At 41.1% G+C, this 120,544-nt stretch overlaps 1 protein-coding gene and 1 long non-coding RNA gene across 3 annotated transcripts; both read right to left on the bottom strand.

Moving 5' to 3' along the window:
* Nucleotides 1-345: 345 nt before the first annotated feature.
* Nucleotides 346-45,321, bottom strand: tnrc6c2 (trinucleotide repeat containing adaptor 6C2). Of its 2 annotated transcripts, XM_088302740.1 has the most exons (23): nucleotides 44,603-45,321; nucleotides 33,963-34,039; nucleotides 32,268-32,365; nucleotides 31,916-31,937; nucleotides 21,501-21,875; nucleotides 12,848-15,271; nucleotides 12,003-12,206; nucleotides 11,565-11,722; nucleotides 11,390-11,467; nucleotides 11,218-11,275; nucleotides 10,990-11,132; nucleotides 10,738-10,881; nucleotides 9,929-10,099; nucleotides 9,666-9,785; nucleotides 9,404-9,487; nucleotides 8,854-9,136; nucleotides 7,523-7,687; nucleotides 7,250-7,441; nucleotides 7,023-7,172; nucleotides 6,311-6,526; nucleotides 5,595-5,668; nucleotides 5,174-5,313; nucleotides 346-4,237 (listed from the first exon to the last, which is right to left on the bottom strand). In XM_088302740.1, exons 3-23 carry the CDS (start codon nucleotides 32,328-32,330, stop codon nucleotides 3,877-3,879), a joined length of 5,625 nt encoding a protein of 1,874 aa, XP_088158866.1. In that variant the 5' UTR covers nucleotides 32,331-32,365; nucleotides 33,963-34,039; nucleotides 44,603-45,321; the 3' UTR covers nucleotides 346-3,876. The 2 variants fall into 2 exon arrangements, with proteins under 2 accessions (XP_088158866.1, XP_088158865.1); XM_088302739.1 differs by lacking the exon at nucleotides 33,963-34,039.
* A 22,093-nt stretch (nucleotides 45,322-67,414) lies between these two features.
* On the bottom strand, nucleotides 67,415-107,123 carry LOC148332224 (uncharacterized). The gene is made up of 3 exons (XR_015844739.1): nucleotides 106,925-107,123; nucleotides 67,901-68,061; nucleotides 67,415-67,800 (listed from the first exon to the last, which is right to left on the bottom strand). It is a non-coding gene; the product is annotated as an uncharacterized LOC148332224 (long non-coding RNA).
* Nucleotides 107,124-120,544: the final 13,421 nt, after the last annotated feature.

Below are 120,544 nucleotides of genomic sequence, written 5' to 3'. Positions count from 1 at the left end.
AAACTGCTTTTAGAGAGCACAAAGAAAATAAGGTAAACGTTTGTTTTTTTAAAAGTTACCTCATAAGGATTGTAGTACCCACATGAATAATTAAAATAAAAAAAAAATGACAGACAGACTTGGATAAAAGTTACTTTTTTAACAAACAAAACCCCACATTTCAGAACAGATTTTTTTTCTCTTCAGCATGGCCCAAATGCTACTTATCTTGTTATATATATATATATATATATATATATATATATATATATATATATATATATATATATATATATATATATATATATATATATATATATATATATATATATATATATATATATATATATATATATATATATATATATATATATATATATATATATATATATATATATATATATATATATATATATATATATATATATATATATATCAATGCACTACGCTGGAGGGTGGGCTAAAGAACAAACTTAGACGTATACTGTAATTAAGTGGCTGAAAAGCAGAATGTGCTGAATGTGTGATCAAGTATTCCTTTACAACCAAATTGCTTCCTTCGCATCTGTGTGTGTACATGCGCATGTGTGGGGAAAATACATGTTGCTAATCTTCATTTCAATTTTGCAGACATAATTGCAACATTTTAGAGGCTATCATCCAAGGTGTTGACACTCATGTATACAGGCCTGTGTGTATATATATATATATATATATATATATATATATACACACACACACAAACATTCACACACACGTATATATACATAAATGTGAACATAGTTATATACTATATATCTGCATACAGTATTGTATTATTATGGAGGAGAGAGCTGTGAAGAGGAGAGCCGCTCGATGCTGATGCAGCATGGGAAAGCCCCTCGTGACTTGGTGGGCGTGGTACTGGTGGACTATTGGTTCTGTCTGAGCTTCTTGAATCAAGGCAGTTTTACAGAAACAGGCAATAGTGATTTTTGCTCGTGTGCTGCAGGACGCAGTGTCCTGAAAGGTAGCCTTTGTCCGCCATTTTCCTTCTTGATTTAAGACTATGTACCTCTCCCGACTCAGATACAGTGGAAATGTACAGTTCATCATTAGGCCTGCTTTGAGCAGTACATCAACACAAAAGAAAAAACAGATAAATACAGCATCCACAATAAAACAAAACAAATTAACCAAATAAAACAAAAGGCACTCCAGTCGTGTGTCTGCTTGCTCATGGTGTTAGCAGAACGTGACGGCCGGAGACGTTTCAGCTAGAAGTGCAGAGCTTGAACATATCATAGATACTTTTTTTTATCCCCCCATTTATATTTTTTAAGCATTTTTTTCAAGATTTTTATGTCAAACTTCATAAAAATGATGTTAAAATGTGATTTGTTAGTTTTTTTTTTTCTTTTTTGGTTTTAAAAAAATATGTACCCGGGATTACCCATCATCAACTGTGCACTGTAGCAAACTGGAACCCTCCCCCTGCGCAACGTTTGCGTCGGGTTTGTCCCACAAACAAACAAACAAAAAAAAAAGAAGGAAAGAAAATCAGTCATTTCAGGGTGTGATGCTGCTGGCCCTGCTGCCCCCCCGCCCGCAAAAAGATTCCTTTCAAGAAGGAACACAAGTGCTCTGTTCAGCAAATTGAAGTTGGCACAGTACATTGGCATCTTTACAATGCGTGAGGTGTGTGTGTACACGGGAACAAAGGACAGTCGTGGAGAGCGAGAAAGAGAGAGAGCTGCATGGTGGTACTCGATGTCCCCACCCCCCTACCCTGAGATCAAGTCTGGACACGAGCCTTTGATAAAGTCTTCCCACTCCACGTTAGTGACAGTGTCTAGAGAAAATGGTGGCCTTAGTGAAGTTCACAGTAGGGGTGGGAGCAGTGCTGGAGTGAGGGGGGCGGGGGGGTTGGCGTGCTTGTAGAGGGCACCGGCTTCTCATCTTTTGCATAGAAACAGATACAGGGGATCCTCGATGCCTCATGGAAGGGTGAGAGGGGGGTGGGTTGGAGGCTACCGGATGGGACTGGTTTTGAGGGGGGGGGGGGGTTAGCGTAGCAGCTAGGTAATGGGCAACCCGTGGGCAGGTGGAGCAACTTGGACCAAAACAATGAAAAACACCCCCAGACCTGGAAGTACTACAGAATACTGTCCAACACATAGCATGATCAGCTCAAAAAGCAATAGACAATCAATAGTATTGATCTGTGTTTTGCATTCGTTACACAGGATGAGCACACAGAGGCACCTCTGAGCAAAAGTGTTTCTGCATATGAACAGTGAGAGGCTCCTTCAGGCAGCCACAACGTACTGTACATACGTATGTATGTATCTTTGTATGTATGCATTGTGGACACAAACAACAACGAGACACAATCCAGAAATATGACTAGTAGGTCTTCCAGCTAAAGTGATCTTTGCGTTTTAACAACTGAGACGAGAGCGGGGTTGGTCTGGTTATTGCCAGACGGAGCCCGGGGAGGAAGTGCTGATGTCGGACACCTGGGGCGGGGGGGGGGGGGTCGGGATGGTGGGCGGCGGACCACAGCAGAGAGGCACTCAGTGGACACCACAACCCCCACGCTGTTCCCCACGCACCCCGATGACCATCCACACTCCGTCTCCAGAGCGAACAAGGCTTGGACATTTTGGAGTAACAGTGATATTCACTTTAAGAATTGTTCCTGTTCTTCACGAAGATGACTTCGTGCCAGTTGCGGTTTCCCTTTGTCAGAACTTTTGTCTTCTTTTGATTTATTTCTTTATTGAGTTGAAGCCACAAGCTCCTCATAAGTGCTATGATAAGAAGCCTTCCCGTGTGCCCAAGAGGAACACTCGTAGGTCTACTACTGCATTGGGAGAACCCATACAAACACCCCCCCCCCTTTTTTTTTATTTGGTATTGTGCCAGACACCCCGAGGCGTACAATCGGATCCAGTCTCTTGTTGGCTGTGGGTGCGGCATGCAGACAGAAAGTGTGCATCCAAGTCCAAGATGCTGCTGCTTCTTCACACCGATTTTCCAATGGTGCTCTGGGGGGGGATCCCCATCCCAAAAAACAACAAAAAGTTCCAAAAACTGACCAGCTCCAAGGGGACGGACAGAGAGTTCTACGGTGTATATTGCACAATGTAAACCGTCATGTTCAAAAGGATTAAAGCCGCGTCCTCTTTCTTTTTCCTTACGATGACACTTCCAGCAACGGTGTAGAAGATTCCACAAAGCACCAGTAATGGAACTGGAGGTGTCGGGTGAGGATCTCGTCAGTGATTTGGCGCCGCCGCAGTTGCTTAGAGCTTATATATTGGGTGACGGACATCAGAACAATGACCCAGCTGTCTCGGTATAACAAGTGAAGAGTCCGAAGGGCCGGCCCACCCGAAGAGAGTTGGTCGTCAGTCTCGTGGCGCTGGCTCAAGAGGTGAAAAACTGTGCAAGATTCCGTCTGTTTCTTCAGTTTATCAACCAAAAATGCGGTTTGGAATGGACCTGGTGAGCACTTAAGGCTAATAATAGTGCTGAGAAACAAAGAGTAACGAGTAAAGGTCATCCAACCACATCATTGGCCACGAGCATGCTGGGAATGGTCGCTTGAGAGTCTTTTTGTCTGGGGTGATTTTTCTTGGAGGGAAAAGGTAGATGGCAGCTTTGATTGCTTCTCCTAAAAATGAAAAATACTCAAAAGGTTTTCTTTGTGTGTCTGAGTTTGTTTTGTTGCAAAATAAAAGGAATAAAAGTAACAAAAGAAACAGAAAGCCTGCTGAGCCTTCCGTTTCCCAATTCACAGTTGCAGAAAGTTGTAAAATGGTGCTGATTATCGCCACATGATTCGCTTGGGTTTTGCTCCTGTTGGGAGAACTTCCATGTAGTGGTGGTGCTGTCCCGTACTGTGGCATCCTTCTACATGGACTCCCCACTCAGCAGGTCGCCAGGCAGCAGGGTATTAATGGGGGTGGGGCTCCCAATCACGCGTGCGTCCTCCCCGCTCGGAGGCCCCCACAGGCTGGAGTATTGGGGCACCCCCCCCCAAAGCAGGTCGCCTCCGCTGGCCTTGCCGCCTCCTCCTCCTCCGCCACCGGTGCTCCACTGGCCGAGGGAGTGAGACGCCGCTGCTCCACCCATTCGATTCTGATTGGTTACCGGGTTGGCCTGCCAGCTGGTGGTGTTGTTTGAGGCCAGCGACTGGCCTTGTGCAAAGAAGCGGTTCACCTCATCCTCGCCAGCAAACTCGGCCAGGATGGTGGTGTTACCTAGCACACACCTGACACAAATCACAACACGGGTCAGTCAAATGATCCAGAAAGAAAAAAGCATTCACACTCGAGGTCGGCGATTTTTTTTCCCCTTCAATATTGCAACTCAGATTTAATCTGTGACCATTTTTCAAGACCGTCCTACGTATATTGTTTTAACAAATACAAGCAATAAAGTCATCTGTATTTTTTTTTTTTTTATAGTTTAGGCTAATGCTAATATAAAGACAAATGAACCATGAATTAATATGAAAGACTTATCTTATCTATTTAAAATGTTAACTTTCTAAACAGTCTTTCAGTCTTTTAATAATAATAATAATAATAATAATAATTTGCCCTTTATTATTATTATTATTAACTTTCTAAACAGTCTTTCAGTCTTTTCAGTGTTCACTAGGACAACTTTACAATATACGACATTGCCATGTTGATTCAAATCTGTTTAATCAGCCCCAATTCACACTCTCATTCCAACTATAGACAAATTCATATGTAGTCAGGTTTAACATGCCTAATTTTGGAATGTGAGAGGAAGCTGGCGTGACCACAAAAAACCCACGCAAGGAACTGCACATTGAAAGGTTGTAGCCATGATTCACATCTTGGACTGCTCAACTGTGATGCAGATGATGAACTACACACTTTTCTGCTCCGGTTTTTAACCATCATGATAAAAAGAATTAAGGGTAACTTGCTGCCCAGATGTGGATTAATTTTTTATTTTAATTTTTTTTGGTATAAGACGTGGTGAAACAACATCCATCCTAGTCAACTTCACCATGCCACAATAAAGGTATCGATCAGCAAGGATTTTTTTATTTTCTGAAGGTGATCACATGAGAGTGTTTTTCTGTTTGTGGCACATTTGTAATGAAATGAAAGCAGCAAGCAATAGCTTGTAAATTTCGGTGTGATATTCCCAAACATCTCCTCGCACTTACATGTGCAGAGACTTCTGGGCCTTGGCGGCCTCGTCCTTGGAACTGTAGCGCACCACGGCGTTCCCTTGGGTCAGGTTGAGGTGGAATGTGATCAAGGGGCCGTGCTGCATGCATAGGGTCCGCAGAGTCGAACCGTCAATCTGCAGAACCAGCAAAATATGCAGAAGTATAGCAGTTAGAAGAGATATGTAAAAGAAGTGTAGAGTACGAGATTGTTCAACAGGCCCGGGGGAGCTTTTTAAGATACGTTTAACCAGTTATAAATTATAAAGCATTCACTGAACTACATAGACACTCACACATGGTCTTCTAGCGTGCCATCCTTTTTTAATTAAGTGGACAGAATCAAATATGGCTCTTTATACATGCTATCAACATTTTGAACCACTTGTTCAAATAATTGGTCAATCGACACACTTACTTGAGGTGTGAGATTTCTCAGAACCAGCCAACTGCTTGTCCTGTTGGAGCTGTCTGTACTCCAGGTGGTTCCCTCTGTTAAAACAAGGAATGAAAAGACTGTTGAGACTCATTTTATAAAAAAAAGAATTAGGTTGTAAATGTTCATAAAAATAGCAATTCTAAAAGTTTTGATTTTGTTTTGTTACCAAAAAGGTCCGCCCAGCCCAACATTGTTTCCAAAGGGCACAAGGGCCGAACAAAGCAGTTGAGAGAAACAATGTTGAATAGGCCTCTTTGAAAACCGGTAAACCTCAGGATGTCAGTTCAGCAGGGTATGTTCAACAAAATAAGCCATCGAGAGAGAGCAGATGTCATCTATGCTCTTTGACAAAGTCTGCCAAGCATCTGATTAAAGGTAAGCTTGTGGTGATGTACAGGAGAGTAAGTAGCATTTGTTGTACGTAACTGCATCATATTGGTAGTGCACATATGTTCCTTTTAATAATGTTTTGTTGTTTTGGGTGTCCAGATTTAATGTCATATTTGTTTGACAGCATACAGAGGTAAGAGGGATGCAAAACTAAAAAGTATAACCTGTGAATTAGATCTGGGGCTCTCATTTTTAATAGTATTTTTGCCATGCACCTAAATAAAGATAATAGATATATACACAATCTTTTTTCTCAAGAAATTATTTCTCCCTTTCAGAAATTCTACGCAAATATTTTTACTCACCTGAAGAGTAAGATCCACTCCAGCCCTGGGCCAGGCCCAATGAGTTGCCCCCCCAGGTAGAGGAAGGTTTGGTGTTGGTGAGGCCTGGTGGGGGTCGGGTCGGGGCAGCGGAGCCGCGTGGGCCTTGTGGGACTTTCCACAGCTCGTGCGTCAAGGAGACTTGGTTCTGGGATATGGACCCCGTGGACCAGGTGGACTTCACTTCGGACAATTTGCCTTCATTAAAGCGTAACAAATAAAAAAAGAAGAGTTATTAAGTCAAATAACCTTTTCCACGGTGGGTTTAAGAATCTTTGCTTGAATCTGAATTTCTTCGAAAAAACAATTGACACGGAAATTGCTAACTGACATCTGAGGTGAGGCCTTCCTTTTTGTGGTTGAAAGAGGAGCAGATGGTTGCGGAGGAAGGGAGTACAATCTTGTTGTTGAGGCAGCAACCAAGGTTAAAGCTACAGGAACTAGAGTGTCGAGGTGACACGCCATCATTTAACTATTCTCTTATTTATCTAATTTATATATTTATCTGAATTATTGTTGTATTGCACTGGAGAGGGGAGCTCTCTAATCTCGTTGCACACTTGAGTACAATGACAATAAAGGGATTTCTGAACTGATGTACTGCCTTTAATTCATTAATCGGTAAAACAAGATGACTTTGTGTTTTTGGCTGCGCTGATTAGAGTATGGAAGCATATCTTGTGTCCGTCCGTACCTCCATTCCTATCACGCAGAAGGTATCTGTTGACGTCATGGATGTTTGTGTTGATGGTGGGACCGCTGGGGACGCTACCAGGGGTCATATTGGGGTCATTCTCAGGGTCAATGTTCTGAAGGCCCTTCCATGGCACACCTGGGCAGAATTCTGAGGATGCAAAATAAATTACATTGCCACCAATATTTTGACAAAGAGCACTGCTATTCATTTGTCTTTGTCCTCACCTGGGGGCCAATTAATGTTGGTCCCGTTGGTGATCTTTTCATTGGGGTTCTTGCCTTGGCCCCAGCTGTCTGGGGGTACCAAAGAGCTGGCGGGAGGGTCCGAGCTGGACATCAGATTGTAAGGGCTGTAGGAATCCTCCAGCTGAGAGGGCTTCCCAGGGGGCCCCAGGGTAGTGGCAGCAGATATGGCACCTAGAATTTAGAGAAACTCACAATAACTTGAATGCATCTTTTTGTGTTGTTGTTGATCTAAGATAGGAATGTTTGACTCGCCATGTTTGTTGAGGTTGTTCTCCAGGTTTGAGGTGTTGCCACCGAGGCTGTCCATGGAGTTGGAGTGCGTCCACTGGGACAGGCGGGACTGGGGCTGAGGGGGCTCCTTCAGAGACAGACCCCCAACCTCGATGCAGTTTACATTCATGTTTGGATTCAGTCCAGCTGCACACAAGATACAAGAATTGAAAAACACATACTTTTACAAACAACGCAACAAAACTTCACATTTAGCCTTCTTGGACGGCCATATTGTGGTTGCCCTGACAGAAGAAGCACTCGCCCCCGCATATGTATTTATGATATGATAGAATAGGTCTCAATGATTACTTCATATTTAGCATATTTATACTGTATTATTTAAGGTTTTAAGAAAATATCTACGTGTGGTTCTTCTATTTTCTTTTTGAATGTTTTTTTCAGTATAAAATCTAACTTTTCTGCACTTTATATCATGTTCAAACCAGTCCTTAAGGAAGAATTTAACTTGACAAGCAAAAAAAAATATGCGAATAGTAGTAAATGGATTAAAGATGATTGATCAATTTAAGTGGCTGTAACCCAAAATATTGGATATTAAATATTAATAAAGCAGGAACATGTTTATTTCATGAAATCCATTTATGAAATTTGTACGACCCCTGTCGGGCAAGTGTCAGTGAACTACGGGTGGCCCCACACAGTCACATAGTGGCCCCAGGCTACGATTAATGTAGAACCGTGAACCATTCACTGATGCAATATCCAGAATATGGAGGATGCTATTCAATAATACAGTACTAGATTGCAAATAAATAATAAATAGCATATGGTATTTCCACTTTGCCTCAAGTTATAGCCGCATGCATCAACGGCTTCAACTTTTTTTTTTTTTGCCTCAGAAATAAAGTGGTGGTGTAATTACGTTTACATTTACCGATGCCACACTAGAGTAACTATAACATGGATTGTTACTGTGCAGACAGAGCATCTGTAAGGGTGACATTTATGGAGTTCTAAGAGAAATTGGCCTGTAAATGTAAAGTGTAGTATATTTTTTCTAACATATATAGGCCTCCTCCATATCAAATATCCTACCGCTAGCTACTATTTAAAGAAATACATGAGTTAAATGTGGATTGTGTTTTAATTTGGCTGCTGCTGTTGAGGCAACAACCACTTCACCCACAGTAATGACCTCATTTATTGGTCTATTTTATTGGCAGGGAGAAGCCAAGATTTAGCTGTGGTAACAAACCCTGACTTGCTGTTGCCATGGTTACCAAGGATGTTGACAAATCGACAGTGACTGAAGTAATACAAATCTTAATTGGCCTCTGTTAAGGACTCACAAAGAGAGAAGGTGCTGTAGGCGTTGGGTGAAGACAGCGGCTCTTTGGTGTGCAGTGTGTCGGCCAGGCCCGGAGCATGATGTGGGCCTGTGAAAGGGTCCAGGGCTGATTTTGCAGATCCAGGGCCTCCGGTGTGGCCACCGGGGGCATGTAGACCAGCTTGGGAGGAGGAAGAGGAGGCAGAATGGGAGGGAAGCTGCTGCTGCTTCATCAACAGCGCCTGGTAGAGCTGACGCTGGTGCTGCTGGATCTGCTGCTGCATGTTGGTGATTGTGCGTGCGACCTATGAGTGGACAGACACACGGCAATGTAAAAGATAACGAAAGGGACAGAAATACTAACGTGGGAAGTATTGACACTAAAAATAAACATCACCCACACAAACAACAGTTGAGCAACTACTGACGTAAGAATGATACGTTATCCACTCATGTTGTTACAGGATTGAATTGATTTTGCAGTCAGGTCAGGCAGGCATGCTGCAGAAGTGGGTCACATTGATCACCACAGGATTTTGTGAGTGGGTGCAGCATTGTGCCTGTTAACTTACTTGCTGCTCTTGTTGTCGAATGGGACCGGACACATTACGTTGCGCCTGCATCATCTGCTGCTGTATTTGTAAACGCTGGTATGCCTGAACAAAAACACAAGCAAAAGTACATTACAGTACAGCCATAAAATAAGTAAATAAAAACAAACAAACAGAAAAGCAAACAATATGGAACACTTTAAGTAGACTGTTAATTCGATTTTACTGAATCAGAAATGGAATTACAAAATGTCAATCTAAAGATCAGAGGGGAGCGACTGACCATTTGCAGTTGCTGAAGTTGGTACAACAGGGTCATTTGTTGAGGGTTTATTGGTGAGGTTAAAAGTGCAGGGTTCAGACCAATGTTTTTTGCTGCAAATTGCAAGAGCTGTGCTTGGACCTGCAAAGGAGGGTGGGGGGTGGCCGCAGAGTGGAGAAATGACAGTTAAGTTGTTGTAAGTTATGAGTAAACCAAAGCAAGTAGATATAGTAGAATGCATGGCTTGATGGTAAAATCTTTTAGGTGCATGCTTATTCATGTACCTGAGGGGACAGAAACTGAGGCACTTGAGCACGTAGACTAGGCATGGAGGAGCTCAGAGGTGGCACTGGTGGCTGAGGAGGCTGCTGCTGCTGCTGCTGCTGCTGCTGCTGCTGCTGCTGCATGGCCCGGCTTTGTGCTGCTCCACTGCTGCCAAACATTCCACTGGGTATCTAGAACAAAAAGATGTATTCATTTATTTTTATATACGGTACTTCAAAATTGCCAAGAACATGAGAAATTGTATAGCTGTATCCCAAGAACATTAATAACTATGACCGTGTTCATTTGTTCACTGAACTGATAGACATTAATTGTAAACTTTGGCTGTTAAAATCATCTTTAAAGTGAACAAAATTGAGGAAATCCCCTAGGCAGTGGGAAGGGATGGCAACACAATACTACTGCAGAAAAATAGCTGAAGGCATATACTTGAACAGCAGATAAAAGAGCAATCAAGTGTATTTGCATAGTGGATTTATTGTACTGAAATTACAACTTTAGATAAAACACACCTAAACAATTTATCGTCCAGTAGTGCATACACTCAGTATCAAGCAACAAGCTGTGAGATTACACTGGCCAATAAATGCGTACTTAGGACACTCAGAAATGCTAGTAAACTTTTCTGGATAATTTTTCTGTGCAGATTCAGAATCTTCCCTCGTTTTATTAAGTGGACACTAGACTATAATTGATCTCACCAAGGACTTGAGGTAAGGTTATTCAAAGAGAAGCGAACAATAGCTAGACTGCTAACTATACTATAATACTTCTCATTGCAGCCATTTTGAAATGTCGTAAACAATACCTGTCTGTTCAAGTTTTGCATGGCCAGCCCCGAGTTGCCCGGTCCCAGACCCTGCCCGGGAAGGCTACTGTTGGCCAGGGGGAGCTTCAGGCTGGGGGAAGGCATAAATGGTGATGGGGAGACATCATCGGAAAGAATGCCATCCTGGAGAAATAAAGCGGTGATGAAGGCAAGAAACAGTGCTAAAAGTAAGCAAAGACAAGTGAGTGACATTTTTTTTAAGCTCAGAAGGCCATCCAGGTGGCTTACTACCTTGTCAAGGAAGGCATTGCGGTCAGAGGGATCTTTAGAGAGTACGGATGGTCGACACATCAGTGGCTTGTTCAGGCCGTTGCTGTAATCAGAAATGCCCATAATACGCTTGTCTAGATCAGTCTTCTTTTCCAGCAGGGCGCCTGAGAGGGGGAAATGTTACGATTATTTGAAAGATGCATACAAAGGCAAGTATACATACCTCACTCAAGCAAAATGTGAACTTACTCATGGCCTGGTCAAGATTCATGTTGTTGCTCTTCAATGCCTCCTCAGCAGGATCTCTCTGTAATACAACAATTACATTAGTCCCCCAAGTAGTAAATAAAACCTTAGCATTAAAGAAGGCTTATAAATAATACATGTCAGAATAAATATTTGTGGAATAAATGACTCATACCGGAAATCCCATGTCGGTGAGCTGTTTGATGAGACGGTTCATGATCCAGGTCTCATCTGGTTTGTTAATCATCTTCCCCTGAAGATACACAAGTCAAATAGATTTAAATAATCTCATGATCAATGTGTGCAAAGATGTAGACGCGTGCACAATGTTTAGGAATGTTGAAATTTACCTTGTTCAGGCCCTTCTTGGATCCATTGCCCCAGGAATTGCTGCTCTCCAGTGAGGTGGGGCTGCTCCACATGTCCCCGTCCTCAGTGTCCCACTGGCCTGTAGACATGCCCATTTCCTCCCCTCCACTCCCCCAGCTGTCTTGCATAGGTTTGGGACCTGACGAAAGAACCAAGGGTTGGTTCATATCCAACCCGAAAAATAATCAAATTGAAATGTATGCCAAATCAGCACACCGGGTAGTTTTGAGCTTGACCACTTGATGGCACTGTTTTCATTTTCACATATCGGTTATGAGTAACCTCCATGCAACTCACTGAACTTGATCTTAAAAACATTCCAAGGTGAGAAATTGCTTTTGGTTGTTTCTGATTTTTAAGCACAATTAGAGACCTCTAAGCTTACAGTCACCACAATGTATACAAAGGCTGCTATTTACCAGTCTTGCAGGGTGCCGCACAGGAAGGTCCGTTGGCTCTACCATAAGGTCCGGAAGGCTCATGGACACCGTCTCCCCTTCCGCCAACACCCCCTGACGGTTTTCCCCAAGCAGAGGTGCCGTTGTCCACAGCTGACGTTGGAGCAGCAGGCTCTCCCCAAGCAGGCTCAGATTTAGGCTGAACACTGGGAAGGTCTCCCCAGCCTGGAAAACAGAGAGCGAGATTTTCTGTAAAATCTAATTCATAATGTACAAGGACATCAAAGGTCATCACAATTAAGGATGCTAATTACCAACAGGGGATTGTTTTATTGTTGCTGCAATTAAATTTACCATTTGCAATGCCCCCTTGTCGAAGGAATACTAATTTTACAATTTAACATTTATAATTGCAGTCCAACATATTAACAGTGGGGGGCAATGGCGTCACCCAATCAAAAAGAGAGGGGTTAGAGTTGTGTAGTAAAAGCATTGACATATTTTTTATGCATATATGTGTGGCCTTTGTCTTCAATAAAACCCATTTGAACTGTCAGCAATAAATTAAAATGAACGGACAGACTTAATTATGCATGTATGGCCAGTAAGAACCCCCAATACCCAGAAGACTAACCACTTAACAATCACCATAAAAGAATTGAAGAAATAACGCTTTGGAATACCTAACAATTCTTGTCGATAATGGCTTTAATGGTAATTTAGTCACGTTATAATGACGGAATAAATCAGATTTATTATTTAAAATGGTTTAGAAACATTCAAAAGTTATTGAGAGTAGACAACAAAATCCACTTCTGAAATCTGATTATTCAATCTCATCAGATTATGTAGTCCCGTTGTATTACCTGGGTTAGCAAGAGGAGGTCGACTCTGGGGGCCTGCACCTGGGTGTGGGGCACAACTGTTGGGAGGCCCATAGTTGTTTCCATGATGTTGATGTTGGAGGTGGCTTGGCATGTTGCTATGGTGAGAATGGTGGTGCATTGGATGGCCGTGGTGGTGATTGTTGTTGCCAGGGCCAACAGAGTGATTGTTACTGTTGGGAGTGATCATGCCACCATTCTTCATAGGGGGAGGGCCGCTGTTGCCTGGATTATTATTAGGATTATTGCGATCCCACATATTGACAGTCTTGCTGTATGTCCCAGGATCACCCCAGGTGGATGTTCCATCATCAATCTCCATCTTCCTGCGGATAGAGGGAGGGGAGGGCTCCTCCCAACCTGTAGATTCCGAGCCTTGGTCTTGTTTGCTGACATTGCTCCAGCCGGAGGTGTTCTGTTTGACAGAACCAGGACCTCCCCAAGAACCAATGCTACCCCCTCCTCCACTACCAGTGCTGCTGCCACTGCTTTCAGTGGGCTTGGAGGAGCCCCAGGTGCCCTGCACTGGACCATTGGCACGGGAGCTTTCTCCCCAAGTGCCGCTACTTACAGAAGGAGTAATCTTACCACCTCCTCTAGGATTTTCCTTCCATCCTCCATTACCTCCATTTCCTCTTTCCCCTTCCCACATGCTGCTGGGTGACACATTATTCTTGCGTTCTGGTTCTCCCCAGTCCCTCGTGCTACAACTGTTGGCACCCCCATTACTACTTCCCCAACCACGGGAGCTATGGGGCCCCTCCCCCCAATTAGAGGACTGACTTTTTGTCATGTCACTGTTCCAGCTAGGTGACTTGTCCTCAGAGCCCCAAGATGTCATGCCTGCATTTTTAGGTCCACTGGTAGGCAAGGCGTCTCCCCAGCCACCGGTGGTGCCATGAGTGGCTTCTTTCTGTGAACGTGGCGGATCACCCCATCCGGAAGAAGTCTCGACTGGCGGAGGTGGAGGGGCGCCCCAGCCCGATGATCCTTCACTTTCATGTTTTCCATCAGATCCATGCCTCGGATTGGTACCAACGTTGGGTTTGATGGTAACTCCGTTTGTGCAGGCAGATCCACTGTTAGAACTGGAACTTTCAAATGTGTCTGAGCTGCTGTTGCTTTTCCCATCATCAGAGTTTGCTTCCTCCATCTCCCACACTGTGTGCTGTCGGATGGGAGTCTGCCCCCAACCTGTGTTACTCAACACTCGAGGGTCCAGGTCCTGTCGGGGTAGCACAGGGGTATAATCCATGCTTGAGGACCTATCTCTGTGGTGAGAATGGCCATCTCTGCTGTCCCCACTACCCTCACTTGCTGGGGCAGTTCCGGGCTGCTTACACCATGTGCCAAGTTGTTGCTCTTGATTTGAACCTGAAATGACGCCATCAACAGTGTCCCAGCCTTTTGATGCATCTCCACTTCCTGAGGATTTTCCCCAGTCGCCCCAGCCACTACTTCCATTACTCCCGCCACCACCACTACTTTGGCGATCCCAAGTAGAGAGGCCTGCAGGGGGAGCTGCATCCCAGCCAGAGTCCTTGGGGGAGTCAGCTGCCTTGGTTTCACCACTACCCCACACAGAGCTGCCTGTTGTGTCTCCATTGAGTTGGGATGATTCAGTAGGCGACTGACCTCCCCAGCCAGTTAACCCATGGATAGGGCTCATAGGCTCCTGAGCTTGTTGCTTGGTGTGGTTTGGTCCATCAGTGTTAAGGTTAGTTTCCATATTGAAGGTTAAGCCTGTGTTGGTTGAAGGGCGCTGCTGTTCATTTTCATTAGCACCAACCATGCTAACCCAACTTCCGCCACATGTGCTTGTGCCTCCAAGGCTCCCATTCCCAATGTTTCCATTCCCACCGCCTGGTGGGTGAGATGAGGCAGAGACCCCATTTGGGCCAATAACACCACCACCCTCATGACCAAGAACAGGCCACGCAGACGGGTTGGCACTGGGATTGAGATTCAAGTTAAAACCAGGTGAGCCCCAGTGATTGGGCGTTCCTACTCGCCCACCATTCATTCCATCTTGTTTGGCATCTGAGCCCCAACCTCTGTTAGTGGACAATGTGCTGGCTGAGCCAGGTCCTGTCATCATGTTATTGTTAGATTTGAGAGCTGTGTAGTGGGCCGGCTGGCCTGTGGCACCTGTGGCCATACTCAGAAAAGTACTACCGATGGTCGTGACAGCGCTGACGTCTGTGCTGAAGCTAGCTGAGCCAAAGGGGCATTCCGGTGCTGCAGCTTGACCGGGGTCACTGCTGCGGCTAATGGAGGGCCAAGTTTCCGTGTCACTTCCGTCAATATTTCTTTTGTTACAGCTGTTGTCACTGGAAATGCTGTCTGCATGCAAGGAGGCTCCCCACTGGCAAATCTGGGCAGCAGGGCCACTCTTGGGGGATATGTCTAAAGACAAAGGAAACAAAGGTTCACAAACGTTAAAAGCGGGGTTGAGTAAAACAAACTGAAAGATAAAGTTAATAATGCAAAAATTTGAGAAAATGTAAATGAAAGAAGCAAGGAAAGGCACCATTAATTTCGCGGATTTAATGCAATTTACAGTCATACTAACATCATCCATGATGTTGCGCAAAATTTAGATGCAGTCAGTATGAGATGTGACTTCACCTTTAGTACATGATGGTGTATTGCATGATACAGTTTTCCGAATCAAAACCAATTTTCACTTTTCCCCTCTCTCTACCCATTCCACTTTTTTTAAAAACTTATTCTTTCCCAACTTTTGAGTTGTCCTAATCTGTTATTACATTGTGAACATCGCCCTCTATCTATATCTTTTATATTGCGTTGTGTCCCTTACCTCTTTCCTTATTATCCTGTTAATTTTTCTCCCTCTTCAAACACACAGCACAGGAGAGGCGCATCTGTCTCCATTGTGGCTTTGTTAGCTGTGACACTAAAGGAAAGCCCAAATGGAACACTGCACATTTATCGGAATGAAACCAAGATGGCTTCTCATCTATCACACCCAACACCCCCATTCCGCCCCAACACATTATAAAACTAAAGGAAATGCTTTCTCAAAGCGTCTGCAAATATGTCTCACCCTCTGCATAGAGCAGCAATTCTACTCATCCATACACATAGCTTATGTGTTAAAAAAAAAAAAGCAAAAAAAAAAAAGGGGTTAATTATTTATTCCATTTAGATTCTGCTGCACACAAGAAATCTCATTTGCCCCAACGGCACCCCATCAGTGGAGGGGACTACTAATTGATCGAATCAGTGCTATAAGAGGGAAATTAATCAATCCGAGACAGGTAATCAATGATCTCTTTAATTCAAGAGGCAGAGCGAAAGAAAAGCTATTGATCCAGCATGCATTCACCCAAGCCACTACCCAGCCAGAGCCATGGGATAGTCTTCAAACAATACAATTTCCTATCATTAATCTAACCAACACATAGGCCAACCAATCTTACGAAGAGGGAATTCCACCATGAAGAGAGAAAAAGGAATATGTGTTATTAAATAAACAGCGCGTAATTATGACCGTTTAAAAATTTATATTAAACTGTTAAACTGATGCAATGGCAAACCATAGACAGCAAATTTTCTTTTGTGTCTGTGTGCCTTTAAGCTACAGCACAACACGCCACAGAGAGTATGGGAACGCAGTTTTCTCCTCCACACATTTATCTTAATTTTGCAGGCAGCTTTATCGTACAAGGTCATCAGACTGATGGTGCATGCATATCCCCTAATGTTGGCACGCAATCAGTTGCGCAAAGGAAAAAAAGAAATCCCGACATTACAGCAAAAGCAATCTGTCATTACATTTGTTAAACATATGGGTTTGTGAGACAAAGGGGTTTCTCTGCCATATGAAACAATGTTTATTTTGAGAGAAAAGGTATAAATGTTGAAGGAAACACACCACTAACCACTAAAGTAACCAACATGCCCAAATCAACTTCAATTACGGACTAGATGCTTAGCGGGCTGCTTTTCAATCACACTGTAAACAAAGCAACCAGACATAACCACACAGATGGTCTTTTCAATTAGCAACGAAAGAGGCTTCGATGTCTTACACGAAGAGACGGTATAATTAATAGCGACTGATGTTACTACGTCTTTGATCTGTCAACACTATCTTTAGAGCAGAATATTTCATTAGTCCTGCAACACAGCCAACACACTAAGATCTTGTCTCAGGAGAGTGTTAGTTGGGTTCACTCCTAAACCTTCCATGCATTTTGTGTGCTCTTGTTTGCATGTTTCCTTTCCTGAGAAATTGGTAAAATAAATTAATCATAAACTAAGGATCTCATTTTCGTCGCACCTATCACATGGGCAACCAGTAGCTCATCTTCGGTGTACTTGCACTGGCACATTCCACTTTCAAATAGTATCACAGGACAGTCACAGCAACAAAGCGATGGTGAATGAGTGAATAACAATAGTTTACATCACCCATTTACTATAATCTTGGCACTCTTGGAACCTGAGCTGAACAAATAATGCAAGGTTCGAGATGAAACCATTTTGAGTGGAGGCCATGAGCTAAATTGTAGTAGTGCTGTTATAACTGGTACTGCCCCTTCATACAATTCTCCATGATATATAATATGAGAAGTTTCAACAATTATTGAATATTTTGTGTCTTTATATTTAAAAAAAAAAAACATTATCCACAGGAGGGCATGGCACAGTGGCCTTCCTGTGTGGAGCTTGCATGTACTCCCCGTGCCCGCATCAGTTTTCTCCCATGTTTAAAAAAACAAAAAGCTTTGGAAGGTTGACTGGACACCCGAAATTTTCCCTAGGTAACAGTGTGAGCACGGATGGTTGTCATATTTTTCCGTCATCTCAAGTGACCGAATGACTTTCCTGCATCTCCCTCTCCTGACATTCCAATCAAAAAGTCTGGCAGAGTGTTAAAATTATTTCCATACATATGTAAGTGACAGTAATTCAGTTTTGTTTCATTCTCAATCCAGTTAACAGGCCATTCACCAGTTATGATTTACAAAAAAAGTAATGTTCCAAATGGGAACAAAGCGGCCTGTTTGCATGCATGAATGTACAAGTCTGTGCATGCATTGCGTGGCTATTCACTGCAAACAATCCAGCCCAAAGCTTAGTGAGTGATCATCAAAAGTGCTCAGATAATTAGAGGACCATTGGCGCATTACAACAGTATACATGCAATGAACTGAACCGCCAATGCTGTAATTTGGATGGCAACAGCCTACAAGAGTTAAAGCAAGAACCAAGCAAGAGATTAATTCTGATAAGACAAGCTGTCGGCATTGAAATGGGCAGGTCGCCAAGAATTAAATGCCTCTCAAATGAAATGGAAGGAGTCGTGACAGTGATGGGAGAGCGGAGTGGTGCGGCAAGAACGTCCGTAGAGGGAGGGGGGAGGACTTGGTACTTGCTGCATAAAGCAAAAACAAAGGCGACGCAACTCTTCTCCAGTTAATGTGAGCACGTATTGAGTTAAACATTGGTTAGATGCGTCAATGTGGTGTGTAGCAGGAGTAGAGTCGACATTTATTAGTCTTTTGTAATCTAATCGGTCTGATCCATTACTCTTTGAGGAGCGCTTAGAGCACACTTGGACCTTTTTCTGTTTCTGAAGCAGTGGTGGTGGTGGGGGGAAGTCATACAAGGATATACAACTCATCATTCATGTCAGTTTACCTCTGCTGGGCAAAAAAAAACAGCTATGGTGGCTTCTCTGGTTTCACTGATGGTGGCTGGATTAATGAAGCCACCAAGGGGTTAGCTTCACTTGTGTGCCTCAGAGTGTGACAGAGCAAAACAGATAACAAAACCACCAGGGCTTCTTTTAGATCAACTACTTTTGCGGTTAATGAATGCGTTGCTTTTATGCGCACATTTGAAAAATGCAGCAAAAAAGCTCATTTTTTTTCCAATAAGAAGGTAACAGTGTTTACTGTGTTTTTGTAAGATCGTAGAATAACAGATTTAAGGATTAAGTGCAATATGGGAAAGAGAATGTGCTAACCAGTGGTTAGCAAATCCGCCCAGCAGTTCTGATGTTGGGGATTTGAATTTGGGCTCTGGCCTTCCTGTGGGCATTTTTTTTTCATGTTCTCCTTATGTTTGTGTGGTTTTTCAACTGCTTCTTCCCATATTCCAAAAATATTCTTCTTAGGTAAAGTGAAGCCTTTCAACTGTCAATAGGTGTGAATGCTTATTTGTCTTTATGTGCCTTGCAATTGGGTGGCAACCAGTCTGTATATTCAAACTGTCTGGATTTCCCAATTATGGAAAGGCTTATTCTAACCAGATATATCCTCACTCCAACCTAAGCTGCCTAAACAATAGGGCCAAGGGTCCTTAAAGCGCCTTATGGCTACATGCAGTGTCTCGGCTACCGCAAAACAGCTGTTGGGCTGAAGTTCCCACAAGTCTTAAAAGACCCCCACTTCAGCACCTGCTACTGGGAAAGCCAGTCTGGCCTGGACTACTTAATGATCCCCAGTCAGCTGGATGGACCAGGATGTAGAAGCGGCAAAAAGATGGGGGCTGGGTCTGTAGTACGAGGGTTGCGTGAGGGGGGAAGCTAGGTATTCCCCTGAATCTCTATGGGGCTTCCCTTTCAGCCTTTAAAGCTGTAGTGTTGTGTTTGGATAGCCTGTTGGAATATCCACACAGTCTACGTTGGTCTTTTTCATTGTGTCTTGGAAAAATAGGAAAGCTACGCAAAAGCATGATATCAACTGAACTGTGTGTGCGTGTTTGTGTGTCTCAGCTGGCCTGCAAGGCAGACACAGATCTGAGGCGACACAACTAGGTCAGGATAGCTACGCACAAACAACATCGACATGCTCGCTTGTGTGCGCACAAGTGCAAAGTGCCAGACTACTTGAGTAAGGATGCTGCCATCTACACCTTGTGAATCATCATAACCTCACCCAGACAGGTCAGTAAAAGTGGTGTCCCAACAATGCAGTCCTGACATGCTGCAGAAACACTGACGTGAATGCAGTCAACCACTGGAGCTTTAGAGCTTAACAACAAAGGTTTTATAATTGAGTCAAGGTTGAGGCTTTCTCCTCGTGTGTCAACAATGCCTGTACTGTATCCAAATTTAGCTGAGAAGCCTCTTACTTGAAGCTGAGCTCAGACAGGAAATATGCAAGGATGTTTATGGTCTTGACAGTTAATTAAAAAAAAAAAATCTTAGAGCTGTTTGTCACATACAGAAGAGCTGACTGCAGCTTGTTGACTAGCGGAAGAACAGCGGAAGATGTTATCACAGCACAGGTGTTTTGGTTGTAATATAAGCAATGAGAAGTAGATGATCACTGCACTCATGTAAAACAAGGAGGAGGAAAATGTGGTTTTGAGTCATGTGATGTACTGTTGCTATAATTACGGGTGTCCCAATACAGTATTTTTCACTTCCGATCCAATATCATTATTACGGCCAAGAGTAATACTGATGTCGTCCAATATAATATCAGCAGGAATGATACATGCTGGAATGTATTTTTTTAGTACGAATGGTTAGAAGAAACCTGATCTAGTTATACTGTTAAACCTAATAATAATTGTCAGCAAAGGTAGACATGAGAAACTATGACCTATTTAATCAAAGCATTTGGATTACATAAATTCAGCCTCAAACATAAGAATATTCGGCACTTGAATAAAATAAACACAAAATCAATCAAAGATGCTTTTTGTACTGGTTATAAATGGACAGACCCAACTTTTTTACTTGTTTGTACCAGCTGTAAAATTGTTAAAGATGCCAACTTGCAGAAATTCACTTCCTTAACAAGTTATGTTAATTTTCCCATTTTTAGGAGCATTACAGTAGGACTGTGCATGAAAATGTTTTACTGTATATTTAATATTAATGCTTCAAATAACAAATCACTCACAGAATTATTATTATTTCATTAAGTGACTTTTGCACATACCTGCGCACACAGGTATTCTTAAAGAAAATAATATTAGGACAGTAATGACACTTTGCGATCCATCCATCCATTTTTTAAGGAATTAACCTCACCAGGGTGGTAAGCGTGCAACAAGTTTTGTCGTTTGTTGTCATCCACAATGAAAAGTTCACTTTTGCTGTGGTTAGCCTTAAGTACAGTTGCAGTGATGCGTGGAGAATCGGGGCAGGTAGCCAAGTTTAAATGATTAATAAAACGCGAGTGTCCCGAACACAGCAATTTGGCGCTAGTTCTCGTTCCAAATCACTCGCAGAGGCTTTTTATCAGAACCTTTTTTTTTTTTTTTTTTAAATAAATATGGCAACTCCCACACCATTATCTCTAGCTCATTTACAGGAGTGGTTGTTTTGATCAAGTGAACTATGCACACTTGCTCTCTTGACACTGACGGATACAAGACCAGGAAAGGATTCTCGAATGGACGGCCTGTCTATGAGTACTAATATTGGAGATTTTGAATGGAGTTTGATAAAATCCTCTGCTGAGTAGGATGGAAGGCACTTTCCCCAATGTTTCAAAAATAAAAAAAAAAAAACAGAGATGCACAAAAACTAAACCCTACATTTTTTTTACGGCCACACAACAGCCACGCCTAAAATGTAGAAAAATTCATCAGAATAAGTACAGGGCTTCTACAAAAAAAAAATAAAAAATAAAAAAATCACACAAACCTGTTGAGTGTTGTTGGTCTGCAGTGGACTCGGCAGAGTTTGGCGTCGTGGTGCTGGTGAATGAGGGTGACGAGGAGGAAGAGGAGGGTGTGAGTGCACCAAAAGCTCCCGCAGGCAATGGCTGGCCTCTCTTCAGTAGCTGCTTATGTTCATGCTGCCGGAAGCGCGGGGGCACCTCCCTGGGTGGGTAGCGAGCACCAGTAGAGGACGATGGGCACTGTGGTTGAGGGGCAATCGGACTCTGGAGCTGGCTACTGCAGGAGGAGCGCTTGTCATTTCCACAAGTAAATGAGAAGGAAAGTGGCAGCGTAGGGCTGGCAGGGTGGAGGTGGTGGGCTGCGCAGGGACTGGGTTTAGTGGCAGCAGGATCTGGCACTGGATGCATAGAAAGAGAAAGGCAGAAAGTAAGGCATCAATTGACGGCCGACACTAATTTGCCATACCAGAACACGACGATTTCGCTGCACATGTTTTTTCTCTGATTGACAACAATAAGCAAGACATTAGTTTTACCACAAACACATAGATGTCAGATTTTAGTCCAGTGAGTATGCTCAGTTTGATGATACAATGGCTGGTCAAGGACTACAATATGCAAAAAGCAACACGGCATTCAAAAAAAGTTGGTGAGTTCTCACACAACAAAGGCGCTCTGCGATGCTTTCAAAATGATGACACAGTAGTGGAAACAAGAATATGGTGCACGTTGTCCCGAGAGACACTGCACATATTATCTATGAATGAATGTACACTCGTGCTTTTTTTCCCCCCTGTGATGCACTTTTGGGACTTTTTTTTTTTTTTTTTTTAAAAAGGGATTTTATAAAAGACCACAGCACTTTATTTTTTGTAATGACTGATGCATTCTCATTATCACAGTGATGGTAAACTGAACTGCCACCTGGTAAAACATTGTCATAAATGAAAAATCCTCACTGTTATTATATAACAGCTGCAGTAATCAGATGCATTACGTCAAAAGGAGAGGCGTGATGGGGAACTCATCCTTGCACACTAGCATTATTTTCTTGAAGATCAACTGACAACGGAAAATTCACAAACAGTGTTGTTATGAGTCACAAGTCAAATATTGTAACACCGTAGTTAGGACCCCAAACAGATGGTACAGAAAAGGTATGATTCAAAGGATTTCTTTCAGTAATCTGTACAAAATGCAAAAACAAAAAGGGAAACAATTACATACTGCTTGAGAATGGCCTTTTCTGAACAGCTAGTTGAAGGTTTCTTGTGCATGCCACGTCCATGCTAATTCAGCTTTATGTGCCGCCGGCAAAGAAGATTAGGCTTTGCCAGTTTGTAGCAGTACTGTCTGCTTGTGTAGACCCACCCTTTAAGCCAAGTGACTCTTGCAGCTTCTTTGTTGATTGTCTTACCACCTTCCTAGCCAGTCACCTAATGGGGCGTTAATGTGAATGTGCTGTTTAATAAATTGCAATCACAGCTGCTGACAAAAACATTTAAAAGAAAATGTCCACTCTGAGGTGCAGAAACTGAGGATGGTGAAGAGGATGACGATTTCCACTTGATCTGCATTCACTACCACAAAATATGTTTTCTGGTAGAGTGCTAGAGCCAACGTGTGACCTACAAGCAGCTGAAAAAAAAGTGCAGATTCCCATAACAATGTAAACAAATCAGTAGGTTTGCAACTTCCTACGTTTCACTTTGTTTCATCAAATATGATTTAAATGCGGACTGCACTTCTTAAAGGGGAAGTCAAAAAATCTTCCTATGCGTCTTCACTAGTCTTAACATAGCATCCTGATTAATATTGCGTTTGTGGAATATGAGTTAAGCAGAAAAATCCATCCCTTTTCAGCCATCGCATGGAGCAGCCAATTTGTCACTTCCGTCAACTGAAAATTACATCGCAGTTGTTCAGGGCTCGGGTAACGACCAATCACGGCTCACCTGTTTTCTTAAGATGAGTCATGATTGATAGTTAGCTGAGCCCTGAGCAACTATGATGTCATTTTCAGTTGGCAGAGGTGATGACAAAAAGGCCGTACACTGAGATGGACAAACCGTGTGCGTTTTACTGCTCATTTTTGCGTATTCTTGTGAAGAAAAAAATGGGTTGACTTATATAGCCAAATAAATAAATAAAACATACATGTATAAAATTAAAGTCCACCCAACTTCCAGTTAGTAACAGAACACACGCCACCCGGTAGAAAAAGCAATGTTGCTTTACCACTCATTAATAAACATCATTTCGTTCGTCTTTTGGTTCGAAACATGCAGCTAAATTGATCCTCTTAATATTTGACCGCTTGACAACTATGAACAGATGCATTTTTATTTGTCGTGGATCAAGTCGCTGCACACTATCGTCAGTGTGTGTGTGTGTGTGTGTGTGTGTTCAAAATTCGGAGAGCTGTAAAACTAAGTCAAACCTTACGACGACGGCAAACGTCCGCCAGCCATCGGACACTTCCTAACAAAAACGCTCCGACAAACATTACAAAATAGATAAAACACATACACGGTGACTTTTTCTTTTTTAAACTTGGGAAGTTGTAACCATGCAAGGTGAAAAGGAACAAGCATGTTAGAAAGATGCAGGGTAGCGCGGCAGCGTTAGCTTAGCATTTTGTGAAACCCCCTTTAAAAAAAAAAGACATTTAAACTGCATCCTTGTTGATTCTCAAATTGCGATTATATTCCAAATGCAATTAATCGTTCAGCCCTGACCTGAGAGCTGTCGCCACACGAGTTTCAAGTAAGCGGGGAGTGCAGAGGTATTTACTGGGCCTGCCACGACCTTGTTAAAAAAAAAAAGAGGCACTAATATAAGTCAAGATGGAGAATGAAAGGAGAAAGAGCAACAATGACAAAGATACAAGTACATCGAATGAAGATATAGAGTACTTCATATGTTGAGAGGAAAGACATGGCATTTACCCCCCTCTTCCATTGGTTTCCTTCAAACGCCTTTACATCTTTGTAGAACACATAAATATTCAGTGGACACACATGTTTTGCACCCCCTCTCCCTCTCTGTGATTTTAAACACACATACAGAGAAAGTGCCTCAAGCAGTATCCGACTGGCTGTTGGCCTGGAACTGCAGTCGCTGACGCACATCTCTGATTAAATTCTGCTCAGCCTGCCTGATAGTCCCGCAGCCAATCAGGCCGCAGGATGCTGAACACACACTGCCCCCCTTCCTCTTCTTCCCTTGCATTTGCAACTACCTCCTCTTCTATTTTTCCATCACTACTACTGCATAAGACACCTGCTCTCTCCCTTTTTCTCTCCATCACCATTATTTTTGCCTTATATTTGCCTCAGCCTGATGCTTCCAGTGTTACTCTCCCTCTGTGCCTTCATCCATCTTGATCCAATCCACTGCTCTGTGGCACAGCAGACTGTAACGACGAAAGCAAGAAACCATGCATAGGGTCCAGGACTTAAAAACATGCAAACCTTGTTATCACGCTTACCTTTTGATTCAATCTTGACCAAACGGGCACATACTGTAAGTCTACCAGACTCAGTTTACAAAGAATCCAACTAATAACTTTGAATCTCTGACGTGTCTGTTTCAAGCTGAGACGGCCATTCAGGGGTTGAGTAAATCATTTTGCTACTGTACTACTTCAACTCATTACATCAGAAGCACCTGCCTGAACATTTTAGCTAAGGCAGACAAGCGCAAGAATTTGGAGGAGGTGCAATAATAAATTGTCTGAAATGGTAAGCAACCCACGATGTACGTTTGACACATTTCATGCATTGTGTTGATTATGATAATAGCTGAACTGTTCATGAAGTTTGCCCTTCCTTAACTTGAATTGGCTTGTCTGAAGAATAAAATCAATCTTTGCGGTCTAATCTTTTCCTTATTAACTATAATAGGTTATAAATCCTTATATAAATTGCGAAATTGCCTGGAAAACTATCTGTAAGAATGCACGCCCTTCTCCTGGAAATTAGACAGCCGGAATACGTAAAGTGAAAAAAAAAAATAGTACCTGTGAGCTGCACTCTGCCCTGATCAAACAGAAGTATATTAAGCAAGATGTGTCTTTAATTTTGAGAGAGAGAGAGATTTTTTTTTGTAATTCATGAGGGCTGGTTAAGTGCTTTAAAGAGGGTGAGCATCAAATAAAAGGCCACAAAGGGGAAAAAAATGGAAGCGAGTAGGGAAATCCCTCAGATAATAGCATGTCAATGAAATATTAAATGAGGAATTTGAAGAGTATGCTCATTACACTTCCTGCCAGTGAACGGGAATGAGATTCCGCACAGTAAATTAAAGAGGCTAAAAGCGTATTGCATCTGAACCACAATGAAGGCATAAAATCTCCAGTTGAATCGCTAACATCGCAGTGAAGATACAAACACAGGTGGATTTTGCAACACTCCTTTTGTTGATTTGGGTCACCGTCTTGTTTATTATACAGTAGTCTTGCAGGAATATTCATACGCTACGGGCAGCCCAAGGCCCAAATCATAAATTAAGCTTGAATAAATCATGAAGGCGCAGCAGCCTTCGACTGGTGACATGGAGTGCAAATAAACGACGAATATCAGCCTTTATTATCACAGATGTATCACGTCTCGTATGAATGGATTTACAGACATTTGCAGTCCATCAATTTCACAGGCGCTTCAAAGATCAACATGTTTGGTCAAAAGAACAAAATATTATTATAAGCACTATCATGATAATAAATATGTGATAGTAGATAAAGCTACAAAACAGGTAGAATCCTAATCATTCTGCCATATCAAATGTCGGTTGCCTGGAGGTGCTTATTTACACAACTGCGGAAGGGAAGCCTTGCCATAATATATTAAGAATAATATTAAACAATATTTGGTTTGCATCGAGTGATGTGATTTTCTGTGCTTTGCTGTTTTGCGATATGACGATAGGTCTGTACTGTTATTTTTAATCTATTTAGAAACCATTTGTTTTATTATTTGAATAAAATGTTATGTGTGTATATTGACTACAGTTTATTGTTCTAATTAGGAAATAAATGTGAAAGAAAATACAAGGTCAATAAAATGATACCTTTACACTTAATTCTGTGCAACCACTCCCAACTCATATTAGCCACTCTTAGTCATGACTACCAAATATAAAGATAAGTGGGAAGTATAATATTATTCACAAAAATGTATAAGGATACAGTGACGACTTATTTAATACCCAATACAAAATAAAAAAAAAGTCACTAAATATAGCAAAAAGGTCACAATGTTAGTAACACTGCAGACACAAGTCGTTGCCCTTTCTCGCTACTTCACTTGTACTGGCATCCAAGCGTGTGTACATAAAATTAAAGCACAGCTGTCAAATCAAAACAGCAGCATTTTTTACGTTCTGACTTCATGGGCACAGTGAGGGCTGCTCAGAGACTGGGGGCAGGCCAGATGTGGCCCCTGGGCCATACTTTGCCTAGGCCTGGTCTATTGTCTTCAGAAGCACTTTATTATGCAGCCATGTTTGTAATAGTGGGGGGTGGACAACATGCAACGGCGTATACGCCCTGCACAATGGTGTCATGCTCCAAGTTTATGACCATGTCTATATGTAGAATTGTATAAAACAATGTATATATATATACACAGTATTTGTGGGTGTTTGTATTTATGCATGCATACTGTCTGTCCTCGATGACTCTAAACCTTAACATTTTGAATGCTCTTTAAATATCGGTTAAACCATTTCAGACTTCTACTATTTAATGCGGACTGATACATATGCATGTCTACCGCAATCAGTTTATAGACACATAGGGGGGTGGGAGTCTCTGAGGTCCCATCTGTCTGTATTAATAAGGTAAAAAGTCCCCAACACTCTCACACCACATTAAGGCAAAAGCATTTTCACCCCTCCCCCCCTTTTTTTATAAAAATTAGCAGTTGCCATGGAGACTGATACTGTTGCCTCCTGCACCTCCATTTCCCTCTTGCGGCCTCATGTGACCTTCTCCCATGCCATGCCTCTTCCGTTCTCTCCATCTAATTAGTGCCCTGCACCCCGAATCGTCATCTTCATCTTCATGCTTGGACCTCCACATCTCTCGATTGGGTCACGCTTGTTTACCTCTCCTACATATGGGGAATGAAAGCTAGCATGTTAAAGCACTTCTGTCGTCTGTGTATTTGATAAGCGCTAAATTTGATGGTCTTAATCTAAAGAGTGAGCCAAAGCTTCCAGACATTGTAAGCATACCACACTATAGAATTAGTAGCCAAGAGCGCTTCACATAAATAAATAAATACTGAGTTATAGTATAGTTATAGTTATAGTTAATCAATAGTCTAATGTAATAATGGTAAAATTGAAAAAAAAAACAATGAGAGTAAAAAAAGAGGGCTTTTAAAACAAATAAAAAGACAAAAAATGCTGACCATATTTTTCGAGCTATAAGGCGCACCTGTATGTAAGCTGCAGTTTTCTACGTCGAAAAAAAAATGTTTACTGCATGTACAGAATGAACTATAGAGCGCCCCTACCAGTGAAAGAAAAAATCCACAGAAAAGCTGCATCGTCGTATTAGCCGCATGGTTCAAAATCTCGGAATAAAGTAGCGGCTTATAGTCCGGAAAATACAGTAATTGAAAGCACATTTCTCATTTATAAAACAAACTACGGCTATAACGTTCAGTAAGGTTTTTGCCTTTGCCAACAAATATCATACATGAACTTTCTGTGTTCATTTTAAATGTAATGATTTCAGTATTACTTTACAGATGAAGCAAGTTGAAACAGTTATTCGGAAATTGTGGTTTACTTTATCAGACAATACAGTAATCCATCGTTTATCGCAGTCAATGGGGACTGGATCCTCCCCGTTGACGTCATGCGTCCATACTTCAAGGTGATCCTAATAAAACCGGAAAACAAATAACAGATGGATGATCGGAATCCAGTGTTGCTACGGGGCGGAAACTAAAGGAATAATAGTGTTTGGAGCAGTGGTATTTGCTTCACCGTGGTCTAAAGTCTGTGAGGAGTGAGAAACACTCCTGACTCAAACAGACTGACAGCTTTTGAACCTTTGAAACGTGTAAGCAAACATCTTGGCCTCCCGAGCACGGGCAGAACTTTCATTCATAGTAGCTCAAACACATTTTATTAATAATCGACCAGATTTTTTACATGAAGCGGCTCACTATGCGAGGGAGGAAGAGGCTAGAGAAGATGAAGGGGGAATGGTGGCTCCAGAGGGATCAAATGGCCTCTCTTTTCAGCAGCTCGCGAGTGATTCCGTTGTATGAATAGACAAAGAGCAACGCGTTGTTTAGGTTTGTGTGGCCCTCTTGTTTCCTGTCGCACTGACCCCAGACTCTCCCTTCATCTCTCACTCTTCCCCGACACGCCACATGCATGCGGGATGAGTACACAGGAGAGGGAGGGAAGGGGCAGCGGGAAAACAATTATGCTTGGCAGTCATAAATCCATGGGACGTAATTCGCGAGCAATTCACTATTAATTCTTTTGAGTGTTTATAAATGTGCTTAAGTGAAGAGAGGAGCGCTGTTGATGCTTAAATAAATTAGCTTCTAATTGGATTGTAATTCATGAAATTCCCCTGTTGTGTTGATGCAATTAATAGCATATAAAATTGCAAATTAGTCCAAAATGGAAACATGCACTTTACTTGTGTTTATGTGAGGAGTCTTTTACTTTGATAATCATTAATGGTGCTATGACTGCATTAATTATGTTTCTCTCAGGATGAAATGAAACAACAGGACGTAATGGCGAGAGTGTTAAATAGGACGGGTCAAGCTGGCAAATCATGCTGCATACATTCAATTGGAGCCGAGCTGAATGTCATGGCAGATGTACAATGCAGAATTGAAACAATCTTCTGGAGATAAATACAAATGGCTTCTTGGATATACTTCAACTTGGATCGACAGGAAAAACTCCAAGAGAATTGTACAGTTTCTTTCCCATTTCTTACCACAGATGGATACTAGTAAAGTCAAAAAGGGGAAATGAATATGACGACGACCAGAGAATAAATAATAAACAAGTCCCAGCTGCTCAGTGAAATGTGGCAAAGTTTACAATAAATCGACAAAAGTGGAGGGTGTGTTTTTATGGAAACAGACAAGCTGTAATCTCCCAACAAGCTGTTCACTCCTGCTAATGCAGTTATGAGTTTTCAGGACTACAAGTGGCACTTTCTTTCATAGATTGGCTGATATTGCAACTTATACATGAAAAAAAAAAAAAATCACAGACACGAGAGGGCACTATAGACTTAAGCAACAATAACTCATAGTCCTTACACGGACAACTGAGAATGACTAGACACAAATGTCCCTCAAAAGAATCATATTCTGCACTTTAAAAGTTGCAAGTAGTGCAATTTGCAGCTGAAAACCAGAATCTAAACAATTGTCTACAAAGATAAAAAAGGTTTCAAGGTGGGGACAGTTCGACCATGTAACAGATTAATTAAACATCCAAAATTTGGTCCTTTCGTCTTTCAGAAGTGAAAAATGTGGGAGCAGCATAAAATTAAAATGCTGATTTTCTGACTATACTGTCGATGTATTGGAATGTGACAAAACATCATTATTCTGCAGCAATTTCTTCACAAATAGCATTTTGCTTAGGTAATGCATTTGCATATATGTGATTCCTGGTAGGTTACAAGCCTGCAATATGCCGCCACAGCTCAAATATTTCTGCTTTTGCAAATCCACAACATAAGCATTTGCTTATTATCACTCAGAACGGAAGCGATGGAGAAGATAGTATATCTTGTAATACTATATATTTTAATATGTGACACAAGGTTCGACAAACCTCAGGTTCTTCTGATTCTTATTCTCCATCTGTGCCAGCATGCTTTTGTCCAGGTTGGGGGGCAATGTGAAACAGACCGACTTGATTTTGATTGCAGTGGTGGTATTGAGAGATTGCGATGGAGCCGTGTGTGTGCATGGGATGAATAATCAGTGAAGGTAATAGGGGATCAGGACAAAGGAGGATGGAGGCCCTGTGTCAGTGGTCTATCTGTGTGTGCGTGTGTGTGCACGGGGGTTGGAGACGGGCAGTATGAGGCTGCCTGCTGGATGGAGTCCTATGCTGGTGCGAAGCTCTAAGCCTAATGGGGGGCAGAGAAGTTAATTCCACTGTGTTGGAGCTTTATCTCATTTTCATACATATGAACGTGTCGGGCCGAGATCGATTACCACAAACAAATTGAAATGCTTAGAGACCAAAAAGGCCTGCAGAGCGGTGAGCAGGAAAGACGGGGATGGGGGGGATGGGGGGTTGGGGTGACGTGAATCTGGATGCGTCTATGAATTTCTGAATTTACCGATATGGATGGAAAGACGCAAATCACCCTTGCATACTGATTGCCACCTTCCTACACACAGACACTTGCACACACACACACAACTCTTATTATTCAGCTCCATGCATGAAAACAACTCATTCCAGTCAATAATGCCTTCCCTTCAAGAAAAATGGCCGATATGAGGCTAAGAGCAAAATCACAGAGGTGTCTTATTGAGTGATCAGTCCTCGCAAACAATCCCACTTTATTTTTATTCCTCAAAAACACAGCCAATTACTTTCTCGGAATTGCTTTCTCTCTCATTAACCATTTCGTAAAACAAATGATCAAGCGAAACCTTCGACAGTCATACCTTCATTGCTAAGCTCCAAAAAGTTGATCTTTTTAAATCAAAAAGTCAAAAATGCAATATGATGATTGAGGGCAATGTTAGAATATTCACAACTGCTCAAACAAATCTCTCATTACAAACCTCGAAGCCTGAAAAAGCAAAAAAAAAAAAAAACAAAAAACTAATCTTTACTTTATACGATTGATAATCAAATACTGCGTTAATCCATTTTAACTTTCCCTTTCCGAATGATAACAGATTCCTGTCTTGTAATCTGTGAGCAAAAGATTTAAAAGCGACAACGCCTCACCTAACTGTAAAGCCCACACGAATACCTAGTCTGTTTGCATATAAATGCAATGCAAAGGGTAAGCGAGGACACCATTTTTTTTTTCAACCTCTGTCCTGAGGCATTACACATAGCCGAACGCCTTTATTTCTCCTTTTTGCCTTCACCACTTCTCCTCACCGCCCTTTGTAGCCACAACACACTGTGCTCTGTCAGGATGCCCTCACGCTCCACTGCCTGCTGCTGCGGGCAAACCAGACGTCACTCTGCATTTCACTCGACTGCTCGGTAGATGGGTGCGCTTTGGAGATGCGGGGATTCGGAGCACAAAATTGTGCACATGTGCGCGCATATAGTACATGTCCAACCGGGGAGGCAGGGCAAGGACATCAAAGGCTATGCAGGTTTAATTTTGCAGCTTCATATTAAACAATTATGGATAATTATTAACATTTAGAAATAAAAAATAAAGATGACTGGTACTCACCTTTGGGTTTTTGTTCAGCAGCCTGCAGGGGAAAGAGAAATGGACTTGCTTGAAAAAATGCATCAAGCGTGATGTTTAAAAGTAGCATTAGACTCAAACTGATATGAAGCCGGCCCACCCATTGCAGCTTCAATAAGTTACATTCCACATCCCGCAACAGAAAAGGATCTTATCCAAAATGTTCCCACGTCAGAGGCATAAAATTCTCCAAAGCATGAAAAACAAATAGCCAGCTCAAAAGCTTATTGAGTGGATGTGTCATTACTGTTAGGTTTTTCCTCACTGTTCATTCGTTAGACAAAACTGTGAGATGTATCTATTCATAACTTCAACGGGTATGCATGTGAATCACCTTCTTCTGAGCGATGTCCTTCTTGATCTTTTCTTCTTGTTTTTTCTTTTTCTTTTCTTCCATCAAATGGTTCTCGTTCTTTTGCTAGCTTCTCTCAGCTGTAAAAATAAGAATAAGAAGGATTCAAAGACAGAATTCCACTGAGGGGATTTCATTAACTTTGTTGTCTTTATCCCATTTACAATGTACACAAAACAGACGTGTCATTGATCAGTGCATGCATTGCAAACATATTTGTGTAAACTGGAAGCCCCTTCTATTTGATTTTCTTCAAGCCGCAGAAAAAGTACACACCGTGTGTGGGAAAAGGTTTCCATCAACAACATTCCCTTCATATGTAAATTGCGGTTGACAGGTCCAAGGAACATTTCCCTCCCAGTCAGAAACTATAATAGCTCTCCAAAAAAAAAGGAAACAGAGGGCGAAAAGCATGACATAGAAAGACAGATGAAGACGGTGAATAGCAAAAGTGAAAGTCACTGCGGAAGAGGAATCGACAGAAGAAGCAAGGTGGTCGAGTTTTGAGAAGTCTCCAAGCAGAGCAGTGCTAACAATCAAGTGACAGAATAATACACAATACTCGTTGTGTGAGTCAAACTTGCTCCATCGATGGCAATAATATGTTCTATTTCCTTAGCGACAGCGCTGGAAACTATTGGATATATGAACTGGGTCTTGAAGATCGCTCATGTGCATGTGGATATGTTTGTGTACTTGTTCTTACTGTGCTATGGACGCAGAATATTTTGTCATATAAAACTGATGATGCTTCTCTGTAAAATCAATCATCATCATGTGAGATTTATATGATACCTTTGTGAGTGCTTATGAGTTCATCCTAAGCGACTTATCAATGGGACATAAACAGCCTCAGAGGTCTACTGAAATATGAACATTTGGGGGCAAAACACGACTCAAAAAGTGGTACAAGTGCTCTTTCCTCCAAAGCCTACCGCAACAATCACATTCATGATTTATACAATCAGCCAAGTCTATTTAAAATTATGCAAGGCACTAGGGTGAATCCCAGACGAGGTCGTATTGACTTATTTGTGCCAGCAATAGATGTTGAATAGCACGCAGCAGAGTTCAAAGGTCATTCTAATCTCTGGGACAATAGTCAATAGAAAATTAGCAATGCTAATGTTGGCAGATGTTGCACTGAACACAATGGAAGCTCCAAGGGGCAAACAGGGTCATCTTTACAATATTAGGTGCTACCCAACATTGAATTTTCACTATCTTGAATGTGGATGATAAAGAAATACATGGACAAAAATATTGGTAAGTGAGAATGGATGGAAACGTGGTGCTTTCAAAACAATACACATACGATGGCTGTGGTATTTACTTATTCAAAGATGTGGCAGTGAATTTTGATTGTGCTTCCTCATTTGAATCTGCTGGGAATGGCAACCACATCCCGGTTGGCCTATTCCATCGTGATCACATTCATGGTGTCACTAAGAGTTTCACCACCTCTTCATCTGTCCAATCACTACATCTTAAATGAATACTTGAATTGACATACAGTTTTTCCAGCCGCTGTTCGCGCAAACAATATTTTAGTGCACGTGTGAGGGAAAACTGCCGGACTTTATTGCGGGTGTTTTTCTTTTAAATGTGACAGCAGGGACAGTTGGGTTTTTAGCTGACAAAGTAAAAGCCAGTTTAGGCCACCTCACATATCCTTACCTGTCTCTCTGCCTCGCTCTCGGCACTGCTGACACAAGCATCTAATCAGTGGGGAGCCAGTATTTCATACTTCAAATCTAACAAACGAAACACAAATAAAGTGCAACCTCTGAGTTCCAACACAACGGTCAACCTCTGATATAATCACATTTTGAAACAATGGAAAGTGGAAATCAAAATAATCTGCCTTAGGGATAATAGAAAAGAACTTCACGGAAATCCTTGTTTTCCGACTTTGATGTCCCTAAAACGCAAAATTCCTTTCATGCTCAATCTACGGTATTCTCCAGAGGCACGGATTTTAATAGATTAATTGTGGGGTGGCCTTCATGACACTTTACTTCTTAGTTGAGTAAGTGTTATTGAAAGGCTTTTTTTTTTTTAACAAAAAGCCAAAGAATAAGGAATACCAATACCCGGAATCATAATAGGATCCTTTGTTTGATGAGGTTTTGCATGAAATCATTTACAAAAGTGGAAAATTGACTTTAGTAAAATAATCGTTTGTGGAAGCTCTAGTCGACTAATCACCAAGAGTAGTTGCGATTAGTCGACTAATGGGATCATATGTAAACTGTAGCATGTTGCACCAGTAAGCAGCTGCTGTAATATAAATAGCATTAGTTTACATTTTGAATTCTTTAGGGTATGAAGTACACAATTAGATGATACCACATTCAACTTTGCATCTTGTACCAGAATTTCAGAGATTTATAAATGATGGTGCAGCTTAAATAGAAGACAATACTGTAGCCTTAATTTTTTGGGCTATAAGGTTTAGTGAATATTAAATTAGAACCAAAACTATGCAGAGTTGCACTTATATTATGAAATAATCTATAAATACAAAAAGAAATAGTTTGACTCTTCTTGGGCACCAAACCAAGCCTTTTCTTAAATGTAGAAGGTAGTGAATTCAGTGGGGAGTAAATAAGGAAAATATTCTGTGCTAAAGAAAACTAAACAAAAACACTTGTTTTTTTTAATTCATCACTCAGTTTGCAAGGGAGATGCAGTGACATCTTCCATGTCAAACACAGGCATACACTGTTTTGGTTGCTAATAAACGTGATTCTCTGACTAATGCCGCCTTAATCCATAGTAGACGCTACAATATGTTAGCCTACCAAAATGGACAATGCGTCAGTGTTACAAAGTTACGCCAAACCCAAACCGTAGCTTCTGTGTGTTAACTACAGCTAACTTCCAGACACGACTGAACGTGTCAGAGATGAAATCGGGCATTAGTCACAGAGCATTTCCTTTCTAGATGACAGAGCACCCCAGTCGTCCTGCCATGAAAGTGAGGTTTGCATCCTATATATTTTGGTTCTACTTATAAATATATTTGAATGAATTTCTATTTTGATGTCCCCCTGTATAATTGCAACCACAGTTATCTTTTGACTCTAGTTCCAGCGAAACTAACAGAATAAATGGCCATCATGGGAGTATGTGGCACAGCTATAGTGAACACAGTACAGCAAAGTCAACAGTCTGTAGCCAAAGATGAAGCCACAGAGACACACAGTCAAGCCCAGAACGAGGGAAAGCTTGACACAGAGAAATGGCAGGGAGGCGGTGTGTCTTGTGCCTGCCTTTCTGTCAGGGATTCTGCCAAAAGGGAGCGGGTGAGGGGTAGGAGAAATAGAGGTAGGCGGATGAGAGGATGGGGAAAAAAACAGGCGGAAGATGAAAGCAGACACAGAACAACACCAATTAAGAACGACAGCCGCCGGAGAACCAGACAGGGTGAAAAGGGAGAGCTGAGGCTGGAAATGGAAACGACAGGAAAGAGAATCCTCGCTGGATATAGTGAACTGAAAGAAAAAAAAAGTGACGCAAGCATGATGGAGGCTGGCAGACAAGGGGAGAGAGCAGGAGAAGAGGCGGGGGTGGGAGGCATAGAAATAACCATGTGCCTTGATTACTAATATTCATAGGAAGGCGGTAAGAAGAGTGAGAGGGTGCACAGATGATAGAAACCTAAAGACCTGCACTGCTGAAGACAAAGACAAATTAAAAAGGCGAAGACACTGCAGGAAAGACACAAAAGCTAAACACGGAGAGGTCTCAAGATGGCGGAGTGAATGGCCGTGTGGTTGGCTAGCGGCTCCAAGTTGGTTAAGAAAAGTTGCTTAATGCACATGACTCGATAGCTTAAAGGCAAAAAAATGAACAAGATAAAGAAAAAAAAGAACAAGAAGAAAGAAATGGGAAAAATACAAACTGGAGACTGAACAAGTTGATGACGTAGACGGTTGGGAAAGAGCGGAAACGGCGAACTTCATGGAGGAACTTAAAGCTGTGCATTTTGCCAATGAAGAAAAAAATAAAATAACCTAGAAAGGAGTTCCGAGAAGACCTGGTCACATTCCGAATGGAGCTGAAGAGATCAACACAATGTGCAAAGAAATGGATCGGAAAAGCTCCACAAATAAGAAAGCGCTACAGGCCCAAGCAGCTAACAAGAAAGCAGCACAGGTACGTCTAGCTGAAGTGGAGAAGTAGCAGGCGGATGTTGGAGCAGTCACACCAGCTTCAAGAGAAACTAACCAATTTATGAGGCAGGTCGTAGAGGAATAATATACATATTTACGGACCCCAGAAGATGCGAAAATCGACTTTATTTCGGTTGGCGACTATGTGGCACAACTGCGCAAAACGTCACTCGAATCATCTGAAAGCAGCGCTGTCATCGAGCCCTGTTGAAAAAGCCTGGCTCAGAGGAGACTACGAGATCTATTGTCGCCAACTTCCTTTCTTTCAAAATCAAAGAAATTATTTTACAAAAGGTATGGAACAAAAAAAGGAGAGGGTAAAAGATAGGAGATAAGTTTTCAACCATGGTTACGCAACCGAAGTCCTTTAAAAACGAAAGACTTATACAAATATCAAAAGAAGATTAAAACAGGAAGGAATTTGATTTCAGACCCCACTCGCAAAAATGCGAATACATTGGCCGGATGGTGTGAACACGTGAGGTATAAGGCTGGGGAAAAAAAAAACTCTGAATAATTCAGGTAAACTGTTAATTTCTGATATTAATAGAAAATAAGAAAGGAGGAGCAAATATAGGGAGCCATTTCATATTTCTTTACACTTGATATGTGATTTATTTGAACGGAAAGTGATCTTAAGTGCCTGGGGCAAATGCATCCGACTGGGAGAGAGAGAGGTTAATTGGGTGGTCTAGGAAGGATAAGTCTAGAGCTAGTGGATAGTCCAGTGTTAGGTCTAAGGAGAGACCCTCATGCCAGAGGATTCCCGTTCCATACAGTGTCAGGGGCACCGGGTTACGTGGGGAACACAAACAGGGTTTGAAACGCACCCTGTATTTCTTTCGGTGAAGTGGACTCAACGTTACTCTGAGATGCAATGAAGGAGGTCATCAGGGGTAAACTAATTGCAGAGGCAGCACGGATAAAAAAATAATAAATTGGAGTCATACAGGAAATACATTGAAAAATTAAGGGTACTAGAAAAATTATTTCATGATAAAAAAAAAGACAATTATTTACATGAAGATGAAATAGGACCAAGGGACACCAAATTATTCAAGAGAAACATAAGAAAACAGCAAGCTGTTAATAGCATTAATAAAATAAAAGATACACACAGGAATTATTGCGCACTCCCGAGGAGATTGGAAATGTATTTCGGGAGTATTACAGTAAATTGTACAACCGACCTATTTAAGCAGGAGAAGTAAAGATGGCGGAATTTTTTAGATCAGTGGATTTGCCTTTACTCGGCTCATCCCGAAATAGGAAATTAACAGTTTAACAGAAATGAACAGAGATTACAGAAAAAAAAATGTGAAGGGGGTAATTATGAAATAAAGAGTCCCGGGAGTGACGGATACAGCGCAGAAAGTTATATAGCATTCAGGAAAGAACTAATACCCTTACTTTTGGCATCATTCAATTGGACTCTTAAGGAAAATAAAATGTACCTCAGACACCCGGCGGAATCTCTACGAACATTAACGAAACAAATTGAAACATAGAGCCACCTTTCTGGAGATGAGATTAATATACATTTCAACTAGAATCAAGAAACCATAAATTATTTAGGGGTCTACATCACCAAAAATGTAACAGCTCTCTACAGAGTGAATTATGATATTATTCATTCAAAAAGACATAGAGAGATGGGCCACTTTAATCAACCACTAGCTTACAATCATGGAGGGATTTTTCATGGAAGAACCCGGTAAGATTTTTGGTAACCCCAAAAATTAAGAACAGATATTCAAAAACTAATCTCTCATGCAGGCCATGCTCACGATTTATGGAAATGTCATAAGATAACACCTTTTTGGGAACAAATACACACTGTAATGAAAAATGTATTGAAGTATTTTGTCTCTTTTAACTGCAAGATGTACATGAATGACTTCAGCGTAGGATTGATAATTCATGGGGATAAATATCTAGCGAATATACTGGCAAGTAAAAAAAGCCACAACTAGAAACTTGTGTAATGTGGAACCACCTAATCCAGATCAATGGATGACAGTTGTGGAGGAGTTCCGAATGATGATAATGACTTTTTGTATGAGACTGCAGGGTACTCGAGGAGACTGGAAACAGGAAAAATTTATTATTTTCAAGAACTTTGCGGCAAATAACAATTGACAAAAGAAAGAAGAGGAAGGCAAACTGAAAAATGTTAGAAATATAAATCCCCTGTTCTTGCCTCGATTGTTTGGTGTGTGTGTGTGCGCGTGTGTTTTTCCCCTTTCTTTACATGCTGTTAAGACTATATTTTGGGATGTGTTAAAGGAAAATAAAAATTAAAGTTATAAAAATGAAATAAATAAGCCTAATGCATTTTGAATGGCACCAATCACAAAACAGGAGATAACGACGACAGAGGAGTCAAGCAATATGAGCCACCATTACTAGACTTTGTGGCAAACCTCCTCGGCACCACTGTTAGCTTTTAGCCAAGCCAGACATTCTTGTGGTTGACAAAAAAGCCACAGGACTTTTATGAAAGAAACAAGGACAGGAGCTGTGCGTACCTGTGGGATTATCTTACAATGGCAACCTCCGACGTTAAACACATACTGTGGTCGGACACAGAGTGAAAAGTTGTTCTAATTCCAAAACAATATTTTTATTTGTATAGAAAAGAGGTGAAGGGATTTAATTTGTCCAGGCTTGGACTGAAGATACGATACCATTTTGGGATGTTCGACTTTACATCGACACTCTCTGGAGTAATGTACGAGTGGAATCATTAAATTGAACATGATGATCACTGCGTGGAAAAAAGCAAGCCTGTAAATTCAACAAGCAAGGCTGTTGTTGTTTGTGAGCATTCTGCACATAGCAAGTTCGCCTTAACCAGATGTGTCAAAGTATTAAACGTGCTTTATTGCCACGAGACCGGACTTGATCAATGGATGCTGGGATTTGTTGACGTGGCTGAAGGTGGGCGGATGGTTGTGATGAGGGAAAGGATAAAGTCCAACTCCGATGTAGAGAGAGAATGTCGATGCTATAAATAACGGCTTTTGAGGTTCGCTGGGGAAGCAGCCAAGTTGACATGAAACTTTTAACGCGGCGGCAGCTCATTAAGTGAGAAAACATCTCGCGACCGAGCAGGACGACTGCTGCTGCGGCTGCTAAAGATGACAGAAAGGAAGGAGGTGTCAAGCCATTTTACATATTTGTCTTTTCGGATTGATTTGTTTGCAGGATTGGGCATATACAGCATATTTCACATCGTTGCCTATAAAAAGCAAAGGTTAGAATTTTTAAGACATAAAAACTGTTGATTGGATGTGCAAAGAATTCTTTAGATGTCAGCGCTGTAATGAGCAGATTGTTGAAAACTGCTGGGCGCGGGAGTTGTGCCGTAGCTTAAGATATCGCTTGACTAATTGTTGTTCTTCAGCCAAGCAGTCTTAAGTGACTCTGAATCAGTACGGCAAAATAATTGGCTTTACATTGATCCGTGTGCATGAATTTATTATTCATTCACACTCAACGTGTATGTTTTATGATTGGCACTCCATTCCAAGTAAATACAAAAAAATGGTTTTAGTTTATACAATATTTTGTGCATGAATTAACTTATGAGGCTGAACGTAACGTGAGATTGTCACAATAACTCGGTCTAAATATGACAAACACAAACAGGATGCATGCCAAGACAAATGAGATAATCAGCTGAGACAGACTTATCAATGTTACTTTGACACGGCATTCTGACACTCTACACACCAAAATGTCAACTGTCTGGCAATTCACAAGTTGACAACGATGTGAGCAATAATCAAAAGCCTAAACAAGTGGACAGAAGACATTCTGTTTCACTTGTGACAAAAGCATGTCAATTCAATTGAGCTGGCCGTATTACTGGAAACTTTTTGTTGAGCAACCCATTGTAAACTGGACAAACAATTGGAGGGTGACAGGATTTTGGAGCCGATGACCGGATAGAGAGTTTAAAAAAAATATATGAAATTACACCTAATCACCGAAATATCTGCAGACCTGATCCAGCCGATCACATCTGTGTCAAGTCTTAGTTGCATTATAGCTGCGCTCGTTTGTTGAAGAAAAAAAAAAACATTTTTCTCCCTGTTCTTCCTTCGAGCATGCCAGAGATTGTTAAACCTAGGCAATAATTCTTGAGAATACTTCATATTCCATAAACAGTGCAAAAGTATACACTGTGATTGGTGATTGCGTTTTTTAAACTCTGTAATCAGCCCCAAGACTCCTGATTGTGTAAATTCTGATCTACAACCATGCATTTTCATTTCACTTCATTAATATTGGCAAAAAGACAAAACAAAGACCTACAGACTTAATTCTAATCCCAGTATAAGAACAGGTGGCGTATGCCAGTGCTATTTACATGGCCTTAACCAAGAGCTTTGAATGAGCTGTGGGGCTCAAGCCCTGTTACATAATGAGCAAGGCTGTCTAATGTTCGTTTGGGAATGAAGACGGGAACTGGATGTCCCACGTATCCCCCAGTCAGGATTCTTCCATGTGATGTCATGCTCCTTCCCACCATGTCTCCAATTAGCCAACACGAAAGAGAGGGAGGGGACGGGGCCCCAAATAAAGCTCCGCAGACTGAACATTCCCCTGGAGCTGTGCCAAGACTCACAAGCATCAGCTCGCCAGGTCCCAGGCGCCTCCCCTCACCCCACTCCATCTCCCTGCTTCAATACTGACCTGGCTTACCCCTGCTGGGCCCCTTAAGACAGCCCCCATCTATTGGCATGTATGCTGGGCAAGAAGGAGGCAAAAGAATAATAATAAAATAAAAAGTTAAATATTCAAACCCAAAAAAGTTATGTTCAGGCTTTGGTGTCTTATTTTTAGAAATATTTTGAACAGGTTGAAGGAATTGCTTTGAGTGTCCTGAACTCATGTTTTGATGACAATAGGCAGAATTGTCATCGAAGATGACTGTGTAGCACAACAAAGTCCATATATACTCCTCAATTATTATATCTACATCAAATTCAACAGACAGGCATCTATTTATTCTGCCCCCCTACACTTTAAAATAGCCATTAACTATTTGGACGATGAGGTTAATGGCTTTTGACAGCCACAAATTCAATCCAGCTGATTCTGCTGTCAATGACCCCCCCCCCTTCCTCAGACAAGAGCAGCACCCTGTGGTGGTGTAAAGTGTATCTATCAGTTCTGTGCCAGTTGTTTCAAAGCCTTCATAATAATGGGCTTGATAACCACCACGGGCAGGCCTGGTATAAGGTCAATGACGGGGGGAAAGGGGATAGACAACATAAGCCACTTTTCTGAAAGCAGGACTAAGTGGGACTTAGTGGAGCCAACAGAAATGTTTGAAAGCACTTTTTGTTCGTTGGACTATAGCGCCTCTTAGGTAACTGGTTGGAGACTTGGCCAAAAATTTACAACATAAGAGTTGTGGGATAGTGTGACACGCAACAATAAAGTCCACTTCAGCTTCCAGATTTGTGATGGGTACAACCTGAGGACTACAAGGGGTGCATTGTATTATCAGTAAAAGGTCAGACAAAAGAAAACAAACCTTGGATATTATTTGCAGCAAATTACTCAGATTTGCACTGATAAGACACAGCAGATGGAATGGATTTGTCCTTGAGGTAGTGAAAATATGTCCAAATAGCCTTCAGCACTAGTATGCATCCAAGAAGAAAAAAAATCTGAAGTATACACAACTGTGAATGATCTCATTTTTAACTCAAATGTGTTAAAGTGTGCTTTAACATGCTGCAGTAGATTAATTAAGGTTCTGTTGCTCTATATTTGACAAACTCCGAGATCTTAGGAAAAAAAAAACATTTAAGCCTTTGCACCGAGTCAATTTGTCTGAGGATTCACTTGTTAGAAATTAAGCGTCGGATGGGAACCGAGTGACTACTGTTGGTGGGAATACTCCATACAGTATTTCATTCCCAGGGCCACTAAACTTAATAAAAATAACCCAGCTTGATTCCACTCATCATGTCGCGAAGCAATGAAGACAAAATGTCATGGACTTCTCTGTTGCAACCAGCGGAGGTGTTGACAATAGTACTAGTAGACCTTTATATCTGTACCCAACCTTTCAATAATGCAGTTTTACAAATTAGTTTATCCCATTCATTTTTGGAAAAATCTATAGAATATCCATTTTTTTATCCAAGCCATTATCCTCATGAGGGACGGGGGGCATGCTGGAGCCTATCCCAGCTGTCTTCGGGCAATCGCACGGCACACACAGACAAACAAACATTCACACACACAACCATAGCTAGGGACAATTCAAAGTGTTCAATTAACCGACCAAGCATGTTTTTGGGACGTGGGAGATAACCAGAGGATCCAGAGAAAAGGCACCGGGAGACCATTCAATCTCCACAAAGAAAAGCCGGAGCCTGGGATCAAACCCCGCACCTCTGAACTGTGAGGTGGATGTGCTAAACAATCCACCATCGTGCTGACATAATCTATAGCACAATCTAGTCTAAATGCATTTGATAGCTGCCGCACGAGTACATGATGACGCAATGGATGAGGTCCATTCAAGCAGACCTCTGCTTTTGAACAACTCCTCCAGACAGCATTAGCAACACGAAACAGGCACTGGAGTTCAGAACATTTAAATGACAAATGCCATTAACTAGAATAGACAATCAGAATATGAGAGTGAAAAACAATATAGAGGAAAATAATGCATTAAATGTGCATCAAGTTTTACAAAGACAATGGTTTCCTTCATCACATTTTGCACCACTCAATCTCATCAAGAATGACAAAAAATAGGAAACAGGCACACCATAACGGCGCCATAAATATCCAGTGGCAGCCAAAGCCACTAAAGTTGAACTGCAATCATTTATCATAAAGGTAGAAGGATTTTCTCCAACTGGGTGACTCGCTCAAGTCGACGTTACATAGGCTTGAAAACCCGATTCTGAGGGATTTACGGCAGACTCCCTCTTCTTAACAAGCGTAAGCTCCATCGCCTCCCCCTATTCTCTAGTTTATGGGCAGCAGAGGGCCCCTGCAACATCTTTTCACAGCCACACTTTTATTTGCTGCACGTCAGCCTTTGGGAGCGACAGGTGGGTGTCTAGGAGGGAGGACACTTGACCCTCTGGAAGAAAAAAAAAGTTGTGTGTGTGTGTGCGTCTGTGAGACAGCTGGGTGTTTCAGGGCATGCGGGAGGCACCTCATGACCTGATTAGCAACCGCAGGGCATTAACCAACTGCCAGGACCTTGAGGTTGGCCCAAAAAATGCTTGTACACGCCAGTAAAACAGCATTGAAGCAGGAGAAACATTCCATCTGTACACATGTGTTCTCGCTTCTCACCAATTTTCTCATTTCAACGCAGCACTGGTGTGTGGCGATTGAGATAAGACAGTTCTGACAGAAGATGACAGAGGGAGGAGATGGGGGGGTTGAAATTGAACAGGAAATTATGTACTTCAATTAAGACACGCCGAAGAGATATTAAAAGCTGTACTTGGGCGCCTGGGGATGCAGGAAAGGGGGGTTTCAATGCAATAGAAGGTGACAGTTCAATCAGTATCTGGAGTTGAGTTGGAGGAATAGAGGATGGGCGACAGGATGGTTACATTTAATAATGTACTTGGAATTAGTGTGGGGGAATGTACAAGAATCATGATGTACCACAACTACGTAAACCACAGGCAGATTACACAATTTTAAAAAAAAATGCATTTTGTATTTAACACGAAGGCTGCCATCATGTTTCATTCCCACGGAAAGTACTCCCCCAAAACAGCATTTAACCCTTTGTACAAATGCAAGTAAAGTAATGCTGTGTGAAAGAAACCATTCACATGTGCAGAATGTTCTCAGTCCCGCTCAACCAATCACAGAAGAGCTGTGATATAACACTAAAGTTTCACGTCCAGTCCCACAGTACATAAATGTATAATATATTCAATTAAATGTAGCTGCACACAATACTACAACAAACATTTAGAATCAAATCGTTTGGCATTTCTGCTGCAATCCCTGTTGACGCCAACAATTCGAATCGGAAGCGTACACAATAACGTAATGCACAACAACATCTCTACGGGTTGATAATTATATGAGGACTTAAAAAAGAACGTGATGGGGAGATGGTGAATATTAACTCACCTTGCGTTAAGCACGGCTTTGGCAGCTTGTAATCAAACACCGGTGTCCTTCCAAAGTTACCCGTAAAGCGATGGAGCAGATTCAGTCAAGACTTGGCAGCTTCGCCGGCGGCCGCCGTAGCAGCTTAGTGACAGGATAGCGAGGTAAACAACGCCCCCTCCTCAGCCACAGATACAAAATTACAATTTTGTACTGTGTAGTTTCAGTGAAACATAAAAAAAAAATCTGCACGAAATATAAACGCTAAAACGCTTATGCGATATAGTGTAAGGGGCGGGGAAGAGGAGGAAGCGTAGGCATCAACAACAAAAACGATACGAATAAGAATGACCTTTAACAAGGCAGCTAAATTGTTGCGGATAATATTAGCCTCTAGAAGTTGAGCCTCGATTTAAAAAAGAAAAAGAAAGAATGGCGCAGTTTTTTTGTCCGAGCTAGTCGACAGCCGTCCGAAAGCCAGCCGGCCAACTTGGTTTAAAGTGCAAAAAAAAAAAAGAACTGTTTTGTTTTTAGGTGACCAGCGGGACGACTTGTGACGCGCCGGCTACCACGAATGCAAAGTGAGAAGCAACTCCGGGAAAATACATTCTGCGAGGGTCCAGACGGCGCAGAGCACGGTCATGGTAGGCGGATCAGTGAGCTCTCAGCGTCAGTGGTCTCGCAGCCATTTTGTTGAGACTAGCAAACACCGCAGTGTCGCTTCTCTCCTCCTCCCCCGGAGAGCAGACTGACCAGGAAGCAGCTCTGTAAACGTCACTCAAGGCCAGCCAATCGGAAGATGCGACGAAACTCCGCCTCCGCCATAAAGCAGACACCAAGCAGTGTTTGAATGCATTTGTGATTTATATCCATATACTGGATATGAACACTAGAGTAAATCCAGATTGTCTGGTTTGCTCTTTCTTCTTTTTTTCCCCGTAATACTATAGAACAGATATAATAAAATCCATATTTTCCATTCATCTATACACTTTTCATTGACCTAAAGTCACATATGCACTGGTCATTTTCAAATGCTTCAAGTGAGTCGTATGGTGCATTTACTCCCGTACTTCTATGAAAAAAATTCTTTACAATAATATGATGTGTGTGCCCCCACTAATCTAAACACGGCATTCTGATGAATATTTTGTTTATGGAATGTGAATTAAACGGCAAACTCCAACCGTTTTTATGAATCTCAGGAGTGGCCCTTCAGCTACTTGTTGTCAAGTGTCTACTGAAAATTATAGGTACTCAGGGCTCAGGTAAGAACCAATCACAACTCACCTGTTGTCTGAGTTTGATGATGGGACGTTTGCAAGCTGTGCTGTGATTGGTTATCGCTAATAATGATAATAATAATAACGCGGGTCTTTATCAACACCGCTTATCCTGTACTGGGTTGCAGGGAGTGCTGGAGCTTATCCAAACTGAGTTCAGGCAAAAGGTGGACTATACCCTGAACTGATTGCCAGCCAGTCGCAGGGCACACATAGACACGTCACTGATCAAATGAATGTGGGAGGAAACCGGCGTACCCGGAAAAGACCCACACAGTCACTGGGAGAACATATACAAACTCCACACAAGAAGGGTGGAGCCTGGGATCAAACCCTGCACCTCTGAACTGTGAGGCAGACATGCTGACCAGTTGTGCACCGTGCTGCCTCATGCATTCATTATGCTATAGTTAATGTTTATCATCTTTTCTTGGGGAACATTTTTCATGTTTTTTTTTCCAATGCATTTTCGCTATGTAAATGCAATTTGACACTTTACATTGCTTTTGACAACGGCGTATGAAAGCGTTTGAGTAGTGTGTGTGAGAGCAAATCCTGAATTATTGTGTATGAGCAAAAACATTTCAGTATTGTGTGCAAAAGCTTTTGAGTAGTAAGTGTGAGTGGTACCGGTAATCCTGAATTATGTCCCCAACACCCCCTCATACATCTGCACATCCATCTCACCTTTAATTTCATTTGCATGGAATGGTGGCAAGGTGTCATAGCTTAGATAAAAATAATACCAATGTAATATTGGTCTGTATTTCATCAGATACAGTCAAACCTGTAATATTTCCCAAGATACTTATCATGCTGTGAAAATTCCATATATTAGTGCCACTATTGCTAACACTGGTTTTACATCTAACACTTTTGTCTTGATAAACCCTCATTTATCATCACAACAAGCTATTAATGATTGAAAAATGAATACAGTGCACTTAGATTTGTCAGGTGTCCTGAAACACACCCTGAAGAATGAATGCTAATGGGTCTCTTTGTTAGCATGATGTCTAAAGAGGCAAATGCTTGCGAAAACCTTTTCACCACCTTTTGATGTCAAATTATATGTCAGTGTAAGTAACCACACAATACATTGCCATTAGTAGGAGTTTTAAATTTTGGGATTTATATTCTTGAAATATTTCAAGAAGGCTACTCATCCTGTATGGGTTATTTTTAAAGAATGATATGACTTGTAATATTTTCAAAGCTTTTAAGTGAGTAATGGATCATGTGGTAATAATTATCAAATACAATTAATTGCGTTTAAGTGTGAATAAATGTGATATTCCTCACTGCTATATTTCGACAAATATTGGCCAGAGGCATTTATTTACTCAGCTGCAAATAGATTTTCTGTGCTCTATATGATTATTATAATATATTTCAGATTACAGATGAAAAGGAGTTTAAAACAAAATCAAGAATTAATTAGGTGCGAACTCCCCAGTCCTCAGCCATTTATATCTGAACAATAGTGTCTGGGAACTGATATAGTAACACTTAATACCTGTTTCTTTTTCTAATGGGAAGAGTGCATCTGTTTGAGGAAGGCACTCGGAGCCTAATTGCGGGTGACCACTTTTGTGACGTTTCATGTGAAACTGTTCTAAATAGCAGCAGTTTGACTGCTTCATCCACAACTTCATTTAGAAGATTCAACCACCTTTTCATTTAGTTCCTTGATCCAAGCCGACCTTTGTCAAGAATGTCTTGATCAGGTGCTCTACAGAGACACGGGGCCATAATTCCTGCCTATTCACGACATGATGGATGAGGTCGCCCTTCTGCCCCCACGATCGCGTCGGCACACATCCTAAAGAAAGAAAACGTGGCCCCTGTCCATTCTCTACGCTTCTTTCTCATGGAAATGACTGCTCGGCGTGCAGACTACACACGCACACACACACCCCCACCCACACACACACACAGAGTGCAGTGGGAACAGGTCAAGACTGCGCATTACAAAGGGGAAGGCTGACCAGTGAGAACTTGCTTAGAAATGCTGAGGGCTCCTACACATCACTCGTAGAGACTACTAATGAGAAAGCCAGGGGCCCTGGCCAAAAGTTTTTTTTCTTCTCCGTTTCAAGGCAAGATGCCCAAAGCTTTTGAGACAGCCAGCGCCAATAGAATAGAGAAAGCAGATGTTCCACACTCGAGGTTAAAGAAGGGGAGAGAGCAGAGCGGAATGTCATCAGGAAAATAAAAATAAAAATGCCTGGAGGCACATGTCGTGCAGCGTGGATTGTGAACTATGTCAGCCAGTGCAGGAGTTCATTCTGGGGCTTGTACAAACCACTTACAGTCAGTGTCATGCGAGTAAGCTCTCAAAAGCACTTGGAAGTTGCAAGCATCATTCAACGTATTACATGTTGAGTGCACTAATACCACTACTAATTGTTCACGTTCGAAGATGGAAGTCACAGATTTAAAAAAAAAAATCTTGGGAATTAACTAAAATATACAAAGCCAAATTCGAATGACAAGGTACTTTATAAAAAGTAAAAAAAAAAATCTAATTTATTTAGTCTGTTTATTTAACACAACGGCCCACATTCCGTGTTTTTTTTTTCGAGTTTTGTTGAAGAATTTAATGCATTCACAGGTAATGCATCAAGGAAAAGTTGGTGCTGAGGTGTCAGCTGTCCCACACTGCAAAGAAAGGAGGCTGACAGGAAAAGAAAACTACACTCCAAAAGCAGAACTCTGAAGATTCACACATTTAATTATGTACAGGACCTGGTGGGATGTAAATGCAGGTTATCTACAACTCCACGTGTGATTATTTCTACTTTATATTTGTTACAATTGAATCACCACTCTGCCTAAAAATAAAAAGAAAGAAGTGCATTTTTTCAACATATCACTATCTGCTGGATGTGGTGGACCAAGAAAGACAAAAACATAGTAAGTGCATATGAGTGTATATTCACTCTTAGGGATAATGTGCTTGTTTTAGCATGTACGTAGTGTTCGCCCGTCCTCTCTCTATTCAATCCAATTCATTGTTTTATGTGACTCCCGAATATTTCTTTCACTCCTGCCGTTTGCATAATTGCTTTCACATCTAGGCAGGTAGCTGACAGAGGTAAGCCAATGGGAAAAGATCTGCCAGACAAAACAGACAAGTTGTAGGTCGTGCAGCGGAAGCAATCGTTCACGTCTTCCCCTCACAGACAAAGACCTTCCTTTGTTTTCTTCAAGCTTGCTCTCCCGTTCTTTCTTTTTATTCCAAGTCAGCCGCCACAGTCTGCACACTCTCTCACATGCATGCACGTGCGTCCACAAAACCACAGAGTCGCACACCACAAAGATTTTCCGCTGTGGATGAAAATAGCATCCATATATCTATCATTTTGGTCTCATACTGCAGATGCACACCCTCAGTTATGTCTTCAGTGGTTACATGCATATTTAATGCATGTGCTCTGTGGCTACATTTTGTCATTTAAACACATTTCCCACAGGAGGAAGTATCCCTACCCAGAAACATTAATAATCACTCGCGTTCATAAAACATTAGCAGGAAAATTGCACAAAAAGAATCCCGGGAGCCTCCACTGTTATTTGAGTCAAAACGTAATTCACAAAAGGCCAGCTGAAGTTTAGAAACAAAGGACACAGTATATAATACACAGTGTTAAAATAACAAGCACGCATTAAAGCTTTATGACCCGTCGCATACAACGGTTTGAGTAAAATTGAATTCTAAACTGCCATACAAGTGTGAAAAGAAGTTAACCACTGCGCATTGTAACTAATCACATTTATGGACAAGGAACTACAGAGGGAGGCTTTATGAAGGCGAGTCCACCTGCAGGCTTTCATATCTTTTTTGCAAGTCTAAAAAGAAGTTAATGAGACAAATAAATTCATAACAAAAAAATCTGTATTCACAGTTGACTCAAATGAAGGGAGGATTAATGCTTGTGCCTGGGAGGTGAGTCACTTCACATCAAGGCCGACCATGCGCTGTATATTACATTCTTGAATTGTCATCTTAGCCTAATTGTTTCGAGCAGCCAGGATAGAGATGCAAGTGTGGTTTTCCCATTAAGCTACATCGAGTAAGCTCCATTTGCGGTTTTACGGTTATCATCACACTATCCCTTTTTGCCATCACTCCAAACATTCCGGGATGGTCGGTAGCACCAACAATTCCATAAAGAGGCAAAGATAATGAGCCAAAATGCATAGTTAAAGAATTTCACTTCACTCCTGAGTACAAAGGCCCACTCTCAAAGAATCATTTGAGATTTTTATCTTGAATCATAACACGTGATCTAAAAGGTTGCCATCATTTGAATCATCCCTCCCAAGATGGAGCTTTGCAGAATGTGTTTAGTTGTATTTGTCAAGGACTGATGAGCTGGATGCGGCTGTATCTCAGTATTGATTATGAATTCACAACCTTCCTTGGGAGACTGTCCTTAATGCATGTGAGCAATCAAAATGCAGACAGCAAGCTACTGCCGCTTGGCTCAAAGTGACATTTCCACAGGCTGGGCTTGACATATGCAAAAAGGGACAGGGGAGGAGGAAGCTGGTGAAAGCGTTTATACAGTCTCCCTTTTTCTAGATGGATGAAGCTGAGCCTTAGCAACAGAACGAAAGTGCATATCCACGAAGAAGGGATGGGCATAATTTGACTTAAAAAAAAATCTGAAAAATTGCACAATTTTAAAAATATTCATTTAATGGGATGGGAGAATCTGTGAATGTTCTGAATTCTTGTTTTCATGTCAGTGTTGTCTAGCTATCCTTTCCATCACGGTGCACCTCTTTAGACAGTAATCGAGTAGGGACTGAATTCAAGATTCACAATGTTTATTTTTTTTTCAGTGAGCAATGCTATTTCTTTGCTAACCCCCCTATAGTTATATAAAGAATATTAAATATAAAAAAACCAGTTATTTTAAATAATGAATGATAAATACGGAAGGCAAGTGGGGCTATGCATTGTACATAAATTAGAAAAAAAAAATACATTTTAAAAAAAAGGACAGGGTACTTGAGTTTGGCATGTATATTAGTCTAGTTCACAGGTGTCAAACTCTAGGCCCGGGGGCCAGATCTGGCCCGCGACATGATTTTATGTGGCCCACAAAGGGGAAATCATGTGTGTCAACTTCCAGTTTCTAACACATTTATTTCACTTTTAACAACATTGAGATCTGAGATATTGTCGTTCATTTGTTAGCAATACTTTAAAATAAATTGTTGAACAAACAATTACTTCCTGGCTTCTGATTTCAAAACTCGCTAACCCATCAGTTTGTTTCGGTACGCGGTAACGTCATAACGGCCCTCTGAGGGAAACCATATGTATGAACCCGGCTAGTGTAAACGTTCACGTGAGCAGGATTACAAAAGAAGAAATTTCACAGTGTGGTAGACAGATTTTGATGTCAATGTGAAGGACAGTCATTAGTGATGAATTAAGCAATTAGAATGTGAATCCCCTCCATTAGGAAAGACAGCAGAAAAACGTTATGCCTAGTTGCAAGACGTGTGCAGCGCTGAATACTGGCGGATCCTTTTCATTTACTCACATACAGAATAAATATTACATCAGCCCACAACAGAGAAGATGTCATGTCTCCCACCGAAGTACACAATGCATGCAATAACGGTTGAGTTGTTCATAAAAATGCAATACATTACTATTAGATTATGACCTTCACACAAATGCAGTGTAAATGTTTCTAAACCCTTAGTGGAATACCGTGTCTCCAAATGCTGCATATTATATTATATGTGAGGAAGGTGGGTCGGAGGGGGGGGTGGGGTGGGGTTGGGGGGTTAGAATATAAAGTAAACGGCACCGCCAAAGTGGGGTAGGGTGACACACAGTAACTGTGTGTGTGCGTGCATGCCTGGACTTTCAATGGGTGTGTGTTTACTTGTCCATACGAGTGTGTGCAGTGTAGTATAGGACAGCGTTTTGGAGCCGTGGTAATTTCCCCTGAGACAAGCAAGTAGGTAAAGGCCAGCGAGGGAGAGAGGGGAGGATGGAGGGAGGGTGTCAGAGAATAATGAGGACTGATACTGTGGTGTCTTCACCAAAGAGGCCAGCGCAGTCGCTAAATTCAAAGTACACTTGCAAAAATAAAAAACAGCTCAGCAATAATATTACTTTTTGTTTTTTTCATATTCAAAATGCCTTTTCTTGTTCTGTAGCATTTCCGAACATACTCATTTTTAGGGGGGGGGGGTAATCTCTTTATTACAAGTCTCCCTGACCTTGTTTTTTTTTTGCAATTGCCCCACATAAATATTAGCACACATAAAATGGATAATATTTGGAATTATCACCCAAAGAAGCAGGGCTTGGGGAGATCCGTGTGGTTCGTACATCATATTTGTGTGTTTGTGGTTGAGCGCCCTCACTTATTAACCCTCGCCTCACCACACCCACTTTCATTTACAAACTCATTACCATGCTCAAAGACCTACATTTATTTGACGGCGTTTTGGGAACTGACTGCTTAATCAGATTTATTGCACACTTAAGCCTAATTGATTGCCTTTATGGATTCAAATGACTAATTAAGAGCTAACAAGTCTACTTTCTGTTTCATCCATGTGCTAATGACCTATGGAGAATAAAGCTAGTGCAACTGTCAATCACAAAAAAGGTTATTTCACCACATCTTGTTTATTCAAAATTGACGTGTGAAATGTGCGTATGTGTGAAGTCAATCACAGAAACTAAGGCTTACTTTAATAGATTTGAAAAAGAAAGTGCACTAGTGTAAGTCATTGTGTTTGGAAAGTCACCATGAAAGCAGCGCCGGTCTAAACAGAGAAAACACATCTCGACCTTCAGGTGATCTTCACTAGATCAATACTATCATCAGCGTAGACAAGCGGTCACAATTTATTCAGTGTTCCAAAGCTACACCTAGACCCCCACTACCAAGCCACACAAACACTCTCGCCTGTCTTCCATTCTATATCACAAGCGCAATAAAACACACACAGAAGCTAGTGTGTCTGCTTCTTGCATTGATTGATCGGCATTGACCAATTCATGCATTAAATGCCAAAAGATGTTGTTGGAACGCCAAATTGAAATCAGAACAATTTGATGAAACATAAAAAAGTGCGCTGATGTTTCAGGCATGCCATGACATGAAAACTGCATTATTATTATTATTATTAATTAAGTGTTTGAACACTGAGACTGTTGATGATATTTGTTAGCTTGTCTCTGGAGTTGTGTATTAAATGTTATCGTTTCTGGGCACTTGACCGTTTTTTTGCCGGTCAGTCCCCCACCCTCCGGCCGCAACCTGGGTACCGTTCCGGCCTCGACCCTCCGGCCTTCTTCATAAAAGCTGTCGACCCCCAACCCTGTTCCAAGTCGCAATAAACAGCTTAAAGCCTCTTTTTTGAAAGATTGTTCACGATCTGCCATAAGGCTGCTTGATGTGAACTATGTTGACTTGCGGTCACAGCCACCAATTGAGACAAAGAAAAAAAATGGACGTGGTCCAAATCTCGAAACATTGATTACTCGTCCATGACTTTACATTTCCAAGCAAAAAAGAGTCAACTTTAACGCCATGTTCAGAATAAAGCACACATTTAGTGATATGCGTGAGTTCAAATGACAATGTGTGTTAAAATATTTAGCATTTACCGTTGCCCCCGGAATAACATTGGTGTAAATACCTTCCACAAAAGATGATTTTTTCACAGTTCCAGATAAATACTGTATATAGTATGTATGTTTTCTATTAAGGGAAAAGGGCAGAGAAGAGGCAACACAGAAAAGCCAATATCAGTTATCTCACACCGTATGTCAGTTTTCACATCCCTTGGCGTATTCATTACGTACACAGCCCACTCTACACCGATACCCGCACACACCCGCACAAACAAACAACCAAATCAATATTTAACTGTCTGCACGTGGCTCGAAGGCGACTGTTTCAATTCCATGTAAATGTTGGTGGCATAACCGGAGGCAAGAGTTGATATTTAGAAGTCCATTAAGAAGATGCAGTGACGGGTTAATTTACTGTGTTCCTCTGGAGCTTTGAGGCAAAGCCAAGAGATGGAGGCAAGAAAGAGATGCAACATGGGAAAAAATGGGAGGAAAAGGTTGGAATAAAATAATTTTCTTGCCAGGGCAAATGTAGTTTACCTTTTTGGGGAATTTGTCTGAATGTGTTGGGTCTTGCTGGTGTTCCGGCGCTGGTGTTTCCCTGGCGTGTGTTAAAAACTGGCGGCAGAAAGAATAGTGTGCTCGGCCTGAAAACGTTTGCTCCTTGAATTTCTCGCTGTGGCAAGTCTAGTTTAGCATTTTTGTGACCGTAGGTGAGGGTAGGAACGTAAATCGAAGTCACTTCCATTGATTGGGAAGAAAGTTGCTGTGTTCACACCCACAGTGGCACAAACAACCCTTTTCTTACTGCATCCATCTACGAAAATCAAAAGTAAGAAAACTCCACCCATGTGGTTAGACTGTGGTATGCGCTAGACTTGTGCTGGGCATAAAAATAATGCCCTAACTGGTAGTGAACATCTTGAAGCCTCTTCTTTTTGCTTGTATCCCGAGCTTAAAATGTTAATGTTGGCTGTTTTCTCGAAAAACTTAGCTCTCTGGTTTCTCAGGACACCACTGACTGTAGTTGTGTTTAACGTTTGACATCACTTGGTGGTTGGTTTCATTTTATTCCTGTGTGACACTTAATGCTTAAACGATAAGATGTGTGATGTGACTAACCTATCCTCATTTGCCATTAAGATAGTGTTTTGCCAAATTATATTGAACATCTGGTTAACTTGAACGTTACCTGCACCGTTAACAAAGCTTTTATGATGTTGCCAGGCGTAGACGGTAGAAACATCAAAGTATTCATAAATATATGGTGTGTGTGTATGTGATGTTGTTGTGTGTGTTGCTATCAGCCACCTCAACCTGGACGTCAGTTTGATTAATGTCGCCTTCCTGCAGCTGACCTGCAAGGTCCCTAGAATTGTGGGTATTCTGCCTCTCATTCACTGCTGCGCCAAAGGGAGGAAAGGGTTTAGGAAGGGGGCGTCCAAATAATATGCTTCCCCAGAGGCTCTCGCTCTCTCTCTCCCCTTTTTTTTTGCACCCCCCTCTTTCTGTACATCTCTCATTTAAAAGCTCTGTCTGTCTCTCCTTCAGCTGCCCTTGCACACTTCCGGCATTGCGTATCGCTCATTCTCATCCATCTCGTTCAGTCGAGTCGATGCTCGAGCCCGCTGTCCACTTCTCTAATCTGAACTGCAATCAACGGCAGCCGTAATAAAAAGGACTTTGAGGTTGCTGAAGAGAGCAGGGAGGCGGGGACAGGCCTGCAAGGTGCCATTAGGGTCACCCACTGAAGGTTTTGATAAACACATACACATTAAACGCATCACTGCAACTCTTCCTCTTCTCCACCTGTTCGCAGGCTCATGAATTGAGTTGTCCTGGACCAACAGTCTCTTAGCACAATGGCACGCTTCCTCAGAAGGCTGCTCGTTTTGCCAGACAGCCATTCTTGGCACGCACCCGGTGGAGAAAGCGAGGGCGGGTCAAGGGAGAAGTGATTGTTTTATGAATGCCAACTGTTAATAGAGTCTGGTCTATAAAACAGGCTGTTAGAATTAGCGAACAGTGAGTTTCAGGGTGTGAAGGTTTGAAGGAAGAAACTGATTCCCAAATAATCCCTGTATTAGAAGAATTTATAACTTGTTGGGTGTTACAAATTCATCGTAATATTTATTGAAATAAACTGACAGTCGGCTTGGTTTCAAACCCAAATAAAAGCAGTGACGGAGGAGCCATCACCAAAGACAGTGTGTGTGGGTGTGCGTGTGGGGGTGGGGGTGGGGGTGCGCGTGTGTGTGTGTAGAGCTCAGTAGTATAATCACAACCTGGAGAGTAAACCCCGCTGTGCTCAACCTATTTGTCTCACACTCTGTACCTACGATCCCCCCACTTTCTTCCTCTTTCCCTCACTGTCTCTGTTCCCCTTTGCAGCCATGCCTGACACACACACATATGCACACACACACATTTGTGCATCATGAATCTTTCATGCGAGAGGGCTGTAATAATCCCCGAGGCGTGTTGCCCCCCTACACACACTCCCATCACCTTGCACCATGGCTGCAGAGGGAAAAAGGAGAATGTGGCTGTAGTGATAGAAGAGAAGGGAAGGAGGGAGTGAGGGAGCCGTAAAAGACAAATTGGAGGTGTGAAGTAGGACCCCATTAGAATTACCTTCCCTCTTTTTGCTACTGAAGGAAGGCGGAGCACAAAATCACAATGCAGAGAGGTTTGTTGCATTTCCTTTCGCACGCATGGGACTGTGGCGGAAAGTCAATTGGATTCGTTTTTTTTTTTGTGGGGGGGTTAAACTATTACTCATTATTTTGATGGCAAAAGCATTATGCATTTGTCCCCCCAAGCAAATTTGCCATTTAAACTTCCTTAACAGACATGTTTATTCAATAGACAGATGAAAATCTGGCCGAAGGTTATATTACATGTTTCTTATCCTGTTCTATGGTTGTCATCACATTTTTGTCTTTACCGTCATTGTCACTGGTTTTAACGCAGGAATTGGAGCAGCGACAAAGTAAAAGTGAGATTTACTTATAGGATTATGCGCTGGCTTTGTTCTCTCAAAGTGGCCTTGTTACCCGTCCAGGCTGAACCTGCCCTAATGAGGACGCGTGATAGAAAATGTATGGATGGATGGATGGTCGGTCAGCAACAAATTTACACTTAAGAGGCGGCGACACAAAAAAACAAAAAAAACAAAAAAACAGGAATTATTTATTAAATATACAATTTTTTCCCTTTTGGTTTTCATTTTGAGTTCGTTCCCTGCAGTAAAAAAAAAAACAAAACAAAAAAAACAAACCTTGTAAGTCTTTCCATGATGGTTCTGTTTTGTCAGCGAGGAGAAGCACCAAGACAGGATCAAGAGAACCTCCAGACTTAATGAGTGAGCAGGAAATCAGACCAAAACACAGAGCTAAAAGAGGCACAGGGACAAGATAAGAAAAAATGCAATTAGAACAGCTTTACTATCAACATATCTCTCCTTATTATTGGCAGGATTTATCCATACCCTTGGTAAATGACGGTGTGTGTGATTATTACACACACACCGCAACAAAGCATTTTTTTATTTTTGTACTTTATTTATTTGATCACTTCCCCAACAGCCTTTACACTATTAGCTTTGAAACCCCTCACTTAAGTAACACAGAAAAAGGAGGATACACACGGTCACCTACAGCTCCTCCTTTAATTATCCACATCCAGTCTCATCAACACATCAGCACGAAAATATTTTCACCAGTCAGAGGAGCTTATTATGCCACCCACTATTGCACCCCAGGCTTCTGATTTACTACGACACTGATTAACAAAGCTGTCCAGGGAGAAACACACAAGCGTGTGTGCATACAGACATATGCCAAGTGTGCGACTATATTTGCGCATGAGCCTGAAATCATTATTATACAGTACATGCTTGTGAGGAGCAAAGGTGGACTTGACGGCGTGCCTGTACAATCAACAGCTAACTCATTAGGTACTCCTGCACAATCAAATGAAATCCCATACAAGACTGCTGCCTCAACAAAAACACTCATCACCGCTTTTTAGTGGAACTCACAGTCATGTATTTATTTAAAAAACACAATCTATTATAGTGGTTGTAGTGGCATGAGTCATTTCATTTGAATATATAAAATTTTACAGTTACTACTTGTGAATAGGTTTCAATTTTAAGCTCAGCAAGACTTTCACACATGGACTTGCTAGAAAAGCCTACTAGAGCCAATAAGCTTTAAAACGAGAAGGTATTTTTTAAAAATTTAGATAAGAGACTATTTCTTATGTCTGATATAATGATGCTGACTAGTTAGCCTCACACCACAGAGGTGCAGGGTTCGATTCTGGCCGGTGTGGGTTTTCTTCGGGTACTCCGGTTTCGTCCCACATTCCAAAGACATGCACGGTGGGTTAATTGAACACTCTAAATTGACCCTGGGTATGAGTGTGAGGACGGATGGTTGTTTGTCTTCGTGTGACCTGTGTTTGGCTGGCAGCCAATTCTACTGCCCAAAGATAATTGGGACGGGCTCCAGCACAATCTTGTGACGATAAGCGGCTTGGATAATGGATGAATGGATGGATGATAAAATGTTGTTGGTTGTAGTTTGAAGTGGAAAAAGAGCAGTACTTCATCATAGAGAGAGTTTTTTCGATATGTTGCCTCTAATATGTACATATGCATCCATGCAGATGTAATAAAACGTGTACATTCATGTAGACGGCCAAAGTAATTATGCATTCAGCGATGGTGAATGTTTAATTTCTGTATTTAAGTGTCATTCCCATTACTCATGTGTATTTTAATGATTGTATTTTATCCAAGCCAAGGTTGAGTTTGAATGCATCATAAATGCATAAAGAGTTTTTTGCAGGGGGCCTGTTTCGCTCCATCCCATGTCTTGCCCTCACTCCACTTACTGGCTACATTTCATCATGCACACTGCGTCTGAGCACCACCTACCAAATACAATTAAGGTGAGTTATGACCACTTCATGCAAGAAGCAGAAATGCTTGGGCGCTGTGTGCGTGGGTGTATGTGTGTGTTAATGATGCACATATGAGTGGAGTGACAATGCATCACTTGGCCAGAGCAAGTACAAGCGCCACACTTTGCTCACAAGGGTAGTCCCACATTCACGGATACAGTCAGAGCAGGGGTGCTGTTTTCCTGTGTGGAATCGAGCGGAGGGGATACGAACGTGGTGGTTGGGGTGGGAGTGTTGTGATGGGAACGGGGACTGTGGGTGGTGGAGGGTACAGTGGCAATTTCACGCCTGTGCTCATTTCTGCTTCTTCCAGCTGTAGACTCCCCTTTTCTCTCTGCATCTCTTCCCTCAACTGCTCTATATGCCCTACACACGCACACACACAGACGCACACACGGTCTGCAATAACCTCACACCTCCACACCAATCTTCCTGCCCTTCCTCCACTGGCTGATATCTGACAGTGGAGGGGAAAGATGGATCTGTCTTCAAATAGCAACCAAGAGAACATTATAAACCAAGCTGCAGTTGGGGAAAATAGGGCATACCAAAAAGCCGCATGGCTACAGAGGCATGAAACTGCCAATGTGGAGTAAACATTTTTGACTGGCAAGTATGTTACAACATATTTGCAAGTACGTTCAAACGTATGCAAATATTCTCAAACGTACTTGCATATATATTAGAACAAATTTGCCAGTCAGAAATCTTTACTCCTGGCAGTTTCATGTTTCCGAACATCTCAACTTATTGCGAAACAATTTTTATTCTTATATGTTTGAAATAAAGAAAAAAAAATAGAAACCTGTTTGTTCCACACTCCCATGTGATTGACGTTTATGAAAAAAATGTCTTCACTCTGGGGTAACATCAAGGGCCTGACCGATAGTATTTTTTTTACGCTGATGCCAGTTCAGATGTCAGAATACAATTCCAAAAAACAATTAATTGACTGATTAATTAAAATCAAAAGAAGAAAATAACATCTATTTTGATCCCTTAATGCTTACGACAACACAGATAAGAATTCCAGGCCAAACACTTGACTGTTTTGCAATAGTTAGTCCTTTTAATATTTGTTTAACCTTACAACAGACAGAAAAAGATTTTATATTTGTATATGGCTGCAGTACACCCAACAGACATCATAAAAACGACTTCCCTAATAACTATTATATTATGTATTTGACACAGTAATCCATCGACGCTATCAATCTTAACTCTTAATCTTCCACCACTGCAAATTACCATCCGAACCATTCTTTGCATAATCTTGACACATTTGGAGAAGAACACAAAATGTGCAGATAGGCGTGAATAGCTTTGTCAAATTCTACCAAAAATGTTGCATATGGTGAATTGACAATAGGTGGGGGTTCACTGTGGCCAAAAGGCTGACAATTAGACACCCACAGTGGCCCTGGGATGTGCCAAATCTGTGGCACACTGACGAACACCCGCAGACGACACCTTGATTTACCTTTGCAAAGATAACATTTGTTTAAACCATCCGTGAGTGGGTGTGCGTGTGTGTGTGTGTGTGCTGCTCTTAACGACCCAAGCACTACTAAAGCACGCTTCCTAATTAAACATTAATTATACGACGATACTGCTCGCAATTAGAATGTAGTGATGCCAGGCTGACACGCTGCCACCTGGGCTAATGTCAACACAGCGTTATTACCACGGCCGCCTGCTGCGAGTATAAACCAATGTAAACCGGTAGAAACGTTCAGCTTCAGCACGGTTGCTAGAGAACCAAGCGTGCTGGTGTCTCGCTGCAGCCGTAAGCCTTCTCTTTGTTGTTAATCGCTGAATGTAATGAGGTTTACATATGCAGACGTCCGGTGAGGAATTGTCACCTTTGTAGTGTCTGCATTTTTTGTTTGGTGTACTGCAGTGTGGAGAGAAGAGGCCTGTGAGAATGCCACCTTTATTTGCAAGGACAGAAGATAAAGTTACAAGTGTGCACAGAGAAAGGATTCATGGATACATACACCACACAGGGAAGAGTAATAGATGAGGTGCGTCAACGAGGATGCCGGTGTTTGCGTGGGGAATGTTTCTAATTAGTATACACCCACACACATGTTCCATTTTACCATTCTTGAATCGAATAGGACCACATGTATAAAGATAACTATTTAATCTTCAGTTTTTGGAAAGATGCACAAACCTAATACATAAACTTAATATAACATCAAATACGCCATATAGAATCGGCTCAGATAATGGACGGATAATACTGTAAAAAAAAAAATTTAAAAATCCAATTGATAATAAATAAATAATACATAATTAAACAAAGCAGCACGGTGAGCGACTGGTTAGCACGTCCGCCACAGTTCAGAGGTGCTTCGGCCTTCTTGTGTGCATGTTTGCATGTTCTCCCCCGTGCCTGTGTGGGTTTCCTCCGGGTACTTTTGTTTCCTCCCACATTCCGAAGACATGCATGGTAGATTAATTGAACATTCCACATTGTCCCGAGGTGTGGTTGTGAGTATGAACGCTTGTTTGTCTGTGTGCCATGCGATTGGCTGGCAAGCAGTTCAGGGTGTACGCTGCCTCCTGGCCGAAGACAGTTGATATAGCACGCCCGCGACCTTTGTGAGTGTAAGTGGCTTGAATAATGGATGGATGGATAAGTGAGTTAATAATAATCAACTTAACGTAATAATAATTATCAAAATACCAAGTTATAACATTGTAATAAAAAGGTTTAGGCTATGTTACATTGTGACTAAAACATTGGGGAATAAATTGAAATAAATTTTGAATAGTAGTTAAATGTATAATTTAAGAAAATAAAATGTTAATATATTCTATAACAACACTAACAAATTAACTATCTAGTAACAGTAACTAATAGTTGGCCGAACGTAACTTATTAACCGTATCAGGTTTGACTGCATCTGTTTTTCAATGCTCAAAGACAATCAGCCAGCGGGCCTTTGGGGCTATTTCCTTCACCACCCCCAGATTAAAGGAATTTTCGTAAAAGTAGGAATACATTATGGAGGGATCAGGGTAAAAAAGACACATTATGACTAACGGGCCATTAGGAAAGGAATCTGAGATTATCGACGGCCGTGTATCTGGAGAACAATCTCAGTTCAGTTAATAACGTGCAATTAATCATAGGTCACTTAACAAATGATGGGGCGGAACACGCTGCTGTGCGAGCCGGCCCATCGTCCGTTGTCTCTAACGCTGAAGGAGAGCAAGGCATGGAGGTAGACGGGGAAAGTGGCCTCAAGATGAAATGGTGGCCATCATTTTTTGACAACCAGAAATTTATACAGAGCACAGACTTACATGTATAGTGGGACAACGTAACCTCCAAAGTCAGACTACCCAAAAGGTACGATTTGGACAAGCTCTGAATAAAAGGCCTCAAATGTCAAACAAATGTTGGAGTTCAAAACATCATGTATGGAGTCACATAAGATTTAAAAAAAAAAAAAATCATTCTACTAGTTTTTTTCTTTAAATTGTGATATCATAAAAATCTCATGACAATAACCATAAACATTGGAACATTTGAAAATCTCAGTCAGAGTTTGAATAGTTTGGGAATTTTCATTCTAGTGAGTTTTTATTTAATTTTGACTATTGCTTTTTTTTTGTTGTGTGTTTTCAAGTGGTACTGCCACCTGCTGTCCACTGAAATTGACGTCAAAGTGCCCATGGTCTTGCCTTACAAATGTCACAAGAAGCCTTTCAAGAAAGCTCCTGGTGTTTTCAGTTACCAGTATTTTGCCTTCAATAAAAGCTGATACAGTGGATAGTTGCAGAGTAAATACTTAGACATTTTATAATGGATATAAAATATATAAAATTGAGAAGTAATGTATATAAAATAAATACATTCATATAATTTTTGAAAAATAAATGTATTTATCATATGATTAAAAAAAATTATATATATATATATTTTTTTTTTTTAATTGTTTTTTTTTTAACTATTTTGCAAAGAGAAGATCCACCATGTGCTCATTTGATGTTAAAATTTGCAAAAAATGTCCACACTGTCATTGTCCACCCAGTCAGCAAGTTCAAATAGTTTGAGGTCTACTTCATTAATTTATTTAAACATTAAACATTACGTATTTCTACAGGCAAAGAATCAACTTCATACAAAGACTTTAAATTGAAAATCCTGATTATTTTTTGGGGGATGAAATGAGGAAATCCTGAAGGCATGTCATATGATAACGGTTTTAAACCATGGAAAAAAACCTACTTGTGAGTTCTTCTACTTCTAAATTACAGCCTTGCCGACACACAGAACCTTGATTGCCGACACTCAAAAATGTTAAATTCCCTTCAAGGATTAAACATCCATAAAACACTTTCCAATATTGGGTGAGACCATATTTGTAGACAACTAGACAGGTCTACTTGAGCATCAAAAGAGAAATCTGCTTAATGTCACCATGGTCTAAAGCGCCCACTGACTGGGAAAATTGGAGCGTTTTGGAGCGACTTTTATTAGCCAGGCTGCACCTCCTAATGGAGCTTAGCTGATGCATTTCATGCGGAATGGTGTTCACTTCAATAGGGATGGAACAACATAACTGCCTGCCGCTGAGAGGAACTTGGCCCACATGCAGTGAGAATCTATACAACAAATAGATGGATCTGGGCAAAAGAGGTGTCTATTGACTCTTCACCAATATTCAGAGTTACAAGACTCCCACATTATGGTATAATGTGGATAATGGCGATGAGTTCAATCATGTAATAATAATAATTGTTTGGGTAATTTGTCTTTTATGATGCACATTTTCCCCACATATACATATATACATATACATATACACATATATACATATATACATATATATATATACACACATGTATATATACACATATACATACACATATATACATACATATACATATATATATTATATATATATTTATACACACACACACTTGAGGAACAGTGTGTTGGCAGTGTTTAATTCATAAATGCTTTATGGCAGTGTGCAATAACAGTAGATATACTATTTTTTACTTCCTTAGGCATCTTCTATTTCACTTCAAGTTCAAGGATACCATGTTCCAATTCCCCAAAAATCCTCTGAAATCACAGATATTGGAGCACTTTGTACTATAGAATCCATAAAGAGGATAAAGGAGCATAATGTGATATCTGATATAAAATAGAAAGTTAATCTATGGCAATGTGACAGGGACCAAGACAGGGGAACAAAGACGGCGAAGGAGAAAGAGCACTAGAGAGGTGAATGGGTGGAAGGAGGGTGGAAGGGAGACAAGTAATGGAAAAATTCACTTCCACACTTGGCTGATCTAGGAAATCCTGCAATCTCGCAGCAGCCAAAGAGCAAAAGCAGATGAGCCATGTCTCTTTTCATCTCATACCCACCATCCATCTTCCTCGGCCTTATTCTGCACATGACTTGTTCTTCCTTTCTCATCCCTTTGTTCACTCCTCTCACACTCCCAATGTTAAATATCATCTTTTTTTCACCAACATTTACCATCACACTAACCCTGATGTCTGACCCTGCTTGACATATGCTCAGTTTCCCCCAGCGGACTGATTCCACACTGTCAGGCCGGCTAGACTGTCATGTCACAGTGGACGGACAACCAGTGCTCTGCATCAGGATGCATGCGGTGGAGTGGAAAGAAGAGCAGGAGGAAGAAAAAGTAGATGCTAACATTAGATACACCTTCAGAATCGAAAAGAGATGCAAAAAAAAGAGCTGTATCAAAAGATGTGCCGTTACAAAGATAATAATGTTTGTAGTGGTGTGAAACTCTACAGGATTATAATAAGAGCAGCGAAAAAGGCAAAAATCCTAGGCTTTGCAAAGGTTTGCACCAGGTGAGCTCTCAGACAACTCACAGTGAAGCACAACGGGGCCCCTTTTGAAGCTTGTGTGGAGCGTCTTGAGTGTCACAAAGTTGATGAAACTTTTCTCGGGAATAAGTCGACTTGGGAATAAACACGCTGAGGTGGACATCATCAGTCCGTCGCTAAGTTCCCGTCAGTATTTCAAGCCAATCCAGCTCTTAATATTTGTCAAGGCAGACTGTTTAATACAGCTTGTAGTTGTGAACCAAATTTGTTGCACATGACTCAGTCAATATTAGCTTTAATGTTCCAAGGCAACACTTCCATTAGTGTGCGCTTCAATTGTACTTCACAGACAGACAGCCTACCTGCCGCTTTCTCGCCATGAAGACAACACTGCACAATAATAACTAAATGAGCATGTCACATATTACAAAGCAGGTCAAGAATGGATGAGCATGTACACTGTGTAATGGCTTAAACGACCCACAACAAGTACAAATTGAAGCGCGCTAACAAAATAATTACATCTTCTAATAAAGCCGTAATTGTGATTCATTATGGCGAGAGACGGCAACGATTTGTATCATCTTGTCGAGCGGAGGCTGCTCTGCTAACCTCTGACTGGCTCAAACAATGCTTATTATGCTTACGCCGGCGATCAGGCGTGCACACAAACACGTAGCCAGACAAAGAGATGGGGTTGGGGGGTGGGGGGGGAGCACTTAGTCGATCTCTCCATTGAGAACCTGTAATTATAGACCCTGCAAGATAAATCAATTAACGCCAACATATAGCTTTTAATTTAATCTGGAGCTAATTAAAGTGAAGGGACATGAGAGGGTGGGAGACAGAGGGGGTGGTGTTTGAGGTAAGGTATGTACAGTACGTGCGCTCTTGGGTGAGTGTGAGTGCTAGGGGATTGTCTGGGTCCCTGGCTTCATCCGAGGATGGTGGAGATGATTGAAAAGAATTCTGTTATCAGACATTACTGATGTTAGCTCAACATTATAAAATATCACCTGGAGCGGCTCGACTAACAGGTGACACATTAATTGAAATAATTGAGATGGCACCTAAGGGAGAGAAGAACATGGCTGACAATGTGAATCTTTTTTCTCACATCTTCTTTATTACTTTAACAAATACAGTGGAAGCCGTTTTACCACTTTCTGGCATTTGGTACCTGCAGGGCCTTTAGTAGGGACTTACTAACCCTAACAACCCTAATGTATGGGCAACTGTGTCATGTCCATCATCTGGAGCAGATCAGTTTTCCTTAACATAAAAAAAAAAAAAAAAGCTAATTCGCTAAATTAAACTTTTATGGGCCAGCACGACTGATTCTGTGGTGCGATGCTGAGGGGGGGAGTGTATGTGACCCTGGGGAAAATACTCCCCCCGCCGTATTACAATAAAGTGTAATTGCACATCCACTCCAGCAGTTGGCAGTGGCGCTCTCCTTGCCCATTGTGCGCAGCAATTATCAACACTAAGGTGTCGGTTTGAAAAAAATATAGTTGCAGGGGAGAGTGGGTTGTGGGGGCGCAAAATGTTTTCTTCTTGCTAGGGGGCGGCGTAACAGAAAATAATTGAGAAGCAGTGTTCTAACCCTTTGAACTTTTGAACTTTAATCATGAATAGTATTTCTTATGAAGTAAAACTAAATGAATGAGTTCAGATAATTTCACCCCCGCCCCACTGTATTTGTAATGTGAAGCCTTGTATGGCCTCCTTTGCCACACGTTTATAAGGACAAAACAGATGCATTTTTAACAGCTAATATGTGTGTGTGCGTGTGTGTGGGGGTGGGGGTGTCCGTGTGATGAGTCTGATATAACTGTGTGCATGCACCGTGTGCGCCCAAGCATAACTCATACATCCCCTCCATAATCATAGGCTGGGATCTTGCCCGCTTGCGGTATTAATTCCCACCCTGACGGAAATTGCAGTGTTCTTCAATTTAGCATCTGCGTTTACAAGGAGTTGTTTTCCGGATGCCCTTGATTGTCTATTTTGTCAGCTCCTCCCCTCTCTCACACGATGCGATGCACACGAGGAGAAGTGACGCAGTGTAAATGAGACAAGACAGGCAGATATGCGGAAAGAAAAAGTTTTGTGGAATTAATAACACATCTAAAGTTGTACCAAATTTGGGAGTTACTTTAAAAACATGTCATAATTCATCTGCATTGTTTTACCTGTTTACTCTGTGTTTAGCTCCACTCGGCTAATCAGCCACTCTGCTCTCGCCAGGTGCTTCTAATCAGCATCTAATGAGCAATCAGCCACTATCTTAGCCTCTCGTCCTCTTTGGCTTTCAGAACTCTTCGTTGGATTGATCTCTCATTGTCGACTTGACCTGATCTTCTTGCCTTGTGTCTTTCCCGGTGATCGCTTCGCTCTCCGACAACGAGTTTGGTCTTGGCCCTTTCTGCTTTCCCTTTGTCTGTCCCCGTGGCTTTTGGTGTTGTCAACAACATTGCAGTTGACTTTCAGACTTTAAAGACTAATTACATGCCCAGTGCAAGTCTGGTGCAAGGACCAGTGATAAAATCCGTGAGGCTATACTTTGTTTTGGTATTTTCGCTGATGCAAGCAGCTTGGCGCAGTTTAACACAGGTGTTTTGCACCATTCAGGAGGCACACAGTCCTTGACATGGTGGAAGGAGAAACTGATTTGCTGGAATCCAATCAGACGGTTGAAGGTTGAAGCGTGCCAAAGATGTTCATAAGGAACTGCAAGCAGACTTAAATGATCATGTTAAGTTGGCCAGGGAGATCACAGATCTGTGAGCACTTGTGACCGCCTTCGGATCGTCCGTGTCTTGTGTTTAGGAAATATTACTACGGCTTGTGACCATTATGGATCGTGAACAGAGTTGCAGAACATATTTAAGTTTGTGAAACAAGAACATATGTACAACTGGACATCATAAGTTCTGTACATACACGTTTTTTTTGGGAGAGATTCACACCTGTAATAAGAACTCATTGGCTCATTTTCATTTGCTAATAATGTGTATTCAGTCTCAAAAAATACAGTTGTATACAATGTGCTATTCATAAATTAAAAGACATACATCAGACATATCAAAGCATAGGCAGTTAAAACAAATTAATAACAAGAACGTTAAGCACAAAAGAAAGCAAAGTCTGATGCTGAGTTGAAAGTCAAAGAATAAAAATGTGTTTTAAAATGAGTTTTAAAAATGGACAGTCAAGGCAAAAGTCTTGAAAATTGTGGTACAAATGCAACAAAAAAAAAATTAAGCAGAGAAGAACGGAAATAGAAAGAGATACAATTGATAGGGAAGTACAAGAGCGGCAGAGAGCAATGCAAGATGAAAAGGATTTTGACGCATCTGTCCATGGGAGCATGGCGTACCACCAGCCAACATGTCTTTCGTTATTTAATTTGCTTTCAATATCAAAAGCCATATGGACGCAGTGTAGTGCAGGGCTGCACGTATGTCTTCATAGAGCATGTTGCCGTCCTGGAAAAGCCTTTTCTGCCCTAGGGGGGGGATCATAAAATGATCATTAATTCCTTAAATTAGCTTAAACGCCCTTATTGAACACTAGTGTCATGATTTTTTTTTTTTTTTGCTTATTACCGATTCCCTTAGTGGGCTGCTCAGGGTCCTGTCAGGTCAAAAGATTTCTAGGCACGTGGGTCTACGTTTGAAAGAGGAAGCGGTGCAAAATCAGTCCACCATCCCATCCCCCTTGTCGTGCACAGAGAGGGGGCCTATCGCTGTTGCCTTGGTGACGCTTGCTGCCAGTAGATGGGGGGTTGGAATGGCAAATGCAAAATGTCAATTAATGCATGCTGGAGATACTGTATGTAGATGTGAGTAGCAAAAGAGCTTAAAAAAAAGGAAGGAACGATTTGTAATGAAAAAAAAGGCACATTTAAAAAAAAAAAAAAAAAAAAGAGTGGCAAGCAGAGACGCAAGGAGGTTGACGGACAAAGATAGCACAAGGTCACAGAGGATTATGAAGGGGGAAGTGGGTGGTATGTTGTGAGGAGCAATGGCGTTAGAGTATCACACAGGACAAAAACGCAGCGGTGCTGACAGAGAATACTGCTCGACATTCATTATAACATTTATTTTCTTTGTCATTACTCGTTTCTCTCTCTTGCTCCCTCCTAAGCACCCAATGTCTCTCGCCCACAACCTTCAGCTGCAGTCTGCCTCTAAATTGATTAAAGGGCAACGTTGAGATGGCACAGGACAGCAAAGAAGGAGAAGACGGACATTCTCATCTAATGGTAGCATTGATCGGCTGAAGCATACGGCCAGGGGAGATTAGGGGGTGGAGTTTGGAGTATCATGGGATTTCGGAGTTAACAATATCAGCCTGTAAGCGCTAGTGATGTTCTCTAATGTTTGTTCAAAGTGTTTTGGGGGCCTTGAAATGTAAATACATTTACTCACCTGAATTTCAAACAGGCGTGGATTGCGTTACCCTTCAGTGATGTGGTGAATGGTCATCTGTCTCTAGATGTGCCTTGTGTACCAACCATCTATCTAAGCCAGTGACGTATAATGACTGGCAGAACAATGAAATGCTCTTCCATGAGATGGCTAAAAGTACAATACACCTGTGTATCCACCGGTTGTCATTCATACAACAAAATAAGTCATGGGTTCCTGTGATTATATCAGCTTCGTGTTCAATTCAACAGTCCCAGATTGCATACAAAGTCATTAACGGCCTTTTAACAAGGGGAAGAGTCAAAAACGTTCCCTACAATGCATTCTATGCGCCACCACTAGTCTATACACAGCATTCTGATGAATATCGCATTTGTAGAATATGGATAAAGCAGCAAAATCCAACAGTTTTTATGCATCTTGCCGTCAACGGTGACAACTAGCGGTTTGTTAGCATCCTAAATTAGCGACTGAATACGATTTTGGGATGCCTTTGTGTTGATGTTGTGGCAACTATTTGATGACTGTTAAATTTGCGATGAGACAAGCTGAGGACTCGTTTCACTTCAAGTTTTCAAAATGCTCCCATACATGTGAAGTGATCCAGGAGTTTTTTTTAGCGGCTATCATAGTGAATGCAAACACATTTTTTTTTTCTCCCCACCAACCGTTCTTCAGATCGGGCCTGGCTCGAACCCGGTGCTTTATCATGATTCAAAGATTATCCGTTGCACCACTAATAGTCAGTTCAGGTCTCAGATCATGACCAAACTGAGAAAACAGGTTAGCTGCTGGTCATGAAAAAATATTTCAAAGTTACAACTATCAAACAACGAAATGAAATGCACCAAGTACAGCGCTAATGACAAAAATGAATAATAAATAATAAATTCAACGCAACCACTCAAGAGCGCAGTACATGGCGACGACCCATTCATCCATTTTCTTGAGCACTAGGTTAGATCAGGGGTGGGCAAACTTGCCGCCAGCAATTTACAGACAAACAAGCATTCCCACTCACATTCCTACTAACGGACAATTTAGCAAATGTTCACCGACTTGACAAATAGTGAACATTTAATATAATCATGTCATCATTCATTTAAAGTTACTACAGTGTTGTGCTCATGTGTGGGGGTGTTTGTGTGTGTGTATACATTTGAATTCAGAGTTCATCATGCATGCATATCCTTCACGGTGCATATCCGTCCTATTTTAACATATCCAACAGACGTTTTTAGGTAAATATATGCATAGGTGTATGTGTTTGTGCGCGTGACTTATGGAATGAGCACATAGGACTTGAGTGGCGCACCAAACTGAAGTTGAATTAATGCCTTCCTCAAGCCTACCTCCCCCGAATGCCCATTTTCATTGGAGGTCTCTTGACCCTCCCTCTCCTGCAGATGCATAATGGTCCATTCGGAGCTTTAGCAGCTTGCATTAGCGGGGAGCATGGCGACATGGAGCCCGGACCGTATTTCCATAAGACTGTGACACATACATATATTAGCCTCTTTGTGTCTGAGGAGGACTCACGTGGAGCTTCTCAGCACCCACACACAGGCTCACAGACAGGATGCATGACTTTATTTACAACTGGAGCAATATGATCACATATACTGAACAAAAATAAAAAGACAACACTTGTTTTGCTCCCATTTATCATGAACTGAACTAAGGCAAATGGCTGTCACACCAGTTACTGATTGGTTTCCTGATTCCCCCCGGGACCCCCGTACAGTAAAACAGCACATTTTAGCGTGGCCTAGCTCCAAAGTCAAACAGATCATTTAATTCGACACCTGAAATTATGAAGAAGTACAGTTTAATAAATTGATGACATTTAGCAAACAATGTGATCACTTTTTCAGTCACAATTTATCTAATGTTTTACTATTTCCAAATTGATAATCCCATAAAAATAATCTATCCTAGTCACAGTTGTTGTGAACGCAATGGAAATGACCCTTTCACTTCACCAAACAAACGCAGCCAGAGTAAAATGAAAATAAAATAATCGTGAAACACAAATACAATGTTCCACACACCTTCTAAAATGTACTACGGGGCAACACAAACTAATAAACAATGAGTAACTTGCAAATTTTTTACTTATTTTTATTTTATTTTTTTTATTATCTGTGAGTTTTGCATGTGCTCATTTTAGCAGTTCTTCGTAGCTTGAATGATGTCACAGTTGAGGGAAAAGGCAAGAGAGAGTGAGGTTGGACAATGAGAAGATACGAAATGATTTAAATTATGAAGCGACAAGACAAGACAGCTGGGATAAGCTCCAACACAACTGCGACCCACGCGAGTATAAGCGGCTCGGTTATTGGATGGATGGAACTCTATCACGGCATTGCTCCCATTACTCAAGTGAATTAAACCACATTTGATTGAAAAAAAATCTTATTAGTTCCTCACATATGTGCAATATACAGTAATTACTCTTCCAATTGATTAAAAAAAATCTTTATAATCACGGTAAATTATTCTTTGGTCATATTAAAAGAAGGCAGAGAAGTAATTGTGACTAGTGAATTTTTGTTCAGTTTTATGGAATACCTGTAATAGTCACAAGCGTTTCGATTGCTATCAAGCACTGTTATTATTCGGACTGCGGCCTTTATTTGCATCTGATCAGGAAGACCCTGTGAGAGAGAACACGTTAATGAACATCAGCATATGCTTTACACACATCAAACACAATGTAAATTTGCTTCTAGAACATACACACACACGCACAGACTCCCACATTTTTTCACCCAGTGCAAATATCCGCAAACAGCTGACGTCGCTCTCTGCTGACCCACTTACCACTGAGTCCTCTTCCAAGCGAGGAATACACGAAAAGGAGGGATTAAACTGAAGAAGTAATTGGAAGGTGCTGGTGGTGTTGGGGGTTCTTTATTCAAGCGAGTGTGAGGCGCAGGAGCTTTCTGAGTACATATACCACAGCTCGGGGTTAGCCCGGAGACACAAAATCACCGCCTTTCAATTCAAATTCCCATTCAGTTACAATTTACAGGAGCAGCCACTCGTCTTCATTTGGGATTCACACTTGCCTTTGGCAGATGGCTATTTCATCTCAGTCACACGCACGTACGAACGAACACGCACATACACACACACATAGACGCTGAGTCGGAGTCACTCTAGAGTGGTTTTGTGCATGTGTGGGAATGGATATGTTCACATTTGGGTGTCGATACAAATGTGGCAGAAAGGTGGGGGAATTCCAGTGGGATCATTATTGCGGCATAATTGGCTGACGGGAGCATTTGGAGCTAATTGGTTGGCTGACGGTGCAAAGCCTGGGGCTTATGGGTATTGTAGTGCTAATTCTGCATACTGCACACTTGGTCACACAGCCTGACAGAGACTCGAGTCTGAATATGGCGGTGCCTTCAAATAGGACAGACTCGACTTATTAATCGATTTTTAATCAATGACAAGGTGATAGACTAGGAATTTATCAGCGTATTAAATTTACGAATTAACATGATTTTTGGGGTGGTGCTGTGGTGACCTCGCTGTGCAGCATTATATGATAGGATTATAAGGGATAGATTATACCAATTTGAACAAATCAATGTTTGGAAACTCAAGTAAGTTGGCGTTTTTTTTTTTGTATTACCTGGAAAGTCATAATTTTGGAGACGCAGGGTTTCCGCCCGACAAGAACATATCGAGCACAACATAAACAACACTGATCAACAGCAAATTTTAATCACAGATCACTTCATGTGCCTTAAATGTAGACGTCTCTACTTTTTCATAGCTATAACATTTCCGAAAAAAAAACTCCACCTTTTGCTGTACCTTCATTCATAAATATTACAAAATATATTACTATATTACACATTATGTTATATTATTGTGATTATCAAAACCTGATGTACTAGAGAAATACAAGGGCATATTCAGAATAGGTGAAAAAAAGTTTACTTGCATCTCAAATTTAGTAAAGACTGTTTGTCCAAGGTAACTAAAGTCAAAACTGGATTGTAGTAATGCAAAATTCTGAACAAAAATGACATCTATATATGTACATCAGCAGGTATATGTATGCATCTACACATTGTATAGAGAGTAATACTTGCGGCTATGAGCATATTAGTATTTATTATGTGGGTGAATATGTGTACAATGTGTTGATCCGGAGTTTTGGAGCGTCTGGTTTTTTCCCGGCAGGTATTGGGCGACTCCCTCTCTCCCTTCCTGGTCACGCCCCTGCAGTCCCATTTAATGGGACTCTGGACTCGTTGCTTCACCTCCATCCACATGAAAAAAAACCTCAAAAAAATAAAATTAAAAAAAAAGAAATCCTTTCTTACTGCCATCTCTGACTCCGCTTGCTCTTGGGTCCTCCATTCACTCCCTTGGTTACTACTAACCGTAACACGCAAGTGTGTAGGTTTAGGTACAGTACCTGTATATATATTGTAGGTAGCACGTGTGTGTATGTGCATAATTGTGATAGTCTGATAGTTTGGTATCAAGTGAAAAGTGTAGATAATACACACTTTTGGTCTTTGTTTGGTGTGTATGTGCATTCTATTCAGACTGTTGATTCGATTTGACCAACTAAACTTAACTACACTAAAACCATCAACAGGGTTGGAATCTCCTATTTTTTTAAATTACTGCACTGTTTGCATAATTTCACCTAAAGGTTAGCAAGAGATGAAAGTTCAGCCAGATCTGGGATCAACAGTGGAACAAATCCACTCTCCAGTATCAAAGTGAAGAAAGTCTTGGATTGAACTGCGGCCTGGGGCAAACCTCCACTTTGGAGGAAGAGTGGTAATAGTAGCATTACGAGTTTGAGAGTTGCCGCCACCTACAGTGTGCACGGTAATGAATTCAACTCAGCAAGCGAGCGGCAGAAGGAAAAGAGCCTCTGGCAAATCGGAACAGAGCTTCCCAATTCTGCTGCAATGAACCTCAATCATACGCCACTTAGGCTACCTGTCAGTCAGTCAAAACACACGCGTGAATCACCGGATTAGAAGCGAAATAGAGTTGAGTGAGGTGAAATTGGGAGAGTCACTTCTTTAGTAGGTCGTTCCACTTAAAATCCGAATAATTGTCAAATTTTCCAACCATCCTGCAGGATTATTGTACTTAAATCGAAGAGGGCGGACTTTTTCTGTGTATGTTCTTGTGATGCTGATTGCGTTATGTGCTTTATACAAGAGGGACAACAACAGAGTACATTCCCAAATTAAAGGAACCAAACTGTTCATCTGCACTTGTTTCTGAGCTCGTGCCCACTAGCTATAAGCGATAAATAAATCACCATGGCGCAAATGTGAGCTATCACCTTGGGGGCGAAGCAAATGGCCAAAGCAGAGACGACAACTGGCAAAAAGGTCAAGGCGAAGCTAGGAGGCGAAGCGTCTGGAAAGGTTGGCTGGCAGTATTCAAAGAGGGGTGAGGGGAGCGGAATGAACTGGATGTGAATGCAATTATATTGGGAACATCGTGTTCCCTCACCTCCTTTGAAGGAAAATTGCCCAACACCTGATTGAAATAATACCTGAGTTGAGGAGGTCTTGATTATGGGGCTGCAATTAAAGTGTGACGCTGTCGTGTGGTGCTATGTTTCGTTTTTTTTTTCTTTTCTCTTTTTTTTTTTTTATGTCCTAAATAAAACCTGCAGTGTCTCTGTGTGAGTCCAAAAGAATGAAAGCTTGTGAAAGGCATCACTATAAAATAACCATGTGACCAGATTCCTTTATTTACTGAATTGAATGGTGCAATCAAAAGGGTCGTTACTAAACATTATCGGTATATTACAATTTATGTCAAGAGGTTCTGGTTCTTAATGCCATGTCAGTCTAATTTTAAGCAACCTCCTTAATTAGTTTAGTTTACCTCTGATGAATGCTGGATTGCGAGATTAAATTTAAAGATTCAAATTAAATTACAATACAAGAAATGCTCTTTCATAAAATCCTGTTTGTGTTTGTTTTTTTTCTTTATAATTTAAGAGATTTTCTACAACAATAAATACTGAACACATCAAACATGCAGTCAAACATTTTTACCACGTTAATCCGAAATATAACAACTACCTAATTGAGTAATCCAAAGAGTCAATGATAACTAAATAGCGCGAGATGCTCAACACAAATCTGTCCGCTCAAACATGGTGAGAGGCGGTTCGCATAACGAAACAAGTACGTAACTTGATGATGCTTGTTGAGCGGAACTAAAACTGGTCATTTGTAATTTAGGGGTCCACTATACTGTGGATATTTCCATCCTTAAATGTCAACCCCCCCTCCAAGATTTTATCTATATATATTTTTTATCATAAACGAAATTGTGACATGAAATGGAATGACAGATAATTAGGAAGTTACCTGAAGTGCAAATCGAAGAAGAACTGGTTTTGTTGAGTGTTTTTATAGCGTCATCAACACAATATAAAGATAATGAGAAAAGTTGCAGTTAAAGGGGAGTTCGGAAATTAAAAAAAAAAAATAAATCTTGTACCTCTAATGCAATATTTTTTAAGAAATCACTGCACCTCACACTCTCCAGTTAACTTAATTCAATATCTTTTTTTAAACTATGGCAGACTACACTCCTCCAAAAAGTAAAAAAAAAATGCCCTTCCCTCATTTGCTGACAATTGAGCATACGACCAGCAAACATGAACCGATCAAGGGACCTCAGCTTTGAGCAACATTTACTAAATCAAAAACAACACACTGTTACATAAATCATAATCCAAAGATGTAATGACATCAAATCATAAACACTTGGCCCAAATAATTAATCACATTCATGTTATTTACACACGCACACGCATACACACTTAGCCTGCTAACTCTGATCCTGATTTACATCATTATGACTACGAGTGTCATAATTACGTGTGCCTTTATCACTCTCATTCTTAATAGCAACGACAATATTAGGCTGTCTACGAGCGCGCATGCTAATTGCTGTGTGGCACTGTCCGGTGTGATGTTATTACTCCAATCGCTCCAAGGTCAGCAAAGCACCAATGAGCCCCCACACTTACTTAATTCTGCCACTCATAATCTCCTGTAAATGATAGAGAAAGCCTTAATTGTCTCTTGCAATTTATTAGTACGTGTTTGTGCTTCCGGGACCCCAGCAGTGCATTACTGTCACGCTTAATCCAATTACAGCTGTGTGCGACTAGTCGGGCCTGAGGGGAGAAGTGGGGAGCAGGTAGGGATGGCAGACAGGGAGACGGTGCACCCCGCTGAGGGCGCAGCGCATTAGGGAGCCTTTTTATCACCACTATAATGGCCTGATAATTGCCGTGTGATGCAACGGGATCGGGAGCATATTTATGTGGGTGTGTGCTGTGCATATATTTGCAAGTGTGCACCTTTGGTACAACGTGTGGTGTTTACACAGATGAGGCGGTGTGGTGGTGAGGTCATGGGGAATATATAAAGGCGAGAAGAAGCTATTTTTCAGATAATGAATCTCTATGGGGGTGAGAAGCAGTTAACTTTAACAACCAATTACAGTTGTACATACTAGAGTTGGTCTTTTCCCACTTCTTATTATGGATATTAAGTGGAACCTCTCATTTCAAAAACTAATTTACTCTTGGGGATCTCGTTGACCACCAGCTCGTTATGTTCGGATTTGTATTTTTTCGGAAATACTGGTGGCGTTACTATGGTGTAGTTGAGGCGTTGCCAACCTTTTTTAAGAAACTTCTTGGGTATTGATTAATGTAAAGGGCGACCTGTTTGATAAGGACTTCTGAAATGGCAATTTTCCATTGTTGCTTGCTTTCACACCTACGTAGAATTTAGTCTTCAAAGAATTTAACTTGCATGTTTTGGAAGCCAGCGGAGAGGAGAAGATTGCCACATGTTTGTATTTGTGGGACCTTGAGAAATGTATTTTTAAATGTTTTGTTTTTTTTTTTTTAAATAATTTAAACACTTATTTGAGAGACTGTACTTTAGCCATCCGCGTCATGATCCGGATTTTTCTTGATTTGGTTTTGATTGGATTCTTTTGTCATGTTTTCCAGGTTTCTCTCGTTAGGTTTTTCTGCCTGTGCTTGTCAACCCAGTCCCTTGTGTTTACCAGTAAGCTCCCACAGCCATTTGCGTCTTAGTTAAGCGTAACTCGTTGACCCCTCAGTTGCTTGTTTCCTGGTTTCTTTCGGTCTTTGTTGGGTAATTGTTTGCTGCCTCTGCCCTGGTCTTTGTCATTTCAAGAAATGTCATGCTGAGTGTTCTGAGTGTTTGTCTTGCTACTTTGAACATTATTTTGGAGTTTTGTTTATTTAGTTTTTTTTAGATTCCTTCCTTCCAAAATAGAGATTTTGTTTGCCTTTTTGTCATTATTATTATTAAATGTATTATTAAATTTATTATTAAATTTATCATGATTAAATTGATCATTATTACCATTATCATCATTATTATTATCATCATTATCATTATTATTATTATTATTATTATTATAGCACTTCTGCCTTGCCTCCATGCTTCCCTCAATTTGGATCTTCAACCCCTGGGCTCCAAATTGTGACAATCCATCCATTCTCCATAATCCTAATTGGGCGAGAGAAGGAGTATACCATGAATTAGTTGCCTGCCACACTGAAAACAAAGAAAAAAACTTTTTGGGCCTAAAGCTATAATTTTATTTGGAAAAACTGGAATAATAAATAGATATAAATTATTTATATTCATGGCCACAATTAAATTGCCCAATTTAAAAATTTATTCAAGTGTGGTGTCTTGAAATTTTAACTTCATCCAAATGTTTTTTTTTTTTTTTTTTTTTTTACAGTGCAGCCGCAGAAGTTCTACTTTATCACAATAAATAATTAGTTTAAAAATCTTTCCTCGTGTCACAAAGAGCTTGTTTTTCTCCCTTCTGAAATGTTTTCCCTCCTCTCACACAAATAGATCCCCTAAATCACCTGCTTTGTTGTATTAATGTCACTTTCACTGGTTCAGCACAATAACGCAGAGTATTTGCAGCACTTGTGACAGCAATTACAGCCGAGGCTTTAATTAAAGACGGCAGCAATCACACTCGTGGGACAAAACAAAACAGACTCTTGCTGACATCACGCAGCAAAAAGCGGCATATTTCATCTCACTAATTACGCTGTGATAAAAATAAAAGTGCAGTCTTGTTTTAAAGTATACTTGCAGGAATTACGTGTCGCCCTTGGACAGTTAATTCAGCAAAATGTGAGTCATTTTTGTGGTATATCTAAAACCCCAGGAAATTGTTGTTACAGGGAGGAGAAGGTTTAAAAGGCACACACATGGACGCATCTATCAGAGGACATTATGCTCACATGGAAGAAAAGAATGTTTTTAGCATTTTTATTTTTTTTAAATAAATCTGTGCAAATGTGTCCATTTTGAATGAACGGGAAAGAGAGCAGTCGTGGATATGCAGCCGGTGTGCATTTTTCCCTTATTTTGAAAACGATTGGACTATTCTAGGTAGCAAGGTGACAGGTGACATTTACTACCATTGACGGCTAAAGACGTCAAAGATCCAGAGGATGAACATTATCTCTGTTGAATTCTATGAGATATTTTAAAGTTTTATTTGGGCAGCTAAGGTTAAACAATGCACATTTAACCATGTCCTGAAAGATTGAAGTTTCATTTTCAAAACGAATCCATTTGCATTAAATGCAGCCATTAGATAAAGCGGTGATGTGGTTCTCCGCATAATCAATCATAATCATCAAGGAATGTACTCAAAATAAAATTAATATCTTGATTGTCCCGGATGAGTTTGGTGTGGAAGAACTTGTACCATCAAACATTGTGAGTATGTAGTTGCAACAGTTTTTTCTGGATGGCACACAATATTTGCACCGCCACACGAGATCTTTTTGAAACTTCATTTATAACATCCGACACTTTTCTTTCCTATTACAAGTGAAAGAGTTCAAGCCGCTACGCGGCAGGCAGCATAAGCCACTTCACCAAATCCATCAGCGACTCACTCCTGCTTCATTATGATTGTCGGCTACGTACAACATTTCAGCTTGACGTCTTTGTCTATTTGGCATTTCATCTACAAAAAGGTGAGCCTGAAAATATCAAGTGTACAAAAAAAGCAGCGACAGAAAGCTTTCTTAAATGGAGATGTGGTATTTTCAAAGCCATTCTTTTGGCTATGCCCAAATGACATGAAGTGTTTTCCATCAGCAATTATGCCACATTTGAGGCAAAACACATTCTGGAGCTTGAGAACTGTCATGCAGAGAGGATAAGCCCGTTTGCTGTGGTGACATTACACGGCAATATTTGCAGGAGAAAAAAAAAAAAGATTCACGCAAGAATCTTTCTGCTGTGTCCAGGATACACTTCTGAATATATATCGATCAAACAACCTCTGCACTGTGAGTCCATCGCGCTAACTGCCATCCACAACTTAGACCTGCTTCCTGGCCTAAAGTCTGCTCTAATATCAGTCACGTCAAGTGGGCCGGAGTCTTAAAATAAAAAAATTAAAAAACTCCACAAAAGTATGAATTTGTGGAGCCACACGGCCACAGGTGGCTGATTGTTCAACATTGTGCACATGCTGACTGAGGGGAGTTTTGTTACTGCTCCTGATCGAGCAGAATGTGTTTGTTCAGTGGCTCATTAAAGGTGCACCAGGATCCCACAGGATCAAGCCGGATCGGTGTTGCAAGGGACGATCTAACACAAAAAACAAGGGCGATAATGGCCTGTGACTGTCACACACACACACACACATTCAGAGGCAAACAAACACTCGCCTTCTGTGTGTGTCTGTCCGTGTTGGCCTCTCAGAGGGGTTTCCAAATGTGTGCCTTCAACATGTGCTTTTAGTAACTCTAGAAGACAAATAGTTTTCTACAAACTGCAGGAGGAAGTATTTCAGACGATAAAAACATTAGGATGATGGAGAATGATTGCCAAAGATAATGAGACGGAAAATGACTGGTTGATAAGTGAGCAAAGCGGCAAAAACATCCTATACGCCTCACTGACAATCTTCAATCAGACCTCATTCTGAACAAAGGATACAGGAGACTGGTAGCACGCTGCCATAGTGGTTTGTATATCTGTCTCACACTCAGTAGATCTGGCTTTAAGAGCATACGTTTTTAAGGGCTTCCCCAAAATATTCTTATTACATTAATTTAACAATTGGAAAACTAAACTGTTCATAATTTTGAATGTGTGTGTTTTTTTTAGCTTAAACAGATGGATAGGGAGGAGGAGGACGACATCTGTTCACCTCATCAAAACTCCTTTTAGCATGTGTCAAACGATTGTCTAGGTTTAGCATGTGGTGCTTTTTCTTTTTTATTCCAAAGGAAGGAGTGAATTGAAGTAGAATGCAAGAGGAAGTTGCATGATGTACGCAGAGTCATTCACAAGCATTCCAATGTGTCACCATACAAATTGTTACTGACAAATATTCATGATCGGCCTTTATTATTTTCGTTCCATTAAAATATTTCCACACAGACTTTTAAAACAATGAAGAATGTGAGAGGCACATAATTTTTGCATTACGCCTTTCTGATAAAAGTGTTCTGTTAGTCATCCATCCATTGTATGTAGTGCTTGAAATCAGAAAATGGAGTTGAAGAAGTTGGTTGTCACCTTTTCTCATCAATTAATCAGTAAAATAAGTAAAATACTTGATCAAGGTTACGGTGGGCCACGGTACCGCTGTACTGACAAATCACAGGTCAAACAGCAATCCCTGAAAAGCTCGCGTTCATCCTTACAAGACCCACTGTATTAGCCTATTCGGTCCAGGATACAAGTATAATTTGGGGGCTGGGAGGAATGGGATAAAAAGGGAAGTGGACCTGAGCAAAGTGCAGAGCTCAATCTGCAAAGTGAATCAGTAAGAGCAAGCAGTCAAGAGGGGCCACTAATGGACTCCGGACTCATTATAGAAGAAGAAGAAAAAGGCACCAAGAGCCTTCTAAAAGGTCATTGTGAGGTTGATGAATAATGACAGTTATTCTGTCCATTCAAGGTTTGTGCTGTCCACCCTCGCAGATGCAGACATGCAATCACGACACACACACATACGCAGCTATAACCTCATTTGCTGGCCTGTGACACAAAATGAGATTTTGGTGTTTGAGCAAGAGGGGCTTGGGTGGCGAAACGCACACGCTTGGAGGTGAAGGCTTTATCATCACAGATGTCAGATTGGCTGTCACTGCAGCATGAGTGACTATCTATCAGCATGTGATGTGTGTGTGCATGTGCGGGGGGGGGGGCTCCGTATAGACGGCTAGACTTCAGACGGAGCAGGAAAATTCCCCTCACTCTGGTCCACTTCATCGCCCTGCAGGGGACAGGGAGATGGGGGAGTTCCATGCACACACACACACACACACACACCCCCACACACACCCACACACACACACCCCAGCATGCCTCCATCAGACATACATGCAATAGCCACCCTCGTCAACACTCGTGCACGCACACTGGCACAGAAATACAAAGATGTGCTCATTTGCATTGCATCCCACACGTCTCTCCTCCTTCTGAAAACATCACAGCAGAAGCCTTGGGCCTCCTCCAAGCCCTCATGCACACACACACACACCCCCACCCCACTTGGTAGATCAAGCACTGACGCATGTCTGCAGTAGCACCAGAGTTTGTTGATTTAGAGAATTGCAAGGATGCATGCATGAAATAAATGGGTCAACACCCATGGTGTCAATTGCAGAGTGAACTCTAAAATATGTTATGATCTCACCAGATTTTCTTTTGTAAGTCATTGCTGTATATCGTTTAATGTTCAAAATGTTTACCTGGGCTATGGAACATTCGGTTGATAAATCTTTGTTTGATTCTCTCACATTCCCCTTACCGGGTTTCAGCCCACGATCAGGGTTTTATAGAGGATTTTGAATCACAAAGCACGTTTTCAAATTTGAATTTGATATTAGGAATTTTAATACTGGGTTTGGTTTTCACACATAGATTTGAAGCCAATGCTAGATTTTTAAAAGAGGTTTGGAGTTTCATATCAGACATCAAGCCTGGATTAAGGTTTCAAGTGTATATTTTGTCGCAAGATTAGGGTTTAAAATAAGAGTTTCATATTGGGTGAATATTTAGGTACGAAAAATGGGCTTGGTTTTCAAACTTCATATTATTGTTTTAAACAATGTAAGTTCGGGTTTGAAATTTGAGAAAGGGTTTCAAGACAGGGAGAAACCAACAGTGCGCTCCCCTAAAGTAAAACAAGCAAGTTCTTATGTTATCATATGAGATTTAATAATTAATGAAAAATACAAATTTCAGCAGAACACAAAATGTTTTGTTTCCCTCTGCCAAAGCATACATACGATTTAGCCTATTTTTACATTAGCTGCTGGTTGCAATGATGTGCTAATGGCCTCCGTGTGCACGTCCATGTGCACAGTGTGACACTTGTGTATGAGTGTGAGGCGGCAATGGCAGATGCTAATCTGCGTGGCAAGTCATTATCTGCCTTTCTTGGGCCATTAGACTAATGCTACGGGAATAACACAGAAACGTAGATGAGACCCAACGCTAACAGGGGCTAATCACCGGGACCACTTCACAGGGTGAGATCAGCTATGACGCTAAATATCCCGCGAGGCGCTAACCCCAGGTGCCGCAATCACGCAATTACAGGAGAGTGGAGCATTTTATTAACAACGTTCAATAAATTGTCTCAAATATTTGAACAAGCGGCACTGAGAGGGCTTTGATTTAGCTCTTGAATAGCCTCTGAAGTGCTAACGAGCTCTTCGCTACGGTTACATCAGCAGCACCATCGCACAATGTATTTGAATTATAATCAAATGCGAGATGTTTATTTTATCTACAGAAACCACATTCAAACGTTTTTTTTTAAGAATAAATTCAAAGTGAAAATGCATAATAGACAGCGGTGGCAATGATGCCATGGCAATGCTTCAAAGCACTTAAAAAGTGTCCAATCAGATCACTCGCTGTCGTCCCAACTATACGGCTCATCTATGGTATTCAATTAACTCATTCACTACCAGCCGAGTAAAAAAGAAAAATGGATCTTTGACGTCTTTCACCGTCAATGGAGTCATTTATTCTTTTCAAGGTCACTTTGGTGGGAGGTGGAATGCCGCTCATATCAGAAACAACCTCAACGAAGGAGTAATGTGCTTCATATTGAGAAGTGTCATAGTAGAGTGTCCAGTGTCATCGTATGCCTCTGACTGATGTTTTTATCAGTCACACAAATGGTAATCCATCCATTATGCGATCCGCTTCTCTGACGTGTATGTTGCTGTTACTTTGAAGGTGAGTCAGTTTATTTCACATTAAATATAATGTATAGTCACAGTAGCGCCATGAAGCAGTTTTTTTTTTTTTTTTTTTTTTTTTCAAAAAAAGACCCCAAAAAAGAACTTTTGAAGCTTGCTGAGGTCACACAAACTACTGATGTCATGCATTATACTCCAAATTCTATTGCAAGTTTAGCTCTATATCTGGCTGGTGTATCATCAGTCGAGATCGATAATGATTGATTTTTAAAAAAAAAAAAATCTCATCAAAATATAAAATAGGTTCCAGATAAGCTAAAAATATAACTATCCAGAGGGGAAAAAAAAAAAAAAAGAAAACCTGTTTATCCATTATCTGTTCCGCTTCTCCTCACAGGGGTCGCCAGCTTGCTGGAGCCCACCCTAGCTGTCGTTTAAGATAATGAGCTTGATAATGAAGTGTACTATTCAATATGACCAGCAGAGACACATTACTCCTATAATTCACATTCCCAAGCCGAATATGCACCGAGTAGAATATTACAAAGGATAAGCAATTAGTGTATACTATGTATGTTATGGGCATGGTGTGCAGCTCTGTGTAAATGGGCATCATTTTGCTGATCATTCTTCACAAACAACCATTCAGACTCGCACTCTCACCTTTGGACAAAAAAAAAAACAAAAGAAAAGAAAACATTTATAGCAAGTGGAACAGGAGCATTTTCCTCACCAGGCCCTTTCACAGCAGGGCACCATCTTTTCTGCATAACACCTGATCCAGCCAATGAATGAGTCCCCATTTTATCACTTCATGTGTGCGGGCAATCGGCAATCGGAAGCATCCAGCCAAGCTGTGAACTGGCAGAACAGATTACACCCCCGCCCCCAAGAACCTCACAAGATCAAATGTTGAAGAGAGTCCTAACGAGGCGTCTTTCTGGAACCATATTTTCTCTTTTAATGAGCTGTTACCCAATGAGAGTGGCACTGAAGCAGCGGGGTCATGCCGCGACTTATTGAACGCACCCCCGTGGAGTCATTGAGGTTACAGCGCTCAATATGAGACAGTCACCGGCACATATTTACCTAAGGTTAATTCACCACGGTGGCCTTGGGTGGAATAAACTGAATCGCATAGTCAAATCCGGGGCCATCCAAAGAATTTGACATCCTTTCATGGCCCAGCACACGCAGCCAAATGATCTGTTAAATTTAATGTCTGTTTAATGTTTTCGTTTCTTGTTTTTTAGCGTGAAGCAAGATCACAGAAATGAAAAGACTTCTTGCGTTAGAATACGGAATTGACGAGGGCTGCTGCATTTGGTGAAGCAGCATGTGGTTCATTCCCAAAGTTACTATTGTAGACCGGCGGGGTCAGTCATTACCACTATGAAGTTCTTTTGGCGTCATTGTGAAAATGAAACAGAGTAATGTTCTCATTAAATGCTAAAATTGGCCAAAAATGTCCACTCTGTCACTGTTGACCTTGTCAGCAAGCTCACAATTGTTTTAGTTGACATCTAGTCAGTCCGGTTGCAGTTAAATTACCGTACTTTCACGCCCATAAGGCGCACTTAAAAGTCTTTAATATCCTCCAGAATGGACGAGGCGCCTTAACATGCGGTGTGCCTGACGACATGATGCTTACATAGAGGAAGTTTAACAAAAGTACATCAACTTGTAAGCAGATTTGAACATAAAAGAAACAAACCGAAAGAGGAACACAAAAAGGAACGTGTGTGTAAATTAAATATTGAGGAAGCTTTGAATATAATTCATTTTGGTGCATCGAAGTACTTTGTATTTCTCAAAAACAAAGCCTGTTTTGTTTGTCTAAGACAAACTCAAACCACCTTTTTGAAATTGCATAATTGCCCGGCTCGGGCTGTATTTCAAAGTGGCAAAAGCTGCCGAAGGAAAAATCTAGCATGCAAACACTGTTTTCGTAACTGGTTATGTTATGGAGAAAATTTACAACTCGTTCGGAAGATGGTGGAGCCAAGTGAACAATGACGGAAAAAGATTCCAATGACCACCGTGCTGAGAAATGAAGAGAATGAGAGATCTTGTTTCATCCTTAATTATACTTTTCATTAGCAGGTGATCAACTTAAAGACGAAAGACAGAGAGAGAGAGAGAAGTGTAGAACATGACGATGGCAGAGAGGGGGACGTATAATTCGGGAAGTCTGTCACCTTTCAACCGACCTGGATCTCCTCATCACCGTAACAAGCTGACTCCCTTGTGCCTGAGGCTCATTATGAAGTCAGACAGCGGGGCCCAACTGCGACCTTGATGGACGGGATAAAAGCAAGATGAATGCAGAGGAAGAGCAGGATAAGATGGGTGGTTGGAACCCGGGTTTAATCAGGAGGAAAGAACAAAAAGAGCAGCTTATTTGTCGGAAAGAGAGCACGGGGGAAAGATTTGCTGTGTGATGTTAAATCTGCCTCGGAACAGGTTGCGTTTTAAAAACAAACTAAAAAATGTGATATCATTTAAAATTCAGTAACTACTGTGCATGTCTAAGGAAAACCACATGAAATAGGTTTCATTTTGAAATACACAACAACAACAGTTAAACTATAACTCTGACGGTTCTACAACACATTTTCCGCTTTCATTTTTTTTTGTGCCATGACATGCGAAGTCCACACAGGATGGCCGGAATCGAACCCTGCGCCTCTGAACTGTGAGGAGAACGTGCTAACCTATCACCCACCGTTCCGCCCTAGGAGAAATCCCGTGTGGCTATATTTAATATACTCTATTTGACATTTCGATGCTTAAAAACTCACTCCTGTTACTCGAATGAGTTTCAGGACAATAAAGCAGTAACATAAAATTGTCTGAGATGGACCCATACACATTTTCAGTCGTTCAATATGTCAGATTTAGAGTGGCAAAAAAACACAAATAAAGTAGCCCATACCGACTATTCTCTACTGCTCTCCTTGGATATATCAACAAAACTGTAATTGAGTGCCAATTGCTGAAAAGATTTACCAGAAATCCATCAAACGTTTGTTGAGATGTTTTTGCTATGAGCCAAAACAACGTCAACTGCACAAGTCAACTCGTTCTGTGCATCCACTCCATCATACCCATCAAACGGCACACACACACAACCAGCAATGAGTTCACTCATTCACCCAAATAGCTCCCCTCTGTTTACAAATCCTTCATCTGTCACTGCTCATAAAAACAAACCGGCTTGTAAAAAGCGAGACGCTACACATGATGGACATTCGTGTAGTCTAGCCATCGCTTGGGACCATCTCATGGGAGCACTCATTTTATTACATGCGGCCCGCAAACTATCGATTCACTCAGCGTCCCCCTACGCCAGACTCCCTCGGGACCACACCCAAAGGTCATAGGTGCAAGGTCAAAAGTGACACGGTCAATGACCCCATCTGGCCTTTTCACTAGTGGACTATAACTATCACTATTAGTGATCAGGGAGCGCAACTGACTGACCAGTAGGTTAAGTCGATGCCACGTGCCGTCCGCAGGGAAATCACAGCTGATACAAGCATTCACAGTCTTGTGTCTGTTCAAAAAGAAAAAAAAAAATGTACTTCATGCTCCACTGCAGACGTTCCCTCCTCAAGGCTATTGAGAGAAATCAAGAGGCTGCTCACGCCAGTTAAATTGATCGATCCTGCTGGACCTTTCTCCTTCAACCATTCATTGACACCACTCTCTCACGAGCACACCAAAGAAAGCAATTCTTCCGATAGGTGACAAACCAACACAGGTGGGAAGAGTAGCCAAAATGCCGTATTTTCATGACTTAAAAGACGTACATTTTATCCAAAGTGGACATGGTAAATAAAAATAAAAAAATAAAAAATAAATAAATTAAATAATAAAATAAAATAAAAAAATTAAATAAATGATAAATAAATAAATAAATAAATACATAAATAAACAAATAAATAACTTTGCCCACAGTGGCTTGGCGCCTCTCTCAGTGGGCAATTCCAAAGTGGAAGAGCCCCATGTGATCGATCGCCTTCGAGCCCGGTGACCCGCATCCAGGTAAGGGAAATCATCTTTCAACATTTGTAATCAGCATAGTCTTTTGACATGTGCTTTGTCTGCTCCCTCACATAGTAGCCGCTTGTCCTAGGTGACCCTGCCAGGGGTATACAGACCCAGACAACTTTGACGACTCAGGGAAGGGGAGTCATATTATTTTCAGACTTTTCTTGGCATTCCATCATTTTTGTCCAACCCTATTTCATGAGTGCATTATCTTAATACTTCTGTTTAACCACTTTTCAAAAGCAGTGTTTGATTTCATTTGTTTATTTTCATTATTATTATTTGAAATGTATATTATTGCTATTATTATTTTTTTCCTCTTTAATGTTTTTCTTTCATTAAAAGACAGGTAACCAATAATTTTGTATACATATGTACTGTAGTTATCATTTTACATTTTTTGGCTAATGCAAAAAAGCCGGCATCTATTTGAGGAAGTATTGGTCTCAAGTGGATGACTCACCCAGCAATCAACTGGGGCACGATGTCTCTTAGGGGAACTGACATTATTTGTCCAATTCTGCCCGTATGAAGGTCAATGACGCATTTACAGGTTTTAGAGAACAGCTGACACAGCCAGAAGAAAATGGTTCTCATCTCCTTTATACGGCGTAATACATTTACATATACATCCAAATGATTAATTTTAATGTTGGCTTACATTATTTACAATATGGTGGGATTGTATTTTCTTCCAAAAGGCAACTTGACCGTCGAAACAACAATTTACTATATTACATTGCTGTGTTATATTTATCTCCGCAAAGTGACAACAAATGTATATTTTAGTACCCAGTTTGGTCCTCTTTGTGATTAATCCAATCCATAAATTGTATCTCTGTCTTAGTTTGGAAAAACATTTTTGTGTTATCCATTGATTTTTATGGATTGTTTATGAGTTTAAATGTGATTGTTTTAGTTTAAAGATGTGTTTAAATTTTTTAATTAAAAAAATAGATCATTCTTTGTCGCGGATTCACTTATTGCAGCAACCCAACACCCAGCGATGGAGTGGGTTTACTGTATGACAATTTCAGCGTACGTTCCTCGGCAGTTACCCTTTTGTCTCTCTCCGTCTCAGTCCACTGTTTGCTTTAATTTGCACTCGTCGGCTCATGGTTTATTCTGATAAATTGAAAAGGGAAGCCCTGCTAATAAATCAGAGGCCCGTGATGATGAAGGAAAGCCTTAAATAGGATATTAAGATTTATATCGGCGGCTGCGCTTGTACACTGACAAGCGCACAATTGCCGCCCTCTTCTCGCTGTCTTCCTTTCCATTCTGTCTCTCTCAAGTCAAATTGCAAGCCGCCTCTTTCACGCGCCTGACAGAGGAGGCTTCTTATCAGGGCTATGCAAAGCAAAAGCAAAAAAGAAAATTATAAGTACAAGCGGGAAAAGGTGGAGGAGCAGAGGGGGACTTTCTCCGGTGCGGCCTTTGTGCTATTGGCTCAGTGTCCAGGTGTGAATGCAACACAGAGCTTCATTACACAAGGACAGCGGTGGCATACGTGTGACAGGTTTTAGGCGTTGGCATGGCATTGTGTGAGCGTGCACGCATGTGTGGGTTTCACGTTGCCATTGAGATGCAGGCTTGAATTTATGTGTCTGTACACACTCACGGGAGTGTGCACTTGTTTTTAATGGCTCCTTGGATCTGCACACGCACTTTCTTACAAGTGACTTATTTACTCCAGAAGCGAGGTTCAGAGCTCCTCACATAATTGCTTTTTTTCCCTTCTTTTTCGCCATCCCCCTGCAACGCGCCCGCTCTTTGTTCCTAGGCGCTTACGTGCAATAAGTTAAATCTATTTGCGAGGGGAGGAGTGCGTCCGCATGCATACGAACAAATAAGTGCGCCTGTTTGATTTTCTGCGTGCGCCTGCATGAATGTAAGAAGACATATCAGTTTAAACAATATCACTGTGTGTCCTGTCCGTATATTGTGTGTGCCTATTGTTACATGAAAAATTAATATACATTTCATTTTCTTTTGGGGACAATGGTTGCAACTTGAGTTTATCACTATAATTTTACAAGATTAGACCGCACGTGTCTATTTTATAATAACATGTGGCCAAATCTTAACAGCTAACACCCATACATCCGTTATCTGTACTGCTCTGCTTGTCCTCATAAGCGTCGTGGGGGGGGGTGCTGGAGAATATCCCAGCTATGTTCGGGCAGAAGGCGGGGTACACCCTGAACTGGTTGCCAGCCAATCACAGCTCACCATAAAAACTGTATTTGCACTACAGTGGAAATTCCCCATTTTCTAATTGGAACAGTTCATAAAGATTCAGTGCCAAAGCTCTAAACTGACAAATAGCGACCATTTCATCCAAAAACAGGCTTCAAGCTGTTTATTGCCACTTCTGGTTGAAGTTGACTGTAAAATTAAACATAAAAGAAAGAGAATTATATACAATTCAAACAACTAAGCATTGTTTCCCGAAGAATGTCCTGCCAGCTTAATACTAATATTTTGTAACTCGTGCACAAAAACCTGCAACCTAAATCTTTTTTCTGCACAGGTTTTTTTTTTTTTAAAGAGACTATTAATTTTTTTTTTTTTTTTTTTAATTTTGCCCATTGTTTGTTGTTTTTTTTTTCTTTTTTTTTCCCAGAAAGACAACAGAAGTGCACTGAAGAGTACAAATTTGTATTGTATTCCCCGAACACACATTGTAAAAGGATTGGTTTAAAATGTTTATATTAGCTCAGGAGTTATAATATTTAAGAACTTGCTTATTGAAGTAAGAAACAATCCAGAAAAGAATTGCGATGAAGGGACCATCCATGCATCCATTATCGCAGGGGTAGGGAACTCCGGTTCCTGGAGAGCCATATCCTGCCCGTTTAAGTTCTCTCCCGACTCCAAACACACCTGATTAAAACAATCAGCACATCAACAAGCTCTGTAGAAGCCTGAAACGATCCTGATTATTTGAATCAAATGTGTTTGGAGTAGGGAAAGACCTAAAACAGGTAGGATATGACTCTCCAGGAACCGGAGTTCCCTACCACTGCCTTATCGGATCCGCTTCTCCTCACGAGGGTCGCGGGCGTGCTGGAGCCTATCGCAGCTGTCTTCGGGCAGAAGGCGGGTACACCCTGAACTGATATCCAGCCAATCGCAGGGCACACAATGACAGACAGATGTTGAGTGTTCAATTAACCTGCAATACATGTTAAATTTTTTCCATGAAAATAAGATATCTGAATCTATGAAAATGTCTGTCTGTCTATCTTCAGTATCTAGCATAGAGTGTCTTTTTAGTACAATACTTCCGCACAAGAACGGCGGAGCAGTGACTCCATGCGCAGTGTTTAAACCGAGATCAATCATATTGAACGCTCGGTAACAGGTATTAGGCAAATTGTTGCAATATTCCTTTAAATGCCATTAGTGCGTTTTCTAATATGCACGTGTTAAACAATGTATACGGAGCAAATCAATGACCACGTGTGTGAGAAACTACCAGTGCAGCAATGAAACATTCTGCTTCACAGAGAACTGCTTCAGTATCGGCTCAATTAGGCTGTTGACTAATGCTTCAAACCACGTTCCCATAATTAAAGGCGGTGTACAATTGAACACTCAAAGGCGGGTTCCCGGCGTAATGGTTGCAATTAAAGGTCGCACACAAAGCCGGGGCTGCTTTTGCAGTCGCTGCGCTTGATGCTGGCAATTAATTGAAAATGCAAATACGCGTGCTGATGAATAAAAAGAAGAGTGCTGTGGGGGGAGAAAAGATTATCCACCACACTTTAGAAGGCAGAGGAGGTGCGGGATGAGCTTTGTATTCCTTTCGCAGGGCAATCAAACCAATCAGATAGGAAGCAGAGGGTGACCTTGCATAACACACACAAAAGGCAGACGAGAATGACACTCACAAGAGGTGCAGGCCTCCACCAAGGCCAAACAATCCCAATTTGGATCAACACCAAATTGCGCACCTCCACCATGCGCCTGAATTCTGACATGACAGTAAATCCTTGCAACATTGCAGTTTATCTCTCATGCCACTGCTATATCATGGAATATTCAGTGATGGTTTTTAATGGGTTTTTACAGCGCAGTACAGTGGCGTGCGTGAGCCAGAAGTGTGATTTTGGGTCTGTCAGGAGAAGGTGAGGTGTAGCAGTGTACTAGTCCCTCAATGTGTTCACTGGAAACACATTGACAGACATTTTTTTTTCCCAACTTATCATTTCCCAATATACATCAATAACCATGGCCAAAGTTGTATAAAAACATATTGAAAAAAAAACAACAGCTGTAAAACGTGGTATCACGGCAGATGGCATTCAGTAATTTTCAACAGAAACTAGGCTGTACTAAAATAGAGCAGGCCTACTTCCTGTTTCTTTCAAATTCACACCATCTCAAACCAAGTACGTCTATATCTAGTGGTCAAAAGTGGAATTACAACCAATTTGAACCAGTCATGCCAACACTGCTGCCAAGCTGCCACCAACTTTACTCTGTGGATAACTTTTTTTTATTTTTATTTTTTATTCAAAAAGCACCAGTCAAATAAAAATAGAATCGACAAAACAGACACACTGGCAAAGCGCCGCGTGCGTGCGTGCTGTCGTCTTGGCAACGGAAGAAGGAAAGCAGCAGCCTTGTTTGGATGAGCGACATGCGAAAGGGCTTGACAGCAAAAAGAAGCAAGCTCGTTAAATGTACGCAGACAAATCAGCACAAAATTCAGCAAGTTCTTTTGCCAGCAACATGAAGTTGAGCTATCCTTAAGTCACCTACCTGTTTCTCAACGTCAAAATTTTGTAATTTATTTGTAATGAATAACATTCACAACAATAATGATATGAAATACAGGCAGAATATTTGAATGTTTTTCAATACTAGTTTTAGTCTAAGATTTATTGGACTTTACAGAGAGGAAAAATTGGCAAAGATCTGCGATTTTTTGGAGTGATCTTTTAGTTTGGGGCAATGTTTGAATGTTTAGTAGTGTTCAGAGAGAAACCTTACTCAGAAATCGTACTTTGCCCTCAACCTACTTTCAAACTTGAGGTCAAGAAACATGTTTAACATTTGGGTTAGAGTTCCAAAGTAGAAGTAGGGTTTTCAAAAGGTTTGTTAAACTAAGGATTCAAATAGAGTTTGTGTTTCAAAGTAGGATAAGATTTTAAATGGTATGGTTTTAAAATAAGGTCATGGTTTAAATGTATCATGTATCAACAATTCCGTTATTGTGGGAGCTTAATCAGCCAACTGTGTCGATCTGACAAATCCAGAGGTCTGGATCCGTGCATATGCATAATTTCAGAATGGGGGCACATGAACATGTGACTTATGGACCCCATGAACAAATGGTGCTTCACTTCCCAGCTGTCGTTGACAAGTACTTAATTTCCCTGTCCTGACGGTGTGGACCCTGTCTAACACTTGGAAGCAGGCACACATACAGGTGCATGCCAGCATGCGTGTCTGGTGACAGATGGCTGGATAGAGTTGTCAGACCCTTGTTCCAGGGTGCTGTTGTTGTTGTGCCCTTCTTGGCTAACAGCGACTTGTAAGCCACTGTTGGTTATGTTAATTACTTGGTCTACATGCCCCTCCTGTTTGGTCTTTAAAGCTTGGGTTAGGACACCCAGCAGGGCCCATTTCACCCAAATTCACAAGGCAGGCAGGACTTGTGTCTCGTGTCGTGTGTGTATACGTTATATACATATCGTAGCTGAAAAAAGCAAAGCGTGGAGAGTCTCTGGCTGAAATGCAAGCATGCAGTCAATAAATAGTTTGACAGTAAATAGTTATTCCAAATTTAATTTTAATATTTTATTGGAATTTTGTTTTGATTGATTTGTTTTCTTTTGGGCCATAATGATATGGAATCTGATTTGTGGCAAAAAAAAAAAAAAAAAAGGAAACAAAGTCTCTAATGGCAAACAAAAAAATAACGTGGAGACTTTTGGCACAAACACCATTGGTGGGAGGACTTTATGGGGAATGTGTCCTATTGGCTACATTGTTTTTGAGTGACAATTCAGTGACCCCGGATATCAGTTTTCTACTGCAGTGAGTCTTCTGCCTCACTGAGCACAGCTTGCAACAAGAATTCAAAGTAGTTCATTCACTTTAATTAAGTATAATTGTCTATCATATATTTTGTCACTGGTGTAGTGGGATGTTGTGCTGTTGTAAGATTATGCTGGTAACACGTTAGAAACACAGCCGCAGCTGTGCACCAATTTAGCAGCTAATAAACGGGAGCTCTTGCAACATCTCATCGTTGCTTAGCTACCAAGCATTTGATTACTTCCTATACCCAAGCATTTAAGGAAGCAAAATTTAAGACCATACAACCAAAATATGTTTTTGCAGTGTTCCTGATTATGAAACATTTTCACAGTGAGTCGCTGATGGTTTAGTGGTACACTCGCCTGACGTGTGTGGGCAGTGTTCGATCAGCACAGTGATGGTGTCTGTGTCCGCCCTGCGACTGGCTGGCGACCAGTTCATGCGGTTTTTATAGCGATTGAGCACCCAGGCTATTGTCTTTAGCTGGGTTTGCCTCAGTTGGACATAAGTATGGATTTTTTTAAACCCTTGAATAGCACATTTAAGGATTAAGAGTCATTTTTCAGGCTGAGGCTTTAATTTTGGAAAAAATATTTTAATACTAGTTAAGGGTTTCGTGGCTCAATCCTAATTGTGAGGCAAACTGTGTCAACACATTCTGCTCAATGGGACACGTAATTTTGAATAGAAAACACTGGCTTCTTGCTAGAATAAAGAACAGATATAGTGGATAGGGTGGGGGAGTGAGGAGTGGTCATGCTCAGGAGTCCATCCATGAACCCAGCATGCCCATTTTTGGAGAAGACACAAAATCACTAGTAGAACATAAAACTCCACAAAGTAGAGTAGTCGACAGAGATTCAGTTAGTTGTCAGTCCACTGCGCTGCCCCGTGCCAAGGCGTGTCTATCTCACATCAATTAATTTCCCGCTCCATCCCTCAGGAAGCAGCATGCCTGAGCGTGTGACAGAGCTGACGGGGAGCAGTTTGTTTTACTGTCCTCAGTTAATTGACTTGACCAGCTTGGCATCACGAGCACTGGCTTCCCTCTGCAACCTCACTGTCTCTCGCTCAGTTTCTTTCCGAAGATGACATATTTCCTTCTCATATCTCGGCGCTGCAGCCGCCGGACGCATCCATCTCGATCCCGGCACTCTCCCTCTACCGCCATGTAAAGTGAGAGGGGGGGATTTGCTCCTTCGTCTAATTAACGCTCCTCTCCATCATTCTTTTCTCGACAGGCTCACTACAAGATCTTCACCCCTGAGACCTTACTTTGCCTCTCCTCTCCCACTCTGACCCGTTCTTCTCATTACCAACTCTTTTCTCTCTTCCTCTTCGTGCCACTCCATCTTTCCCCCTCTTTCATTTCTCGTTATTCACTCCTCCGCTCCCTCCCCCAATGAGTTAATTAGGCTCATCCCTGGCACCCTACTGCTAAAGCTTGCACCCACGGGCCCAGACGAAGCGCCGCACCGCTGTCTCCTATTTTTAGACGACAGCACAAAGAAGAGAAGCGGAGACGTCGTGAGAGACAGCTGAAGGTCATTGGGTTTATTGACTGGGCTCGATCACGAATTGCGGCGAGGGAATGACAAGAAGCACAGCGAAGACTAAATGTGACACATTTAACACTTTGTAGTGAAGTAATAGTCCATTGTCCGTGTGTCTTTTGCGTGGGAGCAAACCCTAACCCCCTCGGGACCTCCAAGGACAACTTGACCCACATTGAGAATTTTTTTCATCAAAAGTAGTCCTGAGTAGTACATAATTAAATTTTATCAAGGTTGATACATTTCAGACAGTCGATGGAAAACCGCAACATAGCTATATAAAGTTTTTTTTTTTTCAATAGATCTTTTATGGTTTTACCCCTCCCACATACTTAAAAAATTTAAATTAGTAGACCACTCAGAGATGTTTAGCATCTGTTCTCACTCTGTTACTTACACTTCTCCAAATTAGAGGTAGAGGGAGCTTGTACTAAGCTATTTTTTTCTAATAATCATTCTCAGTTGACATTTACTTGAAAAAATGGAATTAAAAAATTGCATACACCAACATGTTTAACCAAACAACATACGTCATCTAATAAGGAACCATATTTTGGGACACCAACAGGTGATCAAAATGGGCCCTGAATGTCTCCTTAAGACAGAAATGGTCTCTTATTCAAATTGAATGAATTCCAAAGAAAGACACTTTTCGCTTTACACAATATATCAGGATTTCTACGGACTTGGAACTTTGATGATGTTAATGACATACTGTCCAAACATTTTTTGGCCATGTCTCACTATGGGCTTGTATGACATCCAAAAAGCAAAGAGAAATAAAAGTCATACAAAATGTCTTGACAAATTATGGTAAAATGAAATGATGCAAGACCTCAGCTTATCCTGCTAAACTTCAGCAAATCTTTCAATTAAATAAATATATTACGAATACATTGAGTATTTCCTGATGATTTAACACGGTGTCATCGTGGAATTAATTCATTCTCTTTCCATTTTCTTATGAGGGGAGGGAATAAAAAGTTTTTAAATGAGTTGTCAACCACAGTTTGAGTGTCAAACTCCGGTCCTGGAAGGGCCGCTTTTCTGCATGTTTTTCATTTCGCCCGGCTGCAATACACCTGATTCAAATGATACTTAGCAGACTTCTTCGGATCTTTCTGATGAGAAGATCATTTGAATCAGGTACGTTGCAGCCGGGAGAGATTGAAAGCATACGGGCAAAGCGACACCTGTGGCCTTAGGAATGTTAATTTGTGTCGTCTGTTGATGCTGAAAAATTGTAAAAACAACAACATTCATTCATGACTTCATTTGCTGACAATTCATAACAAGGACGTATCTTCCTGATAGTCCATATTCACTCCTTATTTCTTTCATCCCACTTGTAAGCTGCTGTTTGCTCGCTGCTTTATAGACTGAATGAATCATTCTGCATACACAGACTGCAAGTAAGCAAGGCTTCTTTTTCTATGAAAGAAAATGTGCAAAACAATAATCCCCCAAAAAACTGATTACTGTGCCACTTGGCACACACAATGGCATACCGGAAATAAATACTAACATTTGTACCTCATGTGTCTTCAAGCACGAGTTTGGTTTCGGCACACCAGTGAGTGACAAAAATGCTCACTTTGACACTCACAGCCATACTGATTCAAGCCTCATCACTTCACTTATACAAAAACAACAACATTGCAGTAACAAGATACACATGCCGTACCTCATGACCGCAGAGAAAGAAGTTCATTTAGCATTCAGCCTCAAATAAACAGAGCAATCACTGACATGTAGCCTCAAAATTATTAACACATTTCCCCACTTCACCTATCACTCTTGTCTCACATGACTACCCCCTCACCTTTGCATATTTATAATCAGCCCGTTTTCTCGCAAAACCACATACGGACTTATACAAAATGTGATATGTTCACTCACCAAACACGCCAGGATTTTCTGCAAAATGGGATTCATGGTAACATGAGTCATCATTCTCCCTCCTTAGAGATTTCAAAAAGAAGCCATGTCGTTTCATGGGAATATTTTGGTCAGTCGCCCTCCATCGAGTGATTTAAGTGGGAGAGCAATGCGGAAGGACATTGCAAAAAAAGTACATATTATATTCCGAGTGTCAGAAAAAAGTTCCTTTATAAGAATATTTCTAGCTCCATACAGTCACACTAAAAGGTTGAACACAACCCATTGGTCACGTCACATTGATCGATGTTGGCATTTCAATGCATTTTTTGATGGAATTCAATTTATGATTAAATTGTCATTTTTAAATTTAATAAGACATTTAATCTGACACTATTGCACTCATAAAACAGTGTTCAATTGTAGAAGCAATATTTTACAGAACATTTTAATTTCAACTGTCATCCATGCCTTCATATAATGGATGGATAAACGTGCAAAGCCCACAAAGGAAGGCCGGATCCAAACTTGAACCTGTAACATCGAAATTGTGGGGAGGATGTGCACCGAGCCAGCTGTCAGTGTAATCCATTGCCTAATACAATATTAAATACGGAGTATCTGTCGCGTATTCCCCCCCCCCGTCAAAAAAAGCAACAAAAGCCGACAGGGTGGCGAACAAATGCAAGTGTTTTCGAAAGCAGCAAATGTTGCATTCACCGCAGAGTTCGTTCAATGCCGCCAATGTTCACAAAACGTTAGCCAACAGTTTTAGTGATTTATCTTACACAGTTTGGATGTGAATCTCCACAAACCTGCAGCAATCCCAAAAAAAGTGTAGATTTGTTGCTGGTTACTTTCCAGGAAAAAAAATGACACGGCAGAGTTTTGGAAAGCTTGCTAAATATAACTGCAAACTTGACACAACCAAGTTGTCCTGATTGCCGGAATTGTTGTGAAGGCCACAATCTACATTTACGTGGGACCGAACAAAAGAATGTCTGACTTTTTTTATAAAGCCATCTGGGAATAGTTTAGAACCCTTTTAAATCTTCCCAAGTCATTTTGAATCAATCTCTGCATCCATCTATGTGGGAATATTCTAGAGAAAGTCTGCAGTCTTCTCCTCTACCCCCAAACACAGCCTTCCTTGATTTAGATTTTTCACACCCTGCTTTGTTGCCGTGCCAACTGGCAAGCCACCATGCCCACATGGCTGGCTGGCAGAGGAAAGGCTGTTCCTTTCACAGCCCGGGCATTACCAAGGGCCACTCCACAGGGAGCGCCGATGCTAATTGAGACGGGTTGAAAGTGTCTGCATGGAGGGCCACCCCCCAAAAAAAAAAAAGGAGCGAGGCGCTGAATGTGTCTCTGTGTCAAAACATTTGATATTTATGCAATAGATCAGAATTTACACAAAGGAAGAGCACATTCTATTTGATTAAATGATATGTCGTAATATGTGTCAGTTCATTTGAGGACGCTTTTGAGGACAAATGGGGTCCATTTGACATGAGATGCGAGGCTAGATTCCCTTGAACTCTGTTGTTAACCTGTACGGCATCATGGGAGGTTCTGGGTTGAAAAGTGCAGCTTCTGCTTCCTGCAAGCTGCCCCGGAGGCATTGCTCTATTCCTCTGCCAGCGCTCAATTACAGCCCATGATGATGAAGCACCTTGTTCTAGCTGGGTTACAGAGCCACAGGGCTCCATGTCAGGTCCTTATTAATATTTCAGCTCCTTCCTTTTGTACTGTATTTACCCTTATCTGCTCAATGATAGGCCACATCACACCTCAGCCCTACAACACCTCAGGCAAAGACTTGTTGAACAAAATGGTCTCAGCCACACCTCGATCGGGTTTTCACTGAACCAGTTGCCTAAAAAACTGAGCCAAAATGAGTGAGAGGTCACAAAATAATCAAAAAAGAAGCGAGCTTTGTTGAGGTTTAAATGTTTGTCATGTGGCTTTGATTAAAAAATAGCGTATAAAAAAAAAGGAGTAATATGAGAGATTAAATAAAAAAGTTAGCAATGCCACAACTAGTTTTCGTGAAGTTGGAGTAGACTGGGGAGCAGGAGGAATCTTAAAATTTTTTTATTCACCAAGAAGGGAATCAAGGAGCATGGAGAACAAGATTGAAAATATAATACACAAAAAGCGACAATAAAGTCATGACAAAGGGAAACAAGTCATGACTCTGGAAAATGCAATGAACAGACAAAGAGAAAGAAACCAGGGAACTAAATACAAGCAAACTGTCGAGACAAGTGGCTGAGGGAACTGATTGTGACGAGAACATGAAAACAACAACCTAATGCGCAAGACATGGAGAAGGAAAACCAAAACTCAATCGAAGCAAAGTATGGATCATGACAATCAACATGTACAGTAAATGAGAAGAAGATCCTTGAATATGATTATGAACGTGAATATAAACTGTTTGCTTCATTGTCACTTCAGCCATACTGTATGTACGGTTTTTGTCACAGGCCACAAACAGACCTTTGTAATCCATCTAGAAAAAACAAGCCCCTTTTTTTTTTTTTTAAACCTGCTAAATCCACATTAGCTAGTGTAATCGCAAAATTAATATATTTTAAATAGTTTCAGTGAGGGCAGAAATTCATGGGAAATGCAATAACTCATAGTAGCTGACGTAGGATCAATTCCTTCTGATTGGTGACTGATTACCAAAAATGCGGACAGGACAAACCAAAAGAAAGTTAGATGAACGAAAGTGTTGTCATTTGCGCAAGTCTACACTTGCCCTGCAGATGGCGTCTTGTTGATTTCACTGCAACCCAAGTTGAGTGGATATGACCATAAGACCAATATTACCAGAGCTCAGAAAGATCTTAAACGAGATTACTGGTATAATGTAAAAGCCAGAAATAGACTTTATTAAAAGTTTAGAAGGATTGTAGCACATCAACAAGAAATAGGTGCAGCTGCAACGGTCAGGAGCTGAGAGTTGATGAGGGCAAACCGAAGGGAGGTTATAAGCTCATTCATCTCACAGCAGTCCAATATGATCAGACGGCACACACACCCCTCCCTTTCCAAACACACACGCATTCTGTCACACACCCTTTCTTCGAAAGCTCGGCACCTCTCTCGCCGGACCGCCTTGGCTTTCAATCACAGCTTGCGGTGCCCATTTTTCCCAGCAGGAAGCTAATTCCGCTTTTATCCCCAAGTAATATTGGCCTTATCACCCGCGCCACTGCATCCATGCGACGACTCGCTGAACCACGAGGCAAGGGGGAGGCGGATGGGGGCTGGCACAGACGAGGCAGGACAAATGTCAGCTTGGTTGAACCGATCGGGAAGTGCTGCTCCGTGAGCACACACACAATTATAGGGACAAGACTAGTAAACTCTCCATGGGTCTTTCTCACTCAAGCGAGCACCAATATTGTCATTGATATTGCGGTGGTGTTACATCAATTATGGCACATACACACACATTGGTCTAAATGTCCCTAAACACAGTCATTCTGTTAATCCAACATTCTTACAATGTCCATTAAAAGATTGGTGTTGAAAAAAAAAAAAAAAACAACACATAATGCCCCACCGGCACTATAAATTTTGTGTTTCCACAATTTGTGCTTTTCATTTAAGAGATGTTGTCCGGATGCCTTGTCCATATTAGACAAATAAAGGTCTCCTAATTCTAGACTCCTCATTTTCCCCATCAATAGAATACATTTAGTAGTTGTTAGAATAATATTTGGAGGTTATTATACATTTGCCATGACGCAACTTTATTTCAATACATGGTGCACATATCATGTTGAAAAGAAGGGCGGTGGCACTTCTTCAGAAGTGAGGATGAAGTAAACAACATCGTGATGAGTCCTGATAAAGAAGTTGGCCTCAAAGTCTGAAGCAAGCAACATCGTGCTAGGTCCTGATAAAGGATGTTGACGTCAAAATCAGCTGCGACCCACGACGACACACCAATGATAAACCGGACCAAACCAGCTTTTGAGAAGACGAACTGTACCACCCTTTAATGTAATCTGATTTCTTGAAGTGTAATCTGATTCCCCGATGTTATAAAAGGGAATGTGTGAAAAGCATCGAGGAACAGAAGGGAGATGAAGTTGCCAAATAAACTTTGTTAACCTTTCTGTCTCCACTTGGGCTGCGTGTCTCTCCTTTCAGCTATGAACCCTATATGTCAAATTGGCGAACCTGACAGTAGTCCAAGTGTTTCAGTTCACAGTTAACTGCCGAGCCTGTTTGTATTGTGTTGCTAACCAAAACAGCAACACCATTGAGCAGAGGTCTTCAATCCTGTTCGTCGAGGGCCGGAGTCCTGCCTGTTTTCCATCTCTCCCTGCTGCAACAAACCCCATTCAAATGATCAGGATCGTTACCTACCTTCATCAGACCTTGCTGATTATCTGATCGTTTGAATCAGGAGTGTTGCAGCAGGGAGAAATGGAAAACATGCAAGACACCGGCCCTTCAAGGAACAGGATTGAGGACCCCTGACAGGGAGCAACCACAGTCTGAATTAAAATATGGATTCTTATTCCGCATGTTATGTCTACTTTGTTAAACTTGAGATACGAGGTCTCAAATAATCTTTCTCCATTGAAATGCATGGCAAAGTTAATCATCCGCAACAACCTCCCAACCCTAAAAACAGAAAAATTTTTCTTTAATGTGATTTTTTTTTTTTATTAAAGGGAAATAACACGATGTAATATTTGCATAAAAAAAGAGAATAATAACATAATTAGATATGTGTGTGCCAGCCTTGGCTAACAGGGCAAAGTATAATACAGTCAAACAGATAAACAGAGAGTGGCTCCTCCATTGTCTGCTTTGACATTGTGACCATTCTCAATGACTCAATGAGCCACTAAGATAATAGTCTTTTTACGGTGGCCGAGAAAGGTCACAACAATCGCAAAAGCCGCAACACAGCAACAGTGAACTACACGCTATTGCAAAAGCCACAATGGAAGTGCAAAAGCCACAACACAACGGAAGTGCCGGGGCAAATGCCACAATGAAAGTGACAAAACTCCCTTTGGATAAGAAAAGTCCCAATGGTGGAATTGTAATGTTAAACCTGAACAATTAGAATAAACCTCACCTCCACACAATATTATCCACGGAGTATTAAGAATACTGTCATGAATTGGATGGGAGGGGTGTGCAAGAAGGAAAGAAGTGGATGGAGAAGAGAGAGAGAGGGAACGATTAGGGAGAGGGTTGCTCGGAGTTGGTGTCAGCTCCAGCCCACAGTAGCCATGGTCTTACAATCAAAAAGACGTTGTGTCTTTTGAAGATGCTACAATACTTTGGCTGTTTTTACTTCTGCAAATTTTTCCAACTTTGCTTATCCAAACCGCAACTTAGCATCTCAGCCTTGTTTTATCTTAACATGAATTCGACATTAGCAATGTCTAACGTGGCTGGCAAGTGACGGCTGTCCTCTCGACATATACACAGACAAACCACAGGAACATCAGTGGTGGGTACAGTTGACAAAAATTGTACTCAAGTAATTGTACGGCTACCTCAAAAGAATACGACTCAAGGACAAGTTAAAAAAAAAAAAAAAAGTAAAAATGTACTTGGTGAAAAAACTACTGAAGTACTGAGTAACTGTAGCAATGGCTAATTTATTTTTTGTATATTTTTTTTCAAACAACCATTCAACCAGACAAAAATACAAAATACGCATCTTCAGGCAACATAAAGTCCATCCAATTAATATGAAAAAATTAATTTAATAAAAAACAGCTTAAAATAATATTAAGGTAAATTCAAGTACTTAAATAAATCATAGAAAAATAATAGTATGAATAAAATAAATTAAGTAGCACAAAAGCACCTGTACATTAAAAAACAAAAAACAAATGCAACCTGAAAGTCAAAGTTTGATGTTGAGTTCTTGAACGCTGAAATCTGCGTTTGGTTTGGCAAAATGTGTTCCAACAGTGCGCATGGGTGGCCAAAAATTCAGTATTTTTGTTGTGTACATTTTTTCACTTATTACCTCATTTATAAGCCTTAGCTCTTCCTTACCCACCACGGAGCCTGTATTCCAACTAAATAAGGTGTCACAGAACGCAACAGCCTTCATTACCACACAATACCGCACCATGTTAAGCCTTCTGGTTTGCACTTACGGCAAAGACAAATTCACAAAGACAAGCTGACACATCATCCGGGTAGATTTCCCGGTCGTGAAATGTACATGCCACTAATAGATTAATTCTGCACATGCTATGCATGCAAATCATCCGTGCTGCCCCACATGGATCCGGTGACTTGAGTATTTCCATCAAACCGGGGGAATTTCCCTCGTTGCCTCCCTGTGCAGCATTAATGAAGATGTATGGTACAGGTAGAGTGATGACATTTACAAAGGCACCAGACACTTCAATCTGTAACACATCTGTCAGGACCGTGATTTGGTCCGTCCACGCTTTTGGGACACGAGTACCTGAATTTGGGGGATTTAGGGAAATGAAGTCACTCGCCTGTAAAATAGAAAATTGTAATGGAATGATGGTTTTATGCTATTGTTTCGTGGGCCTCATAGGATTACACTCCCCTTTGATGTGCATAGCATCATTCAATAGTCATGTCAAAGTTTTATTTTCATATTAGTTTAATGTAACTGAAGAGACATTGTGAGTGAAATGGTGCATATAGCGAAAGGAAAGTTGGGATTTAAGAAATAAAGGGAAATGGATGGTCCCAATATGCAATTCCAAACATAAATGGCTTGATTGGTTTAATGGATGGCGAAGGGAAGCAATGGACGGATGGACGCATCGAACATATTACTGCTTAAGAAAACATTCGACTTGATGTCCACTTCAATAAGAGATTGTTGTTATTTACGCATTATTGTCTCCCCGGGAATCAAGTACAACATTTTTTTGACGGGCTTCTGAAATGACAGAATATTTACTTATCATTTGGGAAATAAATCTTGAAATGTTTCTACATACCCCCTGTAATGTGCTTACATACCGTTAGGGCAGGGGTGAGCAAACTATGGCCCGGGGACCACATGCGGCCCGTTAAACGTTTTAATCCGACCCGCAAAACTTGCAAAAAATTAAATAAATAAACCTTGTTAATGTTTTATTTTCTAAATACTGTGGTGTTACAATGCTTTTGTTCAGTTTCATTGAAAATTAAATTTATTTTTATTTCTCTGATGAGGTTACCAAAACACTCCATCCATCTGCTCCGGGTCCGGCCCCTCTGTCAAATTTTAGAACCCATTGTGGCCCGCCAATCAAAAAGTTTGCCCACCCCTGCTCTAGGGGTATGCGTCCCCCTGGTTGAGAAACATTGCAAAAGATAGACAAATGATTAGATTAAAGAATACCAGAAGAGGAAAGAGAGGGATGAAAGATGACTGGTAGTTGAATGAATAGAAACATGAATTGTTGAATAATAGAACGAAGAGATACAGGACCAGGGAAAATCCTTGCATGGATGATATAGGAAAAGGAATCTGCTGTGCGTGACACATCCACGTTCTTCTACGGCCTATTACTCTGTCGACTCAAATAAACACAAAGTCAGATATCCTTATTGCTGGTTATTTTTATTGACATGAAGTTTGCATGTGCCTCACTCCCGGTGGTAGGAGCTGCAAGGGCTGTGCCGTCACAGTGATGGAACAGGGTGTGCGCGTTATCAGGCTACTACCTGGAGGCAAATGTTTCGTTTCGTTTTGTGTGTGTGCAATTTCAGAAATAATAAATACCCATACAAGCACGAAGAAAGCCTCAAGGGCCGGCGCGAATCCCAGCGCCTGCACGCGGCAAACAAACACACGCACGCGCATTCCATTTGCTGGAATGAAATCTGGGCGCTTTCAAAGATGGAGCGAGTTGAATTATTTATGGCCGGCCATCTCCGGGCAGGCGCGGCTGTAATAAAGTTACAGGCGAGACTAATTTGCAGTTTGATGAGGTGGGCTTTTAGGACTTGATTCTGGGCCAACATTAAGTACATATTGTTTTTACTGATTTGATTACTCCTTTATTGTTATTGTTATGAATGCACTGACTGTGCGCGTGTGTGGCATATAACGGAAGCCCCGCATTTATTGTAGTGAACAATAAAAAAAAAAAAATTTGAAAAGAAAGAAAATTGACCAGAGATGAATAAGTGAATAATCTGTGTGCAGGGAACCATACGAGACATAGGGGAGGTAATCCTCATTTTAAACATGCAGTAAAGGTAGTAGTGCTATCTTTTTACTGCAGCCTGGAGGCATTCTATGTCTAAATACATACTTGAAAGGAGTAAATCATCTTCCTATTTGCTCATATAAGCTCAACTATGCATGCACGCTCCCTGACCGCCTATACAGACATATCGGGAATGGCAAGTCATCGCCACACAGATCACTAAGGCTGCGCTTTACAGTAGGAATTCGTGATTTAAAACAATGCACACTAAACCTTGTAGCCTAATTTGATGTGCTCTTGTTGGGGCTGTAAAACCGAAGCACTTTAACACGCTTTTAAAGGCATAACGGTTATGGAGATTAAAAGACAAGGAAGGAGAAACGTGGGCTTCTACAAGCCCTGATGGACCCTTTGGAACAGACAGCCAAACAAGAACAAGACGTATAGTGACTTTGCTCCCCCGTGAGTGCTTTGATTAATGACACCATGCATATTTATTGCTTAACGCGTGAAACAGGAGCTGACAAGCCCAACAATTAGGGCAATTACCGGATGACAACGTTGTTGTGTTGGGTTAATTACTGGACTCTCTACGGCGGGAAGCATCATTTGCACGTGGATGGAATGTCACAAAACAGAAATGCAAATGAGTTCACCTGTTGGCCAGTACATGTTCGAATATATTTATTTTGTTTTCTTCCCGTATGTTATGGCATGCTCAATACTTTTGTTGACATAATTTACATTTATTTTTTTCCTGTTATTCATCACAGGTTGGCTTGCATGCAATTACCGTTTTGTAAATACAACATTACCCGACTTCTCCTGATACACGCTGAAGTGTTTTTTTTTTGTTTTTTTTTTAGTTTCAGATGAATCCAGTTTTGTTTTAAAGTGGAAAACCAACTATTGAAAGGAGCAGTATAGGTATTGCACAGTGGAAAAGCGGCATTAAAAGTCACTTGAGTGTCGCCTCCGCTCTGCACGACGGCACTTTAATCAAAGCGCCCAGCTCGTCCGCCACTCCTAAATGGCCCTGGAGCACCTTTTGAAACATACTGACACCCTTTTGATGCTGAAAGGACCCGCTTTTATCCCCTTAAATAGCTTGTAAAAGGCCTCCATTGACTATACAAGCAGCCGCCACTTGCATGCCTCCTCGCTTTGGGCGCTATTGTTTGCCAAGTGAATGAGTTAACTATACTGGGGGAACACTGGTACCCTGTTCTACAAAATCCCGTTCATCTTTTTTCCTACTCAATCGCTTTTTAAAGAGCGAATAAAGAATAAACATTAGTATTGACGCTTGAGCTGTTATGCCGCTTTGTTTGAAATGTACACTGTCCCCACTCCCACCCCTTTGTGGGTTCCATTTTCTGACAAAAATAATAACACAAAGGCTGGAGGCAATAATGGACCTGTAAGACAAACAAGAACAACCACACTAACATGTGGAGCACACTCAAGCTATAAAGCAAAATGTCCCAGTGTGAGCGCTGCCATCCGTCATAAGGTATTGCCTGTCCTCATTAGTCCTAATCCACTTGTGTGTGCAGTATTCAACTCGTCAAACACGACTAGGACTGTAATGGGCCCCAAACAGACACACACTTACACACACACGTGAATAAAACCACACTCTTCTCCATCTACTCTGTTAATAGTGTAAGCGTCCTGAGAGATGCAGAAGGAAGGTAGCCCCCACTTGCTTATTCTACTAAAAGACTTAGTGCACTGACAAGATGCTGCAGCTTTAGAATATAAATGACAAGTCACTCTATGCAACTACCACTCAGCTTGTCACCTGCACCAAGGAAGTTCAAAGTACTTACGTTTCGGGAAGCAGAAAAATAAAATGTCAAAAGGGGGAGGGGGGAGTGGGGGGGGGGGCTTAAGGGCTCATCAATGTTCACTTAGACTGAATACAGTTTTAAAATTGGTCCCGCCTCCTTTCTGCATCATAGTCAATACTCAATAGTTGTTATAAAAGAAATACTTTTTCAGAGTACAAATGAGTGTAATTTGACTAGTAAAAAACTGTCGCGCATACTATTTGTGCAACTTTCCTTTCTCCAATGCTGCTGTAAGAATCAACGTGAGTTGCGCCATTCTTGCGGTGCGACTAAAGAATCAGAATCAAAATCACCTTTATCGGCCAAGTATGTAAAACACACAAGGGATTACTTACAATACTACGACGGTGTCACGTTGAGGTGGAGGTAGAGGAGGACCCAAACGCAGGGAAGCGAGGCAGGAGAAACTTAAGGGGAATTTAATCAAAAAAAGAACATAAAAGTACAAAACAACAAAAACAGTGACATTACTTAACGAGACCGGCAGGAAGGGCGTGGACCTGGACACTGACAGGGATGACAGAACAGGTCAACTGACACAGACAATGGACCAAGAAGAATTGAAAGCAACCAAGGAACTAAATACAAACAAATTGACGAGACAACGAAGAGCACCTGGACAAGACATGGAGGGTTGGAAGGACCTGATTGGTTAACACAAAGGCTTGGGTAAACAAACACAGGTGGATGCAATAGACTTGATGAGACAGAAGACACAGGAACACAAGGCCAAAACATGAAACTAAATACTAAACCAAAAAACAACAAATAGAGATCATGACAGACTGTTGTGCAGAGGATGCAGATAATCGTCGCACCATTTTTAAGTGACTAGTAGCAGCACATGGAATGTAACTTTGGGTATGCAATTTTGCAGAAAGTCCTTGAGCGCTTTAAAATGTCTCAACACAGCCAGCCAAAAATGAGCAGGCTTGGAGGAGCGTGAGAGAGGAAGTTGGCATATCTGCTAAGTGTATTTATTTAACTAGCTGTTGAACTCAAACGAGAACCACAAGGCAAAGTGGAGCCACTGTGTGTATCAAAACTTTGGCTAACGATGTTGGCATGTGCGAAGAAGAAAATGCAAAGATCATATAGGAAGGCCCAAGACACCATATTTTTTTTTACCTTGGCTATCGACACATTACGGTGAAAAATATACTGTTTGTGGCACCTACTGGAGCAGGGGGCCGCTTAACCACCCAGGAAGCAGTTCGGGGCATCTGTGTCTTGCTCAAGCTCATTTTCCTCAAGTAAACTTTGTACATACCTGCACATAGAATTGCACATAAAAATACTCGCAGTGAGCATATTTGGCTATCCGGTGAATCATATATCGTCCATCTGAAAGGTTCATCGCCCAATGTGGGGCTCAAACACACGACGACCCTGTGATTAAAAGTCTACCAACTGAGCAAGCCGGGCTAGAGAACGTTCCAAAGTTCAAACTCAGAACAGCTGAGTTGTGCATGTTTTAAAAAGTTGATGCAACTTTCATTTTCTAAACACTGATGAGAGCTCTGGTAAAAGATTTTATAGAAACAACGTACCGACATGTAGGATTATCTGCGTTGAGAGATTTCTTGCCGCTTGTGGATTAAGTGTCACTGCATCAAACGTGATGGCTGTGCTTGCGTGTGATACCTTGAACAGTAGAGCTCCAATTACGTTTATTTTTTTTTTCCGAATGTGTGTGATGTTTTCAATTTCTGTACGAGCAGTAATTGTGTGTGTCGGTGTGTGTGTAGGTATGTGTGCGTATGTAGGTGTGTGTGTGTATAATTGAGCAGAGTCAGACTGCTTCTCTCTCTTTGTCATTCTCTCTGGTGTCTGAGTCCGCAGGGAGCCATTGTTTGAGCAGCAGAAGTAGACAAACAAGACGAGCAGAATGTGGGCGCTCCCTGGGTAACACTTGAGACTACTGCAGTCACTCACTCATTAACACACACATGGGCTACATATTTACATACCGTGTACAAGCAGGGACATCAATTAAGACACACACATTGTGGTTGTATTTGTCAACCGTAGGAACATTAATATGCGCAGATCATATATATATATATATATATATATATATATATATATATATATATATATATATATATATATATATATATATATATATATATATATATATATATATATATATATATATATATATATATATACATATGGAGATGATTATAGTGCACAGCTGCTCTTCTTTGTAAATTGAGCAAAACCACAAATCCAAAGGGGGGAAGGATGAGGACGCACATGTTTACACACAAATTACACCCTGAGGGATAACTTAGCCTCGTTTCCACAACGAAAGGCCACAAGGTGTTGAGAGCTAATTTGGTCGGATGTGAATACTCGGCTGTTTCTTCGTGCGCATCGCACATCTCCGATTGTGGGGGGGTGGGGGGGGGTAGCCCACGTTGCAGAAAAAGAAGCGCTTGCCCTTTTCATCTAACTTTATTTTGACATCCAGTGCAAGAGTATATAACCCATTCATTTGTATTTATCTGACAGTTGGGCAGATAGGTAAAGGTGTGAGAAAACAGTGTCATAACCGCAAAATGAATTGGTGACGCACTGCGCAATTTTAGTGGGGAATTTTGTGCGAAATTCCACAAGAATGAAGTCATAATGTGGAAAAAAAGTTCTTATTTTTTTGAGAGGGGGGGATCAGAATCTTTCAGGGAAAATGCTTATTAGCAGTATATTTTTTTTTATTTCTTTTATTATTTATTTTTTAATGGCAATTATGGAACAAAAGGAAAATGCGGGTCACATTCTGACAACAGTTGAGAACTACTAACCATGTCCATTTTCAAACCGAACATTACTTTTTGTGCGAATCCTTCTATATTCTTGTTTAAACTGTCTGAATTCATTCTAATTTCTTCTGCAAAATGTATATTCTAGGACCAAAAAGCCTGTCGCATTAATGGCAGCATTAGGACCATTAATACAGTTCAATGACCTCTAAAAAAAACAAAAAAACAACGCTCATTCATTTTCCAGTGTAAAAGTACAGGTCATACTTCATAATTTATACTTTCATTGTCACACTAAAGCAAGCACACGTATATTGACTGTTTTGCACCGACGCTCGAGGAATCTACACCATCATTTCTCATGTGCAATCTGCAGCTATCTTTTCACAAAATAAGGCAATGACTTCCACGTTCAGCATGAACCCAAAAATGGGAAATGACAGTTATTCATCCAAAAAGGGGGTGGCGGGGGGTTCTTTGCTAACCTATGCGGCAGTCTGTAAAATAGCAAGTGAGCCAACAACAGGAGAAATAAATGACTTTCTGGACAAAAGGCAGCTGCAAAGCAGAAAGAATTTCTCCTGAGGCTAAGCGGGGAATGAGAGAGATGGAGGAGGAGGCGACGGAGGAGGAGGGCGTACATCACCTTGCGCAGTGCTCCATATCATTTGCATGCTTTATACTCTCCTAGGCCCCCGCCATGCAAATGACTCATAACGTGGAAATAGAGAGACTTTGGAGTCGGTGTCAGGAGTGAATTTATACGTGATTGCCTGACAGGCTCCGTGTCCTAAATCATTTTCAATTAGATGACACTTTCAATATCCAGCCTCTGATTTAGAGATATTAAAAACTTCTCCACAGTTGAAAGCGGGCGAGCTTATCTGCAACCCTCCTCAGCCCACCTCTCTCTCTTTCTCTTGCTCGCTCCCCTTCTCCTCCTCCTTTTCATCCCGGTTTCTCATCTTCACCTTGTTAAAAAGGTATACCTCATAAGGACGCTCTAAAAGTGAAGAGGCGGAGAACTTCTTGCATTTCAAATGGGCCAAGATTTGCAATTCATTTGAAATTCCCCCAAGTCGCTGTTGTAAGCAAATACAGCGGTGAGAACCCCCCCCCCCCAAAATGTCTCATTTGTGAGCAATTGACTTTGGTTCCAGTGAGAAAGCAGGGATGGAAGTCAAGACTGCATCTGTTTACAGAGAGCCTTTTCTTTAACTTTAATCCGAAAATGTTGACAGTATTTTGTAGAGAAGTCTATTTATTATTGACTGTAAAGGACAGAACTTTAGGTCTCCAATGACGAGCTATCTATTCATTTTCTTGAGCTATCAGCGGATTTTGGGTGAGAAGCAGCATAGACCCTAAACCGGTCGCAGGCCGATAGAACATGTTTTTTTTTGCTGTTTTTTTGTTTTAAAAGGAATGAACATAAAAAAAATCCAATATTTCTACATACTTCCCCTTCAACTTGTGTGGACCGGGCCTGCCTACAAATACTAAAAATCTGCTCATAATTGATGCCCATTGAAATGCATTGCAGGGGACAAAACCACCCAGAAAAATGCGGAAAAATCTCCAATTTTTCTATTCACTAAACCCCTCCCCAGAAAAACAATTAAAATAAATACAAATATTGAAAAAAATTAAATGAATGAAATACAACTCTTACGACAACATTACTTCATGTTTTCTAAATTCGTAATCCCAAAATTTCAGCAAAGTAGTTTCAAGTTAACACCCACAAAGAACTGTTACGTGCCGCACATGAAGCGAAGCGAGCATCGACCTGAATCTCTTGAAATCATGCTCACACATTCACATTCTGCTCGTGTGGCCCTCACTCTGCCCTTTGTGCGGGCAGCATTTCAAGCATCGGTTGTAGAGCATTTAATGACTGTTGTATGTGTGATAAATGTCTGCCCACGTGCTTTTAAGCGAAAGTGCCGCCCGCTCCCGCTTCATCCAACCTTTCTTCAAGGCAATAAAAGTGAGAAGGGGGAGTTCTCATCAAATGCTTCTGCGCCAGACTTGATCTGTGTAACAATGCATCTAGCGCAGTCTACCTCTGCAACATGTTCCGTTACACTCTGCAACAAACAAAGGGCGGCATCCAACGTCAGTCCAGGAGAGATCGTCTGACCAGTTAGCTATCTGGCTATGGCTATAAAGATGTTGCAGGTCAACAACGAGGGTTTTTTTTTTTTTTTATAACACCAATAGGCTTAATTGGCAATTTTACCTAGATTCCAACTAGATTCCATTTGAAAGGCATTCAATAACTATCAACATGAATTGTGAATCGGGATTTTGGGTGCAAGGCCGAACTGGAGAAATATTTTTTTGAATTCATGTAAAAAAGGTGTAACGTTATAAGAATGAAGTTGTATTTTTTTTTTCAACAAAAGAAAGCATACTTGACGTATTAGTCGTGCTGAAGATTTGTAATCTTACCTAATCTGTTTTTCTAGGATAAAGTCATGACGTTATACGACATTCGTGTAAAAGTTCTAATGAAAGAAAGTCGAACTTTGAGAAGCGAATTCTCAAAATTAGCTTTTTATCCTAAAATAGTTGTCTTTTCTAAAAATGAAATAAAATATGCCTATTCTTTAAAAACAAATCAAATAAAAAAGACTGCTTTATTGATTTATCTTCCACTCCAATAAACTGACTTTATTCACATAGGGAGATGAAATGTAAGTGATAATTCACAATTAGAACAGATTTGAATTGGATAAAAACTCTGGTAGGGACGAATATATATAATATATAATATATAAGTGAATGTTTTTTTTTTCTTTTTATTTTGAGGTGATGCATTTATTTTGCCCCCAAAATGTTTTGTTTTCACGTAATTTCTTATTGGCTTGCACACCTCATCATGGTTGAACAATCCGAAAGAAATCCATATGTTGGACGATACTCTTACTCTCCAGTCCTGTCACGTCCCATCTGATAGATCTGTTGGCACAGTTACTCCCGTTGCCGGGATTGGCACCAAAATGTAAAGGTGAATGGTGCGAATCAAATTGGTCTTGTAATTTTTGCGCCAGCCTACAACCTGTGTTGATCACCCTGCAATTCATTTGACATTAATTTATTTCCAGTAGAAGATTTCGCTATTTGGCTTCATCTAGCCTTTCATCGAGACAATAAAGAAACAATGATGAGCTCCACTGGCAAGCTTGATTGCGACAAACACCGCGTTGAACAGCCGGCCATTCTGAAGCAATAAAAGCGAGATGGTAATGGACACACAATAAGTGAAAAGCCCATGCAAGCAAATAGCCTCTCCTCCCATCACCATTACGGTCGACCCCGCCAACTTCAATCCTCACCCTGACTGCCCTTTTCCAAAGCAATAAAACCAAAAGCATCAATGGACATCTCCAATCTGTGCGACATGCTGCCCGGCAGCTCATCTTCCTTCTCCCACCGCCTCCCTCCTCTACCTTAAACCTCTCTCGCCTTCTCTTCATCCTAGCTCGTCCTATTCCACCTCTTCCATCTCTTCCCCTTATCAGCCCTCACTCCTCCACCTCCTCCTCCTCCCCCCCTGCCGCCGCTTGTGGTGCGATTGTGGAACGGACAAGTCCTGCCGACAGGCCTGCGCAGGACCGATAACGCCAGGAGCTGAACAATGGGGGCAAAATTGTATAGACTAATGGAAAGAAGCTGGAGGTGGAAGGGGATCAGGGACATAAATCAGTGCGCCCGGCACTGATGGGGCTCTTCAGTAGCAATAAGACAGGCAATACCTCTTGGAGTTGGGCAGGGGATGTAGCAGAAAGGACCTCCGTACTCCTCCTCTTGTCTCAGATGGAGTGAATAACCACATGAGAAATGACCTGACAAAGAGAGTACGAATGCAAAATGACGTGCATGCACAAAAAAACACAAGGAGAAATGCACATCGATGCCTTGTGGATAGCCAACATTTAAAAGCGTCTAAAAAGAAAGTCTACATGTGAACAATCTAAAAGCACTTTGCGAAGGTGCTATGTTCAGTCGACACGGTGTCAGTCTGTATGGAGAAGGATGGAAGAGGAGGGGTGGGGGGAGGGGGGGTGGCGCGGTAGGAGACTGCAGCTCACGGAAGGTATTGAACGTGACAACCAGTCCGGATGGATGAGTCACATTTTACCTTTATGGTGTTCAGCTATTCACTGTGCAAAGATAATGGACTGAGCCACTTAGCAATCAGACAAAGAATTAAAGAGCTCCTCTCGTCTCCATTCCCACTCAGTACCTTTCTAATGCCATTTACATTGGTTTGGAAATGTGTTTTTTTTTTTGTTTGTTTTTTTTTTTAAATGGAACTGAAGCATTCAGAGCGACTTGAAGGGGGGAGTTTACAGTTTTCCCCCCAAAATAATAAATAAAAAAATAATATATGTATTTATTTGAACTGTCAGTATAGACCTGACAGTTGTTAGATTAGTAAAATTAATACTTTATAAAAACATACAGCAATTACATAATTCAATCGAATATAATTTTTTGGTCGCACCGCACCAACGGGATGGCCATTTTTCTTATGGATTTCTTACGAATATACTCCTCATTGCAATTGTCTCAACTCCTCTCAACTCATCAGTACGACACTGATGGTCATTCTTTGCACAGGATAAAGAAGATGGGATGCATCTCTCCAATAAAAAAAGACGATTGGTACGTATCTGGTACATATGCATGGGATGAGATACTACTCAAGGACGGTTTGATTTTAAAGAGTTTCTAGTTACTGTAATGTTAGTGTAACTCACACTACCGGAGAAAATTTTCTTGAATGTTTTGACAGTGTGATTCTGATTGTGCTCACATTAAAAAAACAAAAAAAAAAAAGATTTATGCCATTATTTTTGTTAAACCCCGTGAGAGTTTGTTTCTGCACGGTTTGTGTTCAAACTGTTGCTTTAGTATTTTAGCAATGGAACATCGATGCACTTTAGCCTTAGCATTAAGCTACGGACTGAGCGCATCCTTATCCCAGCTGAAGTAACCTTCTTAAAGTTATTTTTTACCAGACACTTTTTACTTATATCCTCAAAAGTGGTTTGTTCCAGCAAATGTGTACCCATGTTGCATCAAAATTGTAGGTTCCACTGTAGGCGGGTTCTTCGGTTTACGACTGACCTGGACTGAACGTAAAGGTTACAGACCAGTCAAACATGTCTCCAGACACAAACCCTACTGAGCTTCCATGAACACAAAGTCTCAAACATGCATCAGCTCTGTGATGTCATCATGGAGGTCTGAAATAGGATTCTTCCGCCAACCTGTGAAATTCCAAGAAGGTTAGGGCAGGAGTTGTGTGCAAGCGAATCTATTGTCCCGGTTTTCTTCTTCTGATCTGAAATAATAAATAATTCCGCTGCCAATTCGGGAATTCGGAATTTTAACTGGTTACTTCTAACAACAGCTTCCCTGCCCTGAAGAATTCTATTTATAGAGGCCAGTTTTGTTTAGGTGGGGCGAGATTAGACATCCCGCATCGGGCTTAAATCTCCATTAATCATGGGCTTTCTGTTCATATACCCGCCGCTGACACAGATAAGAGCTGGCTGTGAACCTGGAATAGAGAGAGCTGGGGAATGTAGCCAAGAAAAAAAAAAGAAGAGAGGAGATCACAGACTTGTTAAAAAATAATAAGCTGCTACAGAGCCAGGAGCAGAGGCCCTGGCTAGATGGGAATCGCTGATTAAATTAAAAGCTCATTAATCAACCCTTGACCGCAACTACTGCCCCGTCATGTCTCTTGTTCAGCTTTTCATCACTAACCGCTTGCTGTTCATTGCCAAAAGGAGGGGTCAGGGATCAGAGTTCACAGGAGAAAGTATGGAAGAGAGAGGCTCTTAAGATCATCTTTGAATAAGAATAGCAATTTGGCCACACGCCTCCTTGACTGCCCCCCTGACGAAATTGCCTTCACGATCCGGTGGATGCCAGTGCAATGGTGGCAGCTATCCACCGTCATCAACATGATCACAAAACAAAGCTTTGTTGCAGTGTGATTTGGCACTGTTGTGTTTGGCTGACTTTGTGAAACAGGACAGGTGTGAATAAGGGAGAATGCGACACTCTGATGAGGATGATGAATTGCGCTTACTTCATAATGGTGGTGATTATGCTTCAGCCATTAAACCTGTTCATTACATCACGGGTGCCATATATATATGTATATATATATATATATATATATATATATATATATTAGGGATGTAAAGATTCATCGAAAGCCAATTTAATATCGGTTTAATATGCTCAAAATATGCATTGATATAACTAAAGCTAAACTTCAATCTCTCTCTCTCTCTCTCTCTCTCTCTCTCTCTCTCTCTCTCTCTCTCTCTTCTCTTTCTCTTTCTCTTTCTCTTTCTCTTTCTCTTTCTCTCTCTCTCTCTCTCTCTTTCTCTTTCTCTGGATAATAGGATCATAGCACAGAGAAGAATAACAATCACTTTCAATTTATTTAAATTTATAATAATCTATATAGGATTTGCTCCCCCAAAGTCTGTTGGCACCTCCTCTCAAGAATCGGGGTCAAATTGAGCAGGAGTCCTTAACAGATCTGACAGCATCCCGCCTCGTTCCTTGGCTGGCCTTTCCTTCTCTCACCCCGCCGTCCGCTCTCTTGTGCTTTCATGGGTGGGGGGGAGTAATAGGATCCCTGGGCTATCTGACCCCCACATATGAAAAAGGCCAACGCACAAAGCAAGGAGGGACTGGGCCACTTAAAAAAAAAAATGGAGGTGAAAAAAATGGAGGGGATAGAGTATGAGAAAAGCAGAGGAGGAGGATGAAGATAGTGTTGGGGGCGGGAACAAGTGCCTATCGATGTGTGAAAGACGTAATTGAAAATGTCAAAAGATGTAAGGAATGACAGCAATGAACTGAACATGGTTGTGTGGTCTGTCAATGAGATACTACCTTCATCCTGAATAGATTCCCCCTCAACGCCCTCACAAATGAAACTACACGTGTAAGGTTTTACATAGACCACCATCATGAAAGTACATATTCTATCGTTTCTCAATATGCAAATACCATCATGGCCCTTTTTATATGCATGTTCAAGATGCGTTTAAAAACGACAGCAAGGATTGTATTTACATTACGCCATGTACCTGTTGAAAAAGGAAAAAAATGGTATCCTTTATTTCTAGCACGTTGGTGTGCTCTGGGTCGATAGGTTCCCTTGTGTTCGCTCTTACAACTCAAAATTTGAAAAAAATATTCACTTTACACATCAGGATTTTCTCATTGTTGAACAACCAAGTCAGCTCAATTTTTCAGATGGATGTTATTCTGCTTCACAAAAACACTGCAAATAATGCAATACTGTGAAAGGCACATGGCACTGAATGCATCAGTCAAAAGGATAACAATGGCAGAGGACAAGGGTCAAGGAAGTGAGAAGAGTGAACTACACGGAATGCATCAGTCAGAAAAATAACAACAGAGCGACTGAGGGCCAAGAAACTGCAAAAACTGAGCTGAATTGCACACATCAGTCAGAAAAAGAGCAATGGGGGAACGACTGGGTTTGACAAATTTCAGGAAAAAAAAAACAAGTTGCATTGAATGCATCAGTCAGAATGATAATGATGGCGAACGGTGGTCTCCTTAATTACTTCCCTGTATGACTGTTGAGTACTGTAAAAAATTTTATTACTAGGGGCTTTGGGGTAGAAAATGTTTCAATTTAGTTTAGATTGTATTAGTTTTAGTATTAGTTTTTCCTCAACATATGAAATATTTGTTGATTGCAACATCTAAAATAAAAGTCATCATGGATTGTGTAATAAAGCAAAATAAACTGTAATTCACAAAAAAAAAACTGTTACCAAAGTAGCAAAATAAATACTTTTCAATCCTAATGGTTATGCAATCAGTTATCTAGTCAGTGGCACCTTGGCTTCAATAATAATAAAATAGTAATAAAATAATAATAATCATGCCAAAAGTATGCTCCTCCCATTTTAATTAAAATGTAAACTTTGGTACTGTCTGACCACCAGTAACGTTTCCTAGCTTGAAAAAATGTCAGCTAACTAGTACCTAACAATATGAAAAGTGACCTATGGTTAAATGCAGCAGAAATGAGGGCTGGTAATGACAATAATGTGTTGATATTGAATGATACAAGTTGAGAGATTTTCCACATATCCTTGTTTCCTCAAATTATCCCATGTGGCTGGAAGACTTCGCACAAAATTTGGGTTGTGGGGGTATTTGTAGCTTGTTAAAAAAAAGGACAGAGTAAAGCTGTTGTGAAATGCACTATATCAATGAAGTTGTATTGTATTGTGTTGTATAAATAAAATTGTAAAAATTGGACCTCACCGAGGGGCTGCAGTGCAATCCGATTTCATCAACCCACTAGTGAAAGTATACATTCGTCGAATTGTTGCGATCTTACAGAAATAAACTTTCCAAATAAAATTGAAAAAAAGGCTCCTCATCAAATAGCAGGTGGATATGATGTGCATGTGAGGATATTCTCCTGGCTGCATTTTTAAATGGGAATGCCAGATCAGCACCTGACCTGAATGTCAGCTTTACCATTTATCCTCACCGTCATTTAATTTGCCCTTTACTCTCTTCCTCTTCCCTGTGACTTTTCCTCGCCTCTTCTCATCTTTTCTTCTCATCAGTGAAGATGAAGAGGCAAATCGTCACCTGCTTTACCCAGGAGATGAAATAAGCACGACTTGTAATTCAGCACATCCTCCTGCTATCGATTTAATTTCATCTTAAAGACTGTGTAAGGTGGAGGAGGGCGTCTTTGTACTTCTACAATGTTCACACAACTTGAGCATTTTGGCTTGACTCATTGTCAAATAGAGCATAATGTATGTAAAAAGCTTTCTTTATTAAAACCTATTATGTTGTGCCGTGTGATTTGTCTGGAGGAGACCTTAGGACCGTATTAATACACAGTGAAATTGGATACAGGATATTAATTATCAGTTGAAAGGAGCAGAATCAAAAATGCATGGAAAATGTGCACACTTCATTTAAAATAAGCTGCTCTGAGAGGGGGGGGGAAAGGAGCATTTGTTAAAATTGCATGATACTGAACAAACGCTTTTCCAACTCAAATGTGATTGGGGTGCTAATTCATTTACACAGCGTAGAACACACCATCTCTAAAAAAAAGTTATTTTAAGTACATGATGCGTGAAAACAAATTCGAACACTTCTGTCAACTAAAGCACACTGACTGAATATATGCAGACATTTCCTCAGAACATGAAGAAATATGTAGGAATTATTTGGCTTCCATTGGTAGAATTTATATGGTCTTACTCTAGATAAGAGAAAAATCACATTCACATTGTAGTTTTCTCCGTGCTTGAGAAAAATCGATCAGACTTTGCAGTCAAAGTTAAACTGAGTCATCATTATTCTAAAAAAAAATAAATCTCAAAGACACTTTCATTTTGCAGTATAAAAGCTATAATTGATTTTTGTTTGACTTGAATTAAAATGTTAGTCACTGCAGGTACATCGTAAGCAGCATCGGTTCAGTTCCCACACTCAGTGTGGAGTGGCGATTTCTTTGTTGTTCAAAATAACATCAACATAGAAGTCACAAAGGTATTGCGGTTGTTTTGACGAATAACAGAACCTTAAAACCTTGCAGAGATGGTTTCTGGTATGTGTTGCCACACAGCGTGGCATTTCATTCCTATTCCTATTTCATTTTATTTCATATATATAAGGGAAACAGGAAAAACTTGATAAAACCCTAAAGCTAATCTTGAGAAAAGTCAACAAACACGCAGATCTTGAAAATTGGTCTTCCATATAAAATGATTTGAAAACAGTTGGAAACACGCATGGTGAGCGAATGCCATGGTCCCGTTGTTTTAAACAACATGTTACATTTTGTTCTATTATTGCTACCATTCAAACCAGATAAGAGTTATCGCTTCCAATTAAAATCCACAACAGTTCTGTCTTGTGATTTTCCTCAGAAGAAAAATTATTTTCTCCAGGCTATTAATTAAGGAGAAAGTGGGGCCATGTGCGGGAACATATAGAGATGTAAAGGATGTGATTTGCATAACTTGATGACAGGGATGGAAATCATAAGGATACATATAGAGACAGACGCATGAATATTCGTGTTTTGTGGATGGCTCCAACACACAGCGAATAAACACATCGAAACAAGACGTGCAGAGAGAAAAGATCTTATCAGAGTGTGCGGCGCAACGTTCGGCTGCTGTGCTGATCCATGGAGAATCGAGCTCAGCGAGTTTTCATTCTCAAAATAAGCTGGTTGAGGCAGCCATTTGAGAACAAGGCTTAACAGAAATGTCACAGACATCTTGTGGGAGAGACAGCGAGACTCCCCCGTTGTACAAACATGGAACTTAGAGGACCTCGATGCGGGGTGTCACCATCACACGAATGGGATTTGACCATGTGGTCTTGAAGTTTAGCGAGGTAAAACGAGCTCAAAGATGCATTCATCCTCCTATTTCCTGCAGAATTAAATACAGTGAAACCCCGCTACTTCGCGGTTCAGCTTTCGCGGGTTCAGTGCTTCGCGGGTCTAAAAAAAAAAATTCAAAAATTAAAAACTTTTTTGCCCGGGCACGATTCCATTCGCTCCGCTCCGCGGGGACATTGTAGTTTCGTAGGTTAGACGGCCGGCGTGCGCCGAAGAAGAGCGTGGGGGAAGAGGAGAGTGGACGAAGAAGAGCACGTTCCCCCGGGCACGATCGGGGGCGACGTTTCGCGCGGTTCAGACCGTACCAGAGCTCCGGCCGGCATGCGTGGCAGTTAAGCCGAATAGGAGCACCTTCCGCCCGGGGCACGAGCGGGGCGAAATGAAACCAAGTTCAACCGAACGGAGACACGCTTCCGGGGAGCAGGTCCGGCGTGCGTGACACTTAAGCCGAAGAGGAGCACCTCTTCCGCCCGGGCACGAGCGGAGCGCGAGGCTGTCAGTTATGAATGAATAAATGAATAAATAAATAAATGAAGAATGCCACCTTTCATTTCACAGGGCACACCGGACGGCGTACCAGCAGGTAAAAGTCGAAGTAATTAAATAAATACAAAAAGAAGTAATTGAATAAATACAAAAATAATGGCTGGGGAATAAAAAAATAATAAGTTTTAATAATAATTTGTTTTTTTTTGTTACCACATGAATTTCACTCTCTCTCT

Source organism: Idiotropiscis lumnitzeri, chromosome 8 (genome assembly GCF_059441095.1).
Source record: "Idiotropiscis lumnitzeri isolate Australia: NSW breed Sydney's pygmy pipehorse chromosome 8, RoL_Ilum_1.0, whole genome shotgun sequence".
Lineage (NCBI taxonomy): Eukaryota > Metazoa > Chordata > Actinopteri > Syngnathiformes > Syngnathidae > Idiotropiscis > Idiotropiscis lumnitzeri.
This window is presented reverse-complemented; position numbering and strand designations above follow the sequence as displayed.

Bases quoted from the DNA above. Each gene is read 5' to 3' on its own strand.
- tnrc6c2 (XM_088302740.1), bottom strand. From the start codon at position 32,330: ATGGAAGAAAAGAAAAAGAAAAAACAAGAAGAAAAGATCAAGAAGGAC. The intron at 15,272-21,500 runs GTTTGTGTGATT...CTTTGTCTTTAG, and splicing joins AGACCAACAACACTCAACAG to ACATATCCCCCAAGAGTGGC. The intron at 10,100-10,737 runs GTATTGTTTACG...TTTTTGTTCTAG, and splicing joins TGCAAAACTTGAACAGACAG to ATACCCAGTGGAATGTTTGG.